Source organism: Oxyura jamaicensis, chromosome 15 (genome assembly GCF_011077185.1).
Source record: "Oxyura jamaicensis isolate SHBP4307 breed ruddy duck chromosome 15, BPBGC_Ojam_1.0, whole genome shotgun sequence".
NCBI lineage: Eukaryota > Metazoa > Chordata > Aves > Anseriformes > Anatidae > Oxyura > Oxyura jamaicensis.
The window spans coordinates 10,234,287-10,359,125 of NC_048907.1; the positions used below are offsets into that span (position 1 = coordinate 10,234,287).

General features: G+C 45.0%; 4 protein-coding genes across 10 annotated transcripts in view; 3 read left to right on the forward strand and 1 right to left on the reverse strand.

The window, feature by feature from the left end:
* The window catches only part of CDC45 (cell division cycle 45), a 14,687-nt gene extending 5,328 nt beyond the window's left edge, over nucleotides 1–9,359 (forward strand). Inside the window, exons 8-19 of the mRNA XM_035340679.1 lie at nucleotides 454–515; nucleotides 917–967; nucleotides 1,729–1,848; nucleotides 2,237–2,368; nucleotides 2,777–2,875; nucleotides 3,122–3,283; nucleotides 3,483–3,621; nucleotides 4,008–4,091; nucleotides 5,226–5,344; nucleotides 6,142–6,218; nucleotides 6,959–7,025; nucleotides 8,221–9,359. Of these exons, the coding sequence (XP_035196570.1) occupies nucleotides 454–515; nucleotides 917–967; nucleotides 1,729–1,848; nucleotides 2,237–2,368; nucleotides 2,777–2,875; nucleotides 3,122–3,283; nucleotides 3,483–3,621; nucleotides 4,008–4,091; nucleotides 5,226–5,344; nucleotides 6,142–6,218; nucleotides 6,959–7,023 (1,110 nt within the window). The 3' untranslated portion in view covers nucleotides 7,024–7,025; nucleotides 8,221–9,359. The remainder of the gene's footprint in view (nucleotides 1–453; nucleotides 516–916; nucleotides 968–1,728; nucleotides 1,849–2,236; nucleotides 2,369–2,776; nucleotides 2,876–3,121; nucleotides 3,284–3,482; nucleotides 3,622–4,007; nucleotides 4,092–5,225; nucleotides 5,345–6,141; nucleotides 6,219–6,958; nucleotides 7,026–8,220) is intronic.
* Nucleotides 9,360–22,952: 13,593 nt separating this feature from the next.
* On the reverse strand, nucleotides 22,953–26,891 carry CLDN5 (claudin 5). Its single transcript, XM_035340788.1, has one exon. It carries the CDS (start codon nucleotides 26,789–26,791, stop codon nucleotides 26,141–26,143), a length of 651 nt encoding a protein of 216 aa, XP_035196679.1. The 5' UTR covers nucleotides 26,792–26,891; the 3' UTR covers nucleotides 22,953–26,140.
* A 9,932-nt stretch (nucleotides 26,892–36,823) lies between these two features.
* On the forward strand, nucleotides 36,824–75,639 carry LOC118174891 (septin-2). 2 transcript variants are annotated; one of them, XM_035340651.1, is made up of 13 exons: nucleotides 36,824–36,968; nucleotides 43,508–43,559; nucleotides 44,721–44,820; nucleotides 46,344–46,430; nucleotides 47,023–47,146; nucleotides 51,687–51,821; nucleotides 52,262–52,379; nucleotides 57,405–57,506; nucleotides 58,319–58,464; nucleotides 59,485–59,568; nucleotides 60,573–60,630; nucleotides 67,091–67,184; nucleotides 74,833–75,639. In XM_035340651.1, exons 2-12 carry the CDS (start codon nucleotides 43,533–43,535, stop codon nucleotides 67,157–67,159), a joined length of 1,050 nt encoding a protein of 349 aa, XP_035196542.1. In that variant the 5' UTR covers nucleotides 36,824–36,968; nucleotides 43,508–43,532; the 3' UTR covers nucleotides 67,160–67,184; nucleotides 74,833–75,639. The 2 variants fall into 2 exon arrangements, with proteins under 2 accessions (XP_035196542.1, XP_035196544.1); XM_035340653.1 differs by having other exon boundaries at nucleotides 74,836–75,639.
* A 2,422-nt stretch (nucleotides 75,640–78,061) lies between these two features.
* SEPTIN5 (septin 5) lies at nucleotides 78,062–120,619 on the forward strand. Of its 6 annotated transcripts, none has more exons than XM_035340498.1 (12): nucleotides 78,062–78,181; nucleotides 78,343–78,353; nucleotides 110,643–110,739; nucleotides 111,118–111,204; nucleotides 111,757–111,880; nucleotides 112,052–112,186; nucleotides 112,861–112,978; nucleotides 113,301–113,402; nucleotides 114,302–114,398; nucleotides 115,668–115,803; nucleotides 117,528–117,630; nucleotides 118,229–120,619. In XM_035340498.1, exons 1-12 carry the CDS (start codon nucleotides 78,139–78,141, stop codon nucleotides 118,283–118,285), a joined length of 1,110 nt encoding a protein of 369 aa, XP_035196389.1. In that variant the 5' UTR covers nucleotides 78,062–78,138; the 3' UTR covers nucleotides 118,286–120,619. The 6 variants fall into 6 exon arrangements, with proteins under 6 accessions (XP_035196389.1, XP_035196386.1, XP_035196385.1 ...); XM_035340495.1 differs by having other exon boundaries at nucleotides 78,068–78,181; nucleotides 78,343–78,357; nucleotides 110,596–110,739; XM_035340494.1 differs by lacking the exons at nucleotides 78,062–78,181; nucleotides 78,343–78,353 and adding an exon at nucleotides 101,342–101,473.
* The last annotated feature ends 4,220 nt before the right edge of the window (nucleotides 120,620–124,839 follow it).

A 124,839-nucleotide genomic window follows, 5' to 3' on the forward strand; every position in this document is an offset into this window, starting at 1 on the left:
TAATGCTGGTGTATATATATAAATATAAAAGTTGATAATGTCTTTTTTATTTTAATCTTGATAAGTATAAATCCAGACACAAAATACTTTTTGCAAAAAGATTTAAATATGGGGGGAACTTGTTTGCCTTTCTAAGTTTTCAAAGTGTCAGGATATCTCAGGCATACGAAATAGGACACCAAACTGCTTCTTCTGTCATCTAACCTCTTGTCTGATTACTTTTATATTTTAAGTGTTGCTTTATATAGAATGAAGATTTACAGAGCTGTGTAAGATATTACTCACTCTGCCTAGTATCTTAAAGTAAGATGGTGCCAGGTTACTACACCTGAGTGTGACTTCTAGAGCTTTAGTAGAATGCTACTACTTGGCAAATTTAACGGTTTTCTAATTGCTTAATGAAGTGAGAGCTTTGTGTTCATCTTTCCTCTCTTTTTGCTTTTTTTCATGTAGTCTGCAATGGTGATGTTTGATCTGGCATGGATAATGTCTAAAGACTTGAATGATATGTTGTGGTATGTTGCCATTACTGTTTTTATAAACTACTAGCTTTATTTAACAGTAGAAATAGGCAAGTTTTCCCCAGACTGTTTGCTTTCAGTATGAGCTTCCAGTTTATTTCCTCAGTGAGTGTATGTCATAAATTGGAGGACAAACCTGCATAAATTGATTACAAGCAACCAATAGAGTTTGGGTGGGAACAAGAGGATGATACAATTATGTATATCTGTTAAAGAAGAAATAATAGTACATAACTTTGTTACCAACTTCCAAGTGGAGCTGGTGAATAGTTCTCCCGACCTGTTCTGCTACAGACTTACAGATTTAAGTATAATATATCTAATATATTACTGGAATATTTTTGTAACTTCTTTTTTTATTTATTTCTCCCTACCACCCTCACCCCTAATTTTAGGTGGGCTATTGTTGGCCTAACAGATCAATGGGTCCAAGATAAAATCACTCAGTAAGAAAGCTTTTTTCCTTTTTATTTTTTTTTTGGAGTAACTAAAAGTAATTAATAAAGATCAAGAAACACGGGAATTTAATACTGCACATGATAATTAATAAACAAGGGCATTAAATATCTTAATGATTACATGTGATCTGATGCCTTATAAAAACAGGAATATACATTAGAAAAATTGTTTTCTTTTCCTAATATTTAGAATTTTTAAACTATTCACAAAACTCTAAAACAGTCATTTATTATTGGAAGAAACGGTGTTTAGTAGTAGCTTACTTAAATATGAGCTTGATATAGTCAAGATTTTGTACAATTGTTTTATTAAAGGGGGAAAAAATGTGCATTCCAACTTCCTTTCTAATTTTACTTGAAAAGTTTCAAATTTTTTCATTCACCCCCGTTTTCTTATCTTGTACTAGGTACCAGAAGAATTCTCATAGTATACATGTAGATTTTAATCCTGCTTTTCTATTGTTATTTATATACTGATCTCTTGAAGGACGTAAATTTAATAAGGAACTGATTTCACTGGTCTGTCTGTCTCTTTGGGCTGGTTTTATTTTAGTTTTAATTGCCTGGGTATATGACTGAATACTGAAAGAACATTAATGAGTAACTTTATTGTTACTAAGATGTATCTACAGTTTCTTATGCTGCTGGTTGGCCAATGTGTAATCTTTAGGAAGCATTTTTATGTTCTCATAATCAAGTAGTAAAATATGCAGGAAGGTACTGAAGTGACAAATTTCTTTTTGTTAAAGAATGAAGTATGTGACTGATATTGGAATTCTACAGCGTCACGTGTCTCGCCATAACCACCGCAATGAGGATGAAGAAAATTCTCTGTCAATAGACTGCATGCGAATAGCATTTGAATATGAGTATCCTTGCCTAAGATCTGGAAAAACAAATTCTAGCCACTTGATGAACCCCAGCTGAGTTTTTATCTAGGAAAAAATAATCCCAAGCTTCTCTGCTGCTCAGAACAGAATTAGAAGAAATGGAATTTTGAATGGCTTATTGAATATAGGTCTCTCTTTCAATGTCTCATGTGGCTTTGCTTCAGCTTAACCCTTCAGATTTAGTTATGTCAGTGTCCCTTGTCTTGGGGTTTTATGCACACCTACATCTTTTAACTTTCTTATGGAGTATGGATATATACAATAAATAAGGACAATTCAAGACACCTACCAGTTAGGGAGTTTGATAACTATTTGTAACTTTAAAGGACATATATGTTTACAATTATTTTCTATAATTCCTGTTCAGTCTACGCCTGGCACTTTATCAGCACTGGTCTCTCTATGAAAGTCTCTGTAACACTTCATATACCTCTGCTAACCTTAAGCTTTGGTCTGTACAAGGGCAGAAGAGGCTACTCGACTTCTTGGCTGACATGGGGTGAGTTTTAAAAACTGGTTCTTAATTAATGGATCATTTTTCACTGAATTATATACAAATACTCAGGCTATAGCAAAGATCTTTAAGTTTACAAGTACTCAATATGTTGGTTTTTAAATATGATTGTGGAGCTCTCAGTAGGTTGTGGAGTCTCTTCAAGTTGAGTTGTGTAACTTGGGTGTTTCTGTATGACGAATACTTCAGCTATATGCCTTTACTGAATGGTGGAATTGTAAGTAACAGGCTTTCTCACATCTGCTCCTTAATGACTAAAGAAAAAAGAATGCAAACAAGCTTAATCAGACTTTACTTGTTAAAGTATCTGGTATTAATGTCTTAGGAAGAATAGGCAGAATATCTGATTCTTCTGGCTTACCTAACAATGTATTTTTTCCTTCTGTTTTTTAGTTTGCCTTTGAAGCAAGTGAAGCAGAAGTTTAATTCAATGGACATTTCTTTGAAAGAAAATCTTAAGGAAATGATTGAAGAATCTGCAAGCAAGTTTGGGTAAATAGTTTTAAATACAAATGTTTTATCTGAAAATATTTTTCAATTAAGTTTAAGTGATTTTATATGAAGAGGATGTAACATCTTTTAGAAGACGAGGGTTTAGATTGACAAAGTAATACTAGGTTTGTTGCAAATGCTGAGGTATGATTTATCTTCATGTTCTTAATGTCAGCATACAGAGGAGGTAGCTGATCAATGTTAATAATGTTGCTAATAATGTTCACTGGCTTTGTCATTTTGCAGAATGAAGGATTTAAGAGTTCAGACCTTCAGCATTCACTTTGGCTTTAAGAACAAGTTCTTAGCAAGTGATATAGTTTATGCAACAGCTTCTCTCATGGAGAGTATAGAGAAAGAAGGGCCTGAAACAACTAATTTCATTAAAGCTTTGGACAGTCTCTCCAGGTACCAAAAATGTCTCTTCATTCACTTATAATTTTATTTAGAAAATGTGGGTTAAATATCTAAAAGATGCATTGATGCCTCATTAAAGAAAAAATGAAGAAAATATCCACATGGGTAGTGTTTAAAGATGTCTCACTTATTTGTGGAAAAGCTGCATCCATCTTTATATAAAAATGTTTTTTACTTTCCTCTGTTGCAGGGGTAACCTGGACAAACTGCACCAAGGACTGGACCTAGCCAAAAAGCAGTTACGTGCCATTCAGCAGACAGTAGCCAGCTGTATTTGCACCAACCTTGTAATTTCTCAAGGGCCTTTTCTCTACTGCTCACTCATGGAGGTCAGAACTCTATTTTTCAGCAGTCTCATATTTGAGTGTCACATTTGGCTGTCTCATTTTTGAATAACTCTGTTTTCCTAACTGCTTGACCCAATATAAATGACTCGATCAGAAATTCAGAAAGAATCCATTTATCTATACTGTACTGTACTCTGGTGGCGCAATATTATTATATACTCTGAATTCACATAGGAAGAATCCGTTCTCTCAAAGGAGATAACTTGATGTTAAACTCCTGTGGGTGATGTCAAACTCCTACATTGTAATGGTCCTTGTTATTGTTCTTTGAGCAACACAAAACTTCTAGATGTGTCAGTAGCTATTAAAGTTAAATGAATAAGTGGAAGAATCATCTTGCATTGTAATTGAAGTAATCCTTTTTCTAGGGAACGCCAGATGTGAAGCTGTTTTCCAAACCAGTGTCTCTGTGCCTGCTTAGTAAATACTTGCTCAAATCTTTTGTTTGCTCTGTAAGTAAATCGGAAGCTTCTAACTAACTTTTGGTCTGTGTAGTGGTTATTGTTCTGTTGGATACTTGCAGCTGATTTATTAAAAATGTTTTCATAAAATCTTAATTAAGAAAGTTTTACTGCTAAATGATTGGATAATTTTATCACCTTTATGAATGCTGTTCTAGGAAAGATATCTGCCTGGGAAACTTCCTAGCCATAGAAAATTTTCATTGCTAATAAACTTGAAATATAAAACCTTCTCGTAACTTTTGTAAATTTGGAAGGAGATTATCGCAAAACATGTACTTCAAAACGTTAACCCCACACTCACACAAAAGCAGCATTGCAGGACTGGTAATTGTTATCTAAAGATTTCTGTGTCTTTATAAATAAAAATTCTGATCTTGACAGCTAATGCAATTGAAACTAAATTGCATTTATCTTTTTGAACTATTAGTGACAATTTAGATTTTAAAGAATGAAGTTTTAATAACCTCTCTTCATAGTAAGCATTTCCTAATTTCTAAATGAAATTTATGGTGGTCCAGCCTTGTCAGATTGCATCTTCCTGTCCTTGTTTTGAGAGTGAGACATGGTGAACAGCTTTTAAAATTCACTGTGAAACATTTGTCTTGAGAACAGAACACTTCAAACAAACTTCTGTTTCTAAAGCATCTAAAAATGCCAACATCTTTGTCATTATTTTTGGATTTATTTAAATTACAAAATTTGTTAAAAGTTACAGTGCAGTGCTGTAAAACAAGAGGCCAGGGATAATGATTTCTAGAGAAGATTGTCAATGTTTAATCCATTGTATTTCAATGTAAAATAATTATTGAAAAAAATCACACTCAAAGTTTTTAAGGTGGTGGTGGCGGTGTTTAAAGAGCTTTTTTTCTTCACTGTAGATTTTATCTTGTCTCTCCATATCATCTCTGTGCTAAAATGGAATGCAAGGTTGGAGAATTGGCATCTGTTTGTCCTTAAAGTAAGAAAGAAGGAAACTAAGAGTTTATATAAAGAAACCTCTTTCTGTTCAAATGCATTCTAGTTGTGTCCCTAGGTTAATATTAGTAATACTGTCTTACATATTAAGCTGACACTAAATTGTTTCCTGAGTTTTGCCTGACAAAGAGGCTTTCTGACTTTCAGACAAAAAACAAGCGCTGTAAACTGCTGCCTCTGATAATGGCTGCACCAATGGATGTTGAACAGGGAACTGTAATCATGGTGGGGATTCCTCCGGAGACAGAAAGCTCTGATAAAAAGAAGTAAGGATGTTGTTTTAAAGTTCTGACTAAAGGTTATCCATAGACTTTTTCTGTCTCTGAAACAACTGAATCTTTCCTGTACTTGCTGTATATATTGACTTGAACCGTATCTTTCTTAAAAACGTGCTATTGATTATTGTATAAGTGAGATACTTTGAGAAAGGATACATGTGTTTCCCAGATTCCTTATACATTTTTTTTCCCTCCATCTTAACTACTTATTCCTTTGCCTTAAAAGAGAAAGGGAATTCCCTGTGTCCAATGACTTCATTTCTTAATTTCTTAAACTCTACAATGTTAAGGTTTTTCACTTATTCAAGTGAAGTGTATGTTGAATACATGAGACAAAAAATATCTAGATGTTTTTAGCTCTCAGCAAGGAAAAGTTCCATACTTCTTCAGCTTGAGTTAACGTCCTTTTCTGTAATGCTAATTTTAATATTTATTTTTCTGTGAAAATGAAGTTAATTAACTCTTAAGAACTAAGTCCTAACTTTTCACAGTATCTGTCACATTTTACAGAAGAGCTGGATAGTTATGATAGAAAACTTGAGTTTTAATTTAATAGTCAATTCTAAGGAAGGGTAATCTTATTTGATTCTCATATGCAGTGCTTAAGACAAATGGCCATCATTCATCCTCTGTAGATGCTGTGTGCTAGTAGGCAATTGTACATACTTCAGGAAATACATATTGGGAGGGAAAGTATCTTTTTCTTGAATGAAATACTTAAATATCTAGTCTCAATGAACAGTACCTTCTAATGTGTTTAACTCATGTTTCTGTTCATCTTGTAGCTTTTTTGGAAGAGCTTTTGAGAAAGCTGCAGAAAGTACCAACTCCAGGACTCTACACAACCATTTTGACATGTCAAGTGAGTAATACTGTCTTTTATTTCACTCACAACATAGTCCTTTAGGGGTCAGTGTTTACACAGCCTCCATAAAGCATAATAAGCATAGACATCTGTGTATGTCTTATGTCCTTATTTCTGCATCTATGTTACACGCTGTTCCTGAGTCTGGTATAAACACAAACTGCATAGTAGCTTGCCAGTCTTTTTTTTAAGTGGTATCGTGCAAAAGGTATAAGCTACATAGTAGAGGCATGTGCATCTTTTTGAGACAATGTAAATTTTGCACAGAGTAATGATTTTCATATGTGCATGTCAGTTAAAATCTATGAGGTTATCTACGAGGGTTTTCATATGTAGCAGCCAAACCAAGCCTGGTATTGATGTCAGGAGATGTATTCTTTATTGAAAAGTGAGATGCTTATGCAATGAGATTTTCCTACCTTTGTATGTGCTTACAAGAGAAGCATTTTTAATTCTATGTACTTTTATAACATGTGTGTTGAACATAAACACACCCCCAACACTCTTAGGTTTCAAACGTGGTAACTATTATCATGGCCACCCAGAAATCGGAGTTTGCTGAAATCTAAGAGTGAACTGAACAATGCACTTTGCTTTTGTCCAAATAATTTCTCTTTTTCCTTCTTAAAATTGGTTAGGACTATAAATGAGTATACTTAGAATTAGTATTTGTCAAGCATGACACATGATATATCTTTCTGTTAGTGGATCTTGTAATAAAGTATTTCATATTTTAGTAATTGAATTGAAAACAGAAGATCGGAGCAAATTTCTGGATGCGCTCATTTCTCTCTTGTCATAACGGTAAGACAATGTAAAAAGGATTAATTCAGAATTTGATCACAGTTCAAGTTAGTAACCAAATGGCATTGATATATTATCTGTAGAATAATGCAACAACTTCCAATGAAATATAAAGAGAGAGGAAAAACCAAGTTTATTACAAAGGCAATTGTTTATCTTCTTGTGAGGAGGCAGGCAATGTATGATCAGTAATTTTTTTCCTTGAGGTGTTTAAGTTTCATCATGAAGCTTTATAACAAAAAGCTTTTCTTCATTATTATTAACTTTTTGTGGCTTTTTAACTTTGGCTGGAGAAGGACCAGCTGTTTGTGTTGTGAGAGGAGATGGACATATTAGTTAATTGTGATTGATAGTCTGTTATTGACTTTGTCTTTTAATGATGATGACTTGTTTGAGCTCAGGGTGGAATCTTGGCCATAAGAATACAATTCTTTGCTTTGAAGTTAATGTAGAATGTGCATTTATTTACTTATTTTTACTTCTACAATGTTCAGTGTTATGTTAGTGTGCAGTTTTTATCTGGAATAAATATAGGCATTTAAGACCTTAGTTGTGACTGTTCGCTTCACAGTAATTCAGATTCTGTTTTAAAGCTAATTTAGGGTAAGACAAACTTTTAGATCTAATGAGACACTAGAATTGTTGCGGCTGTCTTTAAATATGGACTGTTTTTTGATGACGGTGTATTTTCATTGGTTTCTGTTTGTGTGTGCATGTTTATCTCAGTGATCCGTGGGGATAGCTTTCTCCCAGAGAAGAAGCTAAACTAAATCATTTTGTAATGTTTGTTCAGAACAACATGCAAGACTGCCTGAAAGTATCTAAAGTAACTCCTGGGTCTTCTATGCCTAGACAAAGATTTGATCTTTAATATTCACATGAAGTAATCTTACAATGTTATCTTTATATCATGAATACAAAAGCAAAGGAGTAAGATGAAGGCTTTGAAGAGAGTCTGTGAATGTAGATAGACCTAGGCAAATGACAAAATGACTTACCTTTTTTCAATGGGTAATGAAGCTACAATTTTTCCTATTCTGTTCATTCAGAAGTTTGAAACAGTGGGTCAATAACTGCAGCTGTTTGTTAGACAGCATAGCCATTCATGGCTTCCAAGATTTCTACATCTGTTTATTTCTCTGTTTGTACTCTGACTACGGATTGTTTCATATTGTCTTCTGTCCTCATTATGCAGTGTTGCTTTTTGGCTCCTGGTGCTGGAAGCTGAGGATCAGATGCTCTGAAATTATTTCAGATGTTCCAGAGCTGATGGTGCAGCAGTTGTGATGTTCATCTTGTTTTTTTCTTAAATGTGCTGATACTGGACTATCGTTTTTATGTTCCTTAGGAGGTTAAGAGGATTTTAATCTGAGCACACATATTTAATACTGCTTCTTTGTAAAGACCTAATCCTTGTAATGGCAAGACGTATCAACTTAGGAGTATTTGTAAATTGAGTTTGTTTGTCAAACCTGCTTTGATTAGTAGACATGTGTTGTTTAGATGTTCTGATGTTTAGATGTTGCCTAATCACAAAAAATAGGTTTTGAAGTTCTGTATTTATTTTTTGCATTATATTGCCATTCAAATGTTCTTATAAAAAAATCTTGAATGCTTTTTATTTATCTTTTTTTATTAGGAACTTGTTGAAAACTCCCTTTGGACTTCTAGAGTATTGAAAATCTTTTTTTAATACTATCAGGTTGAGGTCTTGTACTTTAATTGAAATAAGTGTTTTGTGGTGCAGATTTTATGAATTTTAGGGCTTTTAAAATCTAAGTACTAAGAAACTGCCAAGTACCAGGTTAAAGCAAAAACTATGGAGTACTGCCATCAGTAAAACTTTCTTAGTCATGCATTGTGATACTGTATTGTCACTTGTATATTGGCTTTGGGAATAATTTTTCTGGAAAGAATCTACAATAACATAATTGTGTGTGGACTATAGCATTATAAATACTGTCAGACTAGATCTATCCATTTCTATAACAGAAACTTAATTTCATTCTGGTCATATGAAATGGTATTGCTTTTTAGACTTATCCTGCTGCACACAGTGTGTGCATGTATATGTGTATGTTTGGAATTCTTTTTGTCTTGCCACGTTTGCTGGAATTATGTATGGCTTGAATAGTTTCAGTGTATTATAATGGGTATGTAAAGGTTATGTATCATTGCATCATACTTTGTACAGACTTTTAATACAAGTTAATTTAATATTAAATGTGATTTAGATGTAGCCAACAGAAAACTAATTAATCTATATATTTTATTCAAACGCAATTTTTTTAATGTTGTCATTTTATCTGAGCAATAAAATCCCTGTGCCAAACTGTGATGACTGAAAAAATTGTGCTTCCTTAGGTTTAGTGCTGTGTTCAATACATGGCATAGTTTTGTGACTAGTGGGTATCTTGGCCAATTATTACCATTATTTTATTTTTTTAGGTTTTGTTTTTACTGTTTTTTCTTCTTCCTCATTAGAAGCTCTGTGTGAGTCACCTCACTAATTCTCATTTGCTGTTGTGTTCCCCCATCCCTTTGTTTTCTACTCCATTCCCCTGTCATGGTATGTTTGATTTCTCCTGCATTTTCTTGCTGTTCTGATAAATGCAGATCTTGCCTTGCATTAAAGAAAAGTTGAGTGTGTACGTGCATGTATGTGTTTGTGTTAGTAGGTGACTATCCTGTCTTAAAATGGACAAATTCCCAGGCAAATTGTCCCTTTATGAGGAGCACATTGCATTCTGCTGGGAGAATGAGAAAGGGAAGCTATTTTCTTTTTTTGCTGGGTTGTGTTGTTAACTGCTTTACTGGCCACTTCTTTGACCTCCAAATAGATGTGTTAGTACATAAAGTTGTGGGTTGTGGATACTTTGAATGGAGAATAAGCTTCCCTTGTCCATTTTTTTTCTAGAGGTTCTAACTTTACCAATGTCTAGAGGTGTTGCCAAGAATGCTTTAGCAAATTTTAGAATTGATCGGCTGTTGAACTGATCCTAAGGCTATGAAATGTGGCGCAAAATCAATCAGTGATGCTAAATACTTTATTTAAAAGTAAGTTCTTAAATCTGTGTGAGAATCTAAATGTTTCTGGTGATGGAACTTCTAATGTCAACATTTTAGAATATCTGAAATAGCATCAGATACTTCCTCTATAGTTAATTTTACTCTATAGAATTTGTAGATGGGTACATTAATATGATTTACTTGGAGAAGCGTTGTATAGAAAGATCCAAACCTGTGGGGTCCCCAGTGCGTAGATACATAAGTAGCTCAGTTCAAGAGCAGTAAATCGGTCCCTTGAGTGGCTCATTAAACTGTGTAGTCTAGTTAAATTGGTCTCCTCTTACAGTTAAGTATTGGGCAGAGACTCCAAGCCAAGAACTCTTGACATCTCTTCATGAAGAGATTATCACGAGTTTGATTTATTTGTTCAAACAGAAAGTGTGGTTCTAACACGTCGTTTTAAGAGAAATAGTTGGAGTACGAAGAAATCCGCTTACCCTCTTAGATGTATGGTGACATTCCTCTAGCAATGTCTGAATTCAAATAGAAGCATTCCCGAAGGATTATATTTAAGCTGCAGTAACTTTTTCCTCCAGTGTGTTTGTTTGCAGTAGTGGTACAGCAAACTGAATAGTTTCTTTTAAATACTTCTGTTTCTCCTCCTGTTTTAGAGAACAACAAAAGTACAAAATAAACAAAAATCCTTTAAGATGTTTTAGTGATTTTTTTTTTTTAAGGAAAATAAAGTAATGAACATTCTTGCATACTAATGTACTGAAGCAGCTGAACAAGCTGACTAAATCATGCCGTTCCGGCACAGTGATTCATGACCATTTGCTTTCTGGGGTGATAAATTTAGACATAATTGAAATTGCATAGTAAGGACTTTGTGATTGGAGTTGAAGTGAACCTCTTTCCCCAGAAGAACTGTAGTGACTTAATAGACTTGTACTTACCAACATCAAGGTTGCGTAGTGGTAAAAATTAATTCTCACTTCCTTTACTGTTCTTAAGAAAAACAAGTATTACAGCTTTTTTGTATGAATGAAATACTGGGTTTATACCAATCTGAATGCAAAAATAGCCATGGGGGAGACCTGAGGGCCATTCAATCACTATTTTGACCTCTAATGTCAAAAGCAGGTGCTAGGGAAGAGTATAGAAAAAAACAGTTACATACGATGCTTCCTTCCACATGCAAACGCAAGTACTCTCCCAGCCCTCACGCTCAAGGACATCCTGAACCAGATGTGGTTTTTGTGCATTTGGTACCTGTCGGTAGTTATCTGCAAATCTGGATAACTTCCTCCCGAACCCTTGTAAATTTTTATCCTGAGCAATATTGTGTAGTGAGCAGATCTGTAGCTAGATGTTGTATGAAAACCTTCAACTTGTTAATATTTCTTTCAACTTTCCAATTGTTGGCTTATTTTGATGCTGTATAGTCCTTACCCCTTTCCCTCGTGTACTCGTTTTGTGAACCTCTTGCATATTCCCCACAGTCATCTCTTTCCAGGCTGAAGAATCACAGCCAAATTTTTCCTCTTACAGCAGCTGTTCTGTATCTTGATTACTGTTGTTGTACCTCTCTAAATCATTTTCAGGCAGGTGAGAATAAAAACTGCACTGTTCAAGATGCAGGTGCACAAGTGTTATCAAGAGCATAATTTTCCCTATTCTCTCTTCTGTTTAATAGTTAACACTCACCTTTCACTTGTTAACTGCTACTGTGCACCAATCTGATGACTGAATTGATACAGCTGCTGTGACACCAGTATGTCATTCCTGGCTGGTAATAGTGTTTCCTTGGCAGGTCCATCACTTTACACACATCCAAGCAAAATCTGGTCAGTGGCGGCTATTTTTCCAAGTCAAAGCAAGAGCACAGTTTGTCTGTGGCACTGAAAAACTGATAGTAAGGAAAAGTATAAGAAAAAAAGTGTTAGACTCTCCATCACTGAATGATGTAGAAAGTAAACTTTGGTTATTTGGTAATAAAAGATGGCAAGAAAGTGCAACAGCCTAATGCTAAAATAAAGATGATAAACTGTTCGCAATTTTAGAACTGAAATATTTTTGGAAGATAATTTCATTCTGTTCTTGTGAATGAAAGTAAAAGCCTCTTCTTTCAGAAGTAAAAGACTTCTGAGCAAACTTATTTTGCAAATATTCACTTATTTGCTACCATAAAACTTTTAGATAAGAACAGAAAATTTCCTGGGCTGAATAGCTGGCAAATAGTAGCTTTTATTTTTTCTTCCTCCTTGATCTAGGGGAGTATGTATGTCTTGCCTCAGACTTCTCTGCTTTGGTATTTAGGTGAAATTATGGTTGATAGTAACTGCTCTAGTTCTGATAAGAACTAGATCTTCCACAACTGAGGAAGAAACAAAACTTAAAATGTCTAGGACTGCTTTCAGGAGAGTAAACACTGTCATCATTTCATCGGTGGCTTTGCGTGTATATCCGTCAGTCACAATGGTGTTGATTCCCCCATAGAGGGAATATTCTTGAAAACATTCCTATGAAAGCTATTTTGAGGGTAAGTCTGGCTTGTTGAAGGGAAAGAAATGTTTGTTTCTCTAGATGGAAAAATTGAAGTCCCTCTTGGCTCTTGTGTACCATTGTTGGCTTCAAGGTGGTACTGAAAGTTCCCTTTGGATCAAATTCAAGGACTAAGGAAAAAATGCTGCCCAGGGTGGAGCTCTAAAGTACAGTGCCACCTTTATGCACAACTCTAGGTTATAAACACTTCTTAGGAGGAAATATTACAAAACACTCACTAGGGAAAGAAAATGATGTGAGCTTTTATTTCAAAATGCTTGAAGGGAACATGAATGCAATTGAGAATGCAATTGACAACGGTCAAACACATCAAAGTAAGCAAGAGGTCTTTTACTCAGCTGTACACAAATTCATGATGGTCCTGGGTATGACAGAGAACAGGGAATGTGGGTTTTCCAGTCATTGCTGTTGTGTTGAAAAAAATATATATATATTTCTTTCGTCCTGTCAAGGCAGTTGTACCTGGGTAGCTGCTCCAACACTTTTTCTTGCTACATGTTACTCAGCTGTGGCTCTAGGCAACATACCAATGAGAGGTGATGCTAAAGAAGGTGTCCAGTAATTTAGTATCTCAGGCGTTTAGCAGAGTCTCTGCTGTGTGCTATTCTCAATGAACTGAAGGCTCAGAAGACTTCCATGGATTAGAATTCAAATCAAGCTCTATGTAGAGAGCTTACATAAAGAAATTTATGGGCAAGCCTAATCGTACCTCATGAACTAAATGAAGGTAAAATGTATACACAAGCCAAATCATAACACAGCTCCTTCCATTGCCGAATATGGGTCTATTTAATTAAGTCTGGATTTGATTTGGTTTTAAAATCCCTGGCTCAACTACGTTCCTCTTCTGAAGTCAAAAAACTTTGTGATTTAAAAACCATAGCTTATTTCTCTGGGTATTCCTTGATGTTAAGTAGGTTATCTATATCAGATAAATACTATGATGTTCTGAGTTTTCTGTTTTCTTTTCTAAACCAGTTCTAATCGAGGTGATAACTTCCTGGCCCTTGCAAAAAGGTGATGTTCCATTACAAAAAGAGGTTCTGTCTTTTTAACTGAGTAGAGTGCTCAGTCACCTCTTCTCATTGTTGCAGCATATCTGTTTTTTCAGTCTCTGTGGTGTTGGTGTCTCTTTCCACTGTTTAGCTCGGTGGAATTTACTTTCATTTAATCATTCATTTGCAGCATGTCAGTGGAAAATCGGAGGCACCTGCCATTGAATTGGAAAGAATTCACAGGGGCATTCAGCTCTTGATGTGTTTTTATTTGCTGAAAGAAGTCACCGAGGGGCTACTGAAATAAGTATGGCATTAATAATTCCCTCCTGTCTGATCTGAAAGTCTAGCTGGGTGGATCACGAGCCTATAAGGAATGGACATGTCAAGTGGTATTTTTAATCACTGTTGTGATCACCATAGTAATTTGGGACTCAAGCACCAGGACTATAGAATAAATTTTTCAGGCTATGTTGTCTTATGTCAACTACTTGCTGCTAACATTGTCTGAATATTTGAAGCTGTAGCCCTTTTTAAGAGATTGTTGCATTTCAAAACATTTGTGTATTATGGTGCACATGGCAGAACTAGAAGGAACAACGACTTTTGACTCCAAAGAAATTTGTCTTCAAATTGAAAATTGATACAGACTAGAGTAAATGGAGGTGGAGAGAGGGATGCAATTCCCTTTTGTGCTTTGGGAAAATCTCCCTTTTGAGATTCACTTGATTGAATCTGTTAAAATAAAGCATCTCAGGAAACTGGGGAATAAACAGGGCTTACTTTACATTTTAAAGAAGCAAACTAGCAATATCTCTAAGAAACTTGGTCTGTATTTTTGAAATAGTGTCTGAATTGGTTTATTCAACTCTCAGTATTATTATTATTTTTACTATTAGGGTGCAGTGATTTATCTTATGCTTATCCACTTCTGCTTTGAAGGATGATGGTGAGAAACTGTCGGTGCTTCTAAGACACGGCTATTTTGTATCTGTTCCAGTTAACAGAACTAGGTCACCTGTGAAGTGGTCACAGCATTAGATCTAAGGTAGCTTGCAGGGCTAAGCTCCAAAGTGATGGTAGAGATTCTTTCTTTAAAAAGAATGTCTTTCTTCATCTTTGCAAGGATCTGTATTTCTGCCTGCAAAATAGAGGTTGTGAACAGTAGCATGCACTGGAGTTGACTGTGCTCTGAGGTCTGAGTGACCTTTGTGGACCCCCCCCTGCACTCCTCTCCCCAGACAGACGCACTGTCCAAAATTCTCTCTTCCTATTGCACAGAGTGGTAATCATTATATAATAAGCATTGTCAATTTTTACCCGAGGCTGCTGTGTTTGCTTCAGGTAAGTCTGTTGTAACTGGAAGTGGCCTTTTCCGTCACGTCTGCAGTTATGTAAGAGGAATTCTGTTAGGGCTTGATTCTGATTTCCATTGTTGTGAGGGTGTCTAAATGGTGTAATTGCTTCTTCCCTTCTCTCATTCCTCAGCAAATCAATATTTTCCTCTACAGCTTCCATCTCAGTCCAGACATGCACCCTACCTCAACATATCAGTCAACCTACACGGGCTGTGGCATTGTCTTTTCCAGCTCCACCCTGAAGACAAGCTGACTTGCATTATAAAATGAGGTGCTCTAGGAACAGTTTTCTGGTTCACCACCACCACCTTCCCCCCCTGCCCAGTGGTATCTGTTCAGTTCAAAGCAACTCAGAAGGGTAATGTGCTACTTCTCTAGCTAATCACTGTGAGGGGTAGAATACATCCTGGGAACTCTTGTTCACATGAGCTCTAATTTTAAAAACCACTATTTCTCTACAGTCTTGTGATGTAAATCTGCCGAGGTTATTCAGTGTGTCCTGTAAATCTTAGAGCACTTAGAAAAGTTCATCAATTAATGGAAACAGGATCCTGCCCTTAACAGTTGCAGAACTTGTGCTGTAATATAATTCTGTAACTTGATGCTTCAGGTGAAAGTTCTGGTGCTTTATGGTGTGCAATTTGGTATGTAACATACTCTCTTGTCTTAGAATAACTGCCTCCTAAATGGATCTGAAGGTTATTTAGTGTGTTTATACTGTTGATATTTGCCTTCGCTAGATGCTTCTTGCTCACTAGATTAAATCAATATCCAGGTTTAATCTTATCTGCAGCTGAGGGTTCAGGTAACTAGTACCAGGCCAGCTGAGCACCAAATACAGATAGTGATATTCCGCTGCAGACGTCTAGGACGTTAAAGGCAACATCTGTCCGTTTCTTTCATTTTCTCACTTGCTAAAATCTTCTTCACAGAATAAGATATCTACTTCATAATACAATGCAGTAAGTTTTTTATTTACACTTGTCAGTAAAATTTATTACCCTTTGGTGTTAATGGCCCCCTGTAAGTGTATGCTCTCGGAATCATGCCATTTTTGAACAGTGTTAAACTTTCAAAGCTAAACTTTGAAAAATCAAGCACAATCCTTCAAATACCTGTATGCACGTATGGTAAAGCACTGGTGGAATTTTCCAGATAAGCTCATGCTAGGGAAGGAAATAATGTCTCCCTAAAACAATCTGTCAGAGAAAAAAAATATATATATATATATTTATGCAGTTTTTCTCACTGCCTGCTTGTTCTCTCTCCTTGTGAGATTCTGCTACCTGCATGTTATCTGCCTCTAATGGCAAGCTAAGCTACCTCCCCTTCTTCCTACTAGTATTTGGAATCTCCCTCCAGATAACAGTTTACCAGGATAAAGAAAACCTATTTGGTCTTATTTTGTTCACACCCACAGAAACAGCGTTTGCTCGTGCATGGGAGTAGGTATACGGTTACCTGCTTTGCAAATCCACCATGTGCTGCTTCATGAACATGAAGAAGGGGAAGAGTATTGTTGTTTCAGCTGGTTCCGCTCGTAATGTAGCTATGGAGGTAGAAGAGCTGATATCAGTGTTAAGGACAGAGTAGTTAGAACAATAACAATGAACATATCCTCCGTGAGAGACTTTTTCCATGCTAAAGCTACCGAATTCTGACTCAGTCCTGCTGCCTACTATTGTAGAATATCCCTTCAGCAAACTCTTGAGCGTAGCACGCTCTGTCGAAGGGGAAGCATTCCAACTGTTGCATGCAAAACTGAGAAGGGAACCTGAAGAGGACTGAAAATGACAGGGTGAAAGACAAAAATAGAAAATAAAGGCTAACAGGAAAAGAGAGACTGAGTAACAATAGAGGGTGAGCAGTAAATCCGGTTTGCCTTTTCTCAGGAAGGTGTCTCAAAATCTGTATTTCAGGGCACCCACTGGGTGGTCACCAGAGCTCTTTTGAGTGTGTGAAATGAAATGGAAAACAATAGCTCGGCGGCAATTGCTTTTTTTCTTCTGATGAGGTGTTCCTTGAATTACCAGCATGACTCCTGCTTGATTTAGCAGGGAATACGGCCAGGCATTTCCTGAAACGACAGCACTACATGATGCTATTAGAAATGCTAAGTGAAAGGTTCTGCTGTGAATAATGAAGGAAAGGGAATAGGATATGGGAGTGTGCCCCACTAAACTGTCTGCAACAAAAGGGGGAATGAAATGTAGCGCAGCTGAACGGGGGCCATCTACCCAGACTGAAAATCTCCATCTCTTCTTTGAACAAATGGATGATAGGAAGCAAGAAGATCTCTTGGGAAGAGATGTTTATTTTCGGCATGGTTAGAAGCTGATGCCAGCATTGTTTGTGTTCATCCCTGTCGGTTTTTTTTCTCCTATTGTCTGTTAAACTCTTAGCTCAGTGCTACTTTATGGAGGCTTTTTGCTGGTAAATGTAAATATTGTTCATGTTCTTGGCTAATGTCCCGTTTTGACTGGCCTCCATGTATGTATGTATCTGCTTACTCATCTGTTCCACTATCTCTAAATAACCAATAGATGTTTCCTTTTTAGAAAGGGTTTTTTCTCTGAACCTTTCAAAGATAGCAGTGCTGTACATGGCTCCGAGAGCACTGCACTGACTTGGCAGAAACTACTTCAGAATTGCTACTCCTCCTCCCTGCTTACAGCCCTTAAGAAAAAAAAAGTGATGACCCCTCATTTTTTTGTTATTCAGCACATTTTTGTGGTCTTTTATTTCATTAAATTTCAAACTGTTTGCATTTTCTCCTTGCCTCACCTTCTCTCTTCAGCAAGGCAGATGTTAGAAAGACTGCCTCTGATTCAAATGGGTGGGGAGACCCAAAAGGACATTACTGTGACAAATTAATGTGCAATAGGTGTAATTTTTAATGTAATTTGTAATTACTAATTTGTAGTGATTATATTCACTACAAGTTAGAGATTACAAAACTTTATTAACTGGTATGGGGAAAAAGCTTCATGTGCCATTTTACCTCCTTCTCCCCCTCTGCCTTTGTAGTGGGCTTGTTTTTGCCCACCCGTAGCACTGAATACTAGCATTACAAACAACCAAAGGGCCATTTCTGTGAGACTATGGATATAGTTTCCAGGTGGTAATTAAAATCAATAATCTTGTATGGAAGTTAGGAAACAAAGGTATTGTTCCCACCACCGATGATCAGCCTGGAGGACAGGTGGCAGAATCTGTTTCGGAGCATGAAATGCAGGTTAAAAAGAATGTAATCGGTGCTGAAGGAATTTGGGCAGGATGCCATAGATAACAGCTTTCCTTTTAGGAGGGACAGCAAGAATGATACGGATGTCTTGAATAGCTGTGGTCGTTAATAACCCCAAACAGGCAAGAGGTCTCTTCTCCCATATTATCCAAACAGCAGTGTTTTACCACTACAGTGAGATGTTGGCTTCTGGGAAAATCCAATACCTATTATTGCAGAGCAACTGTTTCAACAAGGCCTTTGTTGTTTCCTTTCTTGCTATACCACCCAGTGGGACTAATCCTTTCTGTGAAATGATGCTCAATCTGTGTTATGTTGTTAGAGTAGACTAAGATTATACTTATGGGGAAATTATTTCCATATCTCTGGTAAGCTACTCTTATTCATGTGTCTTAAAACTTTTTGAATTGTTGAAGTTCCTCTTCCATGGTGCACACTGCACATAAAATCTGTGGAAGTTATCTTAAATTGTCATTTAATGAGACAAGTAGACCTTCCCAGCTTGATAAGACAATAAAATCAGGAGAAAAATAATTTGGGGGTCCAAGATCATGGTGGGGAATTCAGAGTAGATCTAAGATTTTAAAAACCTCAGTCTTGCATGTCAACATTTTTAAATGTCAACAGCGTAACAAAAATAAATTAGATGTAAACAATTTCAGAAATAAGCACAGTGAAATGTATCATGTTGCTTGGATCTTGGCAGTCATCTCCACTGAAATAATAGCAGGAAATTATAGAGAAAAAAAATGGTGAAATCATTCAGTAGTCATTGGGTATTCATGTGAGTCTTCTGTGTTGAGATAACACTTAGGTTTATTTGTATTATAGAATGAAAGATTGCTGTTATAAATGGAAACTGTTAAAGGTTTTGTAGCTCAGGCTAAAGGTTATCCAGGCTGCTGCAACAGATATCCTAATTCTAACAAAAGATATACAGTAAGGACAGAACATTATAACTGGAAGTAATCTAAAAATATACATAAGAAGAATTTTGCCATGCTAGGCACTTGTTAGAGCTGATAAGAATTGTGCCTGTTGGTTTTTAACTTGTTCCTTCAAATATGTGAAGCTACACTGAAACCGAATCATGCCATTTTGAGATTTCACATGGGCTCCTGTCAAGGAGTAACTATTTTTCTTTCCATAGTGAACTCTTGGAAGTGGTCTGATTGTGAATGCTGTTAATGAGTCACGAATGGGTATAACAGGGGAATTGATTCATGTCAGAGTGTGTGAGAGTGGGAACAGAGCTCAAGGGTACTGACATGTAGTCTGATTAATTGCTATAGTACCTGGAATGAGATTGAGATGAGTGTTACTCAGACCTCTGTCGGCTAACCTGGGTGGCTGATGCTTTAGGAACATATGCAGATGAAATCTAAAATGCTTTTAACCTTACAAACTGGATTTACTACCAGACTAAAAATGTCTTTAGGATCTGGTTTTGTGCATCTCCTAGCTTTTGGTGCTTTTGTCTAACCTATTAAAATCCTCTGTTATTCTACAAAAATAATTAAAAAAATAAAAAGTCACACACCCAGCATAGCCGTTTCAGTATGATGCGAAGACCTAAAATTTGTCCACATGTAACATACCATGTTGTGGGACCTGGCCAGCTACAACTGGTACAAAGTTCACGGCTTGCAATTTGGATCAGGGTCCCTCTTGAAAGGGTTATCTGTTGTTTAAAATAGCTGTTTTTTACTGGCAAGTATTTACTTTTGTCCTCAGCTGTAAATAAACATGGGTTGGCTTGTCTCATCTGTTATGCTTGTGTATACCAGAGCACCTCCCTGCATCATGCAGACTCTCAGCCTGGCTGGAGCAGCCTGCAGAACCCACCAGCAGACATCCTTCCAGGACTTGGAGGTGAGGTGTCGTAAGGAATGGATCCACCACTATTGCTGTATGTAATAGCACCAAGGCACGGTAAGCCTGTCACAACTGAACATCTTTTCCCCAAAAGAGGTAGTGATTTGTGTGAATGACATCTCAGCTGGGCTTTAGGAATATCTTGTAACTGTTATGAACTTTCTGCCAGCTGCTGCCAGGCCTTTAGTAGTCGGCCTTTGCCAACCAAACTGCACTAAGGACTGGAGTACAAGATGCAGATTATTATTTTTTGTCTGGTTTTCTAGTTGGTCAAAATCCTTTCGTACTGTTCTGTCTTGGTGTTGGAGATCTTCTCTTAATTTAATCTCCTGTAATAACTTTGGGATTGCTGTTTCTCATTGACTACGCTGTTGCTAAGGGTGCGTTTCTTTCTCTTCCTCTTGTAGATTGAAATCAGAATAGTTACATAGTGGTTGCAAGGTTCATCCTTCTTTTGCTTTAAGGATATCAGTGCTGTATCTACGGTTCCCCATGCTGTAGGACCCCATTGACATCAAAGCAGATAGCTGAAGCCAGTAGTTCATAAATGCAGCAGCTATTTATATTCAGCCTACTTAATGCCCAAGTTCATTGATATACTCGTTTTGCTGGAGAACTTTTAAGACAGCCTCCTACTGATGAATGTTTTCTCACCTTGGTCACATTCTAAGTGGTAAAGTTTGTGTGTTGTGACTCCCCCTTATCTTGAGCTTATTTACATGGTACAGGTGAGAGTGCCCATAAGATGTATCCAGTTTGGGTGTCCCCACACAATTAGGGACAGTATCAGGAAAGCTATACTTCAGGGCAATGTAAGAGTGGCTGAGGTGCAGCTGGAATGAGGTGTGATGAGAAGATTGGCACAAGCCCTGAGCATGGAAGCCATGTGCTTCCATGTTAAGACCTACTGCACCTCAACTCTCTTTGCCAGAATTTGGTTTGAAGCTACGTGGTGAGCTTTGGGAGGAGGGGGAAGTTCAGAGTTGTAAACGAAGCCCCGAAATGCCACAGACAAAAGACACTATTAAACTGATTCATGGCAGAATGTCTCAATCTGTGTTTAAGAAAAAGAAAAGGTGAAGCAAGACTTGTGTATCCAAGCAACTGTAAAGCCTTTACTGTTGCCATGGGAGGTTTTATCAATGACGCAGTGGTTGAAATTGTCCTTTTCTTGTAACTGAAGTCAATGGTAGGAAGAAGAGGGGGTTTTCTAGGCAGACAGCCCCCCTCCTGCAGAGAATCAGCAAGGAACAGATTGGAGCAGAGTGACACAGAGACATGCACAAAGGTCTGATCAAAATAAGAATGATAGAGCTTGGTTACTTCCAAAATATAAATGAGATCCTCCCCGTGGCTCTGCTTTTGGAACCATTTGTTCCTCCACAATCAGTGTACAGGTAAAACAAATACAGTACTTGCCATGAAAAGAGAATTCACCTGCTGTCTCTTGATTAATCTAAGCAGAAATATGTGGTGCTTTACCAAGCGGACTCACAAAAGCAAATCCTCAAGCATGTACTTAATCATTTTCTTTTTTAGTACACAGACACACACAAGGATGCATTGTAGGTATCACCTGATGCTGAGTAGTGCAAGAATATATTGCTGAATATATGCAGGAACGTGGCGTTTCCATGTGGTGTATGGCCTTTCGTAGGCAGGGTTCTCATTTAGCATTATTGATGCATGGATCAATCTCAGGCCGAGGACAGTAGGTTTAGGAGGATATTTACCTGCGTTTGTGGTTTGAATGATGGCCAAGGAAAGAGAATAAATGTATTGCGTGGTATTTGATCAAGGAACAGATTTATAAATGAAAATAGGGAGTTACACCTACTTCTCACTCCCAGAGTAAAACTTTTCAGCCACTTCCAAAGAGCAGATGCCCAACAAACATCTTTGTGCAGGAAAAGGAAATATTTCCTTAAACATCCTGCAGCAAACGTGACTGATTGAGCTTCCCTTTCCTTCTGCCTGGTGCACTTCCCTTCTTTGCACAGACAGGATCTAACCAGATTTGCAGGGTATGAACTGCAGGATACTTTCAAATTCATAACTATGAAATGGTTCGTTTAGCAGGACAAAGGCCAAGCCGGCAGACACCCTTTTTCCAGCTCAGCATGTGCATAGCAATGGGAGGGTGGCAAGGAGCTTTTGTTAATCTCAACCCAGCTGGCAAGAATGCTGCAAAATGAAGTCTTTGAAGATGTTTTTTTTTTCTTCATTTTTAAAGCAACAGCTAGTTCAAGAAAGCTTGGAAATCTTGCAGAAAAAATCCACAGAATATTGCAAGACCTCCCTGACAGTCATGTAACTTAGGCAAATTTCCCCAGTAGCAATTAGCCTCTACACTTCCCTTTAGCAGCTATTTTTTCACAGGTTCTGTTCTGATGCAACTGAAAATGTTTTTCCTCCAGCTTGAATGCACTTTTTGAAAAAAAAAAAGCAGAGTGGCAGAAAGGATTAGGGTATCAGGTCACGTTGGGGCTGATCCAAGCAGCAGTGTTTTTTTTGTTTGTTTGTTTTCCTTTTAGTTTAAACTTGTAGAAATTGAAAGCTCAAAGGGCTTCATGCTTAGAGCTGTTCCCAGAATAGTTAGGACTCATAGTCCGCTTCCTAACGTGCTCACATCACAAGACCAACCGCTGCTACTTGCTCTTTTGTCTGAGTCTCCAGTGGAGTGCTGGGATGCTGACTCCTTCACGAGGGAAGTTCCCACTTCCCCAGAGATGAGCCTTTCCAAGAGCTCTCTCCCCCACAGTGACCTAGGTAAAGGTTGCCCTGTGGCCACCACCATTACACCCCATCTCCTTGAGCCCAAACAATCCCGTGCCTTAAAAAAAAAAAAAAAAAAAAAAAAAAGTGACCATGTTCAGGGATTGATTTAGGTGGGTTTTATTTTTATGCGAAATCATAAATACAAAATAAAAATAGCAAACAAGTGCTGTAGGTTTTTGTTTTCACTGGGATGAGGTTCAGGCCTGATCCTGAGCACTTCTGAGTCTTAAGCTCTAGGACTATGTTTTGGTCTTGGAAAACAGAGCAAAAAACAACTTACACCCTGAAGCCAGTGATGTCAGTAACAGCATTCAATTGGGTTGTTTGTTTGGTTTTCTTTTAAAGCACAGCAACAAGTGTATTGAAGGATGAGATTAAATATGTATATATAATTTTTAAAATGGGGCCCCCTTCCTGCTAGTATTGTTGGGTGCTGCCCCCTGACCTCAGCAAAACTTCCTTACATCAGCAACGAGCTGTGGTTTTGGTCGGGTGATGCTGTGTTTACTGGTACATACACAGTTAGCACTGGCTTCTTCCAAGAGGTTTCAATATGCATTTTTTTTGGATTTTGGTTATAAATGGACCCAGCCCTGCCATGACATGAACCTATCTATCAGGGATTTTGGCTTGTTTACAAAAAAATTCCCTTCAAAGGTGTGAGTTTTCCTCCCTCCCCCCCAGGACAGCCATTCTGATTGGATTCTAAATGCTAGCAATGAACTCAGAACGATTTCACCTCCTGGTAGACCCCAAATCCTGCAGTACTTCTGTAGGCTCTGAAGTAATGATACCTGGCATGTCTGCCAGGTTCAGCCTTTTTTTAAAATTCTTTAATTTGAGACAAATTCCCATTAAATTGATGAGATCTGTAAAAAACAAAGTGAAGTCTGCAGGAGCTGAGCTAATATCCATTGCCTCTTTGCTAGACACCAGAGGTCTGAGTGATGGCGTAACATGTCTGTAGGTGTGGGCTGGGTGACAAAAACAGTTGGACGTTACCATTTAAGATCCAAATAAAACAACCATGAAACAAATAAAGGCACCAACCCATATAACAAGCTAACTTTGGTAATTTCTTGCAAAATGTATGCATTTAAATACATTTACAGTTTACAAGGTTATACTGCTTTAAAAAGAAAAACATTGCAATGATGAAATACAGAATATTTCATTCTTGTACCAAAACTACATATCACATCACAACAACAACATTATAGCTTTCATTTAAATGTAGACAGTGTAAGAACTGCACCTCTTTATAGAACAGTACTAGTTCTAGACATAGTGCTCTGCTTTTGTATTGTCTGGGTTCGGACCCTGTGTGTATGCGTTTGAAATGAAGGCAGTTACCTTTCAAAGGGTGAAATCTGTGCTCTGTATTCAACGTCCGTATTTGCAGGGGCAAGGCTTTATTCCCTCCTTCAGGTCTGTACGTATTGATACTGTTGGGGTGTTAATTTTGCTAAGCAAAGCCAAAATGCAGTCAATGCGGATCTGTCAGGACCCCCCAGTAATGGTTAGTCTGTAAGTCTCAACGTTATCAGAAACTTGTAGGAGTTAATACACAGCTTAGGTGTGTGCTGTATTGCTATGTGTTTGTGAGGGCCCCACAAGGTTGTAGCATTGTGCCCTGAGGAGTGCTCACAGCACCTTTCCTCCCTAGCTGTTGGCAGAAAGCTCCTTGTGACAGTACAGATGCTGCCAGTCTGCAGCAGAAATCTGGGTCAATTTAAAGGTACAAGATTTTTTTTCCCCCTCTTGACAATTTGTCTGAGAGCATCACACCACCCTTCAGCCCCTTCTTTAAAAAACTTTTGTCTCTACAGTGTAAAAAGGAAAGGTGTGTGTTAATATTCCAGGCTGGGGTGAAGTTTAACAGGTGCTGAGCTCAGAAGAGTTATGGTGCCCAGAGCATCTTCCTTCCAGTCTGCAGTTACCAGGACACTGGAGGAGCTATGAGGGCTTTGAGAGCCACAACTTCACATCTCCCAATTAGCATGCATAAAGTCTCAGTCAAAATAATTGGAGAAAGTTTTCTAGCACTTAATTTCTGTCTGATTAGGTAAATGAAGGAAAGTATACATTAACAAAGTTACAGTGGGGAGTCAAGCAAGTGCATGCCCAACTGAACACACATGATTCAAAGTGGGCAGCAAGCAGTGCTCATCCGCAAGGCCATGAAAGCCTCCCATAACCTAACCATCCATATCCGGGGCAATATTTATGTTTCCAGTCTCCTGTAGTGCAGATAAGAGGACGCAGAGGGATGCCCTGCTGGAGCCACAACATGCAAAGGTCTCCTAGGACTCTGAACCTAGTCCTCCAAAAATTCTGGCAACCTGCAATGAGTTCATATTCAAGTAAAAACAGAACAGAAGCTGACAAAGGAGAAGGGAACGAGAACCTAGGATAATCTCTGTACTCTGCTAAACAACAGCAACTGTCTGAAATCACTTTCAGAAGTCTCAAAGGCACGCAGACCAATGCACTCCTTTGAGGGACAAAAACAACTGAAGAAAATCAATCACATGCCTTTCTCCAAATAGTTACTTGCTGTGGGATTAAGGACCAAGGTTAATGTTGTGCTTTAGACAGAAACTCTAGTTTAGTTGCCCATACTGAAGAAGAACAAAAGAAAAAACCTTAACCAATTAAAGCCACGGCAGAACTCAGTCAGACACTGGTTTTCAGGAGAGAAAATGAAGCAGTGAAACTTCTCCTCTGTGCCAGCGCACAGCCGATGGCCTGTCCCAGCAGCCAGGCAGCGCTCCGAGAGGCACCAGCAGCAGGAGTGGGCACTGAAGTGCTCCCAAAGCCTCCCACGGTAACGCCAGCTGGGGCCAGAGCGGTGGCAGGGGCCGTCGGGCAGATGGGGACAGCGGCAGCAGCCAGGCTCAGCCCCGGCAGACTCAGCCGTGGCTCTCCCAGGCTCCTCGGTGCCCGCTGTCACCCCAGGCCAAGATGGGTGCCAGTGCCGGCACAGCAGGCAGGTGGTAGCGGGGCCCAGAGTGGTGCTCCAATGGCCCGACAGGAGGCTGGGCTGGCAGGCAGAGGGGCGCTGCCCTGCCTAGGGCTGCTGCTTGCCGGGGTGCCCCGTTAAGACAGCCTCTAGGCAGGGGAGCGCTGCAGCGCCCAGTCAGTCGAGCTGACTGCAGATGCTCCCGGCACAGTGAGCGAGCAGCCCGGGACTGGTCCGTGCCTGTACCCCTGGCCAACAGAGCCCGGCAGTGCCAGTTCAGAGCCGTCCATCAGCGTCCCTGCAGGGCCAGGGGAGCCGAGCAGCCCCGCTCAGACGTAGTTCTTCTTGTCATACTCGCCGTTGGAGGTGGGCCGCCGCGGTGCCGAGTACTTGACGGGGAAGGAGGTCTCGTCGCGCTGCGAGCAGGAGCAGCAGCAGATGAGGCAGCCCCCGAAGAGCAGCAGGGCCGTGGCCGCCCAGCCGATGTAGAGCGCGGCTCCCATCTCCCGCTTCTGGGACGGCGGCACAGTGGGGTCGTAGAAGTCGCTGATGACGATGTTGGCGAACCAGCAGAGCGGGACAAGGACCAGGACCCCGCAGAGGATGTAGATGGCCCCGCCGGCGATCACGATGCGGGATTTCATCTTGCCGGGCCGGATGCAGTTGGTGCACTGGGCGCCCACCACGGTCACCATGAGCGCCACCAACCCCAGCAGCGCCACGATGACCGTGAGTGCCCGGCCTGCCTGCACCTCGGGCTTCAGCGCCAGGATGGAGTCGTACACCTTGCACTGCATCTGCCCCGTGCTCTGCACCACGCAGTTCATCCACAGCCCTTCCCAGATGGTCTGCGCCACCACGATGTTCACGTCGATGAAGGCTGACACCTGCCACATGGGAAGCCCGCAGGCCAGGATCACCCCCACCCAGCCCAGGATGCCCAGCCCCAGCCCCAAAATCTCCAGCGCCGCCGAAGTCATGCTGCTGCCGCTGCTCTGCCCCAGCCTCCGGAGAAGGGACGGCGGTGGCGGCTGCTGCTGCTCACCTCTCGCCCCCGGGCAGCCGCCGAGCTGGTTCTGAGCGCCGCCGGCCCCGGGCAGCGCTATTTGAGGAGCCGCGGGGCGCCCTCCCACCGCCCTCCGTCCCTCCCCTGGCCCGGCCCTTTTTCCGCGGAGGGGGGGGACTCGACCCAGCCCTGGCCGCGGCAGCACCGCCCGCGCCCGGGGGGAGCCGAGTGGGGCCGGGGCCGGGGGCGCGGAGCTCCCCCGCTGCTCCCAGCCGCCGGCTGCCGGGGGGGTCCCGCCTGAGCTGGGGAAGGGTCCCTCCGCTCACCGGCACCCTGCCGCCCGCCCGAGCCCGGGGGAGCTCACTAGGAAGCTTAGCGCTCCTAGAAAGTGTGGGGATGGAGAAATCACACGGATTTTGTCCCCTCAGATTTCTTCCTTGGAGTGTGGTTATTCTATTACCTATTTGCTGGTAAAGCCCACCGCTAAACCTGCAGAGAGGACTCTGCCAATGCAGGCACCCAGCACTATGGACGAGCTGATTATCAGAGCCTAATTAATAATGTTTCAGCAGATTGACTGACCAGCACATGTCAGCACATCTCTTGGGGACTGTGACAGGCAAAAGTGTAAGCAAGCACCACCAAAATCCTTAGGAACCACCCAGAAATGTCAGAATTTTATATAATGGGGTCTGCACATCATCTGTCGGTACCAAGCGATGCTTTAATGCTTTCAGCAAGAAGGTTGTGCCAGTCAGGAAACTCTGCTTGGTTTGATAGTGGAGCAAAGAGCAAGGCACGCCATTAAGATATGTTTCCATATGGATTTCAGGCTTCACTTTGCTGTTTTAATTGTTCAAGTACAGTTTGAATCTTCACAGGGTCTCAACAAGCTAAGTGCCCATGTCCAAAATAGTGGTTCTACAAGAGGTTTCGTCATCAGGCCACACAAGTTGTGACTGATGCAGCTACTTCATGGCCCACTGGCATCTTGGGTTGTTCCTGCAAACCAGCCTTGGTTCAAACCCTTGGTTCAGGCCAACAGCCTGCCTGCCGAGCAGTGCAAGCCTCCAGGCTGGCAGATGCAGCAAGTGGTTGTGGTGCAAGTGCTGCTGTTACAGCGGCAGTAGAGACAGATCTCACCAGCTGCCTCACCACACTCACAAGGAGCTGCAGTCCAGTGGCTTTCTGCTGGGTGCCCTGAGAAAGGCTTGTTTTGATTTAAACTGGGATTGTTTGGGTTTATCTTAAATAAGTTAAAATATTTTAGACAAAAATGAGAGTTATGTTCACAATGACTTTTGAACTGGTTTGGATAGATTTGGTTTTATTTAGTCCAAAGTATCCTTCTGGTACAGAGCAGATCACAGAGAGGAAAATAATGCATTCCTGCCCCTATGTAAGCATTTTTCTCTGCTGGGCAGTGATTTACAGCATGTATTATGGCATGCAGAGGTTTGTGATGGAAATCCTAAGACTGGTATGAGTAAGGTATGAATGGAAAAGCCCACGTGTGAAGCAGAAGCACAAGAAATGATAGAACAAATGTTAAAGGGATCACATGCATCGACAGCCAAGGACATGACTAATGAGTTAACACTGAGCAATGCCCTGCTTGCGTCCTGACAGCAGCACTGATGACTCCTGCAGAGGACCCAAGTGCTGGTAACAGGAAGATGGCAATGAGGTCACAGCGCATGGGACGTGGCCCTTCGCTTCTTGTTGTTCCAACCAGAAGACAGAATTTATCCCAAAGACACCCAAAAAAATTAAACAAAAGAACATCGGCAGCTTGTGGACCATCACAGTGTGGACATGATAACACATGACAACTGCAGCCTCTCATTGATTATCTCTGCCTGAGGAGCTGTAAACATTTATAGCATGGAAAATGTCTTCCTAACAGAGGCTGCCTGGTAAATGGAGTTAAGAGGAGTTATCTCCTCTTCCAGCTGTATATGAAATACATACAGTTTACTTCAATTATTTAAAACTGTACATTCCAATGTGCAAGTCCAGGAGGAATGTGTGACTGGGGCTGTGCATCTGTCAAACTGCGGCGGCTTACAATAAGTCAGAAAAGTCCTTGGTGTCAGGGAGAGGAGAATGTGTAACAGAACCAGCCACGGAGACAGAGGTATCTCAGAGGTGAACAGGAAGAAACCCAGAACGCAGGCTGAAACTGAATAACATCTGTATTTATGATGATAATAATGATTATATAGAAAACACCACAGAAGAACAATTAAAAATGGGGTGAAGAAATGCCAGTTATCTTAGCCCGTAAGCACAGGAAAGCCCCACCCTTGCCACTTGCCCAAGAGCACGGAACTCTGAGTTTCCTCCGATAAATGGCCTGTGTGTGCTCCTGCGCCAGGCGGGAGGCATTCGTGGGGCCTGTGCGGCTGCCCGGGGCTCCACGCTGAGAACGGAAACCAGCACGTGGCTTGTTTTACTTCTGCAGCCCTCACCCCACCTTCCCTTGCTACCTGTTACCGAGCAACTGATTCCTTCAAATCATTTAATCCAGGACAATGATTACCCTGGGGAAATGCATGCTTAATTATCACAGAGAAAACCAACCTTTCTGCTTAAAGAGGCATTGCCATTCGTGGTGTTTCAGCTTCTTGTGTTCGTTACTTCTCCTTACCCAGATATTGTCTGTTATCCTGGCCACTGGCAGTAACCTCCATCTTTAATTGCTCTGTTCCCTGATCCTGACGGTGAGCGTTAGCGCACACACTGCCACAGCTCTCCGGTCTGGTTACACCTACAGGTAACTCGACTGACACAGCTGCTGGGGGGCTGAGGACCCCGCCAGCCTCAGCAAACACATTATGGCTTCTGGTGGTGTTCATGTCACAACACTGGGAACTAATTTCAACTTCCAAAAATGAAGAGGTTTAAACTTCTTAAAAGTGAATGCGAATCAGCATGGTGTTTTGTTTGGAATATTAATTAAAGTAATCGCCACTTATAACTGAAATCCTGGCTGGTAAAGTCTGTATTCCTTTCAATTCAAAGGCGTGATGTTCTTGAAGCAAAGTAAGTCATTAACAAATGACCATTTATGTCATTACGTCTATTACTGTTCCAGCTATGTATTTATGAAATCATCCTGGGGAGGATATATAGAGGACTTGGAGACTTGTGAAAATGGGCGGAAGTGGTATTCAAGCTGAGAACAATTGCACAGAAACCATACTATAGCTTGAGGGGCTTTGGGATTAGAAGTGATTGTGTTTTCACGCTTTTCCTGACATAATCAGGACAAATACCAGGCACATTCACTGGGAGGGCTGCTAAGGAGGGTCCAGGCTCTTAGCAGCATTGCGTGTCCTGGTATATGAGCCCTGCGCCATGGCACAGAACTGCTGAGCCCAGCCCTCCAGTCAGTCTGAGCAGGGCTTTGCCTAACCCCAGAGCATCCCACCAGCAATGTTTAGATAGATTTGCCTTTTGGGACCTGAAAGATAGTCTGCTGAGCATGCTTGGTTTATAGAGTGTCTCATACATACATGCTTCTGCTCCTTCCCACCCCTAAAACGTTAAGCATCTGGAAGACAGGAAAATGCCATTTGGTATCAAGCTTATGTACAAACATAGTATTGTTTGTGTGAATAAGACAGATCATGAGTCAAAAGATAAATTCAAAGCCCAGTGATCTCAGGAGAGCTTACCAATAGCTTTTGGATCAGACAGAACCAAAAGTGAAGAATCAGGAATCCTATTACAGACAAATTTTGTGCCATATTTTGTCTTCTAATGGGAGCTGAAATAAAGGCAAGGAAATTTACAAATACAGAAACGTTAGTCTAGCTGTTCTTTACTTAGAAAGCTTCAGTTTCCTCCGTCAAGATCATTCCTTTCTGAATTATCCTTTAAAATGCAACTGTTTTTCCCAAGAGAAGAGATTCAGTTGGAGCTTGAGTTCACGTACTGCATTTCACAGAAAAGTGGGCCTCCATGAAGTTCCCGTACATCAGCAGTGCCAACACGTCTTCAGTCCAGTGTGACACATCAGGAGATTGACACGTAATGATGAATCCTTGTCAAATGAGCTGGTTATTACAAAATGAAAGTACGTAATTTCACCATAAGATTTGTCTCAAGATCGTTTATTTTGGGAACAAGCTGAAGTGGTAGACCAATACCTTTTCTTAGTACAAGTGTTGCTTCTACCCTTCAGGATTGAGAAATGGATGCCCACGCTATTCTTCCCCCTCAGTGGTGATGGGACAAGACTTGCCTGGAAGAAAGGGAAGAAACAGATACAGCTGCAAAAAAAGGTGAAAGGGGTTACAGATCTGCTTCCAGCCTTCATGTATTTGCTGCTGTACTTCCCTTTTTAAACAAAGCTGTCCTGCCCCTGTATCAGTCTGTGCACTTTACAGGCACTCCCTCTCTGAACTTTTTCTTGTGAACTGCTCACTGGCATTGCCAGGGAGCCAGGAGAAGGGGATTCTGGCTGGGCTGCACATCACGTCACATTGGGACAGTATTATGAGCCCTTTCCTGACAAAATGTGGAAATTAATTGTTCAAAACCATCATTAGGACTGAGTTCCACACCTCCCTACTCTAATTCCTCTACATACAAATCTCTGGATTAGTGTTTGAAACTTCCCCTTGGTCTGAGCTATCTCCATGTCTCTGTGTCTCACTAAAGCAGACCCCTGCCAGAAGCATTTCCCTGACACCCTGTCAGCACCAGCCGTGCTGCCCTGGGGACGTGGGGTGCACCTAACTGCTCGGCATCTTGTTTTCTGAATTGGACTTTCCAGAGGACACTGTGGTGCAACTGGACAGCTGTAACTCTGTGTTAAAGATGTTTCAGGGCGGTTAGTACAATGAATGGTGAAGGTCCCTTTCCCAAAGCTCTTCCGTAGATCAGTATCTGTCCCTTCTGTAGATCAGTATCTAAACAGCCTGATCACCCCCCTCACCAAGAGGACTGAATGTATGCCTAGGTTGTGCCGGTTCAAATACTTCTCATGTATGCTATGGACAGCTCTTGGGAATGTATTAAAGCTGGGACACGCAGGGGGAAAAAGCTATAGGAAATATACATTGTTTCATGCCCAAGAGTCTATTCTATGTTGTGTTTCCTATCGGGAGAACTGTAGTTTAATTTTGTCCTCTTCCAAAGTTAGCCTCCTTCCACGGATTGTGGTGTACCAGGGTTCTGGTAGATCTCTTTCCCATGTAATTGTTGGGAAATCACATCAGATGTCATTTTGTAAAGAACAGCGTCAGCAAGGACAAATGCCATTGTTTTAAATATACATTGCAGATGTTGAAAGTAATTAGTAAAAACTTGACCATGGAGTTAACTGAAAAATCTTCAAGGCTAGTGATGGGAAACATGCTACATTTCTCCAGTGTCCCAGGAAATTAGAGTTCCTGAGAACATGTCAGAGGTTTGGGACACCTCCTCTTATTATAAGAGTGATTAATTCTGAGCAGCACTGTCCCTGTTCTCAATGAGATACGTGTGAGTCAAACCTTGCCATTAAGAATAGCCTGTATGTGTTCTGTCAGTCCCAATTCCCTTCTTAAATGTGAAGTTGGCTTCCAGTAATATAAAACATTGGAAGAGCAAAGGGGAAAATGTTCATTTTTACTTAGAAATGTTACCTCAGGAGTAACTTTCATTTTGTACTAGAGTTTCATTCTTAGCGGTATGAGCAGGAAACATCTCTGTGATACAGAAAAATAGATAAGGAAATGAAGCCATCAGCAAACAGATTCCGCCAGTTCTTCAGATGTTTGGGAAGCACTTTAAAGGATGGCTGTTACTGCTGAAAGGATGTGAAATGTCTCTTATTCCAGAGAACATTTTGAGGTAAAATATTGTTTCTTCATTGCCATAATTAGCATCTTGAAGAGGTAGGCTTGTGTGTGCTTATAAACACAACAGTAACAATTCTGTTCCTCTGAGACTGGTATTATTCAAGCACAATCTTCATTTCCTGTAGCGCATAACTAACAATGTATTTCTCTTTTTGTAGCAAGGGAAAATATTTATCTGCTGCATATTTATCTAGATTATTAAATAACTTGAAAGTTAGCTTCTGTCAATAGTTCCTGGTACATCCCCAGATAGTGGCTTAATGTTTGTATACTGCCAGTGCTCCAGCTCTGCGCTGCACACTTTAAAGGGGCTCAGCGATGAGAACAACTTTCAGGAGACCTGAGACTTCCAATTCCCAGTGCAGCATGTCTGCAAAATCACGGGTGAAAACAGAAAAGGTCGAGATGTTAGAATAGTGTACCCCATCAGTTAGTCAACAGATAAATCACTACTCAAAATAAGATTTTGATCAAATCACTGATTTATCAAACACTACCAGAAAATTGGAAGTTCCGTCACAAGTAGGTGTCACCATGCCCAAAGACTTTAAATTAGCCCAGGAAAGATCTAAGTTACAGTATCTGACTCCAGTGTAGCTATGTTCAAAGTACTTTCTCTCTCTCTCTTTTTTTTTTTTTTTTTTTTTTTCCTGCTAATACCTTGAAAGAGGATGTCACTCACAGTATGCAACTGTTACGTATTTGTTCCGAAGAGGTTTGGTCCTGGAACCACGGGCTGTAATTTAGCAAAGTATAAGCAGATATTCTGAGTCTTAAACACAAACTTCAATCTCATGGAAATGAGAAGAATTTATGAATATGCTTAAGAATAAGTTGTTAAATCAGGACTTGAGTAACTTTATCTCCAGGGGAAACTGAGAGAGTTCAGTATGGTTGGTGTCTTATGGTAGTCAGTCAGTATCTGCATGAATTGCCCTTCTAACATAAAACACATAACAACGGCACAGCCACTGCATCAATACACATAATTTTGGGCTTAAATCCCAAGTATTCAACCATGTGAGGAGCTGACACATTTGAAAGGAAAGCTAAAAGGGATCTTATAACTGAAAAGAAACCATTTTATTACATCTAAGCAGCATATCTTCTATTTTGATTTAATTTAACAGAAATTATAACAAGGAACATGGGGCTGTTTTGTCTATCAAAACACAACCCAGTCTTTAGTTATATGGTGGCTTTTGTTGTATTATAACCAGTATCATTCCATTTTCTATGTTAAAAAGCAGAACAAAAGATACGTTTTTTTTTTGTTTGTTTGTTTTTGTTTTTTCTGAATGTATGAGGAATTTCTAACTTGCTAAGACATGACTCCACACAAAGTTAAGATTTTAATTCAAGGAAGGACTCTGTGCTTTTGATAATATAAACCTAGATATACTAGGAATTTTTATAAAAGGCATTTGAGATTCCAAGGGAAGAATAAAACAAAATTCATTCAGAAATAATAATTACGGGAACGAGTGATTGATTCACAGTCAGAGTGCCATTGACTGCATAGCATTTCTAGACTGGCTAGCAGTTTGGGAGGAACAATGTTCTCTAATACAAGGATTTCTTATATTTGCACCTCCCCTAATACCATGTGAGAAATAACAAACGTGTAGAACGTGTTCTGTGGTCATGCATTATTAGTAGGTTTCTCCCATGCAGCATTTCTCAATTACTTGCACCAAACAGTTCAAGTTCTGCTGCTCAGGGGTCCTGCACACTGCAGTTTCATAACGAGTGTTGCAAAAGTGACAAAAATACATTTTCACAAAGTGCGTAATTACACTGTAGAACTCATTGTCACAGGATGCTCTTAATGCCAGAAGTTGAGATGGGTTCAAAAAGCAGCAAGAAAAATTCATGGAAGAGAAAACCATCAAGATAAAGCCTTTGGCTCAGGAAGTCGCTGAGCTCCAGACTGCCGGAAGCTGGGAGGATATACAGCCCCAGTGCTGCTTTTATCTTTTCCGAAGCATCTGCTACTGGGCACTGCAGAGGTAGGGCACTGACTACAGCTGATCTTTGCTCTCACCCAGAGTGCCCCTCATGTTACACGCTGGATGGTTTGGGGAGGATTGTGACTTCCCTGAACACTTTGTACAACAGTTGGTCAGCATCAGATTCACCCATTACTTAGGGAAATGATTTATATGCCTTGGTATTGAGGCATTTTAAATGGCTTGAGAATTTTTCACCCGTTGCAGTAAATCCTACAAAATGAAAGGAGTGACAATCATGGGAAAGCACTAATTTCCTCTAGACTTTGTGTTTGTGCCAGTCTGTAATCTGGCATTGTCCGTGCTAATCTCTTCTACTTTATTCAGGTGCTAAATATTTATTTGTAGTGCCTATTTATGTGTGTGAAATACTTTATGCTTCGCAGTGTTCACGTTTAATGAAAGAAAGAAAAATGCCACCGTTGTTCCATTGGTGATAGTACAAAACACCTATAGGGATATCCATGAAACAATCTAGGAGACCTTGTTTTCTAAAGAAGGCTGAAATGCCATCTTTTAACTTGTAATGCACAACTGTACTTTGTGTAATAACATTACACTTTGTCCTAGGAAACGGAACCTGGTTGCGCTTTCGTTGGCTTTTATCTTGTTCTTACTCAGATCACATCAATGCTTAGTTGATGATACGAGCACAATGTGAATTAGCAAATAATGCCAGTCTGCCTTCTGTAGCATTTGTTTCACTTCCACATTTTCCTGTTGTGAACTGCAACCCTGTTTGCTTAATGGATGGAGATGCAAACAAAACAGACCTGTGCTTCTTGGTATTCAAAATTGCAAGGCAAAAGATTTGCTGTTAGATCACACATACAAACTCTACCCTCTGCAAAATGTTTGGATGGATTGCTAAGTATTTTTCTCAATCCAGTACCTGAAGCTACTAGGGGGGAATGAGCCTTCCCCAAACTTCTGCTGTTTTAATTTTGCCATTGTATTGAATGCTTGAGCTATGTAACCCTGTTTCACTGTTAGAAAATGATCTGCTTCTGTAATCTGACTGCAGGTATCATTTGCACTCCAGGTTTATGTATGCTGGAGACCTTGATACCTTGGAGAAGTTGCCTGCTGTAATCCTACTTAGCCTTTCTGCGATGATAACAACCAAGGCAAAATGACTCTCACTTAAACAGAAGGAAATGCAGTGATGGAAGAGAAAGTAGCAACAGTGTTGGTAAAGCTAGCACGTTTTTTATAATGTTTTGGGAAGAAATTGCTTCACATGTGGAAGAGCCTCTGCAAACCAAGCAGGCTTTCATTACATACATAATTACCGTCAAATACCACAAAGTTTAAGCTCCATTTCCCACTGGCTATCATACCTATCATACCAAAAGCTTTCCCACTGTAAGGACTACCACTAAAACCTGCTGCTGATGGAGGCAATCTGAAAGCTCAAAGATATTTGTGTAGGAACCAGGAACCAAACAATTTGTCAAGGGGCTGTTTTTAGCAAAATTGGCTCTATGTTTCACTCCTTGACTAACAGTGGCTCCAGAGCAAGCTTGTTTGTACAAGACTAAAGCCAAAACGTTATGTTTGCAGGGTGTGAAATTAGTGTTGTGAGACAGACTTGCACAATTTCGGTCGTTACTGCTCTTACACGGGCTGTCATCTCCTGTGACTGCAGCGTTACCCCGAGAGGAGTAGCGCTGGCAGTACTGCTCTGGGATGAGCGTTTGTTGGGTGCTCTGGGAAGCCAGCGGGGTTAGGAGCTGCTCCTTTCGGAGCAGGCCTCTTATGGATCAGGGCGAGGGCAGAGGCAGCACCCGCTGCCACCCGTCAGTGTCTCAGAGGAGTCCCCAGACGACCCCCGGGTGCCGCAGCCCACCGCCGCGGCGTGCTACGGGAACGGGGCGGGCGGCGCAGCCCCGGGTGCTGGGGGAGAAGGAGCGGGGGTTGCCTGGGAGAGCTCTGGGAAATGGCGGTGTATCAGGCTCCACGCTGATATTTTTCTTTTTAACCATTAATCAATAACTAATTGAGCGCGGGAGGGCAGCCCGGGGACGGGACGGCCGCTACCACCCCGGGGCGCCCGCTGAGGGCCCAGACCCCGGCCCGGAGGGCGCGGCCTGGCGGCCCGGCAGGCGAGGGGGGCGCTCTAGCCCGCCTCTCGCTCGTCCCGCAGCCGCGCCTCGCTGCCACCCCGGGAGGGGCGCGGACCATAGAGCGGGAGGTAGGCAGGCGCTCTGCCGCGGGGGCCTGTGGGATGCTGGAGGACCGCGCGGGTGGAGGTGGCGGATCGCGGCCTGGCAGCCCGGCACCGGCGGAGGTGAGCGGCGGGGGCCGGGGGGCGCCTCCGCTCCGGCGCCTGCCCCTGCGGCCCCGCGGCGGACGGCGGAGAGGCCGGGCCCGGCCTCCACCCGCGGCAGGGAGGGGGGGGGGGAGGCCCCAGGCCGGCCCCGGGGCCCCGCCGCGCACGGTCCGGGCAGAGCCGGCCTGCCTCGGTGGGCCGGGCCCGGCCCAGCGCCCTCGGGGCCGTGCTGAGGCACAGCGCGGGCTGCGCGGAGCCCCCGGAGCCTGCCCCGGCAACTGGGAGCGGTGCTTCGTGCTCTGCGGGTCTGAGGTAGTGGTGGCGTGAGGAGAGGGACGGCGGGGCGCCAGGGGCTTCGTTGGGAAGCGGCTGACGGTGCTGGCTTGTCGCTGTTACACACTGCCAAAAAGGGAAGAGGTTTTTGTTTTGTTTTTGTTTTGTTTTAAGTTTTTTGTTTTGTTTTAAGTTTTTTGTTTTGTTTTAAGTTTTTTAGCTTGTTCGTGCAGAAAGCCTCCCAGCTGACAGGACTGGTTTACGGTGTTTCCCTCTGACACACTAACTCAGGGGAAGCCCTGTCAAAAGCGCTTGTGTAGGAAGCGCACAGTTAATCGTTAATGCGAGCAGCATCATTGTCTCCTTAGCCCTTCTTATGGGGCTGAATTAATTGAAATAACAATAAGAAAGTGAGTTGTGTAAAGTAATACATTAACATTGGAAGGGACCCCTAAATAAAATATTTAGGATTGCAGCTCTGGGTTCATGTGTTGTTTTTTTTTTTTTTTTTTTTTTTTAAGACCAGAGCTGTTGCATCGTTCTCCCCTCCTGTTTGCTTAATCCTTGCCTCGGTTTGCTGGGGTATGCATGCTGTGAAGTCACAGCAGTGTACCGGACTGCATTTTCAATGTGAAACGTGCAACACTGCTTGTTTTAACATCAAGAGGACTTTTAAAGACACATAAGCGTTACTAGTTTTGACAAACACTGCTGCATTCCTAATAACAAAGATAAGAGTATTGCGTGTCATTGGTTCAAACATCAAAAGTAAAAGTTTGTAGAACTTCTGAACGCTGAATCTGAATTGACAGACAAAGCAGTGGCATGCACTTAAGTTGGTCTATCTGCAAGTGCTGCTGTTGGGTTTTCGGTTGTTTTTCCATCTGCTGTTACATTCTGAACTCTGTGGTTGGTGGAGGTGATACAGCCCTTTTCCTGAGTAAGGGCAAAGCAGAATGTAATTAAATTGTCGCTGTGTAAAAGAGGATAGATTCACTGGGTAGCAACTCTTTCAAATGAGGAAAATGGCATTGGCTGGGGTTGTTGGCAGAGAGGGAGCCAGGACTTCTCATTCCAGCTTCTGGGGGGTGGAGGGTTCAGCAACAGAGGATGTGCTGCAAACAAAGCATGACAGCGGATGGGTTCTGCTGGACCCACAGTTGTTTGATGTAATTGGGTGATTCATGCAAGATTGATAACATAAGTGACAAAAAAATTTAACTGTTTTGTATTTGAATACCCGTGTTTCCAGTTTAGAATACAGTGAGAATGTTTTTAACTTTTGCTTAACTTTTGTTTCTGTGTAAGACAGTTTGAGAAGTTTGGATCCTTTATTTATTTTAAATGTGCCTCAGTACTTGGCTGTACCATTTCTTTGTGGGCTTTTGTGATAAGAGAGAAACCACCCTGTGATATTGTATTGAGATATTCTTGTTTTTCCTCTGTCTGCTTTAAGTCTGAAAATGTGGCTTCAGAAGGCTCGTGTTGTTGAAGCTGTTTTCAGCACTTGGAAACACACTGAAGTCGTTCTTGCTTTCTGTGGTTCCGTATTAGGTTATTTTATACTTTCTTTTAAAAGAGAATCAAAGTTATATAATCTCAGATGAAAAGAAAGTTGTCTCATTAGATGAATCAGAAAGGCTGTTGTGATTGTGGAGGTGGTTAAGGTCACTGCAGAGAGATTACTTTCAAATGTTGTTAAATAGCCTTATATGGAAGCACTCCTTGTACGGTTTTCATAGCATTTTCTTTGTGCTCCCTACTGTTAAGAAACTCCCAGACTGCCTGTTCCTAAGAGTTTACTTCTTGCATCCTGACAGGAACAAAGGAAATGACCCATTTTCCTTCCCCTTTCTTTCTCTCTTGCTGGAGTATTTTTTCCTAGCAGAAGATGGTAGGAAGGCATGACCCGGGCCTCTGTACTTGTAGGAGAGGCGACTGCAGCTGGACTTGGTGGCCATCTGCTTGCCCTTACTGTTGAACAGCACAGGATTTAGGATAAGAACTCATTCATCTCCAAACTGAAATGTCGCTGTCATAACTGTTGTTTAACATTCCTATACTCCAGCTGCCTTTTTTTTTTTTTTTTTTCCTGCTAGAGCTGCTAAAATGGGACCTACAAGTATTTACAAATCAGGTTTCACTGCTGATGAATTTGTTAATAAAATTTATCTTATCTTTGGCTTTCTTTTTGAAATACTTTGTATGTGTTGCTTTGTTCTTCTTGTAACACTTGGGATAGTCCTTTGAAAATCTAAAGAAAGGAGAGCAGCTGTGACTTGTTTTCCCGTAGCCATTATTTTTTAGTTATTATGGAGAATTGATGGAATATCAACCATCACAATTTATCAGATATGCAACTATTCGGAGCGTTGTCAGACACTCAACTTCCCATGTTATTTAAATGCTTCACTGAGCTGTGTGCGGACAGATTTCAGCGGTCATTGATGCATTGTGCAGTCTGATCCCTTAGAACTTGTAAGTGGTGCTGTGAGTGCTGCAGGTATTTCAAGCCGCAAGAACACATAACATCCAATGTTTAATGGCTAATTCTAAGATTTGGATTTGTACTGATACAGTAAGGCTTCAGAAAGACAGCTCGTGGTTTTCCAGGAAAGTTGCTTCATTGAATAATTTTCTAGAAAACCTCATGAGGGCAGTATTATGAATTAGAAAATGTGTTGAGGCTGAAGGATTGAGGATTCGTTCGAACCTCAGTGCCTCATTTAAGCATTGTGGAACAGCTTTTATTTTTATTTTTTCTAAGACTGATAGGTACTTATGGCAGTTGAATTTTTGTTCAACTGGAACTATCGTAGCCCTTTGGATAGAAAAAATTGTGCTTAGAAAGGTAGAAAGAACAAGAAGATGAGGAAAAAGACTTTCTTGAAACTAATTCTCTGACTACAGGGAGAGCATTTCACTTTTAGATTTGTTGTTTGATGTTCAGTGCAAGCATTAATCACAAGGAAATAGACCTTCTAACCTAACTTACTAATCAGGAAAAGTGTCCGGTGCAACAGATTACGAGCTCCCAGAAGACTGGAGGTTCATAACATGACAGAAATTCATTCCCAGTCCTTTGCTGATGACAGCAGCAGCACACACAGGTGTCACGTTGCATTTGTAGGATAGGACTAAAACTGAAAATCGCACCAGTTGTTTTAAACTAATAAGTACATCATCTTTACTTCTAACTATCTTGAATATCAGAACCATGTAAAAGAGGATGTGAAAACATTTGAAGGGAATTTGTTAATTCCTAGTTTTACGGATTTTTTTTTTTTTTTGATTCAAGTTATTTTATAGGCATTTAAAAAACACCTGTAAATTTAATTTCCGTAAGTCCTGTATGTTCATCAAACTGCAGTATCTTAATTTTAGGAGTTGATGAAACATGATTGTAAATGCCTCTTCATTTTGTACTTCAAATGATTACAGAGTACTTTATGAAAGATTACGTAGATACCGTGGAGAATAGAAATTTTACTACAATATAAGTACTTTCTAACTGAAAGTACAGTGAGAGATAACCAACTGGGTGTCTGTTGTACGTGGGCATTTAAGCGCAGTCTGTAGTCATGATGTGATCAGAGGGGCTTTCCTGCAGCTGTGGCTACAGCAGCTGTTGGCCAGAGTGATGTGAGGTGGATGTAGCATGTCTGGTGGGAGCTGGGAAAGGGCAGTGCCTCGGTAATACAGGTGCCTGGAGCAGTTCTAAGATTAAATCGTTCTTGTAGGCGACCGTGTTTATGTTATAACCATTTATTCCATTAATCATATTTATGCAAGTAAGGGCAATAGCTCATTTCATAGCTTATGCTGTTTTTTAGGCCTATGGTTGGTAGTTTGTGGGAAAACTGATCATTTGGGAAAGCAAAGGTTCAGGTGGGTTCAATTTTCAACTATATTTATTACCCAATTTCTCTGTTTTGACTGCTTCTGAAAGCGCCAGTTGTACGAAGGCTACTTTATGATGTTGATATTTGCTTTCAGAAAGGCAAACCGAGTCCATCAACTCACTGGTCTTTCCCTTACTACAGAATTAGGCCACGTTTCTAACAGTGGTGCAGTTTATTAGTGATACGAGGGAGCCTCAGATGGCTTTCAGCCATGTTTTTCAAAGGTTTAGAAAATGTTTTTAAGTCTCCTAAAACTGAAGGAAAACAGGCCGCTGGCAAAGGGTGGAAGGGAGGAGACTGAGGTTGCTGTACCCAGGGGCAAGCAGCAGCTACAAGTGTCAAGGTTGGCATTGGAAGGAGCAGCTTTGTTCAGAGCTCACGTAGTGCTAGCTAGGGGGTGGTTCAACCACAAGGCACAAAGCCCACGGGAAACAGGCTTTCTAAGTTGTTTGTGGAATGATTTTGTGTAAACCTAGCATTTTGGGAGATGACAGATGAATTTTGAAGCCAGGTGTTTCAAGTGCAGTTGACAGTTTTGACTGCTTTCTAATCATGTAGCTTTGGTTAATGCTTCAGGGGATGTGACTATACTGGCAGTTTAAAACTGAAGTTGTCAGAGGATTTCTAAATCGGAGTTGTTCCCCTCCTTCCTTTTACCATCAGCAGCTGCTCCGGGTGGCTCCTCTGCTTCCATTGCTGTAGCAAACCGGCCAGATCTGTGTCCATGTCAGCACTTGGTGACAACTTGGGAACGTTTCTGAACCTTCTGAATTATGTTGCTGATTTTTTGGACAGAGGTAGCAACAGTTGATTCCAAATGTGGAAACAAAACTTGGACAAAGCAGTGAGTTGTATATGTCAGTGAAGCTGTGACTGCCTCTAGGGATTTGCATCACAGGTTGGCCACAGGCCTGCATGAGCCTTTGCATCATGGTCAAAGAAAAATAAACTGTTTTTTCAAAGCTATTCTTAACGGGTATTAGAGGCTCTTGTGAGGAACGCCTGATTAGAGGCAGTCAGAAGGTGATCAGGATCAAGACCTCCTGTTTTCCCAGTGGTGGATGTTTTAGGCTTTCGTTAGCAAGCAAATGAACTGGGAATATGGAGGAAGTTGGAGGAGGAAAAAAATTTCCTTGCTTACATGGTGGCAGGTGTCTACACAGCTGGCAGGATTTGAAATGCCTGCTTCAGGGCGAATTAAATGCGTGTGAGCCGAAGTCAAGTTTTCTTTAAAACTCCAAGTAGCAATTTTGCTAACTTTGACTCTTCCTTTAGTCCAAAGCTTGGTATTCCTGTATGAGGGTTTGACTGTCAGGCGGCCGTTGTCAGAACCCGTACCATATCCTGCTCGAACGACTGCTGCTGCCCAACAGGAAAGCATTTATGTCTGAACACACAGGTGCCTGCATAGGTCACTTCCCTGCTTTCCAGGCCAAGAGCCATGTTGTCAACAAACCAAGCTGTGAAGTGCTCCTTCCACTTCTTCATTTCCTGTCAGTGTTCTCTGGCTACTCTAAATAAAAGGGCCTCACTATTGCCGTGATAACCAATCTATAGCACAACTAACAGCCTCGAGTAAAAAGATAAAGGCTTGCCAAAACCCAGCTTTTCTTGGTGTCTGAAACTAAAGTACAAATACCTTTGGTGGCCCTTCAGATCAGGGTGAATTTGCATGTCCAGTGTGGATTAGCCAAATGCCAGGGTTCTACAGTGTTTGGTTGAACGTCAGAGAAAGTAATTTGAAGTGTTATAACCTTCACCTGGAAAGCCAATAGGTGTCCTGTTCTCTGGAGAATTTTTATACCTGGTTGCACTTTCCGAATGTTACTTTTTGGACAACAGTTCCATTAAACTTTTTGTAAACCAAAGAAACTTTAAGGAAAAATATAATTTGTAGAAAGGGTGAAAATGAAAGGAAAAAGAACCTCCTTATGCTATTCTGTAGAGAGGGTTGGGAGCAGAATATTTGAATTGTTTTATTAGCTTCACCACAGTGAACTTACAAACCAAACACCGTAGGATGAACGCATATTCAGCATTAGCTTTCAGTAGATGGTTTTCCTTTAAAGATAGGATGGATGAAAGATCTTTAAGGATACTGAATTTTAATATTTTGAGTTTTCGAGGAGGCTTTTTGGTCTTAAAAAAGCAAGTATTTAAATGAAGTATTCTGTTTTTGATAATCCCGCGTAGTTTCTTTTGTCTGAGTAGCTTCACAGAAGCAGCCATTTTAATTTGGGCTTACTTACTCTGCAGCATATCTTTCACAGCGTAACAATTCATTCTACTGAAATAAGATACAGTGATTATATGCCATTAATCAGTTTAAAATTAAAGTAATCTTCAAGTCGCCTAACATGTACTCTGAATTTTATTTTCTAGTGTCTGAAACTTGGAGTGACGAAACATGTCTCAGTCAGGTGAAAAAGTAAAGGTAAAGAGATGACTGCACAGCCAAAATTCTGTATTGTGAATCTATTCAACTTCTGAAAATACTTGTGGTTTTACTGAAGTGGTAAAATTGTAAATGGATGATACCTTAATGCTTTAGATCCATTTTGTAAAACTAACTACTTAATGAAAACCGTGCTTGTATGTGATTCTAGTAATATGCTTTTAGATATTCGTCATGCATTCAGTGCTTGATTGCATATTTAAAAATGATGCCTTTACCTCAAGAAATTTCATTTTACAAACTTTTATTTCTAGTATTTTTGCTCATCTGAGTGGGTTTTAAAAGGATTGCTAGAAAAAAATAATTGTCACATTTTAAGTGACTTCCCCTCCACCCCCACTGGACGTGTGGCATTGCATAAGAATTGTTTTCCTCCTAAGCTCATTTATGAAGAAACATTTGGTTACAGCTAGCTCGTATGTCCTTAAATCAAGTAGCTGCAGTTCTTTTTTAGGCTCGTACTAGATATTCAGTCAATTTATAACAGATGGTGAAACGGACTGCCATTTTTATGGCTCAGATCTCTTATTTGATAAGTTTTTTCAGGCACATTTCTTTTTCCTGCTTTTGTGTTAGAAGTTAAGCGTTATGAAGATAGGTGAACAGGTTAACAAGCAGAAGGTGGATGTGTGATTGTATCTTGGTTATCTCTTTGTTACTACGGTGTTCTTGTTTTTCTACATGAGTGTACGCATTATTTATTATAGGTGATAGTAGCAGCAGATAACAAATTTGAACAGGCATTTTTTGCCCTCTGGCTTAAAATGTTTGTCATGTTGGTGTTTTTTTTTTTTTGTTCCTTTGTTTGTTTACAGTTTTGGATTATAGAAGTATGCTCTTGCAAATTTGTGTGTATTTATATTTTGCCTATATATATATATATATATTTATCCAAGGGGAGACTTCTGCTTATGGGTAGCCCAAAATTCTTAATCAGATTTCTAACTCTGTCAGATTGTCAGGTAAATGAACCTGTTTTATGGTCTGCTTTGCTACAACGGCAAAAAATTGTTTTGTTTTGTGTTTTTCCATGTACTTTACTCCTGTGCAATTTATGGTATAGAATCGCATGAACTCTGTTTCAACTTTTTGGAGGGGAAGAGGGTCTCATTTATATTCAACTTCTCTTTGTCTTGTCAGTTTTCTGATGGAGCAGGCTATGTGGGATTTGCTAATCTGCCCAACCAGGTCCACAGGAAATCTGTGAAGAAGGGCTTTGAATTCACACTGATGGTGGTTGGTAAGTCACTTGTTTAGATATTTTTTGACTGTTAAACCAGGAGGAAAAAAAAACACACATAGACAAGTATGTGTTCCTAGGTAGCAATTTGCTGGCATACAGAATTAAAAAGCTTCAAACCTCTGTACTCTATCTGGTTAAATCTCTATTTAGTAATGTTAAAGGGAATATTTGTAGTGATTAAAGAGGGTGACTTTGAGCCAACAGGACATTCTTGTATACTTGACTCATCATCAGATGTTAGGGATAGTTGCTTAGTCTTTATTAGACTCCCATTTCCACACTGAAGAGATGAATGCACATCATGAATGCCTTTCTGTTGACATGGTGATACTGTTCTTGTGTTTTCCACTGTTCTATACTGACTCATTCTGATATCATAAATAAACTTTTAATTTGCCTGTTCCATGAGTGAGCACCTGTAGGAGGAGTCTTTGATGGAAGGACCTTTAGACACAAAGCCAATTTAAGTGATGTGCTTGCATAGAATCTGTTTAGTGTTATATAAATGCAAAGGGAGTACAATATACTACCTTTTTTTTGTAGTAGTAGTAGTTACCTTGGAATTTCATGTTATTGAAAAATGAAAATGAGATGAGATGCATAATGATGCATCTCATCTTCTTATTCTGCGTGCTCTGTTGTACTGTTTGGGATTACTTGGTGATGGAGCATTTAGCAATGTCTGTAAGATAAATAGGTAATTTGAGATGAGTGGAGTTTTTTTTATTTAATGCAGTCTGATGTTAATTACAGACAATTTCTCCACCTCTAAGATTAGGTCAGTAGAATCTAAAATAACACAGCCAATTGTTCTAAATGCTGATTCCTCTGATTCCTTTGGTTAGGAAAGATAAAGAAACTTTTTGAAATTCAGATTAAGTGATTACATTTACAGGTTTAACTTTACTGCTTTGATGTAGGGCAAAAATTATATGACCTGAAATTATAGAATGATGGAACTTCTCAAGAGAATTTGTAGTGATTTTCTTATAATTTTGTTTCATATTTCATAGGATGTATTTAGCCTAACTACGAGGGTGCAAAGCTCTACTGTTAATTTGGTATTGCTTTATTTATTTGTCTTCCTAACAATGTTTCATCTTCAATTTCTAGGTTAGGAAAACCTTAAATATCACAGAAACTTCCAACAGAAAAGCTACAGGTCCTGATTTCTTAAGTTTAGACAAACAAAAAACAACCTTTATTTCCACGAAGTAAGCTAACTATCTCTAGATCTATATAGTTAAAGTGCTGTATGACTTTTCGAATTTTATTATGAAATCTATTACAGTAAGCTTAGCATTTTCATGTAATATTTATAAAAACACTAAAGACTTGTTTTTCCTGTGTTTTAAGAACTGCTTAGCTGAACCTTTGATGTTTTTATCTCAAAGCTAGGGTGGATCCTGATGAACAAATTATTTTTCCTCTCTCATGTGGGTTTGGGAAAGAGGAGGTACTTAAAAAAGCCTGGAGTAAAAGGTGTATATGCTTAATAACCTGGATTATTTTGTTTACAGGTGAGTCTGGCTTGGGGAAATCCACTTTAATTAATAGTCTGTTCCTGACTGATCTTTATCCAGAACGTTATATTCCCGGAGCAGCAGGTAAATGTGGTTTTGCAGTTCCTCCAACACATACGCCTAACCCTATGAAATTTCATGTTTTTCCAGCTAGCACTGCTTCATTCTGATGGTCTTCACCCATGAGACCCTTTCTTCACACTCTTAATGTGTTTTAATTCTCCCAAGTGTAGCCTTTTGAGATGTCACTTTCTCATTTTAATTTCCTTTCAAAGCCTCATTTTTTTTTTGTTTCTTCATCAATTGTTGTTGTTCTTAGTAAGAACACTTGTAGGTGTCGATATACCTAAACATGGTTTTATTCTAATCCCTATTTCCTCTGTTTTTCACCTGTAATGTCTAAAAATCCCAATTAGAGGTGCAAATGCCTTTTGACAAAGAAGCTAGCATGCTTCTGAGTATTTAATTTTGCATTTTATCATGAATAAATCTATTTTTGTGTTCATTTTTTAACAAAGAAATGGTATTAGATTTTGATTAACCTTTTTCTTTAAGATATTCTATGTTGTGTAGGTTACAATACAAGAATTGCATTTCCTCCTCTATTATTCTGTCCTGCAAGGGTTTCTGCAGCATTGATAGACATAATAACAATTAAAATGTTCCTTTATTTTAGAGAAAATAGAGAGAACAGTTCAAATCGAAGCTTCTACAGTAGAGATAGAGGAGCGAGGGGTGAAACTGCGTTTAACAGTAGTAGACACACCAGGATATGGAGATGCCATTAACAGCCAGGACTGGTATGTGTGTAAATACTGCTTTGCTCAGTAGTTTGTATCTTACACAAACACTTCTCTACTTTGTCTGTCCATCTGTACTTAAGTGATTCAAGGTGGTGGTCTTGGAGAACTGTGATGTACTGAAAGGAAGCAACAGGTTCATTATTCTTAATGCGGTATTACCTTGAATTCATGGCTGAGTATCTCTTTAGAGACACTCTAAACACTCTGACCCTCTGGATCTTCAACTTCATATTGTAAGTGACACGATCGTTTAATTTGAGAGAGCTTTCAAACAAAGTTTCTCTAACTTTTTTGTTATTGTTGCATCAAGTACAGATCTAGGAAAACTGTACTACTTAGTAAAACTTCCTGTTTAAATTTTGTACCCACTTTTTTAAAAAAGGTTTTGTTAATGTTCCCTAGACTATATAGGATTCTCCCTTCAAAATTGGTGGTTTTCCTCCAGTAAGGTTCTCTGTGGCAGCTGCAGTTAACTTTGTCTCCATAGCCTCTCTGGTTGAACAGAATTCTGCTGGAGAGAACCTTTGTCTTTTACTTCCTGTGTAAGGAAGATAAGTACTTTTCCCTCTTCTTTATGTTGTACTTCTAGCAATTTAGGTAGAACTGAATTTTATGCATGATGCAGTTACTACTTAGCTCTCTCTGGCCTAAATATTACTGATGATCTTTAATATCTGAACTAAATGTGTGCGGATGCATTGGATGATATACAAAATTGCTTTAATGATCGTGAAGAGAGGAAATAGTAAAATAGCAATGAAGGAGCCAGGCAGTTTGTAACGTATGTTAGAATTCATAAGGTTGTTCACAAATCTAAGTTGCAAATCGTCATACACTTTTTAATAGAAAACTGATTTTGTCGTAACTTTGTTTTTCAAATAAAATGAGATATATTAATGCACTTACTGGGAAACCTGAATTATTCCAGTGCAAAGCTAAGCTTTGAATTGCCATGTGTTTGTTGCTGAGGAAGTTATAATAATAATTATTTTGCATAGCCTTTTATTTTTGTTGACGTTTATTTTGGTGGTTGGAATACTAAGGCAAACGGTGTTACTATGTATAGAAAGGGAGTGTAAAGTTAACAGTGGTGTGATCAGATTTTCAAGTTAAGGACTGGAAAGGAGGCATATAGGTGATTCTGAAACATTTTATTAGCATTGTAGGTGTTTGGTTTTTGTAGCCTTTTTTTTGACAGGATACTGCAGTAGCCAGAGCAGAGTGAAGAACATGTTTATCAGACGTGATTTTTCATTTATTTCTATGGCATACAGTAGAAACACAGCAAAAATGAAGGAAATAAATTTATTTCATGGTGTTTGCATTAGTGTGAAATAAATCACAGTTTGAGAGTGAAACAAATCACAGTTTGAGAATGAAACTGTAGTGGGTTCTTTATTTTTCTTCCACTTTTCCAATGTTATTAAGTTAAAAATAATCCAATTTTTAGAGTAACAGTAAGACATCTTTCTGGACTGTAGTATGGTCTCGCTTCTTTTGTGCACTGTCGACGAGAGCTTCCTTCCGCTGGAGCTAAGAGCTCAGCAACCCGTGCATTGTGTTACATAGAGCTCTTCCTGTTGATTGTGTTCTAATGCCCTTTGTTTATTCTGGTAAGATGTTTCTTAGAGACGTACGTGTTCAGAGTTTTTCTTTTTGGAGGCTTGCTAAGTAGGAGTCATTCCGTGATGATTCAGAACCAGTAGAATAGTTTCTTATACTTATATAATGTTTTCTACTTATTTTCTGTAACAATTCTTAATCATCAAAATACGTTACGGGAACAAGCATTACTTACGGAATGCAAACCAGAAATATGCAGTTAATTGTGGATTTCTCTCTCTAGTCCCATATTCTTGTGTCACATATAGAGACTTTAACTGGGCTGTGGTGCATGTTATTTTGACAAAGTCTGTTCTTTACAGCATGTCAGAGGAACTTGGATGGATAGACTCTTTGTTTCAAACCGTAATCAAGACTAACCCTATGCAACTACCTTCCTTCAGAGGAAGCAGCAGAATGTGTTCTTGAACTTATGTTTTTGTTTAGGAACATTTGCTGCGGTTGTTAACCAGTAGGTGGTGCTGACCCCAGTTCAAATTTCATAAAACGTTTTTTTTGAAAGCTGCAATTTATGTGGACTACCCATTTGTTAGGATGATGAATTTTCCTGAGGTTATTTTTTGAACTGGCAAATCCAACTGGCACAATACCTCTAGGATGCAGCAATAAACTAACCCAGCTTCAAAATATTTTTCTTCTGAGTAAGTTTCCTATCAGGGTTTGACTTCCAAGGGTGGGAGCTGGAGGTCAGTTTCTATGTGCTCTTCATCACAGAAGAAATGCTGGTAATGGCTGGGAGATTATTGGATGGGTGGCCTGGGTTGGAAGCATAGCAGTACTGGATTGGCGAATGAGTTACTAGTGAATGTGTTGTATTGAATCCATAAAATAGGCTTAAAAAATGTCTGGAGAATAGCAAAATTCTTACTGGTGGGAGGACTGGAGCATAGAATGGGTATTCCATGTACTTTGGGATCATAAGAGAAATATGTTCTTGAAGTAATGTCTTTCATCAGACTGGGGAGAAATGATTTAAGGTGGGGAGGGAGAAGCTTCATGCACAGATCTGGGATTAAATGTGACATCAAAATGATGGCTGACAATAAATAAGTAAATCTGCGGATCAACTTACTAGATATTGGTGATGATATGCCTTGTTTTGTCTTTGTTGCAGCATCCCAGGTCATTTTTGATGCTGCTTTTTGGCTGCTGCTAACTCTTTATTTTTTTTTATTTTTTACTGGCTTATGTTAAGTTGTATTTTGTGGCTTTTGGCAGCTTGGTAATATTATTCATTTTCCCCCAATGGGCTTCTTAAATGCAATGGTTACGTTGTTTGCTGTTATAATACAGGATGTGCTATCTCTGAAGTAATGACAGCACAGTGGTATAAGCCAGGTGTTTCCCGGAAGTCAGGAGGTACAGGACACTGACACCATATTTATAGGGAAAATTATGGCTGTTAGAACTAGAAAACTGCACGTAAACTGATTACATTGCCAGAGAAATGTGTGATAGTTGCTTTCCCATTGTTTGTGCTTGGTTTCTGTCCTAATATTTGTATGTCTTCAGTCTTGTTACCTTTCACCAGCTAACAGGAATGTATCTAAAGATCAACAGGAACATAAAACACGTTGTCCTTTTCCAACGCACACAACTATTAAGATGCTAGTTCTTAAAGGCTCGAGTAGCACAAAGGTCAAAAAACGATTCCACGTTTTGCTGTATTGTCTTCTTCTGTGGCATGAACTAAAATGGTGCAAATTTTGGAAAGATACAAATGTGTGTGGGTATAAATCCATAGTAGAATAAATATATATATTTCTCCCAGATCCAAAAGCTTACTCAGATTTGGAAAATCAAAATTCCTTCAGAATCTCTTCCATCATTCCTAGTAGTTTCTTTTGTTATATTCAGTAGTGCTGCACACCCCAGGGTCAAACTTCTCTGCCTGTTACAGTAATTGCCAACATTGTGTGTTTACTTTCCTGATTAATAATTCTTTCTATGCTCTCTTGTTTGTTTCCTTCTTAAATTTCTCGACTCAAATTTACAATTTCCCAACAACACTAATATTATTTTTCAACATAAGCTTTCTGCTCGTTTTTCCCCCAAGTAGTTTAAGATGTGCTCATGACACACAATTATCTGTCTAATCTTATCTGCATCAGTGTGTTCATTTTCCTTCCCCTGCAGTACTTAATATAAAGTGTCCTTTTGTATTAATGTTGTTTGCAGGTGTCTACATGCTCTGGAATATCTTAAAACAAGCCTTTTAGTACTTCATCGTATTTTCTTTTCTGTCTCTGGTCCCTGTTCTTTGTATCTGATTCATCTATATGATCAAATTTGGTGTTCCTTTACTTCTTTGCAGAGCGTATTTTAATTTGCTTTGAACTAAGTAGGAGTTACATTTCTTTGCCAACAGAAAAGGGTTGTGTTAGGTAATAAAAATAGCCTAGATCATGTGAACTTTGGTGCATGACTTTCAAATGTATTTGTATTTAATTCAAATAGATTAGAAAGTTAGAATTTTCATAGGTAACTATAGAAACCTACCTCTATGTCAGGGCTGTAAAGCAAGAGGATATCCGGGATATGTCATTTTTGAGATGGTTTAAAAACAAATACTCACCCCCTATCCCCAGAAAAAACTAGACAGTCCTTTGTTACTGTCTGTTGTCTCACCACTGAGTGCTTTTTTCTGAGCTTGGACTTGAATTTTTTGTCCAGGTGGACTGAGTAACACCTGAAAGTAGCTTTAGGCATAAATAGACACTTGGTGGCTGCTATGAAAATACCTTTTTGTATTATCAAAATACTTGTCCTGAGTAGTAGACGCAATAGTACAAAGTTGAATTTTTGCAACAGTAAAGGTCTTAAAAGGTCTCCTGTTCTTATCTTACGATAATTCATTTTTTGTTATTTTAAATCTGATTTAAGATGATTCTTTTTTTCCCCTTCCATACCACAGCTTCAAAACAATTATCCAGTACATTGACAACCAGTTTGAAAGATACCTGCATGATGAGAGTGGTCTAAACAGACGACACATTGTAGACAACAGGGTCCACTGCTGTTTTTACTTCATCTCTCCCTTTGGGCATGGGTAAGAAAAGCTCTTGTATTTTAGTGTTAATGTTCATAAGTCTTCATTACTTGAAATGGAAACTTAACTTTTATATTAACTGACTTACTTCCCACACTGTCAGTTAGCCAATGCAATTAAAATGGCATTTGGGGATTAACACTCTCCTCTGGTTTGTCCCCTTTTTGCCATTTAATATTGTTTTGAAGCGGCTGGTATTACATTGTTTATCGCCCAGAAATGTAGGAGCTTACACTACTGAATTTTTCTTATAGTGATAATATTAATTGCAATTCAACCAACCTAATAACAAGTGCTCTGATTTAATTTATTCTGGGCATACTATTTATGTAGATACCTTGAAATAAATAATTTTAAATATATTACTTGATTTTTATAAATCCAAAGCAAACAAACTCCACTGCAGTTTATTTCATTCTTTTTTTTTCACTTGTTGGCAGGCTGAAACCGTTGGATGTAGAATTCATGAAGGCTCTTCATGGAAAAGTCAACATTGTCCCTGTGATTGCCAAGGCCGACACACTGACTCTGAAGGAGAGAGAGAGGCTGAAGAGAAGAGTAGGTCTAACACTTCATCATGAAAACAATGTGACCCATACAATGTTAAAGCCTAATATAAAGTAAATTCAGACTAAAGAGGGGTGAATGATACTGGCTGAGGAACTAATCTTCAAAAAGCATGGGGTGGGAAATCTTTTCTGAAGTTGGATGCACTTTACCAGTTACACATGATAAGAATCTGGACATTCTTGGCTTTGTCTATCCTAGCAAGCAGTGCACCCCAGTAGAGAAGGCTTTTTGAATAAAACCATTTGTAATGAGGACTTGAATCATTCTGGAATACACGTAGTGCAGATGTTGTTTCAGACTAGTCCTAACTTAGTCCACTGGACTGAATGCCCATTAGTGATGGGAGCGTGATAAGTATGTTCTAAGAGTATATCTTCAGATTTAATTTTATCCAACAGAAACTTTGTGTGCTCTAACTGTGCTGTGTGATTTGTACTAAAACATGGTTAAGTTGTGGGGTCTGGAAGTTTGCTCATTAAGTGCACCCATGATACAAATGAGAACAGTAATACAGAGGTGGGATAGTTAGCTGATTTACTAGCAGGATGCTTTCTCTAGCTCCATTGTTACCAAAACGTGGGTGTTCTTGTATGCATTTTTTCTAGTAGGCTGTCTCTTCACATAAGTTGGATCAGTAAAATTTATTGATAGTGAGCATTTTTCAGGTTTATTGACTAAAAAGCAGAGCAATCAGTTGTAAAGTGTAACAGACTTGAAACCTACAAAGCAAAATGATACCTTCTGAGTTTTTTTGTATTTAGTAACTTATGCCTTGGGTAACAAGATAATCATTACTTCTAAAATGCTGTTTGCATTTTGTATCAGATTATGCAAACTTTTTTAAATGGAAAGATTGCCTTAATCTTTTATATGATTTTTTTAATGCATTTTTGTACTACCACTTTTTGATTCTGATGGAGGCCATGGCTTATACTTAGATTGTGATCCTCTGGCTTCCCGTAGTTCTTTAGAATGGTTGTTTGATCTTTATTCCAAGTGCTTTTGAATGGGGGTATTTTTTTGGTTTGTGTTTTGTGTGTTTTGTTTGTTTTTACTTTGGTTTTGAGGAAGTACAGCTTTATTTTAACTGTGAAAATAGTATAGTTAGATATCCTTACAAAAGAACACACTAGATGAACTGAATTCAGCCTAAATTTAGAGGGCTTTTCTTTTTGGAGAGGACCAGTGCCCCACAGTGAAAGGTATGACTGGTTTGTGTAGACTTGTAAGCAACCACAATTTAGCAAAGTAAGGTACTACTACTGCTCCTGTTATGTTTGCATAAAGCTCGGTGATGTAACAAAACTTGCCCCAAAAAATGAATATTTCCGCTATCTTTGAGAGAATTTAAAGTGGGGTCAGCTGTGCCTGCATGAACCTTGTCTGCAACATAGACAAACATTCACTGAAGGGACAGAGGTGTTTATATGAAACCAACCAGCTGTATGATGAACTAGGTGGAAGAAAGGAAAAAAAACAACAACAAAAAAGCAGATATTCATTGAGTTAAAAAGGATCTACAGATCTTGCTGGAAGAAATTCTGCCCAGGCTCTTGAGCTTTTATTTCATTCTTCTACAAATGCTATAGGGAAATAACAGGTACTATGGGCAAATTGAAAGAACTCTATAGGGACATCACTCATAGGGAAATAACAAAGCAGACGTGTGGCTGTTTATTCTGTCTTTTTTATTTTTCTGTGGTTATACTGACTTGGTGAAAGATTTTCATCTGATATCAATACTGTTCATGGAGCTGCTGCTCCTTATAAAATTGTATTTGATCTTTCAGCAGTGTACTTCAAGCTCAGTTTTCATAGGTACTGATTTTCCGGTTCAGCATTTGGTAACAATGATGTTGAAAGAGTTGAAGCAGGCATTTAAGTGGAACGTTAAAGAAATATTTGACAATGTAGTTCATTGGGAATGCTGAATGTTCTGCTTTGTGTCAGTTCAAATGCCTAAAATAAGTTGATTATAAAATGGTTTCTAGCTGCATTCATCTTTCACAAAAACAGTTCTTAGGTGAAATGAAGAGGAACATAATCTTACTAGGTTTTGTTGCTTGCTGTAATTATCTTGAGATTTTCTTCTGTGCTCCTTTTATCTCCTGCTTGTTGGTCTCAGGGTCAAGCACAGTAGAGTGCACATGCTGTTAGACGTTTGCTTCTGTGGGTTGTTAACACAGGATTTTAGCTGCAACATGTCAGTAGTGCAGGCAAATGCATTTCCTGATGTGAATTTGGAGTTGGTACGGTTTTGTAACTGAAGTTATATTGAGGGTTTTCACTACTTGCTTATTGTGGAGTATGGAGGTGTATTACAATTTACATCCTTCTGATGAAAAGATTAATTTAAAAGCAGCCGCTCTTGAACGTATTCTGTGCTAATCCGTGTCTACTTCCTTCCAGTTTAAAGCAAAGTTACTTTTAGTCAACTAGTCTTTAAAACAGCCTCTGCTTACACCAAGCCACACTTCTGCATGGGCTAGCTCTAATGAAATCAACAGCACTTGCACTATAGTCTGAGGGAGCGGTTAGGAAACAGGTAAACAACAATCTTCGTTATTTTTGTTCTGCTGGTAAAGGTCATTCAACAAACCAAGTTTATACTAAGTCAAATGTGTAATGTGGTTCCAAAGCTTTGAAAGCCTAGCTACTGTATATTGTTCTAACTCAAAGCGTCTCTGCTAACAGAATCTCTAATCAAGAATAAGAATCTAAATCCTGCTTTGCTGACGCAGCTTGAAGTCTTTTTTTTTTTTTTTTTTTTTTTTTTTTTTTTTTAAGATCTCTCTGCCATTTGGCTGTCAATCTAAAGTAAAATGTTTTTGTTTTGCTGCTTTGGACTAAGCGGCAAATTCAGTTTGTGGTGCTTGTAAAGGAAACCCAGCTTGGAGTAATTCCTGTTTGGTCTTTCTGGAATTCAAAGTTATTTTTTAAAACTCTTGAGTGGGAAGAAATGCAAGGGAGTTTCACAAGCTGTGCCATGCAAGGCTGCTAAGGAAACCTGCTCAAAAGAATGACTTCATGAGAGGGGAACTAATATTTTGACTTTTTTTTAATTTCCCATGGGAAGGCTAATCTTTAAGAACACAGAATCCTCTGAGGCCAATAAAATTGAGATTTGAAGAAGCAAAATGCTGTTTCATTGTTAGGACCATAAAATACAGTTTGTTTTTATTGCATTTCTTTTTCCTTTCAGGAAAGCACTAGGTTTAACAGCTGTAATATATTATTCTAGCACCCCTTGTTGTTGGCTTTCCCGCTATTGTTTCACTTGCATTTTATCTTCAAGATCTCAGTCAGGTTAAATGTGCTTTCTTATTTTATGCAGATACTTAAAGGCATCGCACTGCAGCACTGCCCAACCTATTCCAGATTTGTGTTTTACTGTCACTTGGTGACAATTTAGTTATCTTCCATTTTGCAAACCAATAGTAACATGCATCGATTTAAATGTAATGGAGCTAACATAACTGTTAATTGCTTGTTGGCAGGACTTACTCCCAATTCTCTTTTTTCTTTTAAAAGTATTGCTCTGGTTAGGTATGGCCTAATGATATTTTATAGTATGTGCGCATGTGTGATTGTGGGGGATGTTTATATACCTGCCAAGAAAGCATTGTCATGGAAATAGCTGTGGTTCATACATGGTCAGTTCTAATCTAATGATGTGAGGGATTGTTTTGTTTTCAACAGCTGTTTAATAACCAAGGTCTACTTGAAGTTTTATTTATGCTGTTGCTATCAGTTGCTATCACAGCAGAGGATCAAGGAACCCGACAATACTACGTGAAGGTTCATTAAGACCTCTCATGCATTTGAAATCTAGTTTTAATTGTCTTATCAAGATGGTGTGTGCTGTTTTTTAACAGGTGCAGTTATATATGTTGTAATGACAGCACAAGTCCTTATGTAGGCTTTTAAGAATGTTTTTATGACTCTCTCAAAAAAAAAAAAAAAAGAAGGAAAAAACCCCCCTATGCCCAAACTTCACCACAGTACTGAGTCCTACATCCAGGTCATTTATAAAGACAAAGAAGAGAACTGACCCTATAATGGAGCCCTGGGGTACCCCACTAGTGACTGGCCACCAGCCTGATGTAACCCCATTTGCTGTAACGCTTTGAGCCCGACCCATCATCCAGTTGTTCACCTACCTCATTGCGTACTTGTCTAGCTGTGTGCTGGACATTTTATCTAGAAGGATACTCTGAGAACTGGTATCAAGAGCTTTGCTGAAATCCAAAATGGTTTTAAGATCTTTATCACTATTACAGAACAAAAATACGCTAGTTAAGGTCATATGCAAACAAACATACGTTAGAAATGCCACTAAACGGATTTATGTAGTCAGTGAGTCTGTTCCCTTTGAGTAGACAGACAGGTGAGTTCATGTTTAGCCATTTCTGATTCTGTAGATTGTATCGCAGTTGGATTAGCGTAGTACGGAGGTAATCTCAGCAAATGCTTTGGCTTTTTAAATGCCTGTTAGTAAGCTGTTTTTAAAGAGAGAACCTCTATGTTAGCAAATCTCAGTGATGTTCTTAAGATGCATTTTGGGTAGTAGCAGAATAAAATCTTTACAATCCAAACAAGTATTGTGGGTTTCTGTGCTCATTTTGTGATTATTTTCCCACTTAGTATATACTGTTTCTTAAGTCTCAGAACATGTAGGTTGCTGGGTGGGTGCTTTTATAACTTGAGCTGTTCTTCTTAAGGTATTTGTGGATTTGAGGTCTAAATCTGTCTGAAGAAAAAATGAGAGATGATATTTTTCCTTCATAGACAGGATGAAATTAATGGAACGTAATATAGTCAAAGAATAAGTAATGGTAATTTCTGTTAATGGATTTTTAAATAATTTTCAAACTACTTAGAGCAGAAAAACATGCTCTGAGACTTAACAGTCTAGTAGATCTATTGCATATATCTTTAACCTAATAATATCTTTTCAATGAAATAAGATTTTATTATTTTCCTTCCTGTTTTTTTTTTTTGTAAACTCCTCAGGTTCTGGATGAGATTTCTGAACATGGCATTAGAATTTACCAGCTCCCTGATGCCGATTCTGATGAAGATGAGGAATTCAAAGAACAAACCAGAGTTTTAAAGGCAAGTATCACTATTTCTTAATGTATTATTTTGCTGCAGTAATTATGCAGGCCTACTGTGTGCTTAAAAATATTAAATTCCTTTATAATATGTACAGAAAATTCAGGTTTTCTTTCTGAACTATAATCCTGTTTAGTCCATTTGCTTCGTCAGAGTTCCAAATGTGTTACGACTTTTCTTTTTTAAATGTAAGCAACTGTTCACCAAGAGCTGTGAGTTGCTGTCTGTTTTCTGACTCAAACCTTTTAACATGTAAGCAAAAAGAGAATGTGCAGTTACTATACTAATTAACAACTTTCCTCTTGTTAGAATAGATAATAAGGGTTTTAATGAAGTCATTTCCTTTTTGTGTTGTGATACTTACAAAGATGCTTGAAGAACGTATCTGAAATTCTCAGTCTCTAGATACTTTAATCTGAATCTGAAGTATGTTTCTGTTGGCTGTTATCCATGCATGATGTTATGTCAGATGACACGTTATGCCCAAACTGTATTTCAACAACAGTCAAGTGTTCCTAAAGCAAAGCGTCACTTCCTTTTGAACTTCTGTTAAGACAAACTGATCCTAACAAAACTGCAGGTATTAATAATGAGAGATTGCATTGTTCAGAATAGGCTTTGTTGTTTTTTTTTCATGTAGAAGGGTTTTAGTAAAATACATTTGTCAACACTTCCTTTCCCTGTCTCCTGTCTGTTACTTATAATACTTGTGTGCTTTCCTTAAAAGAAAAAAGCAAACAACTAAACCCACAAAAAAACCTATAGCCAATCAAAGCTCAGCACAGTAACTTGTTTTGCTTTGTCTCAACTAGGCTAGCATTCCCTTCGCTGTTATTGGATCCAATCAACTTATTGAGGTGAAAGGGAAAAAAATCAGAGGCCGTCTGTATCCCTGGGGAGTTGTTGAAGTTGAAAATCCAGAGCACAATGATTTCCTTAAATTGCGCACAATGCTGGTGTGAGTAATGGTAAAATTATCCCATCTCCTGTGGTGATGTAATTCTGTTACAATGACTAGAAAGTCATAAGAACCTATGTTCTTGAATTCAGTGGTTGTCCTGATGACAGTGTAGATTGACTTCTTTTTGCATACTCCTGCAGCTTGATTTGCTTCTATGATCCTCTGATCTGACTTAATGCAACATATAGAAAATATTTTCTTGTAAGCTGCATGTAATAGCTTTTATATCTTATGTTAGCTGATTTTATGGCTTTACATGTAAATTGAAGTTTTCTGATAGTGCAGTGGGTGGGGCAGAGAGGCTTTTAAAATAGGAAAATGATTGATTAATCCATGAAGATGAGTATTCAAAAGGCAAAGCTCAGATTTCCTGCCAGCATGGGAAATTCTTTGTTAAATGTGATACCCCTCACCCTTTATGACTTTAGCTGATAGAGATATTCTGTCAGTGTAGATAGCTTTAAGTAATTTTTATGACATCTCGCTATTGTTGCAAACCGAATTTGGTTGTGGATTTTGAGTTTTACTCTCAGCTGGGCAGGGATTGCCCTCTACTGGTCATCATTTCTAGCAAGCGTTTGCTTCTCTTGACAATTGAAAGTTACGCCATGTCAGCTGTTATGTTAGCCAAGGAACTCTGCTTAGTTTTCAGTTACAAATTACAGCTAACAGCACTTAACAGTCAAAAAATATTTTAGGAATTAAACTACCTTTTTGCATAAGACTTCACAAGGTTTTTGTGCATCAGGCTCATGAAAAAAAAACTCTATAAAGTAATGAGTGAACAAGAAAAGGACAGCACACTTCCTGTGTTTTAATAACGTTGGTAGGAGTATACTAAACTAGGAATTAAAAGATCAGTGAACATGAAAGCTAGCTTTATGGCAGACTTGGTGTACAGCAATTAATGTTCAGTGAATACATCCATTATGTAACATGAAAATGGAAGATAAAAGGGTGTTTCTCTTCCCTTTGACAAGAAGGACAAAATGTTCAATAGCCCTTTGCTTGTTCTAGAACACACATGCAGGACCTGCAGGAGGTGACCCAAGATTTGCACTATGAGAACTTCCGCTCAGAGAGGCTAAAACGAACTGGCAAGTAAGTATGTGTGTCCCTCTGGGCCCTGTTATTTGCGAGTCTCTTCTTTTCCTCTGTGGTGTCTGACACTCATCCTCCTAACTAACATATCTGATTATTTCTCATGATATTTCAGTCCGTGGAGTTAGTGAAATGTGTGGCTGTTTTCCTGAAGGGTAATAACTTGCAAAGTGCCATGCTAACAAACAGCTGTTCTTGTTTTGATATCCATTCCCTTTTCTCTATGCTTTCAGATGGAATTACGCATAGAGAAGCAATGGGCTTGCAAGCAAGATAGGTTTTTATTTAATGATGTCTACCTGGAAAAAAATATGCCTCCTAGAGTTTGTTTTTATATAGGACACAGCCTATCTGATTAGGTAGGATGTTGCTTCTCTAGTAATTTCAAGACTGCCATGTTGGCTTTCTTCCTTATTCCTTCATGCTCCTTCATGTATAGCTACAGAGAGAAGTTGAGCCCAATTTTATGGTAATGTCTGTTGTTTTTTTTTTTTAATTGTAAAGCTTCTGTCCTTGGCAGATTTGACACAAAAAAAAATCCACAACTATTCATGCTACATATTTCTCGATGGCAACTTTTTCTTCTCCCTGTTTTACTTGTTAAGTATTCAGCAAAGCATTTTGATCCTAGAGGAAAGGAAATAGCTTAAGCAGTTATTTCACAGCTGCTTTTATGAATGATTTTGTAGTATTGACAGGTGGCAGAGGGAATCTTGTGACTTCTTCATTGCTATAGGATTTTTTTGCTGTTTAATCCCATTGTAAGAAACAGAAGAAGAAAATTAGAGGGTGGAAATAACAGAAGGCAAGGTAGGCAAAGAACAGATAGAAGATGGCATTTTTACAAAAGGGATGCAAATGAGTTTAACAGTGTCTTCTGTTCCCTGTGAGAAGGTAGGCATGCTTTTTCATTGTTATATTAACTGAAATATGAGCCTTCAATCTGTTCTTGGAGACTTTTTCTTCTTTATCTTAGACCATCAATGCATTCTTTTGTTCTACAGGCCTGTTGAAGAAGAAGTTGTAGACAAGGATAGAATCCTCCAGCAGAAAGAGGCTGAGGTAAGGCAGAGCTTCTAAAACTTCTTGTTCTTCAATAGAATATGCCATGCTCCAATTTCAGTGTTAAAATAAGACCTAATCTGAACATACAGGCAGCCCATGCAACATTAATTGCATACTATGGATAGTAGGTAGCATGTGGACTCCTGGTTGTGTGAGCAGGGTGTTTTTCTTTTCCAGTACATACGCTGATTTTTCTGAAGCATAATTTCTATTTTTTGTTAAGCGTAGAAGTCAATTTATATTTGTCAGCTACATGTGCTGTTTTGAACATATGTTGGGGTAGACTGGTAGACTAATGTCATTTCTGATGTGCACGATTTAGTACAAGCATGCTAACAATAAATTTCTCCATGCATCATGTGGCTACAGAGTAGAAAAAGGTTACAGAGTCTTAAAAATCCCGTGATACAATTAATGTGCACGTCTTTTCATTTTAATTTTGCCTTGCAGCAGAAAACTCCTAATATTTCTTTTGTATCAGTCAATTTATGGATTTGATCTTTTCAGTCCCTGATTTCTGACTCTGCTTTCAAATTATTGCTAAGCCTTTCAATCTAATATTATTATGCTGAAGTTCTAAAGATTCAGAGATTGTTAGCCTACTATTTAAATTCAAGTAGTACACTGCCAAGGCTTATGACTGCTTTCATTGTGGCAACACTTTCTGCCAGCTGGAAGATAGTTTTTTTTTTTTTTTTTTTTTTTTCTATTTATCCTTCTTTTATCCAATTCAGCTTGGATCCAAGTCCATAAATGGAGGATGCATGATTTAAAAGGCCAATGCATACATTCAGTGATTTGGAGTAAGAAGTTATAAATAAAAATACAAGCAATTTTGTGTGTTTCTGAGATGAAACATTCAGACTCCAGTACGTGGAAGCTTATGGAACATAGTTACTGCAGTCTGTGCATTTCCTTTTTCCTTTGTAGCTTCCACGTTTAAAAATAGCTAACCCTGGTTACCTGGTATGTTGACATAATCAGCTCCTTCTGCATTTCCTTTTAGGATTTTTATTTAGTATTTATCACCATAACTAGTAGCTAATAATATGAATGATCAGAGATTAAATAAGATAAACAAACTTGAAATTGTGCAGTGATAAAAATGCAGCCATGTTGTTGAAATGTGTTTAGGGCAGTGGAGCTTCTGCAAGTGCTGAAATCGACTGCCTTGGATTTACTGACCTATGTGCAAAACAACAGCAGACCATCAGTTGATAGTAGAGACTACTAGATGCTTTGGAAAGGTCGAGAGCATTGTTTGGAAACACTTTTTTATAATCCAGTGTTTCAAAATTTCCTGCGAGACACTTAAAGAGTTTAAGTGAAAACTATTTCTCCTTATTTTATTTAAACTGTATGAATTATACTTGCCCAGCAGTTAAAAAGAAACTTAAGTATTTTTCTAGAACTATTTGTCTTCAGGTTTACTGCTGTAACTGTTTCTGCTGGAAACTGTTGATACAGTAAGCACATCATCATGTTGTGCTTACTGTATCAACAGTACGTATGCTGACCGCTCCATGTGAACCAGTATGTAGTACTTATATATATGTTTGTAATGTAGTTCTTATATCTTATGGCTAAGCAGGGGAAGTCTTGAATTTCTTGGAGGATGATCTCTGCAAGTTCCCTCTGGGACTAATCATTCCTGAATAACTGCTGCTGAAGTTGCAGGGGATTAGGATAGAACTTGAAAAAACAAGTAGATTTTTAAGCTCTGCGTTCTATTGTCTTGAAGAGATCAAGAGGCTTTGAATCTTCTGTAGATAAGCTGGTATGAAATCCCTTCATCTCTGTATCATCCTGATGGTTCAGACTGGGAGAAGTCTGGGGAGGAAAGAGGCACAGAGGAAATGGGTTTGCATTCCATGGCCTTTGCAGAGAAAACAAATATCCATTTCCCCTCCTGTTTTGCATTCTCATCAGTAACGGTGCTTGAAGTTCTATTTACAGTTTTTTAAGGTTTATATAACCTTGGAAGGAATGAATGTTTGGGTTAGTGCCAGGATCCTCATTATCAAGGCATCACTTTTAAGTGATCTTTTATTATGCCAAAGTAACTGGTCCCCAGTTCAGCAATTTGGAATAGCTAATCTGTCATTTTGGATTTATTGCTCGGTCTGGTAGTGCTTTTTGTTCATCTGCAAGTGATGATCTGTTTTTCTGAGCTGGGAAGTGAAAATGAGACTAAAGGTATCCACATTCCTTCCTGTAAACACGCTGCAGTTCAGATTATTTTGACATTGTGGTGTAAATGGGCGCCCAAACTTAGGAAAGTTTATAGTATTGTGCAATACTTCTCCTACACTGAAAATATCTCGTAATAAAAATCTTTAAAAGTTTTTTGAGAGGGAATACTTCCAGAAAAATGGTAAGGCTGTGATTATATGAAAACAGCACGGAACAAGGTTTCTCCCTTTCCTCCCCTCCAGTGAGCTACCCAGAGACTTCGGGCTCTTCAGAGGGGTTGGTCAGCAATTGGTTGAATAGGAGAGAATTAAGCACAGTGTTAAAATTGTTTTCTTTGTCCTTCTACTTCTGGAATTGTTTTTAGCCCTTTGGCAGTTGAGATCAAGAACTCTGCCATAGGTTTAGTATGGCAGCCCTCGTGGGGGCAGCCTGCAGTGCCAGGGTCTCGCAGCAGCCCCGTGGGCAAGTGAGGGCGTGCTGAATGCTTCGTGTGTCGGTAGCTGCCTGGAATTGCAGGTATTTGCATAAGTATTTTCATCAAAGATAGGTGAAAACTTTTATGTGGAGAGGCAGTGTGACCATTGGTAAAGGCCTCCAGAGCTGACAGAAATAGCAACACCTCTAGTGTTTAATTTGGTTTTGTTGACCGTTATTACCCAACGCAGGGGGAAGGAGGTACGCCTTACGCAGAACGCTGCAGCCTTCCTCTGTGAAGTGAGTCCTGGGAGAACATCATGAGAAGATGGCCCTTAGTAGATGATTAGCAATGGGAATCCCTTGGAGGCTGGAGCGAAGATGATTTTTCTTTGAGTAACTGCATTTTTTGTCCTTTTGAGTTGTTTTTTGAAAGAATAATCCTTGCAGCCCATGCAGCATGATGGCTGACTATAGTGACTTCTGTTATTTATAGTGTCAGCACGTGCTATGAAAGTATACATTTAGCTTGATGTTAGCCGCTTTCCCAATGTGGCAACCTTATCAGGAGTATTTTTCTTGTCCTCAGTTAACGAGTTTAGTTCTACTCTTTGGTACTGAAAGTATTTTTAACAAGCAGCACCTATTGTGGGAACATCACACACACATCTACTACACTGGTGTAGTAGAAAATTCACTGTCCGCAGCTTCATTTTTCCATCTGGTCCTATTCTCACAGCCTCTTCTGTTATGAACTTCTTATGAAAAAGCATGGACATCAATAATCATACTTGGTGTGGGGAGGAGAGGCATGTCAGAAGGAAGTAAATAGTGTTCCGTTATTAACATTGCTTTTCCTGTGACACCTGGGGGGTTGTCACTGAAGAGGCACCTTGTTCAGGCAGGAGCAGTACTTGTCTGTACCCTGGGCAAAACATTACAGATGAAATCTTGTTGGCAAAGCTGTGTATCTGATTTGTATTAATGGTATGGAATCCCTTAGGACACCGTGTGATTCACTTTTAACTCTGTAACTTTCACTCTCGTTTTAGAAGCTTGTGCCCATTCTGTGTTGCTACAGGAGTTGCATGTAATAGATACTCAGTAGTTACACAATAGATTAAACTAAGCTTTAGTCCTGACATAAATAGGAAAGAAGGAAGGCACAGAAGCACCAGTCTGTGAATTTTATGCTTGAGCTGCCAGGATTCATATAGTGCAAATGATTTTCCTAAGATATTTAGGTGCATTCTCTCTAAATTCAGTTATTACTTCAAACTTCAGCGTTGTAGTTATGCAGTCAGGTTTTAGTGTGCGGTAAGTGGCATTACTCATAGGTTGTCTGTTAAGCATGCTATTTTGAAATGCATAGTTGTGAGTTTGGTAAGAGCTCTTGAGAAGCTCCAGTTTTAGAAGAAGAAACCATTCTGAATTGTTTGCATATCAAATGCTCAACAAAAGCCAAAACAAAATGCAGTGAAAAACACAGGTTCTCTCTGGTAGATAGATGTCCTTAAATGTCTTTTTTTTTTTTTTTTTTTTTTGCCAACTTTCCCATATTAAAAGGAAACATTAATATCTTACTATGAACTAACAGCCACGGGATACAACAAGGTACTTAATTGAACAGGTTTGTGTGTGCCTGGAAGTCTTCCTACTGAATTATGCTGAAAGCTTCAGCAACCTGCCGTTACTTAACTAAGGGATGGAACTAATTCTTCACCAGGAGATCTCAAAAGCTCTACATGAAAATGTAAAAAGAAAATCTTACTCTGTGTTGGAGCAGAGCGGATGTAATTTTTTTTTGTCCTGTCTTAGATTTGAGTCTTCCAACATATGATTTCTTTCATGGTGTGGGCATGTTTGTGTCAATTAAGGTTAAGGAAATGTGAGACTTGGTGATGTAATCAAGTCTTAAAATATGATGTTGATTATTAGCAGAATGCTGTGTTCAAGCAAATCTCCATAATACATGTGCAGCAGTATCTTTCCCTGTGATTACTGAATGGTTGCTATTTTGGGAGTATTTCAGAGCTCAGTTTCAAGTGCTCTTGGGAAAGAAAGTAGGCGAGCTTCCAATAGGCTAGTTTTCTTCTGATGGTAAAGCTGCAGAGGGGAAATTTAAAAGCCCAGGTGTCGTACATTTGTACAAGTTAATCTATGAAACTTCATTTTCCTGAAGCAGGGAATCAACACAACCCTTCATTTCTGAGACTTTCTGCTTTTCTTCCTTCCTGCAACAGTGTCATCTTTTTGATCAGAGGCTTTTTGACTGTTTAGCAGACAGATGTAGACAGATATATAATAACCACTGCAGGCTGAACTGTACCACGCTGTTCCTGTGTGAATCTCCTTCTGTCAGGGTCTATCTGTGCTGTAGTCACAGGACCTGAATTAGCCTTTACAGACCTCTGTGCTGCTGTGGCAAGAGATGTGTACCAGTCTGTAAGCCAGCTAGTTCTAGGCGAGCTCTGCGACCTCCAGCTATGCTCCGATCTCCGTACATCTTTCCATTATTCATTCCCAAACCTGCATCTGAAGTAAGGCAAGAAAAAGTGGTAGAGTCACCTTTAGCTATTCTTTCCCTGTTCCATGATGTTTCTTTGTGTTTAAAACAATCAAGACAGCTGAACTCTGCATATATTTACTTGCAGACACATTGCAGATTATTCTGGATTGCATGTAGTGACATAACTAGTATCTCTGTGCCTGATCTGGTTGCCTGGATGAAAATACAGTATAGTTGTTTCCACAGTGCATTTTGAGTTGAAAAGTTTTATCATCTATTCCCCCCCCAAGAGAAAGTTATCTTCTAAGTATTTATTCCTGAAGAATAAAGCTTAATGGCAGAATAGTAAAACAATATAATTATTCTTAGAATAATAAAAATCTGCTACACAAGCAGCAGATCCCTTAAGTGATCTTCGATTTGAGATGGCGTTATTTTATTGCAGCCTGTTTTTTCCAATTTGTAGGTTAGAACACCTGTTTGTTGGTATACCAAATCAGAGGTGTTTGCGTATGCATTTTGGAAATCGGCCTTAGTGTTTCTTACTCTTTCTTAGGAACATTAAGAAAGAAAAAAATGGAAAAAAAAAAAAAAAAAAGCATGATACTTACTTTAAAAAAAAAAAAAAAAAGGATAAAAAAGGGCATGATACGTAACAAGCATTTTTTATGAGATGGAAATTAACTTGTCAGTGTCCTAAGAAAATGTCTTCAAGAAAAACAGTTAATTTCAAGAAAATGTCAGCATTTAGATATTTTTTTTTTTAAAAAAGGTGTTCACTGTGTTTAGTCTGTCTTTCCAAATTTTGTAAGCATCTTTCTGTTCTGCCTTTGAAGAGGTTTTTAAATTCTGTCAGCAATTTTGGCTGTTACTGTTGCTAAAAACTTGTGTAATTATCTGGTTAGTCACAAGATGAGTATTCATGAAGGGTAGTGTGCTTTGAGTATTTGTATCAGAGCAAAGCTTCTTCACCTCACTCAAGCATTGTACCTCTGTACATACATGAAGAGAATGCTTTTTCTTTATCCTAGAATAAATATTAATTCACAGGTCTGCAAACAGCTGCAAACATTGCTAGCTTCAAAAGATCTGGATTTTATTGGTAATTCTTGTAATTATTTTTACAAAACTCTTGTGAAAGCTGGATGTAAAGAATCTGGGATGGGAGAAACAAAGTGTGTTCAGTTATGTGATTGAATTTAACATTTCTAGTTTAAAAGGATGCAAATAGGGTCTGCATTGTACTGTGGAAGAAAAAGATGTAAAATGTCCTGGATTTTGGACTCCATGTTGAAGCTTAAGAGAAATTGTCCTAAGCACGTGGGTGTTTTTCTGTTACAGCTGCGCCGCATGCAGGAGATGATTGCACAGATGCAAGCCCAAATGAGGATGAAGCCCAGTGATGATTAAGATGTTTAACATCTGGATGCATCAGGTATGACTTTTCTGACATTTTACTCCTCCTACAGAAGATTTTCATAGTGATTGTTGTCAGTTTTGCACTTTTTTGGCACATTAGAGTGAGTGAAGAAATCTTGTAGCAAATACGGTTTCTTCAGAAATTCTGCTTTCTACAGCTTTTCTGGCATAATTTCCCTCTTAAATGCAAGAATAAAACATAGAATATGAGGAGTCTTGTTGCTTAGTATTTCAGTTTAATATTCCAGTTGTGATTGCTGGTCTTCTGGAATGTAAAGCTTGAATAAAATGGATTATATTATCCCTTATGACCTTGTGGCAGCTGCCAACATTCCAAGCCTAAAATAAGGAGATTTTTGTTGCCTTTATTTGAACCTTCAGTCTTCCTGTTTATATTAAATAAATAAATAAAGAATCTCCTAAGGAATAAGATGACTTACTGGATTCCTGTTTAAGCAGAAGTTGAAGGTTTTAATGGTATGTGTACTGTGATCTTTCAGTGAAGTAGTTAAGGGAAAGAAGTAATTCAGACTTAGGTTTCTTACTCTTACAATTCCAAATCTTGTGGGTAGGGGAGTCTTCACATCAAGTCTTCCAACTTTCATACGAAGATGTATATTCCCACAGCTGGAGATTTAAACTCTGAGGTTAATTTGTGGCTGACCATGCAGCGTATGTGATATCGGTGTCTGACATAAAGCTCTCATTTCCTCAGACAGGAGCTGGTAATTATGCAGACTGTTAAATATTTCAGCTTGAACTGAAGGTCCCAAGATTTCATGCCAACTTTATCATAAGGCCAGACTCCGGCGTCTTGTGAAAAAAGCTGTTTGATGCAGGAAACCTTATGTAGTGTAAATTACCATTGCTATTTGCAAGCAAGCTCAATTATTTTTGTGAGTTACAAATCATGCTTAATAGCATGCATCCTTTAAAGTTATATTTGGTAAGAAAAAAGCACCCTAAATCTAATTGCCTTGTCTATAGTTGCTTACAGAGCATAGCATGTCTGAAATTGGCATCTGAGGGCTCACAGTAAGGGTTAGCCGGCAATGGCACCAGATTCCGTGTGTTTCACAGCTGCTGGCAATACTGAATATGGTATTTATGAAAACAAATTGCAGCATGGTGTGTCCCAAGCTGAATTAGCAGCCATGGCTACATAAGTAAACAAAGTTCTGAGCATGCTTACGTGTATCCAAGTGAAATGGTACTTTTTAGATAGTTCGCTAATCTGGAATACATCTTGGATCACTAAATGTGTTAAGCAGGAAATCTCTCCAGTTTAGGCTGCGTGATCTTGTAGTGATTTAGTTTGAACCAAATCGTAAGAGTTTCCTGATCTGAAATAGTCAATGTGAAAAAAGTTGACAAGGATTTGAGTGAGATCTTCATGTGCAAAGGTCCTGCTGGTTTTTTGGAATCTGCTAAGCTAGATTTCTGCAGCTGCTAGGGAAATCGTATTGTTTGATAGATTGCTTTCAGGAAAGTGTTTTGAAATTTTTTTGGTAACCTTTCAGATACTAATTGATAGACTTTAATATAACTTGTTGGCTAACATGCACACTGAGAACTGCAGCTGCAGTCCTGCTAGACTGGAGTGTGGCTGTATGAGCCCATCAGTATGTTGAAGTGAATCCTCATCAAGAACATATCCCTAGGGAAGTTTCTCTCCTGTATGTTAACTGGCTTCAGATAAAGAGGAATGATGATTTCAACCTCCACTATTCCCATCAAATTTATTTGTGGTATTTTATTGAATACGTTATTTCCAGAGAAAGCAGGAAACTTGTAATTAACACAGGAGTTAACAGAACAAAAATGTCAACACGCATCAAAATATACTTGATGCCTTTTCATTTTATTGCAGCTTATCTCAAGCATCTCTTAGGCTCTAGTTCTACAAGCATTTACGTGTTAGCCTATGACAGCACTGCTACTGAAAGCATTGTCTCTCTTCCCGTTGCTTTTTTGTACTTATCTTTACACTAAGAATATGTAACTTCGTAGACAACGAGTAAAGTTACTGTTTTCACTGTTCTTATTTTGGATGAATACGTATTTATACATTTTCTTCAGAAATCCCTTAAACCTCTGTAAAGCTCACACAAAGGTGTTTTCAGGCATTTTGGGAAAGAACAATGTGGTGTAAGTGTCTTCACGGATAAGAGCTGGAGAGTGAGCAGTTGGATAATTAATGCAGTGATGTCCAAGTATGTGAAATACCCACTTCTGGGCTTCAGATGTACTTTGGGATGGGGTGGAGAAGATTGCTGAATGTCTGGGGGCTTTCTCTGAAGAGTCTTGCATTGCATGATGATAAAGGTGAAATCAAATCTTCCCCCCAAAGACCAGCAAGTCGGTATAGCATAAAATGCTCTAAAGAAGGGTTGGCTGGAAGGAAGGTCTGGTTTATCTGGTCCCCTTTGAATAGGGGCGTCTTTAAAAGTTTATGGAAGGAGTGAAGGGAGAATTGGCTGCCAGCAGTTTCCTTCAGTTTCCTTTGCTTTCAGGCTAGTGTAAGAGAAGTGTGGGGGGGTGACATAGGTCAAGGTTGTGGGCAGTGGGCTGTTTTGTTGTTGTTGTTTTTGTTTTGAGAAGTAGAAATCTGAGGGGAAGTGAAGAAAAGCACTGGTGGAGACTGAGGAAAGGAAGATGATTTTGTGAACAGTAGCAACCACTGTGCCCAGTGCAATTTTTGACACAAGTCTGTGAGTACTTACTCTACATGATAGTGCTGATTAAGAGAGCTTTTCAGAGTGGTTTTCCACCTAAATATTTTCTACAAATCGTACATGTAGAGTTGTTTGTGGCAGGCAGTGAGAGCACAGCCAGACATGAGAATAAAGGTAGAATAAGCAGGAACCATTTTCCCCCTACCTTTTGATACACTAATCCTATGAGTCCAGTGAAGCACAATAAAGACTTCAAGCCAAGTTTAATTTTCACATTTCTTGCTTCCAAAATGCAAGACTGCTGTTAAGTGGAGGGGCTTATTGCTTCTTAGATTTGGCAGTTCGAGTGAATGCTCACAGAAAAGAGATGGAGATCTGAAGTTACCAGAAACTAAAACAAATGCAGTTTTATTTGTTGGTTCCAATATGAAATTCTTCTTGCCTATTGAAATAAGTCTGCAGTAAGTCTAACAGCATATTTACTAGTTTCTGAACCTAACTCAGATGAGCAACTGTTAAGAAAAGCTGCAGTTATTTTTGTAAAGTGAGATGTTTATTGATGCTTTTCCCTTCCTTTTCTGCTTCTGAAAGTGTAGGTCTTTGCAATCTGTTTTTCTCTTGTTATTCTTACAAATCTGAATTGTCTGTCTGGCACACAGCTTCAAGATCATGGTGGGACAAAGCAGTAACAGAAACCAGGCAATGGAAAACAAATACAGCCAGCTGGAAATACAGTTATGGGTAGGGAAATGTATGGGGGGGGGGGGGGAACATTTAAAAATATCTGTAGGATGTTAATTTTTTAGTAAAGCTCATGATTTCCATGAGTATATTAAAGCTTTCTGAGCTTTCTAACACTGTTCTGATTCTAGATCAGAACTGATTCTAGAACTGCTCTGAAGGCCCCATACAGCTAGTTCTTTAGTTCTACCAATGACCTGACAGCATTCAACAGAACACCACAACACATTGTCATAGCAACCAGCCTTCTAAAATGATGCTGCTGAATGCCAAATTGATCTGATGAGATGTCATTTGAGGAAGTAAAGATCATGTTGTAGTTTTTGGCAGCTGAAATTGAAAGCCTAGAGAATGTGGAGCTTTGGCAAATTGTCCTATTTGGAACAACCAGCTGGCACTGCCAGGGGATGTTTCTCTAGCTAGAAACTGGCTAGGGGAGTGCTGTCATTCTCCAGCACTTTTCAGCTCTTTAAACTTTGGAGTTGTTCAGCAAACCCTGCGTTGATGGATTAGCACAAATTTTGGTTTCCCTTAGAGAAAACTTCTGGTTTAATATCAACATTTTTCCTTTGCTACCGTACAGCAGAGTTGTACGGTACTGAACTGGTGTGGTTCCGCAGGACCTTGATGTTAACTTGTAGAGAGATCTCAGCAGTGTCCTTAAGAGCTGCCTTAGAGCTGGTGCCTGCCCACTTGGAGCTGGTGCTTGCCTGCTTTTGTGCATAATGTGAAGACAGCTAGGCACACTTCAGGTGGTGGACATTATATGGCTTTTAACCCTCATCATAGAGAACAAAAAAGCTTTCATTTGGACTTGTTCATCTAAAAATATCTTACGCCTATTAGCCCATACTGTTCTCAACTGGTAGATCAGTCGTCTTCCACTCGCAATCCAAGAACTTAAGAAGAGGTGATGTTGTGCCTGGACTGTCACCTTGGCTGTTCTACACTATCTCTGTTTGTGGTTTTTGACAGAAACTTAACTGTTCAGCTCTTCCCAGTAGGAAACTAGGTAGCACTTTGTTAAAGTTGTAGTCTTCAAATAACTGTACAGAAAAAATACGTGCCATTAATATGGCGTGTGGTGAGGTCGGTAAACCTGCTGCCATCATATGGCCTATTTAAAGAACCTTGCTTGGATGTTCTTCTCTGTACAACTTCTGTATGCAAAATTTCCCGGAGTTTGTCAAGACCTATTTCAATACGGAATAGAAATGGTGTCTCATTTCTAACTCTTAGGATAGATGCATCTTGAAAATTGCATCCCACTGAGACCAATTTCCAGAACTGCTCTGTTCCCTCTAGAGGAGAGCAGGGAGATAAATGACCCTCCCACCTCCCCAGAACAAAAACAGTCTCCATTTTGCAGACTTAGAGCTTTCCAAGGAATACGATGAGTTTGCGAAATGTAAAATGAAAACAATTGAAACACCCAAAAGCAAATTTTCTGATAATTTCACGTAGTACACAGAAATGTAAGCAAATGGATTAATGCAAATTGCCTTCATTTTTGCCGAGTGATCCCTGAATAGAGAGCAGATCAAATGCCTAATGGGTCCCTGCCGAAATCCTGTTTTTGTGGGGAAATGTCAGGGGTGAGTGGAAATGCATTTATTTGCTTTTTACTAATGTGTAGGTGCCTTGGGAAAGACTAAGGCCACAGTGCAGTGACATGCTCAGTTCCTGTGAATACGTGCAGTGGTACCTTGCATTCCTGCCTCTGTGAGGCTTGATTTCTCAGGAATGATACAATTTCAGTATTTCCACCTTTTATTGTATCTCAGTGACACTCTGCACTGGATGCAGAGGGTGAAGGGAGGTGTTTGCTGCCAGAGTTTCGTAGGCACTAGCGTGCCAAGGAGGGGGGCACACAGACCTTCTAGGGCCGTGCCAAGGCCTGACTTGTTATCGTGGTGGGCCTCTATATGCTTCAGGCAGCTTTTTACTCCATAAGCATTTTCAGAGAAACTTTTGTAATAGTTGTGGAGCTTGGAGCCTCGTATGTGTATATGACTCAGTGCACATTAAGCCTATTAGCACATTAAATTAACTGATAAATGTTGGAAAACAGTTCAAAAGCCAGTTTGGTAGCTGTATAGTTGGCTGATGGCATTTATTATGGAGAAATACAAGGTGTTGCTACAGACTAGCAAAAGGAAATGGAACGAACTTGAAGCATGGAACTCACCAGAGAATGACAAATTTAGCTATAACCCAGATTATTGAGGTTGTGAGTAACCACATGCATCAGAACTAGCAAACAACAGGACATGGGTTTTATCAAGTACTTAATGGTTTTGTTTTTCCAGGAGTTCTAACAAAGTTTCCAATTTTTTTTTTATTTTTTTTTTCTGATACAGAAGCTCCAGGGTTTAACTGTAAAGCCTTGTGGAAAGACTCAATTTCTCAAAGCTCTTGCCAGTGTTTGGAAAGCAAAATGGTTGTAGCTACAACATAAAATGGGTGATACTTAAAGAATTTAGGTCAGTAAGAAAATGTAACTGGTTATAAAACTTCCCTCCCTGGGAGCTGAGAACTGTAGGGGGAGACATGTCAAGTACCCTGCGTTGTAGTGGTGTCCTTTGAAGCAACTGAAGGGGGGCAAAGCAAGCCTGTTCCTTCCTAAGTCTTTTGTAACCTTTACAAAGGTAGGATCGGAACACGTGCATCAGGGTGCATGTGTAAGGGGTGCTGGTTGGGCTACTTGCCAATCACGTTTTAGTGGCATACTGCAGAAATGGATCTATTGCGGTGCATCACATAACGGTGGGAGTTCGTGTTGCAGGTGGAGGCATTCAGTAAAGACACATGCGGGAGTCCTAATGCATAAAAGTGGAGATAAAATCTGTAATGAACAGTATCAGCCTAATGTGTTGTAAAGTATTGCATCATAAGGAGATTAGGAAGAAAGCAGTGAAGTGAATCCACGCTGAAAATACGCAAACATACCTTGCCCAGTTATGTTCCACAAGCATAACAAAAACAGATACTGCATTGCTAGTGTTGGTAACACCTACACACTTGTGCCTGTAACCACAGTCTTCACGTTTATTGGCAACTCCGGTCTTTTTGTGAAATCAGTTACCACCTCCTCTTGATACGCCTTTCATAACAGATTGAAGGTATGCAGGCAATGGCAGGAATTTAGTTTCTTTTTTGTATTTGAAGTAACAGCGTAGCATGAGGTTAGTTTTGCATCTGCATTTTGAACGTGTTTAACAAAGTATGGACTCTGGCTTTAAAGCTTACTGCTGGCTTGCTTGTTCTGGTTATGTGAAGTGATGGCCTACTTGAGCTGTTAGGTAATTGCCATTCTCACAGTGGGAATTTTTTTCAATATATAAACAGCAAAGGACCCCGATTGTCAGCTTCCTCTCCTTGTTATCCCAGCTGTAATCAGCAAGTGCAGTCTGGATGGGTGTTGCACTCTACTTTCCTTGGCACAGCAACGTTTTCTAGGATATTTCTTTATTTCCATCCAGATGAATGTTTCTATTAAGCTGTTTTTTCCTTGTGTGAATGAGTACTTTTGGGACTGGAGAACCAGAGGGGTCCCAACTTCTAAATGTGCCACAGCTTTTTAAAGCAGGGCTTAATTTTCAGGAAAAGCTGGAATTCAGCTTTCTCCATAGCAGCCTTTTCAATTGGCAAGTGACTGCAGAGACATCCAAAACTGGTAGTCATTTCTGAAGCGAGAGGTCAGCATCCCTGCCTCCAGCCACGTCAGGCGGTGCTGCTGTATGAAGGCTTGGAAAAATGTTTGCTTTCCTTTTTTACCTAAGCAGTGTCATAAGTGTTCATACGTAATATTAATCTTGCTGCTTATTTTTAGCCATGTTTAGATGGCTAAAATTGAGTTGTTGTCATCACGAGTAATGCTTCACGTAACAGGCGGCAGTGGTTGATCTCGTGGGTTACTGTTTAAATGAGCCCTAACGCAGTGCTTGTGTTCTCACAGACCAGAGGGAGTGTGGGTGCCTAAGAAAGTATGCAACTAAAATAGATTCTTGTTTGTGCTTTCATTAGACATTTGTGATAAATATCTGGGGCCAAACTGTGTCAGGAACTCGCCGTTGTCATCAGCCAGCTCAGTCGACCAGCCCTAGTGCAGGTCTCTGCGGCAGCAACTTGGTGCCCCGCTCCCTGCGTTAAGCTGCTTCGCTAGGAGGGGGGCAGAAAGCCAGAAACGCTCCGACAGTGCTGAGAATTTGTCCGTTCTAATGCTCTGTTTTCCACTTTTGTTCACAGCAGTGTACACTTCTCTAAGTGGATGGGTGCTCTGTTTTCTTTGACCAAGTGGTAACGTTCAAATGCAAAAGCCGGATGCCGCAGATCAAGACCTGCGTTAAAACAAACACAAAGTCTGAAGATTGTGTTGTAAAACTGCTTGTTTTTATATATTCAATGTTAATCAAGTCATATTGTATCTTTTTTGAGTACTTTGGTAACACTGTCTTCATACTTCTAAATGTGTTTTTATTCTCCTTCCTATACCTTTTGATACAGAAATGCCTAGGGTATGCTGGTCGGGCTAGTCGTTGTGCGGGGTTTAAGGAGTTAATCGTGTACCTGCTAGATTCTTCTGAACCGTTTTGTGATTAATTCTAAAAGACTTTGTGGCCTGTTTACAGTAAATGTATGTGTGTTTGCACAGTATCCTAACTTTCACTTGCTATTTGAAGCCATTCTGTATTGTATCAGCTTTTTCCTAACTTTCTCTGTGATCTGATGACTTTTCAAGCTTCCTCTCTGGTGACTTGTATTTGTGTGATGTATGAGAAAATGTACAAGACACTGACGGTACACCAGTGGTGCAGAGAAGCTGGCTTTTCTAAATCATTGTGCCTTAAAATATTGTGAACACTATGCATGCCAGAAACTTCTGTGGATACCTCTGAAGATGTGTCTGCAGGTCTCAAGTATTGCTTGCAAGAATTCCCGTCACAGGCATCTTTCTCTCAGCTGAGTGATGGCATGTACCGAACCTTTTATATACCATGACACTAATTTTCATTGAGGTTTTGTAATAAATGTATGAATGTGGAAAAAGTTGAATTTTGGGGTGGTTTTTGTTGGCTTTGGCTGTTTTTACAAAGTTCGTTAGGCATCTTCTGATGTTGCTTAGGTCTGTAAATACCTTGGCAAATCTGATCATGCACCTTCGTGTAGGAATTCATAAACGTTGCTGTTTCCTGTATGTCGTTACATAGCTCCTTTGCATGCTTCTGTAGTCTTGTGTGTATTACATACACGTAAGTGTAAATTATCTTGCAAATATGGGATTCAGGTACTTTGTCTTCTGTCCTAAATGGGAGCGCCTTTCATGTAGGTATTAGCCCTAATTCTGCTGTCTAGAGATGACTGTTTCATCAGGATGGACTTAACAAAGTTTGCATCACAGGGAAGTGTATCTGGCCTGTGTTCAGAGTTAAACTGCATGAAATGGACGTAATGTTGTTATCTTGGCTACTGTACTAAGTTGAAAGAAGAATTGAGGTGACGGATTTGTTCTGAGATGCAAAGCCTCTGCAGGTTTTATGGAGGTTTGAATTTTAAGCATGTCTGTCAAGAGGGCCAAGGTGAGAGATTTAATTGTGAATGTTTTTTTTTTTCTCATGAGCTGTGTACAATTATGTTTGCCTTTCTTGGTTTTCTTCCAGAGTTCTGCATCATATTTTGCAACCTTCTTAAAATGATGCTGTCCGTTTGTACTTGTGAAAGCCAGGCCAGCCACACCCTTCCTGAGAAACCAGGACATTTAGTTGCAGACTGCAGTAGTTTTCTGAGCAAAGGTAACATGAAAGGTTCATCTTGCAAGAGGAACTGGCACTATAGGGAAGCAGGCTTTCAAAAGCATCTTGCCTTTAATTTTATTAAAAATGGAGCTTTTTCCCCCTCTCTTTTCAAAGCAAGGCACCTAGAATCGGTGTCACAGTTCTGGTGTGGGAAGCCTTACTGACCAGCAGCAGCCACTGATTCCAATTAGCCTGTGCCTCCCTCTGGCTTGGCAGTTCCAGCTGGAGCATTTTGTCTCAAAACCAGCCTCACAATACTACTGATACCTGAGTGTTTGCCTTCTTACGTAGACTTAATTTTTATGTCACTTCTTTGATACTGTCTGATGTTAATCTTCAGTTACTTTTGAACTTGATTTTGTTAAAATACTTAAGAACTGAAAGGGGGAATTTGTTAAGCTGCCTGCTGCTGTGAAGATCTCTGGAGAGATGGCTCTGACTAGAGCCTAATTTTGGATCTTGCATTTGCACTCTGTTGGCGTTGGCAGTGCCCCGGCTGTGGAAGACAAGTCCCTTTTTCTCTGTGAATTCCACCCAGGCCTTCTCCAGGCAAATGTTTGCCAGCAGTGGGACAAAGTACCCGCAGGTAACTGTTTTAATGACTCTGTTTAGGAGGATCAAGAAGCAGGCAACTGCAGTCCTTTCAGTCTTCATTAGTTTTAAAGCGCTGTGGCAGACTATTATACAACTCATGAAAGGCCCATTGGATTGTTGGTGCCTTTAATTGTGGTGTGGAGTCTCTAATGGTCTGTGGCTGTCTAGTATTTAAAATTGAGGAAATATGCTAACAGCTACATGAAATATTTTCTCTGATGCTTTGAATCAATGGCTAAAAGCAAGCTGGGAACAAACTAATAGGTTTTTAAAACATCCATGCCTCGGACTGCCAACTTCTGCTTTGGGATATGAGGTGTGCTTTCAACGAGCAGGTGGAAGACATGACAAGTTAGATGCTGGGATGACCGTAGGGATTTGAAAAGTTAGTGTTGTGGCATTGGTGCCAGTTTTGTTTTAGGGCATGGCCCTGTCTTTGTGCTTGTGCAGCCATCACCATGCTAAGGCTATCCCATCTTGTGTTTAGAAGTTTCAAGTCTGATTATTTACCTGACCTTGAAAGGTGGGAGAGATGAGCCCTCCCTGCAGCCATGGCAGCTGGTGGAAGGAGCTGGGTTCCCTGAGCCTTCCCCTCCCCATGCTTGCACCTTCACAGTTCAGTTGAGGTTCCTTTGAGCTGTGAAACCGTGGGCTAGTACCGATTTTGGAGCATTTTAGGTTCATTCCAGCTCTCTCCTGCCTCCTCTTAAAGCTGTACCGACAGCTTTCACCTAAAATAACTTCCAATGTTATTCTTAAAACGGCTTGGCAGAAAGGGACCGCTTTGGGACGTGTGTATTATGTACGTTACGTATATGATACTGGCTGCATTCATATTCCTCCGGTAGGCTTGCCGCGTGATTCAGGACTTCCCCCAGCCCTGGGAGACGCTAGCCGCGGAGCCGCCTCCCCTCCGGCCCCCAGCAGCTCGCTGCTTTTCTCCTCTCCCACGGCGCCCCCCCTCCCCCCCGGGAGCAGGCACCGTTCCCGGGGGGCGCGGCGCTGCCGCGGGGCCGAGCGCGGAGCCGGGAGCGGGGCGTGCGCCCGGGGCGGGGCGGGCCGGGATTGGCGGGGCCGGGATTGGCCGTGCCGAGCCGTGCCGGGCCGTGCCGAGCCGGGCCGGCCCCGTCCGCGGCAGCCCCGCGCTGGTGGCGCTCCCGGCACCATGAGCACCGGCATGCGCTACAAGAGCAAACTGGTCAACCCAGGTGAGGCGGCGGGCCGGGGGGGGACGCGCGGCCGCTCCGCCCCGGGCCCCGGCGCAGCCGTCCCTCACGGCCCCTTCTCTCTTCTTTTCTCTCCCCGCTGCCGGCTCCCGCCGCGGGCATCCCGCCCTCGCCTGCCCCGCTCGCCTCGATGCGCCCCGCAGAGGAGAAGCAGGTAGGTGACCTCGCCCGGCCCGGCCCGAGCGCCCCCAGCTCTCCCGGGGTGGTGCCCTGGCACCTGAGCGCGGCAGCGTTCAGCCCCGGCTGCTCTGAGCTGGGCTCATCCGGGGAACGCGCCCTTGCTTTGCTTCATCCCCCCCTGCTTTGGATGGGGTTTCCTTTTTTCCCTTTCTCTATAGTGCACCGAGTAGCTTGGGATGCAGATAGGCAGCGCAGGGGCTGGACCAGGCTTTTCAGCATTAGGAGCACGTCGCCCATCGCTCCCTCTCCCCTCCGCAGCACAGATGCGCAGGCACTGACCCAGTCGTGCCGCTCCTTGCTGGCGCAGCACATCACCTCCTTGCAGGCAGCCCGAAGCTGGGCGTTAGGGAACATCTGCTTGGCTTTGCAAAGCAAATAGCTCTTCGGAGACATGTCTCTGAGTCCTGGAGAGATAGAGGGGGTGATGCAATCCGATGACATCGACGGTTGTGTTTTGGTTCATCGTTTGGTATTTGGAGGGGTTTAGGGTGTTTCATGGGAAGAATTTTTCTCCGCTGGGCTTGATTGTCTGTGTAAGAGGTAAGCAGCAGAGTGCCATGTGCTCCTTAGCACCCGTCATCGTGATTACGGGCGATGTCTGCTGAAAATGAGCTTGGAAAAGCTTTTGTGCCTCACAAAGGTAGGGATGGAGGCGATGGTTGACACAGCAGGGCAGTGCGGTGGGGCTATGCAGCAGGAAGAAATCCACCCATTCCCAGCCTGGTTTGCACTTCTTTGGGGTCTGCTTTATTTCTGTCTGGGGCTGTAATTCCCCATGAAGCAAACACCTTGCCTACCGAGGCAGTGGCACCACACAGCCTTTCTGGACCACAAAGAAGCAGACTAATTATGTAGCAGCTTAGGCGTTCACCCAGGCACTGCAAGAAATGGTGTTTCCCTATAGCGCAGTGGGTGCTTGCGAAAAGACACGTGTGTGTTTTTGTGAGCTGCTGACTGCAGTGGTGAGAGGAACAAAGTAAATCCAGTGGTAATGGGATAATGGGGTCTTATCAGGCACATTTTTCTCGAGCTACGGGAGTTTTACTAGCATCTTGTAGCTATTTGTCAGTATATTGCCGTTATTCCAATTCTTTTTTTATTTCTGGAGGGGAACAATGCAGGCTGTGTTCTGAAATGACAGAAAAATCAGGGTAAGCTGTGAACTGAAGAGGAGATTTGTGACCTAAAAATCACGCTGCCCTTTAGCTTACTTGTCCTTAAACAAAGAGGGAAGCAGGTTCTATGTAGGGCTCCTTTCTGCTCGCTCCCCAGAGTAAGAAGTGCAGAAGGTATCAGCGTGCTTTGGTGTAGATGTTAGTGTAATTCCTAACGACCTTTGTCACGCTTTATAGGCAAGAGTGGGCTGGAGACTATAGCCCAAAGTGTCTGTGTTTGCAGGATGGCATAGGCTCTTCTGGCACGGAAGTGGTCTTTCCTCAAGTCTGGAGGTGTGGACGTGTGTGTCCCTGTGTTTTGTGCTGAGTGTAGAGCGCGTCTTGCGTGACAGAGCATGGTGAATTATGAATTTGTGCCAGCTGTATTACTTGCGGATGGTGGAGGGAAACCAAGCTGTGCATACAAAGCAATCCACTGAAATGAGAGTGAGCGTACTAAACCACAAATGATAGCCTTATTTAGCATCCTTCAAGAGCAGGGATTTTCTTCCTGTGCCACCTTTTTCCAATCCTCTTGCATCTGGCAGCAAGTACCAATTTTAAAAGGTTTACTGAAGCTGCAGTTCTTGCCTGAACCATATTTTTTTTTAAATGTTATAAAAGCTAAGGAGAGGGCAGTACAATAGGTTGCATATAAGCAGGGTAGTAAAATAATAATGGTAATGAGTTGCTGAGTCAAAAAAAAAACAGGAACAGTGTGGTGTCAAAGAATGTGTGTTCATCTTCCCTCAGATAATAGTCAGGGCTGATGCATTGTCTGGGTCCAGGGAACTCTGATTTGGGGGTTTGGCTTCTTGTGGCTACTGCTTATGAAGAGAAAACAACAGTAGATTCTCCCTGTTTTCCAGTTTTCTCAGGTTCTTCACCTTTGATTTTCAAAGTGTGTTTGGCTCTGAACTCATGTGCCACTGAAGTCAGGGGAGGTTTGCCCGTGCGCAGAGCACCCACGGGGAAGGACCCTGCTTTAGGACCCTGGACTAGGAGAACCAATCTCTGGTCCGAAGCTCTACAGCAAGGAGCTTGGTGTCACCAATCAGCCTCCGTTCAGCACCTGTCGTATCAGGATGGTTTCTCGCCTAGGAACTCACGTACTGCTGGAGAGCTTTCTAAGAGGGAAAGCCTCTTGTGGCGAAGCTGGGTAGGCAGATGAGGCTGTGGCTAATAACCCGTGTGCATAAGAGTAGGCCATGTGTAAGGGAAACCTAGCAATTTGTCGCAAGGCTGTATATTGACTTGAGTACCAAACAGGGCAGTGCAGCTTGAGGACACTCAGCCAAAGCCCAGGGTATCGCTGTGGGAGGAGTACAGGTGAAACCTCCTAAATACCCAGTTAAACTGGAGTCTCTTGGCACGCTCCTGCAGAACGTGCCTCCTAGCTCTTGTTGTTGGCGTGTGTTTGTTTGGGGTGTTACCTTGCCGTGTCTCTGGAGCTGGCTCCTGCTCGCTCAGGCCCGTGTCTCTGCAGTTCTTTGAAGTCATTGTTTCTCTTTACATCAGGAGGATGGGAACCTCTCCTTCCCAAGTTGATCTCTCCACCCCATCAACTTGCAAAGCTGTTTGGGTGTGGGAGCAGAGACTACCTGGTGGATCCAGTTCTTTCAGTGGCTTTGAAATTACAGGGCTGTGCCTTTTGCATTCAGCTTGGTCTTTTTCTCTTCTTAAGTATATGTTGAAGTGATCTGCTTGTCAGTGAAAACATACATAGGGGGTACTGTGTATAAAGAGGATGCTGTGCAAAAGGTTGTTTGGCTGAGGAATGGTTTCAGTGCGAGCTTGGGCATTGAGAACTCCTGAATTTGTTGCATTGGTCTGTTTTTGAGATTCTGGGTTTTATATCTTCAAAATGTGTAATTCCTTAGCTTTCTTCTTAAGGGAAAAAAATAAAAAGAAAAAAAAAGTCAGGGATTTCCATTGTTACTGGAGTGGTAGATTTGTTACAAAAGCAGAGTTGCCTCTCATCTCAAATGGCAACTGTGCCAACACAGAGCATCAGTTTAAGGTCAACCTTCAGCCTAGTCTTGCCTACCAGATAACTGGCAGATGGAAATCCCCCCATCCCTGCTAATATGAGCTGCCGCCTTCTCCTTTTTTCTACTGTGTTTGCAGAGAGAAAAACCCAGGTGGGCTTACAAGAACTGCGTAACGCGCCTTTGCGTAGTGCAGAGGTACCAGAGATACTTCTAGATGCCGCCCGTGACACGCTGCAGGTGGCTGCTCATGACAAAGAGCAGATTAGGCGGAGGGAGGCGTGGTGATTCCTGTGTCTTGAACTAGTTGAGGATGACCTTAGCGTGACTTCAGTTTCTGTGTACTTGTATGTGACGAGAATAGCTTAGCTGAATTTTGTGAAATACATGATGAAATGTGCTGCGTGAGGGATAGGTTCCCATGTGCAGCAGTTTGCTGCTGGGCAGATCTCGGCCTCCAACTCTGTGCTGGAGCAGCCTGGAGGATTCATACCTGTGCTACGTGGCTGCAGCATTTTTATCTTTCACCGAAGTTTCACCTTAAAGTAACTCTTATTGTGATCTTGTGTTGTGGGGAAAGCTGTGCTTTCTTGTGCCTGTGCTTATACAGAAAACACGGAACCTTGAAGAGAAACAGTTCTACAGGCTTTTTAATTTTCTCAAGGTTAACCCCATGATTTTATAGGGTTTTATTGTGATTCTTTGAGTCATTGGGAGTGGCAACAGGGATCTGTGTTCCTGTGCACAAGTCTGTCGTGATCTGTATCAATTCACATGGGGTGGTTGTGGTGAGGCTTTTTTCTCTAGGAGAAAGCAGAATGATGTTTGCAGCTGGCACGCGGGTGTTTCGCCACAGCTGGATCATCTCTCACCGTGTCATCGATTGCCCTGGGTGAGGCTGCCTCGCTTTAACTCTCCATGGTAATGCTTCTTCCAACCTGTGTTTTTCAATAGTGGTCTTGCATCCTGGCCACCAATACGTGCCTGCCAGAAAGGGAGTAGCAAATTAGTCACAGAATCTAGAGCTAAACACTGGAAATGGTCTTAAAGCAGCACATCTCTGCTTGTTGTTCTGCTGTCCCCGCGTATCTTGGCCAGACATAGCATAGGGATGGAAGCTTTTACTTCTCTGTAAGAAGCCTTGTGTGTTTCATTCATTTTTTTTTGGCCCGTTTCAAAAGGCAAGGTTGGTCCCTTGCCCTCCAAACTGGGCAAGGGCTCAGTGCTCAGCACAGTGTCAGGAGCTGGGTGGGACTGCAGCAGGTCGAGAGATTCGGCCCTACTTGTCCTTCTGCTGTGCATCTGTCTGAACAGCCCTGCTGCAGGAGGCCCCTGGGTCACACAGACAGGCTATTCTGGGCTCTGGAGGGATGTCCATCCTGGGCACTTTGACTTCTTTTCTTTTTTTCCCCTTTTTCTTCTGTCTGCCCTTAGAAAAGGGCTGTAAAAGCAGGTCAGTACATGGGCTGCATGGTGAAACAGGACTGCTGGTGAGCTGGGCACAGTCTGCCTCCTGCTGCTGCTGCTCTCTCTCTTCAATTATTTATGCTCCAAATGGATGAAATGGTCATCAGCACAGGGCTGGGGAGGGGTCCGGCCCTCAGTGTGAGTAGCAATCTGCAGTTCATGAAAAGGAGAAGTAAATGTTTCCTGCACAGGGATTTTTGTCCCTTGAATTTCCACGAACTGCTTGGCTACTTTCATGTGTGTCCAAAATTGTGCTGCCCTTATGTGAATTGGGCAGGGCCATTTTGGGCACACTAGCCAAATGTGTAAGTGTGGCAGATGTTGTGCTCTGATCCTCGCTGATGCTTACGAAGTAGCAGTTTGTTTAACCCCAAGAGATGCTTGTGACACTGTTGCTCAGCTGTTGGGTTGCAGCCTGCCTTATGAAGGGCAGTTCATAGGTACAGAGGTGAAAGTGTTGCTGCTGTCTAAATGAAGGAGAAACCCAATCCCTGCATGCTTTAGTTCTTCAAAGTCAAGGAGTCTCATGCAACCTCTTAATGCTCTATTTTATCATTAGGAATAATACCAACTGCACACCAATGCTGTTCTCTGCCCGACTGTCCTGGCAGGAAATAGACGTAAGGCTGTTGTGACAGTCCCGTCCTGCCCTTCGAGCAGAGGGTGCTTTGCTGCGAGGTCTGAGGAGAAGCTAGTCTGGAGAGAAACTGCCTGAGTCTGCTGTCTTCTGGAGCCCGTACAGCTCCCCTGTCTTGGCCGAAGTTGCTGTTTGTTAAATACCCAACGAAATGGACACCTTGGGAACCCAGGGAGGGTTCTGTGTTCAGCCAGCTGGTTGCTCACTGTGCCAGGCCAGGTTGGGTCCCCGCTGTGTTAGAGCTCTGCTGAATTAGTTTTAAATATTCAGTCCAAGGGGTTTCCCCAGCAGTTCTGCGTCACCCCACTGCTGTAGCGGTGGCTGCTGTAGCTATGCTGCTGCTGTCAGCTGGAGCTCACGTGTGCTGAATCCGCACCTGGAGAGCTCTGCTCCATCTCTAACGTTTCAAGCACTTCCTGCTGAGATATCTGCTAACTAAGCCAGGAGGGTTTCTCTCATTTCTCTTCCAGTTCAGGTGACTTCTGTGCTACTTTTTTTCTGGATAGCAGAGTATGAACTGGAGGACACCTTCTTTGCTCCCCCCCACAGCTTTCTTGCCTGACCAACATTAGATCTTTGTCCTGTTCCTGCCCCAGGCAGAGATTTCCTTGGGGCAGTGAAATCTCCCAGAGCAGCCCTCCGTTACTTATAAGCAAATATGCGACATCTCTGATACATTGTGTGACTTCAGATTTTTGTGAGGCATATGCAAGTTGTTTCATAGCATACTGGAATAATTCCACGCGGGCTGGATTTTGTCTCTCTGTGTGTGTATGTCTACAGTGTGGTTAGCCTCGAAGCACAGGAAAAATATTTGTCGGCTGTTACGCATTCCTTTTGTCCCAAAGAATCGTCCCTGGAGCAGTGAAGAGATTTGCAGTCATCGTGTTCCCACAGGGATGTTCAGGAGCTGGATTTGTGTGTGGTGTATCAGAAAGGCTGGGATCACATCCCAGAACATGTGCTCCTCATCAGTGTGTGTGCTGCTGTTCACCCGTGACTTGCTATCCCAGATAAATTGTTTAAAAAGAGTCGTGGAAGGTGGTACTGAGTGTGCCGAGGGGAAGGGTTTGTTTGTGTGACGCTACCCAGAGCGGCTGGACCGCACAAAGCCAAAGACGTCTTCTGCTGCTCCCAGTTCAAGTAAGAGTCCTTTATGTTTTGAGGCCTGAATAGATTAGCATTTTTAATTCCCCGTCTTGTAGGAGTGTATTTCCAGCACATTAATTGGAATCTTACGGCTTGCTAACACTCAGCTGTAGACTGCAGTGCCTTCCCTCGGCTGTCACTCCCAGCCCTACCTACCTGTGTCACCCCGAGCGCTGCCACGGCAGCTACGTGCTGGAGGGAGCTGGGAGGGAGCAGCAGAGGGCTGCGGGGCCCGGCTTGCTGGTGAGCACAGCTTGGCCAAGTGTTGGCCAAGAGGAAGTAAAACCCTGTGCAAGCATCTGCAAGGGTGTGATGCCAAGAGTGGGAGGAGGATTGTTTAGCTTTAGTACAACTGTCTGCTGCTGAAATCAAGAAAAAAAGGGGCGGGGGGGGGGGAGAAAAGGAGAGGGGGTAGATGTTAAAGCTGAAGTTAGTTTCTAGAAGAGAGATACAGCTATGCCGTGCAGGACAGCACAACGCAGGGATGCTCGAGGTGGCAGAAACCTCGCTGGGTGCAGCTGGGCAGTCTGCAGCTTGCATCAGCCTGGTGGCGTGCCAGCGAGGGCGAAGGAGGCTCAGGGCGAAGACTGCACAAGTCCGGTGTGCTGGAGGATCTCACGCTGCGGTGCGTGCTTGGGAGCTGGAGGTGTGAGCCAGGCACCAGTGGAGTTGTCAGTCAGAGGCGGGCAGCCCTCGGTCCAAGCTCTACCTCCAGCTTTTCTCTCACAGCTTGGGCTGCTTCTCCACACTGGTGCGCTTGCTGACAGCCGTGAGAGCCTGTGGCAGGACTGAAGTGCTCACCCCGAAGTTAGCTGATGGGCAGGCGGGAGCAGGGTGGTGGCTGACCCGTCCCTGTCTGCCCCTGCTGCGACCCTGTGGGGTGACTGCTCAGAGCCGAAGAGCAGGAGAGCTGAGGTCCCGCGCTTGCCAGCTTTGTTCATCTCAGGTCTTTGCTCTTCCTGGGAACTCTGGGAGTGCCCCGTTTGTTTTGAAGCGTGTTATCAAGAGCGTCCAGGGCGTGCGCATGGAGCGGGGATGGCCTGTCTCCGCCTGACCCCACCCAGGGCAGCTGGTGCCGTTCTCCCAGAATGACTTCTGGCCCCGGGGAACCGGGAGCTGGGAATGCAGGCTGAGCAAACAAACCACGGGATCGTGAGTGCTAGCTCCTGGAGAGCGGCCACGGGGAGCGAGCCCGTCCCGCCGACCTCTGGACGTTCTCAGTGCAGAAGCAAGGGAGGGAAAGAAAAGATCCCCTCCGCCTGTGGGAGAAGAGGCTCCAAGGGCTCAACGTCTGCCTTCTGCTTTCTGGGAGGCAAAGCCCCAGGCGGTGCAGACGTGGTCTGTGCTCCAGTGACCGTTTCATTTTGCCTTGCAGACCCCTGATGCTCAGAGCTGTGTGAGCACCCACGAGAGCAGGGCAGGCCTCTTAATGCTTTAGTTTGTGTTACAATTATTTTTAAGATCATTTCCCAGACAAGTCACTTCACTTCTTTTTTTCCATGCATTCTGTAATGTCTGCTGGCCATTCCCTCAGTGTGGGAACTATTCTAATCCTGCCTGCTGTGCTGAGCTCATTCTTGCCGTGATACACACACACGTGAAGTCTCCTTAAACCCTGCAGTCTTCCATCCACTTTTATTTTTAAATGAATTACATACTATGTAAAATATACGTCCAGGTGAAATATGACTCACAAAGTTGGGCAGCTGCTGTCTGCCTGTCCTACCTAGGCTGTCCCCCGGTTGTGTTTTCTGTGTGGTTTGGAGCTCTGCGCTGGGAGTTACGTGGTGTGAAGTGCTGGAAATGTAGGTGGACAATGTTGGAAATGTCCATGTGGACCAACAGTAATTTCTCTCTGCTCAACGCCTGCCATAAAAAATGTCAGAGAGGTTTCAGGCTTTTAGGATCCTATAAATTCTCGGAGCTTCGTGCTGCTCAGAGGAGCTGGTGAAGGCTGGTCAGGCAGTAAGAGAATAAAAGAAGGCAGGCTTTGGGGAGCTGGTGTTTGTCCTGTTTTCTGGAGAGCGGGCTGAATCAAGGCTGAGGGGTTATACTGAGTGACACAGCTGGCCTGTGGAGAAGTCCTGCTTCTGTGATTGTACAGGGCTGAGAGGTGAGCAGGAGTGTGTCATCGTGGCAGAAAGAGATGCTGAGATGCTCGCTTATCTCCAAGAGGCTGCACTTACAGTCCTGACACTGCCTAGGTGGTTTCAGCGACGTGGCTGGGAGCAGTGCTCTGCCTCCCTTGGCTGGAGCACACAGAACGGGAGCTGCTCATGCCTCGCTCCTGAGATTAATACCTTTGTTGTTTGTCTGCTTACTTTCAAGAACTCTCCTTCCCTTGAAAGGAGCCCTTGGTAGAGCGAATATTTATGAGGGAAGCGGGTGTTAGAGAGGACAGTTATTTAACAGGGCTTGGTGCTTCTTCTGGGCAGTTAGTCTAGGCACATGCTTGGGAAGGACTCCAGGTCCACCGAGCAGCCGAATGCTCTGGATCTGCTCTAGTCTGCCAGAAGCTTGACACTTCAGAAGCTCACACCAGGCCCACAGAGGCGAGAAAGTCCGAGGTATGTTTTCTGTGTGCACCCCAACACTGTCACGCTGATCTGTTCGGGATCCTCTGAAACATCACTCCTATGAGCAGGACATGTTTTCAGTGCAGGAGCGTGTCGTCTTGTCCCTCACTTCATCTGGCCTGCCCCACCTCGCTCGGCTGATGCTAGGTCACAGCATTTGACTTCACAGGAGTTTAAATAAACCAAAACCAACTGGATGGAGCTCAGGGTTCCTCTTCCTCAGTGCCTGCTCTGTTTGGCCTGCTGGTCCTTGAACAGAAAGGCTGCATGCCACCTCCTAGCTGTGCGATGGCATTATTTTCAGCAGCTCTCGTTAACGTCAGTGAAAGCCTTTCTGTTTGAGCTGGTAGGGCCAGTCCTCAGCAGCTGCTGGAAGGCTCCAGGCAGTGCCAGGCGTTTTGCTGCCTGGTTTGAATGGCCGATCTGATCTGAGCATCTTCCTGCTCCTCCCGTGGTCATACTGTCATGGGCAGGTGTCGCTCAATAGCAGAATTGTTCTCCTGGTAAACAAGCGTTGGTGCTGGTGGAGTTGTTCTTCATGTAGCAGCAGTGCAGTGTGTGCATGGGGTTGCTAATGAGGGATGTCATGGAACTGGTTGGTCTGAAAGCTTCCTGAACCATCTTTTTCTCTGCAAAGTGCGTGGATGTTCCTTCGTGTATGTAGTAGGCCAGCAAGCGTTTCCTCTAGTGGAGAAAGCGGGTCTTGCTTTGTATTCCTAAGGCAGCGGTTTGTAAATGAGCCTGAAAAGGAAAATATTTCCCCGCTTAGAGCAGAATTACATCAGAGAAGAGTCCCATCACAGCTTCTTAAAGCTGGGCCCTGAATTTGATCGTGCACAGTGGAAACAGTCTGTTCCAGAGATGTGCAGGTGAGGGAGCGTTACCCTGCGGATAGGTCAGAAATGCTCATGTTACAGATTTTGCTTTCCCCTTATCTCCCAGGACTGTGGGATTTGCCTGACTTTGTGTAGTCTGAGGGCACATGAGGGACAACGGGAGGAGATCCCACCACAAAACATGCCTAGAGATCCAGTTCCAGGAAGTAAATCCCAAGAGACCTCTGTTTGGCCTAGGGAGTTGAACCTGGGCCAGGAGCCCAGGACAATCCCTCCCTGCTGGCTGTGTAACATTGGTCCTGGGATTTGCTTGGAAATGTTTAGCTCTGGGTTCTGACAAATACAGAGGTTTGACTTGGTGCTGTGCTGCAGGTCCCAAGAGCTACTAATGGCCACTAAAAGGCCACGAGTGAATTTAGCTCTTGGCCTGCTGTGGCTTTCCCTTGAGCTTGCATTGCACGGGGGTGCTGCGGCTCTGTGAGCTCACTGCCTGAGCTGAACGTTGCTCGTCTTGCTCCACTCTTCCTTCGCACCCGTGTGGCTGTTTCCATTGCTTTTGGGTTGCCTCATAGGAAAGCACAAATAACAAATGCAATTTTTCCTCTTCATTGCCTCCAAGTTCTTTCTATCATTGCTGCGCTTTGTGTGTCCAACAACCGCAGCATTTACAGTCAAGTGACTTTGTCTCCTCTAATAACTTCTTTAGTCCAGCTTCATTTCTCTGGCTTCCAGAAATCCATTACAATCACTTCAGAGGTGACATTTCCACGAACTCTGCTCTTCCAGTGCCTGTTCCATTAACGTCCCCATCTTCCACCTCCTGTACTTCACCATTCTGGTTATTTTCAAGTGAAGCCCAGGAAAAAAAAAAATGAAAACAACGATACCATTAAAAAAAACAAACCTGCAGGAGCGAGGATTTCACAATGAGCTGTTCCTTCAGGTCAGGACCGTATCAGTGAGTCACTGCTAACAGTTTTGCTGCAGGGCAAGTACAGATTATATTGATGGCTCTGATTGGATAAACTGCAAATTATGGTGGAAGTCAGGACTGAAATAGCCACAGTAATGTTATCTGGGAAGAGCAGATGTTATCGGGAACCCCGATTATTCCCTGTGATTGGGCTGTGTCACTGATAGAGTGACGTTAGTTATTCAATTTGGGGTGCTAACCTTTTTTGATTGCTTTTTCACTCAATTTTGGGGGAAGAAACTGTTATCTTAAGGTGGAAAGAGTTACAGGAGGAGTGGAGCAGTATGTTTCAGAATGTGTTTAATGACCCTCTTCAAGATTTGGGGCTTAGCAATCTGTCTCCTCCAGTCCAGTTCTGTGCTAAGGTTTGTCCCTAAGGCTGTGGTTTTTGATGACGAGAGAGGAAAAATGCCTTTCAAATCTGGTAGAAAATACCATTCCTGAGATTTTGTTGGGAAAAGCCCAGTGTTCCAGGTCTGCCCTGCTCAAACAGTGCTCTGCTCTGGCCGTGTTATTTTATACCGAGTTACCTCTGCGGGAATTTGCCAGAATGGCAGCGTTGGGTTGTAACCTCCCAGCCTCTGGGGGAAGACCATAAGAGCAGCTCTGATGTTCTTGTTCCCAGGGCTAAGCACAGTGGGGCCTTGTGGCACAGCGGCAGGGTTGTTTGGTGTTCGTGTGGCGATGGTGTCTGTGAAGCCCTCTCCTGGGCCACAGCCCTGCAACCCGGCGCTGTGCCCCCACCCCAGCTGAAGCGATCCCACTCATGGTGCCTCTGTCGGCGTATTTGGGATTAACCAGGGGGCTGACGTGTTCCTCTGGCCTGGGCTGACGTAGAGATGAAAGACAACAGGATGAAACAGCAGCTTTTCCACAAAGGCCACCGTCAACTGTAGTTATTTTAAAGGCAAATCTTTTAGGGAATTTGCAATAAAACACAAGTCTATGGCCAGCTTTCTGCGAACGTGGATGAAAGTGCCCAAGTCCTTTGAAACTGAGAGGGGCGAGGCACCCCGGTAGTTTTACAGGTTCAGCCTCGGGAGCTGTGTGCCGCTGCTCCCCCCCCCACTGCTGTAAGCTGATCTCAGCTGCTGTGTAGCAGGAGCTCTCGCCAGCTCCCATGAGCAAGCTGCTGCTGAGGAGTTTACACACCTGGTGCCAGGCTTACAGTTGCCTTTCATGTGCTGTGGTCCACGGATTAGATCCAGGATAGAGGTCGGTGGAGGAAAATAACTAGGAAAATACTGCAGGAGGTAGGTTCCAGGCTGCTCTGAATGGTTCTTTCATCTCCAGCTGAAAAAAAAAATAGTAAGAGCCCTAGCTCTTGGAAAATGTCTCTGAAAGGATCAATCCCCCCGTCCCCACCCCACGTGTGCACAATTCCATACATCTGGAGGAGGGAAGTGTAGTCACTTTGTGCATCTCCGATGTGCTGAGCTGTTAGTTTTCTTATGCTTCAGACTGCAGCCAGTTGGGGCTGGAACGGCCTTTGTGCTCCGGCTCAGGACCCTCATCACGGGGATGTGCTCTCCAGGAGCATGTAGCTGGTTGCAATCCGCTCTCCAGGTGACAGATTCTGGGCTGCAGAGTTAGGCAGTGCTTTGCCCTGAGGCTGAAAGCTTCTGCATCCCCTGTGCCCGTACCTGTTTCACCTAGACTCGTCACAGCATGGAGAACTCTTGTAAGCTTTTCTATTGCAGACCTCCTCTCGCCTTCTGCAGCATTGATAATTGAGGACATTCTTGCCTGGTTGAACTCCTCCTGTGCCCTGCTCTTTCTGGAGATAAGCCAATGGCACCAAGGGTGGTTGGGCAGAGTCTGAGAGAAGTGCAGCGAAGCAGCTGCGTGCTGTAGCAGGAACATCTGTAGTGAGCGGGCTCCCTGCAGTTTGGGAGTGGGTGCTTTCACCTTTAAAATCCAGTTCTGAGTCTGTGTAAACAGTGCAATAGGATCTGCTCCAAAGGGAACAGTTTGTATAGTTAAATCTAAGTATTACTGGAAAAGGAAAATACAACCTTCGTCATCTCTAACTCTGCCAGGGCACTGTTGTCCTGGAGCCTGTGGAATTCCTTTGCAGAGAGGAAGCTTGGTTTGCCTGGGAAGCGAGATTTTTCTGGAATTAGGTTACTTTCTGTTGATCTTAATAGACTAACAGTTCACAGCATCCCTTCCCTAGCCTCAGATCTTGCTGCCCAGAATGTTCAACCGTCCATGAGCTTAGGTTTGGAAAGTACAGGGTGTGTATTTGTATATTGAGCTCTTATCTCTGAGTTCCTCAAACGTGGCACAGTCTGATCTTTATTAGGCTGCACTGAGCAAAGCCTTTGCTTTCAGTCTGGATGGCGTTTACCTGCATGTTGAGTGAATGTCACCCCAAAATCCCACCTAAAAAAAACACATGGAATTTCTGAATCTGAATTTAGAGCATGGCTGCTCTCACTTGCAGAATTATTCATGTACAGCTGCTTTGAAGATAAATAGCTGCCTGCTCCTGCACACGAGGAGCCGCGGAGTATTGGAAGAGCGTGAAGCTTACAGGAAGCAGGAGGTCTCCGCAAACAGTGCTGGTGTGAGTGCCTGGAGAGCCCTGCAGGGTGTCTGGGTGTAGGGTGAAAACACAACCCTTCCTGAATGCCTCTGAGCCCAGGATCCTTGATGGCTCGGCAGGATCCCTGGCTCAGCCAGGGTAGGCTTGGGTGCTCGTAGTGAGTTCTCCCCACTGCTGGTAAGAGGTGGCAGAACTGAAGTGCATACCTCTGCAGTTCTGTCTGGAGGCTGTGATTTTTAGGGATATGCAACAGCTGCTTTGGTGGAAGAGTGGCTCCACTCCTCTGTGGCTGAGTCAGTCACACAGCAACTGAAGCTTCCTAGAGGCATCTGAGCCTCAGGAGTCCCCTTAGCCCAAATGTCTGACTTCAGGCATGTTTCTGCCTTGCGCTGGTGCTCCTCAGGGCAGTGGGATGTGAAGCACGCTTGGCTCAGCTCACTGCTGAGGGAGCTCTCCTGATGGCAGCCAGCAGGCACTGCTGTGTAGGAGGGCTGCAACTCCTCATCTTCCCAACGAGGTGACCTGGCTGTTGGGTATTTGCTTTCCCACCAGGTCCTTGCTATGTTGATGGCTTCTGCTGCCATCTTACCAAGTCACAGATGTGAGGCTAGAATTGGCAGAAAGAAACTGGTGGGAACGTAGCCAGGTGGGAACATCTTGCTGCTTCCTGCACCAAAACGTGTCCATCCAACGGTGTATCTATTCCTAGTCTGTGCTGAAGAGGACCCACGTATACAGCCCAGGTCTCTGTGCCTGGAGCCAGAATGTAGCAGAGGTTCCTTTCTCTGGTGCCCACTGCTTCTAGAAGGGCTGAAGCCCACAAGGGAGAAAGCTCGAGCTTTCATTATCTTCTTGGCTGCGTGATACCCAGGGTTGGACTCTGGAAGGTGTTTGGGGAACAAAGGGCTCAGTAGGAGAAGCAGTTGTGCTGTGCTTCTCTGGCTGTTCAGCTCCAGGGGCGTTGTGTGATCTGGAGAAACCAGCAAATGGTCCGGAGTTCCTCCAAATTTTATCTGCTTGTATGAAATCCTGGCAGTAAGTGCCACGTGACCCACAGCTGTGCACGACAGGCTGTGCCCTTTGCATCTCTCAGTTGCAGTTCCTGCAGCTCCTGTTACTCCACGGCAGCAAGAAGTTCTGCCCAGGGTTGCTTTAGCCAGTCGCTGCTGTGGCACACGTTCGAGACCAAGGTCTCGTGTGTTTTCATGCATAGGCTGGAGCTGGTTTGGGCCCGAACAGCATATGGCGTGCAGCATTGCTCACAAAATGGCCCCTTCTGCGTTGCGGCTGCCTCTGCAATGACAGACAGGGAATTCTGGAAGGGGCTGACAGAACCTCGGAGCCTCCCTCTGCAGGGCAAACTTTGGGGTGAGGGGACAACCACAGCCTTAGAGGAAGGAGCTGTGTGACTGTGACGGATCTTGGCCGTTACTGCTTGAGGCCCTGTTGGACGCTGTGGTAAGTTCTGTGCTTCCAAGAATGAGACACTGATTCATCTGTGGTCAGTGTGTTTTTTAAATGATGCCACTAAACAGTGCCTCTGGTTTCTCCTGACCACGTGCGGCTGTCGCAAGGCTCCTTTCCTCAGGGTACCCCTGCGCTGCCTGGCTCCTCCAGGCGCTGGGTTCAGCGCTGCCTGAGCTGGATGTGCAGTGAGAATCCTGTTGTCCCAGCATGATGGCCTAGCTCACGTGAGTGGTGGTGTTCCAGTAGTTCCCTGCAGCCCTGACAGCAGCACGGATCACCAGCCCTGGCTGTCTGGAGGCCTACAGAAGTTTTACAGCCTGTTAGATCCTCAGCTGCTCGTCTCTGCCACCTCCTCTAAAACTAGTTCAGATCAGCCTGTGCTGTGCTTGCTGCCCAGGTTCCCAGCACAGACCTGTTCTGGGATCGAGTCTGGCTGTGTGTTCCCCGTGGACACCAGGAATGGGGCTGTGCCGGAGAGGCTGTAGGACTGTGGTGTTTGTGCTCGGTGCGGGTGGATTAGTTCCCAGTATGGGTGCATGGGGACAGGGTCGGGCTGGAGCTGGGCACGAGGTGGAGCAGTGTGGCTGAGCTTTGTGGCAGCACCGGGCTGTGATTAATGCTCAATGCTCTGCTTGGGTGGAATCTGGGGAGCTGGGGGCCGCCATAGACCCATGCAGCTTGTGCCATGCCCTGCTGTTAACTCAGAGCAGTCCCTGCCAGGTTTCTCCTTGCAGGGGAAGGAGGGAGGGGAGGTGGTGGGTTCAGATGGCAGCCGACTGGGAGGCAGAGATTAATGAAGTGTTGAGCTCTTAATGGGGAACATGCTCTGTTGATTTGGGTTTCCCTCCCCACCCATCCCACTCTTTTCATTCTGTGGCACAGTTTTTTTGAGCAGCTTGAGAAAGGAAGTGATTTCAGACTGGAGGTGACCTCATCCGTCTCCAGCTCTGAGGTGGAGCGGCGTTTGGAGCTCCGACCACAGCTTACATCGCTCTTTGAACATTGCAGACGAGAGACTGAGTGTCTGGGGAGAGCCCGGTGCTTCCCGCTCAGCGGAGGGCTCTTGGCATGGAGGGGTAGGATCTCACGTCCCACAGCGTGCCAGCCCCCAGCCCCTCCTCTCCCGAGGACCTCTCCCTGTGAGGTCCTGGCATCTCACCCCAGTTGCCAGGATTTAGGGCTGCTTGGCACTGTGAGCTGCCCTGCTGCTGGGCGAGGGGGTGTAGCTGCGTGCTGGGCTGTGGGCTGGGTGCGAGTGTGCTGGGAGGGGGGATGGCTGTGGGGCGTTCCTTCTTTCTGGAAGGAAACAAAGACAGCACAGAGTCCAAAGACAGTTGGACAAGAGGCCCAGCTAGAAACACCATGTATCAGAGCAGTTCCTGGTGAAGAGCTAGGCTCTGTCCTACAGAGCACAGGGTGGGGGGAGCCAGTGGAGCGGTCACCACCAGGTCCCAGGTCGTGCTGGGGAGCTCAGGAGAGCACAGGCAGCCACTGCGTGCAGAAGCTACTGGAGGATTCTCCTTCCTGACACAGTAAAGGGCCCTTCTTCCTCCTGCCCTGACGTCTGCTCCTCTGAGACAGCCAGGATTTTCTCTTGCACAGTTGGAGCCTAAAGTCCTTGGACTGTGCTGGTGTCCAGCGAGGCCAGCTCCACCCCGGCTGCTGGAGCTGCCCTGCCAAGCGCAGCTCTGGGCTGCAGCAAGTGACCGTGTGCTCCAGGAACAGCAGCCTCCAAGCGCCGTCTCGCAAGTCATGCGGGGGAGTCCAGCCGCTTCCCCTTAAGCCTAGTTGTCTTCTGGCTCAAACTCAGCTGAAGAGATGCTGGGCTGTGGCAGACTGCGGCTGGGAAAATAAAAACAGTCTTATGCCTCTGTGGCTGCAGAGGAAACTCCCTGTGGCTGGGTAGGGGGTTAAGTTCACTGGAGGAATTTGCTTTTCTCTTGGCTTCATCCCAGGTGGTATCAAGACTCCTTGCTGGAGATAAATTCCCTCCCACTGTTGCTGAACAGAGAGAATTTAACCCTCCTTGGGATCCACCAAGAGACTTCCCCCTCCTCTCCTGCCCCGCTTGCACTGGGTGGGAGCGGGGGCTGGAAGCAGGTCCTGCTGTGTCACCGTGAGCATGGCAGCTCACCGTCCTGTTTTCCTCCTTCCTGCTTGAGACCGGTCTCGGTGCCCGTGCACAATGGAGCAGTGAAGGTGCATGGACAAGCAGGGATTTTGCTTTAAAACGCCCCCTTTGTGCCCTCTGCTCAGCATGCACAGCTCTGCATGTGACAGGGCAGTGCGGTGGCAGGTGAGCGTGGCCAGCCGGGTGACAGAGGAGCTCTGCGCACCTGTGACAAGGCCTTTGGGTCAGCGGAGCTCCGAGGGAGGCTTGTGCTGCTGTGGTGATGGAGGCCCTGCAGTGCTGGCGCTCGCTGCCTGGCTGGGCTCAGGCCCTTGGCACCCCCCTGCCATCCGCGCCTCCTGTGAGCGAGCCCCAGCAGCGGGCAGAAAGCGGCCATCGAGCCGAGCCCTGCCAGCTGCCCGTGTCAGGAGGGCACAATAAAGACGGTGTGTCCGGGCGGCAGCCTGGGCTGGGCTCGTGTGTCAGGAACAAAGGGGCTTTTGTAGCAGGCGCTGCCGGCAGCGGGAGGTTTGTCGGCTCTGGAGCTGCGGCTCTAACGCAGGGCTCTGCGCCCAGCCTCCCCGGCTGGGGGCTAACGGCCGCCTGGTGGCACGGCCCCGCGCTCTTCCTTTGCTCTAGGTGGCCTGAGCAGCAGGTCGAGGGGGGCTCTGCCCGCTGGGCTGAGGAGCTGCAGGAGGCAGGACTGCCGGCCTCTCCAGTGGTGTTCAGCAGCCAAGCTGCTCCGTGCCACGCCTGGGGCCCTGCAGGCTGCTGCACGTGGACCTGAGGCCTGCTCCTGGGGTCGTCTCCCCTGGCTGCCCTCCCGTCACTGCCTGCAGCTTCGGTGCCGCACTGGCACGGAGCTCGGCACGGCCGTGGCTGCAGCAGGCACTCAGCAGGGTGTTGAGAGCTGCCTGTCTGCAGCACAGCGCGGTCGGCGGCTGGTACGCGAAACCACAAGTGGGCTGAGAAGCTGGTGAGGGGCTTGAGGCAGCAGGACAAGGTCATGGGGGGAAGGATCCCCTCCGAGAAGCTGAGCTGGATGCTCTGGGGATTTGATTCTGGGTTGTTTTTTTCTAGCGGTATCACAGTGCGCTGCTGCTGCCCGTGGTGCTCATGCTGTGGCCTGGTGTTTCGTGCTTCCCGACTGAGGAGCGCTCTTCTCCAGCAAAGCGCTGTGCTGCTGGCTCCAAGCGAGACTGAAGATTTCATTGAGAAGGAGAGGAAAGCTTAGCGCGTGCTCTGCCGTGATTGCCAGTCCGCTGCAGACACCGGCACCTCCAAAGGGAGGAATGGCTGAGAGGAATCACAGGGCCTGGGAGGGCAGGCTGAGAGGAGCACGAGGTCTGTTCTGGCTCCAGAAAGCACTGTGTGCTCAGAGAGGAAGCAGTAACCACAGGAAAAGGGTAGTTACTGAGCCTAATTTGCCAAGAATTAAGCAATCTGTTTCCAAGCATGAGATCTGTTGAGCAAGAGAAGTGGTTTTCTCTTCTGAAGCAGGTGGAAACGGTAAAATGAGGAGGCAGAGTCCTCCCGCAGCTCAGCTGCCAGACAGGGCCGATGCTTCCCTGCACGCAGTTTTTCTCCCTTCCCTCCTACTGATTCTGTTTTCAGAAGCAGCCCCAACACCCCTGTGCCACACGCTGCTGGTTTTATCACCACGGTCTGCTCTGCGCTCTTGTGCTGGCTGGGACTGCTGCAGCCACCACGGGCAGGTCTTGCCCCTTCGTGGGGCAGGTGGATGCCTGCCTGGCCCGAGTGCACGTGACAACGAATACATGAGAAAGGAGCCTGGATAAAGATCGCTCTGCACAGTGCGAACCCTGCAGGACCCTGATACACAAGGAGAGAGCTATTGGCTTTGGGATCCTGGTTCATCAGTGGCAGATTCTTTTGGGCTTTGTAGGGGGCAGACCAGGAGATGTGGGAACAGCTCGGGCAGCCCCTCCTCTGCTGCAGGACGCTGAGTGGTTCATGCAGTTCTGCTGGCTGCTGGGAGCAAGTCCTGTGCCCGCAGGGAGGTGGCCTGTGGGTGGGAGGATGGCAGAGCTTGAGAGCAAAACCAAACTGGGAGGGCTGCCGTGCCTCCCAGGTGTGCCTTGGCACAGGGATGTGTGAGGTCGCTTTGGGGAGACGGACAGACAGACAGACAGACAGACAGACAGACTGGCTGCTCAGTCCCCGTCCGCTCAGGAGAGCGATGGCTCTCTGGAGTCCGTTGCAGCTGCTCCTGCGAGCCCGCACGTAAGTGGGAACAGATGGCGTCATCTCAGCGGTCGGCAGGAATCTCGCACGGCTGCACAACCCCGAACGAAGTCGGGCCGGGCTGAGGCAGAGCGAGGCTCCCGCGCTGACGGGACGCGCTGGCTCGCGGCTCCCCGCGGGGGTGTTCCCACCGCCGTGGTGCTGAGCTGCCCTCCCTGCAGTGCTTCCCCTAGCAGCCTCAGGCAGGGTGCTCGGCTGGGTACCACAGAGCCACCCGGAGCGTGTCAGGCTTGGTGCATCATCCAAACGGGCATCCCGCCTGTGAGCTTCAGGCCTTGCATCACCTGCGTGACGGCAGGACGTGGGCTCTTGTATCCAGCACCATCTCTGCTAAGATTCAGGCAGAGGGCCTTCTGCTCTGTCACTGCAAGCTCAGGCTAACTCCTCACGTTTTCCATAGTGGTCAGCATCTCTGGTAAGGAGAGGCAATGCTCAGAAGTCCCTGACTACTACTCTTAAGGCTGAAAGAAACTCTCCTTAAATTCTCTTTGACAGACAACACGGTTTGATTTAGATTTTCAGTGACTCGAAATTTTCTGCCATCTCCACAACGTTTAACAAGGCGTCAACCTCCAGTCATGCCGCAGGGCAGAGCAGCGGTGATTTGTGCAGCAGAGGTGCCTCCAAGCTTAGTGTCTGCTGGAACAAGTTGATGGGGAAGAAGTGGACAGCAGGTGTTGGACAGCATCTCCTTGTTCCTGTTTTGATTATTCTGATGGCATCGTCCCGAGCTGCGGCCTGGTAGGGTGCAGGGACCTGCTGGGGGCAGCGGGTGGCCGTGCAGCTGTGGGTGGCAGCCAGGGAAGGGAACAATCCTGTTCCCCAGCCTTTGTGCGTTGGCTGGAGCTGAGCAAGCCTTGGGCTGTCAATCTGACTGTCCTTAAAGCGTGGACCTAGCACAGCCGTTGCTGCTTTGCAGCCCTTACCTTTTCTTCTTCTCTCGTGCAGCCAGCTGCCTCTCTGTCTGTGCATCTCTGTGACGGGGGATCTGTGGGGAAGCTGTGGAACCCAGCAGGACGGCTCTCTGTTGTCCTCTGTCAGGCAGAGGCGTTATGTCTGTGCATCTCTGCGGGTCCTGGCGATGCTTTAGCAAACACCAGGGCTTCAGGGACCGGCACTGCCTCCCAGGGAGCTGCTTGGTGGCAGGGCAGGACAGGCGTCCTGTGTGCTCAGTCAGCATCTCTGTCGATGCTTTGAGAGAGTGCTGAGAGCGAGCTGTGTTGGTTTACCCAGGTGTCTGGTTCCTCCGGCTCTTCTTCAGCTTTTTGTTTCCTGCTGTCGTGTGCTACGATGCTTTCCTGAGAGCATCTCGCAGCCCTGCTGACAAACAGGGGTGCCTCTCAGTCCCTGCCCTAGAGGAGTGTTCTGCACCACGGCTCGTAAAGCGAGGTGTGCTGCAACCCCGGCGTGGCTCATTGCTTATTCCTGCTGATGGGCTTATTGCTTCCAGTCGCCAACACCATCACACTTACTTTAATCACAGCCGTTTTCCGTGTCACTCAGGGAGACGGAGCAGGGTGCAGGTGTGGGAGGGAAAGCCGCGTTTGCCAGACTGAAAAGGACAAATGCTTCTGCGATGAAATACTCCAACTGTTGCGCAGTTCGCTCTAGTTGTTTATATTGAACCAAAAGAAACATCCAGGGGAGGAAGGGAGCAGAATTTCCCTCTGACTAATGCTGCTGGATCATACAGGGCTGTGGGGAAATTGCCAGGCAGAGAAACCATCAGGAGGAAAAGGAAATGGAAAGGGAATCTAATTATCCATCTGCGAACACAAGTGTTAGTCCTGACACACGGCCCAGCCCAGGGCAGGCTGATGGGGGCTGCCAGGGCCGTGCAGCCCAGATATGTGGCAGGGCTGGGAAATGGGGAGTCCTGGGGGTCCCATCTGGGATGGCCGGCGGCCAAGCGCCTGTTGCAGGGAGCCAGGTGAGCCCACGCAACTGCCTTCTCCGGGGCAGTGCCCCATGCCAGGCTCCAAGGGCCGAGCTCTGCAGCTGGGTACGACCGTGTCATGTCCTGGTAGAGCGTGGGCAGAGCTGCGCAGGTGTACAGGGAGGAGGGTGAGTGCCTGGCAGCCTCCCAGAAGGCTCCTTTCACTCAGGTGGGCTGGTGGTGCGAGCCCGAGGGTGAGGGAAGGAAGGTGGAGGGCCCCGTGCGCGCTCACTGCCATGGCAGAGGGGCACAATTACCGCAGGGTGGCTGCGCGGGACAGCAGGGGGAGGGGGGGAGACTGGAGCCAGGGAGTCAGGAGGCTGGGGGAAGGCCCACAGGAGCCCCCGTGGGAAGGAGGAGGTGCTCTCCCTCCTCTCCGTGGCACACAGCAAGCAGTCTGTCTGCCCTCGAAGGCTGCAGGCTGCGGTGCTTTTTGGGGGTGGTTGCTCTCACAGGCTGGGGCTGGCTTTCCTCTTGCTGGGTGCCTTCCACGATTGAAGGTTACTTTCAAGCACTGCCTTTTTTCCCTTAACTAATGCAATGGAATTAAAAATGACCTGGTGAGCTAAGAGTGGGCTCCTTCTCCTCTCTTGTGGGCATCAGCTACTCCTAAAGTTATGTTAATTGTAGCTGGGAGACCCAGACAGGGGTTGGGAACTGGCCCAAGATAGTTGGCTTGTGTTCTCCCGATGCTGTTTTGGGAGCCTGCAGGGAAGACAGCGTGTTCAAGACCTCCTTGAAGAGCTGGGAGTATCCCTGAGGTGGGCATACTGGGGATGAACCAGGAGCATCCCTGCCTGGGTCCCTTTTCCAGCATTGTTTGTCCCCTGCCTGGTCCTGCTCGGCGTGCCATGCTGCCCCAGCCTGGACTGCCTGCCCTGCTGATGCCCTCGGGCTGGTCCCGCTGGGCAGGGAGGAGTGTCTCATGATGCTCTTGGGCTGTGACATCCTCTCTGGTGCAGGATTCAGCCTCTTTGGTAGGCAGGCCTGATCCCACATCCCTTAATCACATGAGCAGACGTCTGTTTCAGTGTCACTACTCTGTGAGTAAGGATGGCAGGACTGGGACCGCTGCCTACAGGTTGAAAGTAGACCTTCCGTAGGGTCCTCTCCCTAACCTTTTCCTGTTCAAGTACGTAAATGTGCATCACCAGATGGACAACTTGAGAGCTGGAGAAGCAGTGCCTTTCCATTTCAGAGGATATGTCACCTTTGTTTTCCACCCTTTCTCTCCAGAGAGCTCCCAGCCCAGCCAACGTCCGTGCCCTGGGACGATGTGTACCTGTTTTTCTCCCAGGCGTTCTTGTTCCTGGCTTTCCAGGGCTGGCGGGGCTCTGTGCTGCCTCTCGCTGTTTTTCTCAGCTGTGGCTTTGAGGTGAGAGGGAGGGAATCCATTTCAGCCTGATTCATGGCTGGAGCAGGGTAGTGCTGAGGGACTGCTGCAGCCCTTCCTGCACCGCCTGGTTTCTCCTGAACAGCCCGGCTTTGGAAATCCCCGTCCTTTGCTACGGTTTGGAAAGCGCTCACAGCTGGAGGTACTGCTGCCAGGGACCCTACATGAGGCAGGGCAACAAGGGCTGCGAGTCTGCTCCACAAATTGATCTCTGCCCAGCCCTGGTCAGGGGCAGCCGCTGTGGGAGCTCCGTGTCCCTGCTGGCTGCGACACGGCGGGCAGCCAGTCCCCACCAGAGCTGCTTTCTGCTGGCCGGCTTCTCCCTCGCGTGGATCGTGTCGGTACCGCACCAGGGAGGCTCTGCCTGCAAGTGGCTTCTCCTCTGCTCCTCCTGAGAGGATGGTGACGGAGCGTTCATGGAAAAGTTCCAGCCAGAGACCGTGTCTGTCCAATCCTTCCATTTTACAGCTCATCCTAAATGAAGAACAGAGGAGCTGGCTGTGACAAGAGCTGTCAGCTTGCTCCAGAGTTTAAAGAAGTGGGAGGGAATTTATGGTCCCCGGTCCTTTTTCAGAGCTGGAAGTGGAGGCACCTGGTGAGTCCCAGTGCCGCCTGGGAAGCCTGAGGTGTTTCAGGTGGGAGCAGGGAGCGCAAATACCATTAAAATGCAATTTAAGAGATTTCTGGAGGGATTATGTGGAAAAACAGCAGTGATCCTTCAGCGGAAATTAAAACTTGACCTGTGGAGTAGGTAAAAGAAAACACAGGAGATTTTGTTGCTGTGCTGATGGTGCTCACGGCCCCATATGTGCAGGGGAATAATCCTGTGTTTTGGGATTTCGGCAGAGCTCTGCTCGTCTGGCTTCTTGCTTTTTCCAGAGCATCAAAGAAGCGTGACCAAAGTGCCAGGGCTCTGACGCTTCCACTGACAACTTACTTAGAGCCCCGCTTACAAGTTCAAGGTTTAATTAATCATCACAGTTTAGATCAGCCAGGTGTTTTCTCCTGGGTCAGGTCAGCAGGAGCCTCAGGGTGAGTGTGCTGCTCTGCTGGTGCTGGAGCAGCAGGGACTAAGCCTTGTGACGCCTACGAGATTCCCCTGCCCACAGTCAGCCCCGATTTTCCACGCAGTGGGAGAGGAGAGGCAGGAACCGAGCTGGGAGCTTGCAGTGGGGGCTGCCGGGGGAAAGGCGTGCGGGGCCCTGGTTGCTGTCCCTGGAGCCCAGCCAGGACAGTGTAAATTTAGCCAAGGACAGAATTTCCTCTCCCTGCCCCCATCTCTGATCCTTGCTATTCTCTCCTTGCCCATCCTCACGTCGCTGCTCCTTGCTTGTCACATTTGCAGCTGCCCCCACCCGCAGCACGGAGCTCTGTGTAGCCGAGCTCTGCCCATCCCTGCCAGGCCCCCAGTGCTGCGTGTTCTGGGGCGGGCATCCCGCTGCCACCCCGTTGGGGTGCTGGGTGCCCTGTGTGTGCCCGCAGGCAGTGCCCCCAGCGCGCTGCGGCTCCTTGCTCCCCGGCCGGGTGCGCGCTGGGGGTGTGCAGCGTGAGGGCTTGCTGCCCTGCAGGGCTGATGCGCTGCTGTCGGGGAGATTTTCTATTCTCCGGCCAGGGGTAAATTGTGCCTTCTGTGAGTTTAGACCTAAAGGCATGAATTAATGTTTTCTCTCCTCTTCTCAGAGACCGTCGTCAGCCCTGCAGGCTAGAAATCTCCTTTAACAAAGGGAAAAGTAGGACATGGCTCCCTCAGCACTGGTGTGCAGCCACAGCTCTTCCCACACGCTGCGTCCCCTGCCCAGGGCAGCTCCCGGGCTGCAGCCACCCCGAGCCAAAGGAGAAACCTCGCAGAGAGCTGGGCACGTGCCTTGGCTCTGCCCTGGCCCCCTTGCTGGCAGGCACCTGCTCAACACAGCAGCAACTGTGAGAGGTCAGGCTGTGCCTGATGGCACTGGTTGGGGACTTATATTTTTTTATTGTTGTGGCATGACAAAGAAGGGCTGGTCTGTGAGGTGGGGCCGGCTTGGTGCACCCCGCAGCTGTGTTTCCCTTGCTGCTGGTGGCAGAATACACTTGGGTTTTGCTCTAGATTTTGAAAGGGTGAAGATGTGTGGTGCCCTGCTGAGCTCCACCACGCGCAGCGTGTGAGATGTCCTCTGTGCTGTTTCTCTCTCTCAAGGATGTTGTACGTCAGGTTTCTTGTTGGAGGAGCAGGTCAGAGCTCATACTGGGCACTTCCAGGGCCTGTGTGGAAAGGGAGGGGGGAAATGAGAAAGGGCAAAGGCAAAATAAGGTTTGGCCTGGACATCTCTGAAGGTTTGCGCATGGACCAACCTGAGCCAATGACTGGGTGTGCCCTGCAGCCTGTGTGGCACCAGCCTGTCCTTGGCTCATCACTTCTGCTTTGGTGACTCTGGGAGGAAGAGGAGCCAAGATGAGCATCTCCAAGAGGGGCAGAGGAGGCCGAGCTGGGACCCATCAGCCCTCCTTCAGCGTTTTGGAAGCCGTGGCGCTGGCCATGCAGTGCTCTCTGTAGCCAAGACCTTCCCTTCTGGGTTTCTTTTCCCGATCTGCTCTCTGCATTCCCAGGCGTGGCCTCCTGGCTGGAATTCCTCCCTGGCGGCCAGTCCCCAGAGCCGTGTGCGATGTGAGAGCTCAAGGCGCTCAGGAGACAGAAGCTCCTTGTTCCTGGCTGCACCGTCAGCACGGTTCCTGGGGCCATGACCAACACTGTGGTTTTGTCGCCACCAAATCACTGTTGACTTCATCCGTGATCCCAGCTCAGAAGAATGCTCCCATTGGGTGCAGCGGGCCCATGAGGACACGGCGTGCCTCCCTGTGCCCAGGCAGATGCTTGTGGTTGGTGGCCGTGTGGCCTGCGGCCTTCAGACAAGGGTTTTTCAAGCCATGGGGATTCGTGGAGGTTGGAGAGGGTTTGGTTGTAGCTATGTGGTTTATGGGGTGGAAGGACTGGTGGAACCTCGGTGTTATGGCAAGTAAGTCTGGCTGTGTTTCTCGTGTACCCCAAGGCGTTGCTCTCGCTGCCTGGTACAGACAGCGTGATACCTTCAGCACTCCTCAGCCCGGCACAAGCTGCAGACTGTGGTGGTGGAGTCCTCCAGTCAGAGAAGCAGGAATCAGATATTTCCCTCTTGGAGGGGAAAAAAAAAGTGTGGTGAGCATGGCCTGACCTACTGGTGGGCTGGGAGGACACTGTCCGTGTTATCTACCCCCTGAAAATGGACACGACCACAAAGCAGTGGAAGAGCTGCCTTATGGGGGCAAGGAAAATGCCTTGTTCTGGGAAGTGGCAACTCTTGCCGCTCCTGGATCTCAGTCCAGACCTGCTTGGCCACTACACCCAGAAATGACTGGGAACAAACCCCAGTGAGCAGAACTTATGGATGCTGCTGGTAGGGCAAGGTCGTTTGGAAAAGGGCTTTGTGCATGTGATATGACAGCTGCCACGGGAGGGAGTTTTCCTTCTCTGGGAATGTTTCCCAGTTCTCCCTCTTATGTTTCTCAGCCTCCACAACCTCATGCCTGCAACTTCTCACCTTCCCTCAGCTTGCAGGGTGGTAGCAAAGGTAAAACATCATTCTTCTTTTTCTGTGTCCCATCTGCCCCCAGTACAGTGTGTGCAGAAGCCCAGCTTCTGAGACCTGTCTACTCTCGCAGCTGCTCCCAGGCTCCAGGCCGCTGGAGATCTCGCAGTAACCCTGTACCTTGCGGCTCGATCTCCTGTCGGCCGCGTGGGGTGTGCCGCTGGGGCCCTGGGTTGCAGCCTGAGGCTTAGCAGGGCAGCCCCACTGATTCCGTGCTCTCTACAGTTGCTGCTGGAAACCTGCGGCTCCCAGAAGAGCAGCGGGAGCTGGGGCTGGGAGAGAGGCAGGAGCGTAGCAGGGAGCCAGCATCCTTCCCGGGTTGTGGCCAGGAAGCTGCTCAGGAACCCGTGTGTCAAGTTGCAGGTTCCTCCGGCACCACCAGTGTTGCCATCTCGTGTGGCTCTACTGTAAGTGCCATGATATTAACCCCCAGTTTCTGGGATCGTGTGATTATATGAGATTATGCGTTTGTTTCAAATAAATTCATGTTCAGTTTCTATGGCTGCAAGGAAAAGCTGAAGTGTAGGTCTCGTGTGGGTTCAGATCCTCAACTTGAAGCTTAAGTGATTTTTCTGTGAGTGCTAAGCCGTTACTAGGCTGGATCCTTGTGCCTAACAAATGCACAGATACTTCTTTTTCTGAATTTTCCCCAAAGCTGGAACAGTTGCTGTAAGGTGCAGAACACACCAGCTGCCTGTTACACGGAGATTCAGAGGTGAAGCTCCAATAGCGCCCGGACTGCACAATAGGGAGGGACCGGCTCTGCGTGGAGGGGGACCCACGTCCACCAGGACTGGGGCCTGGGGGCTGTGTTTGGAGCCAGCTTTTGGGGAGTTTTCTGGACCCCTTAGTGTTCCACACGCACAGCCAGAAGCAGCACATTTTTGCCAAGAGCAGTTTCCTTGCAGCAAACCTTTATCTTGACTGTATCAGGACATCCAAGAAACCCTCCAGCTGACCCGAGGAGTCAGACTCGGAGCTGGGACAGCGGCCGCTAGGTGCAAAACTTCTCTGCGGGACGCTGGCAGAGCGAGAGATGTTGCCTCTGGCCGGCAGCCGTGGTGGCTTTTGTCCTGTCCTCGCTGGCAGGCTCCTCCCGCGGCACGGGCGGAGGCAGGAAATCCCGGGCAGCTGCCGTGGGAGCTCGCTTGCCTCTTCTCTCCTCTCCTCTGCTTGCCTCTGCTCCTCGCCTCGCGGGCCGCCGAGGCGAGCTGAGCCAGCCCTGCGTGTGTGTGCATGCGTGGGCGGGGGGGCTGCCGCATGGATTTAGCGAAGGCTGGGAGGGAACACATGGGCTGGGTTGTTTTTTTCTTGGCCTGCGGTGGCTGTCCGTCCTGCCGGCCGCGGTTATGGATTCGATCATTATCCAGGAGCGGTTAGTGGAGAGGCTGCTTTCCCCCCGGACGCAGGCACAGCGAAGCCACCCGGCCAAGCTGAAGGTACGGGGATGTATTTATAGCGCCCTGCGAGCCAGGGAGCAGCGGGGACAGGCGGGGGGAGGATGGTGCCCGAGCAGACGTGTGCGGCACAAGATGAGCCCTGTGAGGAGCAGAGGAGCGGAAGGAAGCTGGTGAGGGGGAGACTGCCGGGGACTGAAGGACCCTGCGGGCAATTCGGGGAGGGGAGCAGCCGCGGGCGCAGGGCGGAGGAGCGGGCTGGACAGCTGGGAGATGCGTGCCATATTTCTGGGCGGTTATCTCACGCAGCGATTCCCTGCTCTGAATGGCGTGCGTGTGCCTGGGGGGGCTCAGGGCACGAGCTAGTACTGTGCGTGTGCCCCAAAGCAGCCCGGTTTGTGCTGTGTTAGAGCTGTGCTTTGCCAGCCGGTTTTCTTCCTGCTGCACCGAGCGCTGCTGGGCCGGTGGTTTTGCTAACGCTCCGTACTCGGCCCCGGGCCTGAGGACGCAGATGTACGTGGGGGATCCCCTGGGGGCTGTTTGTGTCATGAATTTATGCAGCTTTCTGTTAATGAAAGGATGCAAAGGTCTGCCCCTCCTCTGGGAATGGGCCCTGCTGGTTTGTGCAGATGCGGATGTGGCGGCCGTGCCTGGCCGGAGGGGAAAGGCTGGAGGAAGGGCGGCTGGGAGAGAGCTGGGCGGCTTGTGCTGTAACGGGCACAGAGCCCTGCAGCAGGGAACTGCAGCCCCCCGGACTGCTGCGGCTGGCAGCGTGGTGGCATCATGCTCTGTAGGTGCAGAGGAAGGGTCTGAACAGCATATTTGGGGCCTTGTGGTGGCGGCAGGTTCATCAGGACCCCAGCACAAGCTTCACCATCTCTGGGGTTTGCTCCAGAGACAGGGGCTGTTCTTCAGATGTTCTGTAATCCTATGGCGTTTAACTTCAGCACTGAATGCACTCCGCAGGCCTCATTTATCCCCAGGATAAGTGGCAAAGTCACGTGAGATCTGGATTGCTTTGAACAGCTCATCCACAGGGCAGGTGAGGAAAGAATCGGGAGCGATGGAGTCCTTGCTGCCCACCTGCCTTTCTCCGTGGCAGTACAGACAGCCCCCGCGTACCTCGGTCACGGGGATCTGTAGCCCAGACAGGGACAGGACCTGAACCCAGCAGTGCTTTGTTCCTTGGCTTGCCCTCACTGTGTGCCAGGGAGCCTCGGCGGGGTGGTGGAGGATGTGAGGACGCGGCATGTCGCTGTGATATTCAGTGAACCATGGTACGTGTGCTGAGGGAGGGCGCAGACGGTGTTTTGCTTGGCTTGGGAAGCTTTGGTTTGTAGCAGGGCCCCAGAGGTCAGCCACGGTTTTGGTGGCTGCTGCCGCGGTGCGCGGGGCACGTTCCCAGACACGGGACGCCAGCGGGAACAAAGGCAGCACGAGGAGGGGTGCTGGGGAGAGGGGCTCCATGGAGCAGAGCGCTGCTGGTGCTGCTGGCTGGGCTGCGTCCCGACAGCTGGGGCTGGCGAGGGAGGCACAGCTCCGTGCCCAGCTGTCCTGGCCCCTGTCAGCCTGAGGGGAGCTGCTCCTGGGGGTCAGGAGCATGCGGAGGGCGCTGTGATGCCTCTAGGAGGCCCCTCGGTCAAAGTCCCTCATCTAATTAATGGATTTTAGCTTTTCACGATGCAGAAAGCCACCTGCCTCCTTCCACCAGCCCTCCCATCCCCCTTTGTCCCCTTCGGGGCTCTGCATCCTGAGCACGGTTGCTCTGCAGCCAGCAGCCACGCTGCGCACCAACCAAGGTGGTGAGTGGTGTAGAGCCTCGAGGAAGCAGGCACCAGGCTCAGGAGGGGACCTGGGCTCCTTACACGCCACATCGATCTCGGCACTAGCGAAGGTGGCTGTAACCTAGGTGAGTGTGCCTGTCACAAGTGCCCGACGGCCAGCGTGGGAGCACACACTGCGTGTCTCAAAGCTGGGGAAGAACCACGGCACCGGCTGGCTGCGGTGCTGGGGCCGAGCTGCTGTTCCCGAGAGTTGGGCTGTTACAGGAGGCGATCAGCCCACTGCTGGCCCTGCCTTTCCCTTCACGGACACGCTGCCACCGGGTCTCCACAACGCGTCTGTGGCTGGTGAGAGGGAGGCATGGCCAGGGACGGGGCTCTTCCCCTCGCATCTCTGGCTGCCTCCCACTGCGGGAGGGAAGCCCTTCCCTTGACCTCGTGCTCAGCACCGCTCTGTCTTACTGCGAGGGAAATGACCGCGTGAGCCATGGGAAAAGGGCAGCATCCTGCACCAGCTGGGATTTGCTCGCTTCTTGCAGACTGTCCTGACTCCGCTGAGCTACAAGTAGCAAGGGAAGTAGCAAGACCTACAACAAATCCCCATTTCCTTGGTTGGGCTGAACAGAAACAAGAGATCAGGTTCAGCCAGTTGCACTTGGCTGAAGTAAGCAGGGTTGCACCAGAGCTCAGCTTCCCGGTATCTCCGTTGTCAGCCTTTAGTCATCAGGCTTAAAAAGCAGAGAAACAGCAACACACCCCCAGCCTCAGCCACGGTTTTACTGTGTGTGCCTGTTGCTGTTTGGCACGTCAAGTCACTGCAGAGAGCAGGTAGTCGCTGCCTTTCCGAAGTCTGATAAAAGTTGGTGCAGGTCTCTTTCCTGCTCCTGAAGCAAAGCTGGGCTGCACGAGAAGCACACGGGGCAGGACGCCGCACAGCTGTGCCGCCCGCTGACCCGCACGCTGCGAGGCACGGGCTGGTACTTGTGCACCTTGGTTGTACTTGTGCTTGTGTTTCACCAGGAACCAGAGCAGCCAGGAAGGGGGCTGTTTGTCTTGTTTTCTTGATCTTGCTGTTAACACATTTCTCACCCTGCCTCGTGTCTTCCCTTTGCAGAGCCTTTTGGGTGGCCGTGCCGTGTCTCAGCGCAGATGTTGCTTTCCTGCAGCTTTCCATCCTGGGGCCTCGCTGCTTGCTGCTCACTGCACTGCAGCTTTGGGATGCTGGTGCTTTTTAGCTCAGCCCTTAGAGCTGTCAGGAGAGTGTTTGGGGCTCTCTCTAATTCTGTTATTTCATTTGTGCTGTTCCTTCCTGCCCTTCTGGACTGTGGAGTGGTGAAGCAACATTGCCACTTTAGCTTGGGGGTGAGGTGAAGTCCAGAGCCCGCAGTCCCTCTGTCAGGGCTGAAGTGACCGAGTCTGAGACCCAAACCAAAGGTGAATTTCTAGAAGGCAGTGACGGTGCCCGTCCCGCCTGAGTGCAACATGGGAAGAGGTGAGAGGCAGCACTGCCCTGAGCTCGACACACAGGGCAGTGACTTGTGTGTGTGCCCAGGAATGGAGCCAGTTAACCCTGGGAACAGAGACCTTCCCCACCGTGCCTGGAGAACCAGTGCCAGAGAGCCGCAGGGGGGCCGGCTTGACGGAGTGTGACCGGGGGGGAGCCAGGGCTGGTTCTGAGGCGTAGATTTGCCTGTGATGTGAATCCCAGGGGTGTATTTATTCTAAGTGATGTTGAAATGCAGACTCTGTGATGTCTTTAGCTCAGGTGTTTGGGTCTAGCTTGGAAAGAGTATAAGAAGGGAGGTGTTTGCCAGGGTCTGTGCCCACCCTTCAGCTTCGATGGGCGCTGGGGAGGCGAACGTGCTGCTGCGGGGGGAGCGGGCTGCAAAGCCCCAGGGGTGCTCAGCTGGAGCTGGCTGGCCGGAGCCGTGCAGCCCACAGCTACCTGCAGCCACCCGGGCTGTGATCAGGGGACTGTGTGCTGAGCCCAGTGTGGGGAGTAGCCGGAGCCGGCCTGTGAACCCCACAGATGAGCCGTGTCCACCTTTGGGGTGCACCCCGGGACGCGGCGCGGGCTGTGTTTGGTGGCTGCAGGATGCGTGCTGCGTGCTTGGGAAATGGCGCTGGACGGGCCACTCTCTGCACGTGCAGTGCACTTGTACGGGGCCCACAACGAGCCCCGGTGTGGCTGTGGCTTTTTTGTGGTAGGAGAGTGCTGAGTGACAGGAAGCGGGGTCTGGCCGTTGGTGGGGCAGTGAGTAATCCTCTAGTAATGCCGTGTGCAGTACTGGCACCAAACGCACCCCTTCTGTGCAAAGGTACTGCGCATCTTCCCCCATCCTGTGCATCTTCCCCCATGCCGTGCTCCTTGAACTTTCATCTCTTCAGAAATACCACCGGAGATTGTGCAGGATTTCCTCTTACTCAGCCAGGAGTGGCTGTGACACAGCAAGAAATAATAATCCCCTCCCAGGTCACGCAGAAGCCAAGCCAGCGTGCCTTCATCGGGATGTGGCTCAGGACACCTCGAGCCCCTTGCTAATTACCCGGAGCCCTCCGCTGCGTGCTGCACGCCTCTGCTGGGAGAGGCGCACGAGCGGCTCTGAAAGACCTGGGGAGCGGTGACTGTGCAGAAGAAGAAAAGAATTCTGAGATTTGTTTGTCAGCAGCAGCCCCAGATCTGCTCTGTGGTGGGGAGGCAGGCTGGGCCTGGTCCCACGTGCGGGCAAGAGCAGCTGAGCCAAACGGCGCTTGCACGGAGGTGGCTCTCGGTGGCACCAGGCACCTGCAGGAAGGGCAGGAGTCTCCGAGCCTAGTCCCTGAGTCCCACACTGCTGCTGGGGCAGGGACCCGTCCTTCCTCCACCCCTTGTCTCTGCCTCGGGGCTTTTCGAGTCCTTTGAATCCATCTCTGTGTTGCTTTGTGATGCTCAAGCAGGAGTGGTGGCACACCCTGACCTTCTCCTGCCCGCCTCTGCCCTGCAGGACCATGAGAAGCAGTACGTGGGCTTTGCCACTCTGCCCAACCAGGTCCACAGGAAATCCGTGAAGAAAGGTTTCGACTTCACCCTGATGGTTGCAGGTGAGGCTGCCGTGGACGCAGGAGGCTGGGCCACATGGTGGGTGCATGGAGGGGGCCGGCCCTGACCGCCCGTAGCCCTCTCAAGTGAGCACTGAGCTTCTCCATCAGAGCGGTTGGGTGGGTGGTGAAGGCAGGGCCAGCCAGGAGCTGAAGGAGAAGAAGGGAAGGGAGGATGGATTTATACAAGGATTGAGATTTCTTGCAGCAAAAGGCCTCCCACTGCTGGATAAACGTAATGCCCATAAACAGCTCCAGACAGCTCATATCTCTCACTTCCTCTGGCTCAGGATTCAAAGCCTTGTTCAGTTTCATTTGTAAGTCAATTAGTGGCTCATGTTGTTTGCCTTTCCCTCCTCCCCTTTGCACTCTGTCAATTAGGAGAGTCGGGTCTGGGCAAATCCACGCTGGTGAACAGCCTGTTCCTGACGGATCTCTACAAAGACAGAAAGCTCCTCAATGCGGAGGGTAAGCTGGGGCAAAGGGGGTCAAGTGGGTTTTTGTGGCCCCCGTCCTAAGGACCAGTACTTTGGCTTCTTGCTTCAGCAGCAACTACAGCTTGGCTGGATCCCAGCCCTGGTTTTTGTTGCTCTGCTCTCCTTTGCTGGCGGCAGGGGCACTAGGATCCAAGCGGGAAGGGTCTGGCTGTAGGGTTCTTCTGCCCTATGAAGGGAAGATGAGGCTGCAGAGCAGCACTAATCCTTTGGGTTGAGAGGTTGAGATTTGTCTTTCATTCTTGGGTGCTGGTGTGTGGTAGGGGTTCCCTTTCCCAAGTGACTGGACATGAACAGCTGGGCTACAAGCAGCTTGGAAGTTTGTGTGCCTGCTCAGAGGTCTGTCTGCCTGCTGCTGCTCTCCCTCACCACCCCTCCCTTGAGGCTCCTTAGAGGATGATCAAGGTCTTTTGAAACCCATGTTACTCCCTGTGCTGAGCGATAAGGGGGGAGCATCTTGTCATGGGTGTGAGTTGGGATCCCCACCGCTAATGGCTGCCCTTAACTCTTCTCTTCCTGTTCAAAGAGAGAATCAACCAGACAGTGGAGATTGTCAAGCATACGGTGGACATTGAGGAGAAGGGCGTCAAGCTGAAGCTGACCATCGTGGACACACCAGGCTTTGGAGATGCTGTTAACAACACTGAGTGGTGAGCAGGCCAGCGCTGCCTTCCTCCTCGTCCCTGGCCACATCTGTTTTCTGTGGCCGCTTCACAGGAAGGGGTTTGGCAGTGGGGACGGGATGCTGCTGCATCATAGTCCCTAGGAGACAGGGTCCTGTTACACACGTGATTTGGCTTTGATTGAGTTCTCCTTCCCAGCTGGAAGCCCATCACTGACTACATCGACCAGCAGTTTGAACAGTATTTCCGTGATGAGAGCGGCCTGAACAGGAAGAACATCCAGGACAACCGAGTGCACTGCTGCCTCTACTTCATCTCGCCCTTTGGGCACGGGTGAGACACCCTGCTCTGGGGATGGGGTATGACTCAAGCTTGGGGGGAAGACCCTTGTGCCCCCGGCTTGCCTCATAGTGTGTTGTACGGTGTCCAGGCTGTTGACACAGGTGAAGAGCCATCCAGCTGCTCCCCTTGTTGAGTGCCCCCCAGCCTTCCTCCTCACTGACATGACAGACTGCCCGTGATCAGGCAGAGCTGATCTCCCTCAGGCCTGTGGCCTGTTTTTGAAATCAGGAGAAGTAGTGCCACGCAAACTTGTATCTTCCTATCTACTTAAGCCTGACTGATGGGTGGGAAAGGGAGTTTTAAGCTGTCTTCAGTCCCTGCCAGACCTTGCTGGCTTGTGTCCCAGCCTAGCCTGGAGCAGCCGTGCTGGCTCCCTGCAACATGGGGCAGCCAGGAGGAGGTCTGTGGCCATGGCCTGGGCAATATTTGTTCTGTAAGGTGAATGCTCGGCCTGTGTCTGCATGACGGGTTTCAGCATCTAAAATCTGGGACGGCTTTCCTGAAGATGCAGCCCTGGCTGAGACCTGCCCCAGACCCTTGTGACAGTGCTGTCCTTTTCCCTTCTTGCTGGGGCTGATGGGTGAAGTGTGAGAAGCTGGAGGGGGAGCTGCCTGTTGTGTCCTTGCTAACCTTGCTAACCACGTCTCTCCTCATCCCTGCTGCAGGCTGAGGCCTGTGGATGTCGAGTTCATGAAGGCTCTGCATGAGAAGGTCAACATCGTGCCTCTCATTGCCAAAGCTGACTGCCTGATCCCATCTGAGATCCGGAAGCTAAAAGAGAGGGTGAGATGCTGTTTCTCTACAGGGGCATACCTGAAATGGTGGCAGGGACATGCTGAGGAAGGAGAAAAGCAGTATACCTGCAAAAAAAATGGTGTGTGAGCGTATATATTTATAGTGTCTGCGTGTGTGTGTGTATACACATATATATAGTACCTGCAGATCTAATTGCAGCAGTGCTACGTGATACCCTTGAGAAGGGACGTGGTGTCTGCAGAGAAGCCAACTCTACAGGAAACACGGCAGTACAAACAGGGAATAAACTCAGCATTTCTGTGGTGTTCAGTGCTGTTTTTTTTTTTCTTCTTGTCTTGCATGGACGCAGATCCGGGAAGAGATTGACAAATTTGGCATTAAAGTATACCAGTTTCCTGAGTGTGACTCTGACGAAGATGAGGAGTTCAAGCAGCAAGATAGAGAGCTGAAGGTAAGGAATCAGTTCAGCAAGGGACTGCAGAATCTGGCTCTTGGGTACACTGGTTGCTCTGGAACAAGCCAGAGCTGCCCTATGTGTGCCAAAGTCCTGTGCTGTGCTGCAGGAGGCAACCTGTATTGGTTCATGGGGTAGGTGGACTGGAGAAGAGTGCTGATGTCCTTGGGGGTGCCACAAAGTGTGGCATAAAGACACGGGACTTCAGGTGTCCTACCAGGCAGTGTCAGTCTTTCCTTGCTCTACCCCAGGCTGTGTGTTTAAATGGAGGCTGGGTTTTATGACACTCGTAAGCACTCATTTCTGAGCGAAGCCTTCAGCAACAAAGAACAGTTTGTGGGTGAGGAGGCCTTATCCCCACTCTGATACATCAGTTGTGTGGGGGACACAGCAGGATCACCCAGGCCTGTCTGGAGGCTGCAGCAGCCCAGGATGACCCTTTCCTAAGCTGAGCCCACTGTGTGTGTGTGTGCAGTATGGCCTTGTTTCTCCTGCCAGATAAAAGCAATGGGCTCTGAGCAGAGAGGAGCACAGCTTGTACTTCCTTGCCTGGATGAGCTCTTGACCTCAATTGTCCCGCTTGTTTGTGTCCCAGCCTCTCTGCTTTGACTTCCTTCTAGTGTTTCCCCTCCAAAAAGAGATGCAGGCACCTGCAGAGACGCAGTGTTCCTCAGGACAGCTGAGAACGTCAGGCTGGGAATCGAGCTGCCTTCAGATCCCAGTGCCTGAGGCTTTTCTCTGTAATTGTGTTGTGCTGTCTCATGCTGTGGGATGCGTGGATATCCCTGTGCCTTTCCTATCAGTGCCTTCATCCTCCTGTTCTGCTCTGCCTGAGCTCAGCCCTCGGAGGAGGGATGTGTGGGCAGCCACAGGCTCAGCGATGCCTCTCATTCCAGGAGAGTGCTCCCTTTGCTGTCATCGGCAGTAACACAGTGGTGGAGGCAAAAGGCCAGCGAGTCCGTGGAAGGCTGTACCCGTGGGGCATTGTGGAAGGTAAGCACAGTGCCTGTGGTCCTGGCACTGAGCACGGGGCAGGGAGGGACGGGCAAGGACAGAGATGGGCACGTACAGCAGGGACTGCAGTGGGGAGTTCACCTCTGCGCAGCCTTGACCAACTGTTGACCAACTGCACGACCTTTGGCACATGGCAGGGAACAAGGTAGTGTAGGGAGAGGTGCTGGGAGCTGCTGGGTCTGTTACTACATGCAGAGCAATCACCCTGCCTCTGAAGCCATGGTGCGTTGTGCAACACACGGCCAGGGAGGAGCCTGAATGTGGTGCCACTGCTGTGGGGATGGAGCTGAGTCTGTGAAGGCTCTTTCAAGATGTGAGAGCTGGAGGGGGCGGGAGGGCAGGAGGCTGTGCTTGCCACACAGTGTGTTTGTCCCTAAACTTCTCCCCTTCTAAAGGGAGAAATTTCATAGGTAGAAAAACCCTGGAATGGCTTTTGCTGCTGTTGCTGCCTCCCCCGTGCTGGCACATTGCTTTAGATCTTGCAGCTTTCAATCCCCAAATCCTCTGTGTGCACTTGTGGGTTGGTGTCAGCTGCTTGGGCTGCCCAGCTGCTGGCTCTTCTCTCTTGCTGTCTCCTTGAGTGGGCTGTACCTGTCAGAGTGTTGGTAACTGGCAGTGAGATCAGCTTTGGGAGGCCCTGGGCTTCACACAGCCCTGCGGAGAGAGAAATGGAGATTACCACAGCAAGTACACAGCTCCCAAACACGTTTCTCCCCAGACTCCCCCAGGGCTGCCTGGGGCCTGGCTCCCCATGGTAACAGCAGCTTTTTCAGCTCTCCAGTCTATGGCCTGCTAATGGCTCTGCTCCTCAGGGGCTGATTCAAGATCCCTGGTGGAAACCATCCTGCCTACACCGGCTTTTCAATCAATCCTAAGTTCTGAGGAGATGGCCAGTTTGTCTCCAGCAGTTGCTGCTTTCACTGGGTTATAATAATGACATCCACTGCACCTGGGAGCAGCATCCTCCCAGGGCTCTGCTATATGTGCTTAATTAATCCTCTTACCCAGAAAAAGTCCTGGGAACACAGTGACCTCAGCAGCCTGGCCTCAGGGTCAAGGAGCACAGAGCACCATCGAGGCCTGTGCTGGGGCCGGGGGGGGGGAGTCCCCAGCACTAGGAGGGACAGAGTGGGGATGGATGGGGAAGGGGCCCTTGGGGGAGTTTCATTGCAGAGAAGTGAGAAGGGACTCCCTGGATGGGGCTGATGAGGTGTGACATCCAGGTGCTCTCCTGGTTTTGCTTTGTAGTGGAAAATCAGGCGCACTGCGACTTTGTGAAGCTGCGGAACATGCTGATCCGGACACACATGCACGACCTGAAGGATGTCACTTGCGATGTCCATTATGAGAACTACCGAGCTCAGTGCATCCAGCAAATGACCAGGTGGGTCCCTCACGCTGCCTGGGGGTTGGAGGGGTATCTCACCCTGTGGAGCAGGGCCCACTTTTTCAGAACCACTTCTCTGGGGAATGGCACTGGGAAGTAAAATAGCACATCCAAGCTTGTCTCCCATGGTCTTAGCTCGCGGTGAGGATGCTTCTGAGAATCCATGTTCCTGTCCAAGGACTCCCCACACAGATCTTGGGAAATAGGCCTGGCCATAAATGCTCTTTAGAAGAGCTGTTCCTCGCACTGGGTGAAATACATCCAGCCTAATGAAACACGAGATAAACCATTTCTCTGGTGGACTACTGCTGCGTGCATTGCCAAAGGAGGCGGCATTCTGCAATCTGCAGTTCTGTCCAAAAGACAGCCTGACCCTTGGGATGCTGCTGTTTCTCAGACAACGGAGCCCAAGCAATTAGAAAGACTCTTATCACATCTCCAAAGATTTCTCTGCATTATCTTGCTGTTGCATTTGATTCTCTGTTGTTTTAATCACAGAGATCAGAAAACAGAGAACACTCACGGGCTTTTCATCTGAAAGTCATATCTTTTCCTCCTCCCTTCAGTGACTGAAATATCGGTGACAAATTTTAGGTTTAAATAGATTTTGGCTCTTCTGTTGTAAACCATCCCCTTCACTTCCTGCCTGAGCTGGCTGGGTGACTGCATGCTGCCACGTTGCAGAGCAGAAATAGCTGCACTTCGCCGAGGAACAGCCCAGCGTGTGTGCAAATGTGCAGGTTGGCACGTTCTGCTAACACACACTGCATCCCAGTACTTCTGCATAGCAGATGAGCCTGTCTTTTTCAACAGTGACAATAGGGAGTCCCAAAATAACCATGTGAAACACTAGAGATCTGTCAGAAGTGTCACAGTTGCTATTTAGGCAGGCTGTGTATCTATTAAAAGAACAGAGTGATGAAAAAGCAATTGCTTGGCTTAAATTCTGCTACTGTTTCTCGCGCCATGGCTGGTTCTTTCTCAGCAAAAACCAGCGTGGCCATTTCTAGCAGTGGGATACGGGTACTTCTGAAGAAACTTTTGGGAGGAGATACCAAGCTCTAGAATTGACTCAGTAATGAGCAAATGGTGACTCCAAGTGGTGAGAGCCAGAACGTGGCAACTTGAGTTCCAAGTTTTTCTGTGGAGAGTTCCTCTAACGTTTGGAAGAAAGTCAGCACCTTCCTCTGTCCCCTGCCAGCGCTTGTGCACACCCCCAGCCCTCATCACAACGATACTGTGCCCTGCCTCCCACCTCTTGAGTACAGGGACCAGACTTTGTTATCAGACTTGCAGCAGTTAAACTGATCCTCTGGTTTTATTTTCCTTAAACAAACAAGCAACACACACACACAAAAACCCCCCACAACATGGTGAGCATGTAGTGGCTTAGAGATGCTGATAGTTAGATAGAAATTGGCTGTAAATATCCCTGCTAAATCTTCCAATGCTGTTACGTAAAGTGGTCAGAATTGCCAGTTCTTCCTGGCTGTTTTTTTTCCCTTGGTGTATTCCTGGTTTGAGTTTTCCCAGATAGTTTCTCTGAGTGCATCCTACACCTATGTGCTAGATCGCTCCCACAGCCCTTCCACGTGGCTGGGTGCATGCTGCCATGTGGCTGGCAGGTCTGCCGTCGTGAGTGACAGCCATCATGTGGTGACACCAAAGCCTGCCAGCCCGAAGCATAACTGACTGCATTTCTTCCCTCTCTGTCTCTCTAGCAAGCTGACTCAGGACAACAGGATAGAAAGCCCAATTCCTATCCTGCCACTCCCAACACCGGACACTGAGACTGAGAAGCTGATTAAAATGAAGGATGAGGAGGTGAGACCCTTTTCTGCCTGGCTGGCCTTAATACTGGAGCTGAAATCCAAAGTGTTTCTCTAGGATTGCCCCACAGAGGCTGTCCTGGGGCTTCCCACTCCTGCCTCCCACCATTGTGGGCTCCTGGTGTGGAGGGCAGGACATGGATGTTGTGCCTGCCTTCCCCTGTCAGGGAAGCGTGGCTCTGACATCGATGCTTCTGTGCTCAGGCAGGAATTAGTCTTCTCTGAGAAATGCCTTTGTCACCCCTGAGGGGCTGCCCTGTCATCCTCATGCCCGTCACACTGTTAATCAGCACCGTTCAGGGTGAGCCTCTTTGGCCAGGACCTCGGTCTTGGTCAGCGCTGTGGCTGGAGGCGCCGGGCTGTCAGAGGCATGATGGAGAGCCTGGGCCTTGGCCCTGTGGTTTTGTGTGGTGCAGATGGGATTTACTGGGCTCCCTGCCCAGCTGTCCTGCTAGACTTGGTAGACTTGTCACCTGCTGGCTGTGGCTGGGGGGAGCCAGAAACTCATTTCATGATGCCAGCTCCCAGTGCAGGTCACCAGCCCCCAGCCCCAGCAGATCCGTCTTTGATCGTCTCTTTTCTGTCTCATGCAGCTGCGGCGGATGCAAGAAATGCTGCAGAAGATGCAGCAGCAGATGCAGGATCAGTGAGATGCAGGTACTTGGAGGGCAAAGGGAATCCCTCAGCGACCAACCGAAGCCTGGCAAGAGCTGTGGATGTTTAAAAAGAGGTTTCCCGTTGTATAAAGACTTGTGGGCAAGAGCTGCACCCGCACCCTCTAATTTATTAGCAGCAATGCTGGCTTTGCGGTCAGCTGGGTTGTGGAGAAGGCTGTTCACTTAACTGTTTACTGATGTGTATTTCTTTTTTTATTATTCTTTTTTTTTTTTTTTTTTTTTTCAAAAGGAAATAGCCTGGGAAGTCTCTAAGGCATCCTAAAAAGGGGAAAAAAAAGGAAAAGAAACAGATCTCCCTTTCCCGTGTACTAATCTCTTGTTTGGGAATGCTCTGGTATTTAAAGTCCTGGTTTCTCTGGTGTACGAACTTGAAGAATATCTGTGTCGATGCACGTAGATGTTTACTCCCACCTGAGGTGCTGTGCCCCTTTCCCCACTCCCCTTGTCCAGGGCCAGCACAAGTGTTGTAAAGGCAGACCTTCCCTCCTGGGAGTTCAACCTGCACTGCCAGAGAGCAGGGACTGGGGGGTTCTCTGTGCACTGACCTGCCCGGGGGGCTGCTGGTTGTCTGCTTTCCTGCCCGGGTTATTTGGTTTGTCTTTGGTAGGTTGCATGGCCGGGTTTGTTTTTCCTACGAACTCCAGAACTTTGCACTGAGTGGCAAGGAACTGAGTCTGTCAAGGGGGTGGTTGGAAGAAAACAGCTTCCACTGCCCTCGGTTCTGTCTTTCTGGCAGAGAGGGTGAGTTACTGAGGCTTACCAGCAGTGATGGGAGCGAACACCTCCCCGGCCTGCCAGCCGTGCTCTCCTCCCGTGGCAGCCTGGAGGGGCTGACAGAAGCACCACAGCAGGGTGCTGCAGTGGCTGGGTGAGGCTGTCTCGTGGTTTAGCTCTGGTCGCTCTGAGCTTCTCCTGAGGAAAGGGGCAGTTTCTGAAGGCTCGTTCAGAGGTCTGCAAGCTGCATGGCCAGGCAGACCGCTGCAGGGAGCCGGGGGTGGCAGGGGGGCTGTGGAGAGCTGCTGTGGGTCAGTGTGGCAGGTACAGGAGTGTCACTGCACCGGGCTGAGCACAGCCCAGCAGACTTGGCGCTTCTTCCCCTGCCCTTCCCCTGAGACTCGGTCCTTCTCCCCCTCCCCAGTCCCCTGCTCTTCCTGTCTCAGTGCTGGGAAAGCTGGTGGATCTGCTGGGCAGAGATAAGAGCGCTTTTTTGGTAGCAGCTTCTGTCCTGTTTCTGTTTCCTGCAGTATTTTTAACTTCCAGTCCAGCCAGAGGAGAGCCCTGGAGTGTGATGTGCCTGACAGGGCAGGACTCACCAGCAACACTGCCGCGTGTGCAGAGAATCGGGCTGCTGGAGTGAGAGACGTTTGGCTCTTCCCTCCAACTCCAGGGAGTGCTGCCATGGGCTGGACCCTTCTGCTCCTTTGGCTGCCGGCCCAATTTCCCTGTCTCTCTTCCCCATTTGTATCAGCTCCTCCATCTCAGGCTTTTCCCAGCAGATCTCCCCGGGCAGGAGGCAGCATTGGCCAGGAATAGCCAAGCCCCTAAACTGTCGTTAGGTGCTGCATTTATCTGACTCCCCCTGTGGGGCTTTAGATTTAGACCTCTGATCAGGGCTTGTCCAGGAGGTGCAGAGGCTGGCTGGTTCAGGTTATTCTCTGTACACAACCTCTGTTCGACTAGAACATGGGCTGTAGGGGCAGGGGAGAGACCCCGACACAGTGTGGAAAGACAAAGCAAGGGTGAAAGCCCACTGACAGAAACACGCAAGCTGGGCAGGAGCAGTGTCCAAGGCAAACCTCTCCTAAGTGCCCTCCTGCTGCCTCACCCCAGAGGGATGAGAAGTGGGGCAGGGGCACTGGGGATGAGCTCAGCAGGGCAAGGATGAAGGCAGCTATTCTGTCCCAACGTTTTTTTTCTTTCCTTCTCCCCTGTATCAGACTCAGAAGTGACATTTGGCAGTGCCAGCCTAGGAGAAGGAAAGGGCTCAGCCTGTCTTCAGTAATATGCCAGGGCCAGGTGCCTAAGGAGGAAATACAGCCTTTCTTTCTGCGATGCGCTTGCCTGAGTGATGGAGTAGCCTGAGGTAGGAGCTTCCTCCAGGTTTCCTGGAGCTGGTTTACTGCTGCTGGAAGCAGGAGGACTGCTGAGTTCTCAACTATATCCATGGTAGTGTAACTGGAAACACCTTGTAGTACCTGTCCCCTCTCTTTTCATACGTGAGTTTTGTCTGTTAGGAGGATGTTCTGTTGCAAATGAGCACTATTCAACTAAAGATGTTCCTCTTTCAAACAGATTAATTCCCAGAAAGCAAACAAACAAACAAAAAACCGGACCTTTACCCTTTAGCATGGACATAAGAGGGCAGACAGCTTTTATCCTGTGCTGCGTGCTGGTGAGAGCACAGGGTACTCTGGTCGCAGGCAGGCAGGATTGCTGAGCGTGTATCTGCCTTGTCCCTCTGGGTGAGGAAGTCTCCATCAGCTCAGTGCACATGGCTTCTAGATCAAGTTGATAGCGTCAACTCTGTTCTTTACAGAGCTGAAGTCTTCAACTACCAGCTGCAGAAGATGGCTTGAGCTGCACTTATTGAAAATGCATAGGAGTGAGGCACTAGAGGCACAGCTTCTACAGAGGGGCAGAGGTGCTGTCGAAATCCACATCCCTATGTCAGAAGTTCCCTGCCCAGAGCATCAGAGCTGGGGGGCTGCCCGGCAAGGGATTAGGGACTGACTTCTTGGGGCACCAGGGATCCAGACTCTGGCCTGGAAGGTGACAACAGTTCATAAAAGGATGAATGTTTTGTATTGTTGCATTGAGCTGCACCGTAAGCCAAGAAGAGACTCCCGAACAAATGCAGCTCAGCCATTTGGCTTTGGCAGTGAGAAGTGGGGATAGGAAGGTAATCTAACACCTCCCCTCACACAAACCCTCCACAGTCTCATGTGCGACCCCTGCGTTCCCAGGCCCATTCCCACGCCTCTGCCAAGCTTTGCCCTGCCGAGCTAGTTGCTGCAGGGGCTGCGTCCCACTCCGCAGAGCTGTCTGTCCTGGGCTGCAGCTGGGGTTGTTGGTACGTCTCAGACCTTGTGCCTGACTAGGGAGGGAGCCGTGGCATGAACTCCTTGTGTGCTGCTGCTGTGCTGGTCCTGCCTGTGTGGAGCTTCCTGCTGCCTCCCCGCATGCCTCCCCCCAGAGAAGGAGGGGGTCCCACGTTTCGTGCTGTGCAATGGCATTCCCTGCTCTTCTTCACAAACCCAGCTGTGCTTTAACACTGGCTTGCTCCTACCATGTGACTTCCTCACCCCAGCTCCATTCCTAAGCTCTTTGTTTCCCATCTGTCTGTTGGGTTATTATAATATATATTTTTTTGTAAATTTCTGTTTGAACATTTTGTCATTGTGAACAAATAAAAATGAAACCTTTTAAAACATATCCATTTTATTAAATGATTATTATTGTTATTATTATTAATAATGTTTACTACCTGAATTGATCAGTGAAATAAATACATTCAAAAAACAACCTCTTTCTGTTTGATTTTTCAGTCCCCTTCAGCAGCATTGGTGATACGTTATGGACAGGAGAGGGCAAAACTGACTGTCCTTTTATCCAGTTCCATCAGAGCAGGCTCCAGGCAGGCATGGCATTTCTGGACTGTGTTTATGTCAGAGGCTAGACAAGATGATCCTGAAGTTCTTCTGTCCTTAAGCTTCCCCTAGGAGTGGTGTCTAAATCAGCAATGAGCAGCTGGGCAGGATCCAGTCCCAGGAAATCCACTTTGTAAGTAGCCAAAGAATCCCTGCTGTCTGCTGCGTGCCTAGCCAGGCTGGGTCTGGCTCTAGATTAGCTCCATGCCACACCTGGCCTGAACACCTGCCCGTGAATAAAATAGCACCCAAATAAGTGAGATGTGGCTGTGGCTGGGCAAACTTACCCTGCGGTAGTCAGGCTGCTCCCAGGTGTAAAGCAGGAAAAAATGGGTTAGTTTGTTAGCCCAAGGTCCCTCTTCCATTCTGCCTGCCTGCCACAGTTAAATGACCGGAATGATCTGCTCCAACCTACTAGAAGTGTAAAGCTCGTTAGGGACAAATTCTGCTTTTGTTTACACCCTAAATTCTCCTAACAACAGCACATTCAGGGTGTTCATTGTTTTTGTTCCGACCCACCAGAGTTCCCCCACGTTACGCTGAGTACTGTACACACTGCAAGGCAGTGTTGGGCCCAGTGGGGTAACACTTTCACAGGGTAATTCTGGTGGCCTTAGCCTTTAGCATAGCCAATGCCTAGAGCCAGGCCCATTGCAGAAAATGTCTGTGAAGGTGTGATGACCTCAAGAAGACAAAATTATGCCTCCATTTCCTGAGATATTTTTGACCCTTGGACTTATCTGTTCAAGTATGTGTGTGATGCAAATTCTGAATGAAGGATGTGGTCAATTTTTCTCAGTAAATGCAAGCTTCACTTGTTGAAAGCTGCCAAGTCACTTAGCTATCAAAAGACCAGTCCCTGGAGCACTGTGTTCCCTGGTCTGTTGTCCTTCCTGTGGAACCAACCAACTTTATTTTGGCATAGACAGTGAAATGCCAAGAGTTGTATTTTACCTCCAATAATCAAGAAAGGATGCAAAGCCCATGGGGGATCTTTTTCCTTGGCTTAACCACTGACAGCAATGAGGTCTCTGGAAATCCATTTCTTTCAGCAGACTTTCCATTGCTTATTAGGAGTAGATGTGTGTCACTGCTTCAAGAGAATCCTGAGGGACAGCACACTGCGAAGTGCTAGGGCTCACCACTCTGCCAAATATAGTCTTCCTGATGAGATGGGGAACCAAAGGCCACGATGCTCATAGACTGTAGAACAAACCAGTAACATCACCTTCCATGCTGAAAGTACATTTTGAGTTACTACTTTGCAGTTGAGACTTGGTGATGTTTCTGTTGGAATGGTGTCCTCCTTTGTCTCCTTGTCTGGCCTGCTTGGTTCTGTGCACCAGGTGTACGTACCCTGGCTCTACTCACAGTGAATCATCATAAAAAGAAAAGGCCAGAAAAAAATGGTGGAGAAAAGGGATGTCATGCAGAGGAAGTGACTCTGGACTAAACAAAAATGAGGTGGTTCCTCTTGCAGGTATTTTCTCTCCTTTAGTTCTCATCCTAGTTCATTCAGAGATAAAAGGCTGCAAGTAAAGTGTTTCTTGAGCTTACTGCAAAGAGAAATAATTTCAGGAAGTTTGTGAAACTTGCATAAAATTGATGTATTTAAGCTTTTGGAAATTATCATAAGATAATAATAAGATAATAACAGACTGGAGCTGTTATTACATTCCAGCTGATTCTGAGCTCTGTAAGGTCCCCAAATTCCATGGGTCTCTACAGAAACACTGCTAGATTCAGCCTGATCCTCTCTTATTCCAACGCCCAAACTTCTTTCAGAGTGAAGGGAGGGGAAGGGTTCTCCTCCCTCACCAAACTGCACAGGAGCAAGGCTGAACAGCTAACATTCAGAGCTGCCAGGACTGGAATTTCTGAGCAGATTCTCTGCATATAGTTGTTGTTGCTCTACATGGCTCTGAGGCCAACTTGGCACATACAAGATGCTTATTGTGAGCCCTGAGGTGCTCAACATAAGAAATTAAATTGCCTTGTTCCAAAGGGCCAGCGGACAAAGCAGAGCACTTGGACCCACCAGAGGACTCCTCAAAGGGTCTGTGACTGTGTTGGCTGACTGTTAAGAGGGCACGTGCTAACAGCTGTGCTTTATCTCTTTTGTATTTCCGAGAGCCAAAGGCTCAAACCTGAGAAAATAACATGGAGGAAGCCCTTCTCATCCACTTACAGTGGTGAAAGGCAGTCTTCACCCTGCAGATATTTTGCCTGTACAAGAATAACAAGGAAATTGTTAGATGTAGAGCTTAGGGATATGGTTTAGTGGGGACTGTTAGTGTTAGGTCAGAGGTTGGACTTGATGATCTTGAGGTCTCTTCCAACCTAGAAGACTGTGACTCTGTGACTCTGTGAAACACTTGGGCAGTGTATTTTGCTGTCATCATCCTCAGCATACTTGAATTCATTGCACTGCTGGTCTACTTGTTACCTACAGCATGTGGGCACAGAATCAGAGTTATCGGTGCTGTCAGCATCTCTGCCAGCAGATGCATTCTTGCAAGCAGTGCCAGCTCCCATTTCTTGGAAGACCTGCTCAATGAAGACTCGGCTTCCGGTGACATGCAGCAAACTTGCAGGAAGGCCTCATGTGGGAGGTGTCCCTGGGATGAGCCTGACCCTTATCTTGTGAGCCAGCTGCAAGAGGATTATTTGGGGGTGCAGCTATGCAGCTGCAAACACTCCTGCACTGACTGGACTGCCTTAAGACCTTTCTCTTGTGTTGTAAAGCCAGTAAGAAAGCAAGGATTGATCTGCCTTGGTAAGTCAACAAAGCTACCTTCTGCCTCTTCCTTTCTTTCTTTCCTTTCTTTCTTTCCTTTCTTTCTTTCTTTCTTTCTTTCTTTCTTTCTTTCTTTCTTTCTT

What these genes read in the sequence shown, in the direction of transcription:
- LOC118174891 (XM_035340651.1), top strand. Translation starts at nt 43,533, where the DNA reads ATGTCTCAGTCAGGTGAAAAAGTAAAG. An exon ending in ATTCACACTGATGGTGGTTG is followed by an intron (nt 44,821 to 46,343) that starts GTAAGTCACTTG and finishes TTTTGTTTACAG; the next exon opens with GTGAGTCTGGCTTGGGGAAA. An exon ending in ATCTCTCCCTTTGGGCATGG is followed by an intron (nt 51,822 to 52,261) that starts GTAAGAAAAGCT and finishes ACTTGTTGGCAG; the next exon opens with GCTGAAACCGTTGGATGTAG.
- SEPTIN5 (XM_035340493.1), top strand. Translation starts at nt 105,830, where the DNA reads ATGGATTCGATCATTATCCAGGAGCGGTTAGTGGAGAGGCTGCTTTCC. An exon ending in CTTCACCCTGATGGTTGCAG is followed by an intron (nt 110,740 to 111,117) that starts GTGAGGCTGCCG and finishes TCTGTCAATTAG; the next exon opens with GAGAGTCGGGTCTGGGCAAA. An exon ending in TGCATCCAGCAAATGACCAG is followed by an intron (nt 115,804 to 117,527) that starts GTGGGTCCCTCA and finishes CTGTCTCTCTAG; the next exon opens with CAAGCTGACTCAGGACAACA.
- CLDN5 (XM_035340788.1), bottom strand. Translation starts at nt 26,791, where the DNA reads ATGACTTCGGCGGCGCTGGAGATTTTGGGGCTGGGGCTGGGCATCCTG.